Source organism: Raphanus sativus, chromosome 1, assembly GCF_000801105.2.
Source record: "Raphanus sativus cultivar WK10039 chromosome 1, ASM80110v3, whole genome shotgun sequence".
Classification (NCBI taxonomy): Eukaryota; Viridiplantae; Streptophyta; class Magnoliopsida; order Brassicales; family Brassicaceae; genus Raphanus; species Raphanus sativus.
Window position 1 is genome coordinate 24,083,697 of NC_079511.1, and position 105,755 is coordinate 24,189,451.

The following is a 105,755-nucleotide window of genomic DNA, read 5'->3' on the forward strand; positions in this document are numbered from 1 at the left end:
CCTTCATCTTCCCTTGGGGAGAAGCAACGGTAATATTAGAGGATGTCATGGTTCTTCTAGGCTTCTCTGTTTTGGGTTCCCCTGTTTTTGCTCCTCTGGATGGCTCAGGAGAGAAGGTCCTATCAAAAACAATTGGCACCACAACAAGACAGATGTCCAGTCTTTGGATCAGTTTTTATCTTCTTGTTGACATGAGATACCCATCAAACCATAATTCAGATTTTGTCTTCTCAGCTTCAGATACATTAACAAAAATCTGCACCTTGAGTCTGAGAACAACAACCCTTTCATGCAAAACCTGCAATCATCCTCTGTTTTAAGAGTTCTATCATACTCTAGCATAGATTCTGTCAGAATTTTGAGATATTTCTCGTCCATTAATAACCGCAAGCTCAAGAGACTTCATTGCAAAAGAATCTCCAGAAACAACCTGAGATCACCAAAACCTCGCTGGCTCTTAACCAAGAACAGTAAGGACACTGTGAAGAGCCTCAGAAGCAATTATCTTATCATCAGAAAGGTACAGCCAATAGGACACACGTTTTGACTTGACACATGTTCTCATTTTGCTTTTTTTGTTTTTTTTTTTTCAAAGAACCTTCAAAGACTTATCATTTTATTTTATCAACTGCATCTGGACTTCCACGCCTTCGTGTTTGAAGACTATCATTTAAGAATTATAAGAAGCCAAGTTCTGCAAACTCTGGAATCTCTGCGAGCAACCTGCTCTCCAAAGACAATCTCTGTAAGATCTGTAATTAACTTCTGTTCAAAGAGCTGATGTATCCTCGTACTTAACAATGAAATGACGTTTTTTAACTTAACGACTCCATAATGTTCTTGCAACCAGAAACCCTTTCAAGTACATGTTGAGTTGGTTTCTATCATTAAGACTGAAACCTCCGCTAGATTTTCTATCATCCACAAATGCATCAGACCCTTTTAGTCAGATATAATCCTTCAGACTTGCTGCAGCAATAACCCATCGACTTACCAGGATGTCTAAGTTTAACCTTTCCAAGCATCTTAGCTTCTCTGTTGAAGCTTTTGTCCAATATGAGATCATCTTTCCAGAAAATCTTCTTCTTGACAGCAACGTCTCTTGCCGTTCTCAAGCTCCACCTTGTAAATCTTCTCAACACTCCTCCCCGTTATAGTCGGTTGGTTGCTTCTGTTCATCTCCAAACCATCTAATGTCCAGTCTCCTGGAGCAGGTTTGGTAGATATTGCTCCAACGCAATCTAATTAGTAATGGCGCACTTCCAGATGGCTTAACGAAGCCACCTTTGTCTCCCTCCATTTCAGGTAAGACGTTATCTATTCTCATTTTGATTTGTCATTAGACTAGCAAAATAGCAATAACAGGTGAGTATTGTTGCAAACCAGATATGGTGCTGAAACGAGGAAGTATTGGCTGCCACTGCGTGTATCCCTATAAAGCTGGACATCCTTCTCTTGAATGTTTCAGATACTCCCAGCTGGAACATGTTCCTGATCGAATTTGCTTCCCAGCTTGGTCTCCTACCTCACCAAATTGAGCTGATCAACTTCTATATGCTAAGCTTATCAAGGATGAACATTTCCATGGATATCACGCCTCATTCTGGTATTAGTTTCTCAGCGAGTCAAACTTTACTTGGTTTGAGGCCCCTGCACCTTCTCAAAGTAAAATGCTTTTCTGAGAGTATATCAACATCATGATTCTTTACATTTGTATTAAGAAACGTTCTTATTCTTATCTTTGCTGTAGCCGCTGGTGTGCTCATCACTGCTATAATCTCTGTGCTTATCATTTTCTCTCGTGCAATTAACTTTGTTGTTCTTTTGCTTGATCACATCTTCCTTCCTTTCAGTAAAACCAAGGATCCTGGAAGCAGCTTCATCAGGGGGATCACTTCCCCACCCAGCAAAAGTACACGGTTTCTGTCATATGAAGAACTCAAGGAGGCGACAAGCAACTTTGAAGCTGCCAGCATCTAGTCTTGACAACTTAACATAGACCTTTCCATATAAGCGAAAAAGGACACCAAGTTTTGCAGTATGAATTCAACAAAATTGATGTAGATGGAACTTTTATATGGATCTAACGGAAGTCATTATTATGCACATACCTCAACAAAAAAAAAAGATTATATCTTTGCAATCTCCTCAGACCTCCTAAAGCACAAACCTGGAAAAAAAAATCAAATTAATTAGTCTTGACTTACATGACTGGATGGTTCTCGGTTCACATTTTCTTTATCTAATCCGCATTCTAAAATCAAACCCATGGGTAGGTTTTTTTTCCCTTCTACAAGTCTTTGAAACCCATGTGTTACTCTTTTGACTTATGACTTTCTCTAAACCGTTGGTGTTTTTTCTTTTCACCTAACGAGTCTTTTTAAAACTGTTGTCAAAGACTTCTCTAAGCTGTTGGTTCATTATATTCATCCAACAGAATGAAAATCAACCCATAGTTTTCACTTTAAAGCCCTTGTGGAGAGGTAAGCGAACAGAAATAAATCTTGCTTAGTAGTATTCGCTGGTCGTTTTATTCCATCCAGCAAATCTATAACCGACAGTTTTCAAGACTCTCGTAAGCTGTGGTTGGTTTTTACCATCCCCACCAAGACTTTTGACCCCTCTTTTGTCTAAAAGACTAACCGTGTGTAGCAAAGTAAGAGGTCTGCTTTCAATTTGTAGCTTTCTGTCTTAAAGACTTTTGTAAACTGTGTGTAGCAAAGCAAGAGGTCTAAGTACACTTTCCATCGCCTGACTTGTCATAAAAGTCACAAAGACTTTTTGTCAGCCGTGTGGGTAAGTAAAGTTTTTTCCCAGTCAAATGGTTTTTCGGTTCCCATTCGTAGTCTATCTCCTCTAAGGACATATTTCATCTATATATGTCTTTTGGCCGACATGTCTTATTCTTATATGTCATTAAGTTTTTGTAAGCTGTGTGTCTTTGAATCTTATGTCTTTGTCCAAATACTTTTTTTGTAAGCCGTGGGTAAATTAAGGACTTTGTCTGAGACAAAACTTTGGTAAGCCTTTGTAAAGCCGTGGGTAGTGTGACTAGTGAATTATATGTCATCTATGTCTTTGTCCAAAGACTTTTGTAAGTCTTTGCCTTGAGACTTTAGTAAATACTTTTGTAAGTCTTTGTCTAAGACTTTAGTAAGCCGTGGGTAGTGAACTAGTGAATCTGTTTTGCAAGTCTTTGTCTTGAGACTTTAGTAACTACTTTTGTAAGTCTTTGTCTGAGACTTTAGTAAGCCTTGTGAACTAGTGAATCTGTTTTTAATTTGTAGTCTTTTTGACCTGACCCTTGATCGTTTAACCCCAGTTTATCCAACTAATCAAAAACAGGATTTCTTAAGCCGTGGGTAGTAAAGACTATTAAGCCATGGGACTTTTAACTTGACATGTCTTATGTCTTGTGTCTTTGTCTTAATACTTTTACTTTTGCAAGTCTGTCTTAACACTTGCAAGCCGTGGGTAATAAATAAATAAAAGATCTGTTTTTAACTTATAGTCTTTGTAAGACTTGTAAGTGTTGGTCGTTATACACCATTCCATCCAAATAATCAAATCATGTTTTCTTAAGCCGTGGGTTGTAAAGACTTTTAGACTGGTTCTAACATGTCTTATATGTCTTTTGTCTAAACTCTAAAAGACTTTGTAAGCCGTGGGTCTTTTAACTAACATGCCTTAGATGTCTTTGTCTAAAGAGTTGTATGTAAGCCGTGGGTCTTTTTAACTGACATATCTTATACATCTTTGTCTAAGACTTGTAAGCCGTGGGTCTATTATCTGACATGCCTTGTACGTCTTTGTCTAAAGACTTGTGTAAGGCGAGGACAGTGAGATAAGGAACTGTTTTTGATATGCAGTCTTTGTCTAGAGACTTCTAAGCCGTGGGTGGTAGTAAAGACTTTTAAGCCGTGTGTATATTAACTTGACATGTCTTATATGTCTTTGTCTAAAGACTTGTAAGTTGTGGGTTTTTTAACTGACATGTCTTGTCAATGTAAGCTGTGGGTAGTAGTAAAATAAGGATCTGTTTTTGATTTCTCAAGTCTTTTTTCTTAAAGACTGTCTTAAACTCTTGATCCCTATACTCCCATTTCATCCAAATAAATTTTCTGTAAGCCGTGTGTAAGTTAAAATATAAAGATCTGTTTTTGATTTTAGTCTTTTGTCTTAAAGACCATTGGTCGTTTATTCCATCCAAATAATCAAAAACAGATGTTTCTTAAGCCATGGATAAGTGAAAGTCTCTCCTTGTCTTAAAAGACTTTTTTTAAGCCGAGGGTAATAAGTTTCCTTTTGGGACAGCAAAGGGACAATCAAGCCGTGGATGTAAGTAAACTAAAGATCTGTTTTTTGATTTCTCAAGTCTTTTGTCTTAAAACTTTCTTAACCATTGGTCGTTATAATCCGTCCCAAAAATCAAAAACAGATCTTTTTTCAAGCCGTGGGTTAGTAAAGGCATCTTCTTGTCTTAAAAGACATCTTTAAACCGTGGGTATTAAGTTTCCTTTAGGGGCAGCAAAGGGACAATCAAACCGTGGGTGTAAGTCAAATAAAGATCTGTTTTTGATTTCTCAAGTCTCTTGTCTTAAAGACCTTTTTAACCATTGGTCTTTATAATAATCAAAAACAGATCTTTTTAAGCCGTGGGTAAATTAAAAATAAGGATCTGTTTTTGATTTCTAAAGTCTTTTGTCTTAAAGACTTTCTTAACCATTGCTTTTATGTTATAAATCCATCCAAATAATCAAAAATATATCCTTTTCAAGCCGGGGGTTAGTAATTCTTGTCTTAAAAGACCTTTTTTTAAAGCCGTCGGTAATATGTTTCCTATAGAGGCAGCGAAGGGACAATGTTCTTCCCAAAATAAGAATCTGACATAAACACTACTCCCTCTGTTTTTTAAAGATAGATGTTTTAGAAAAATAAATTGTTTCACAAAGATGTATTTTTTATGTTTACTATACAAAAATTGCAAATTTCAATAAAATTGATTGAATTTATTGAAAGACTATTGGTTAAAATGCATTGGAATTTGATAATTTCTAAAAATGATGTATAGTTAATGTGTTTTCTTAATATGTGTGAAAACACCAAAACATACATCTTTAAAAAACAGAGGGAGTATTAGATTAGTGTCTGTCTAAGTTCTTTTGGGTGGGGGGGGGGGGGTTGAAGTGGAAAACCAAAACATAAAAACAAAACAAACCAAAAACAATCGATCTTAGGTTTTCGAAAGAGTTATTTACCTTAATGAGGACAGGTTTCACACGTGGAGGAGTCACTGCAAGAACATTCTGCTGCTATACAACCCATGTATGCTGTTGTTTTGCCTTTACGTCTTCCATCTCTCTCGATCACCCTGTTTTCTTCTCGTTGTGAAGCTAACTGAAACAGTAGTAAGATACAGCATAACCACAGATTAAGAACCCTCAAAATAAAACTACAAAAAGAATAAAGACGCAAGCTTAGAAACTATAGCATAAACTCTTTACCATTGGTCTAACTAACGACAGGGCTTGTGAGACATAATAATACAAGAATAAGAATTGAACAAACACAAGACTCGTACATTGAGTAGAAAACAGAAAGCTAATGAAAAGAGTAAAACAGAGCTTTTCTATCAATTCTTCACAGAGTTTAGTACCAAAAACCAAACAAATCAGGATCCAATCTGTATAAAAAGAAGACAATCAATCGAACAAAAAAGATTCAAACGAAACCCAAACATTAGAGCGAGAAACCCCAAACCAATCGGGATCGGAATCTGAAAAGATTGAAACCCTAAAAACAAAAATTGAGATCGAAAATCTTCAAATAAATTTACAATTTGCAGAGAGAGGGAGAGATCGAAACACTTACAATGTTAAATGAATTGGGATCCGTTTCTGCAAAGTTTGGAAGAGATCGAAACACTTTTACGAATGTTGAGAGTTCTTCAGAGTTTTTTTTCTTTTTTTTTACGATTTGGAAGAGATAGAAAAATATTCTCCCCTTTTTTTTTTTTGCCATCTATTGATTTATTACAAGTCATGGCCCAAAACTAGACCAAGCCCGGGAAATATTACAAAAGGCTTATACAAGACCCGACTACACTTAAAACAAAAGATCAAAGCCCATTTGATTACAAACTAGACTATAACGGTCCATCGACCCAAGATCAACACAACAGTGATTCGTGCTCAAACCTCAACAGCGAGGTAAACACGTGTCGTCAAGTTCTTTCTCCTTCTCCACCGCCGAGAACAATCAATCGGCGTTCCCCGGACACCACATCGGAATCCTCACAACCACCATCCCCGGCTGAGCTTCTTCCTATGAGGAGCATCCATCGAACCTACTTCTGGATCTCATCAAGAAGCTTCAAGCCACCAAATACGGGATTAAACCAGAGCCACCGTCGTCTCACCGTCGCTTCTTTGTCGGAGAAAAAAAACACTCGATCTATACGAGGTCTCTCCCAACGAAATCAAACCGACCGCTCAAGACACGGATTAGATACCACACCCTACAAAGCCGGCGACGTGAGGCTAAACAAACCTCCACCCCCCAGAATCAAAGCCGGTAACGGCGGAACAAACAGAAATTCCCCGTTCCAGAGTCAGATAATCAAAGGAAGAGACACATCGATCTCGATCCTTCATAACCAAACATACACGACAAAAGCAGAAAAAAAAAAGAAAAACAACAGAAAACAACAAGAAAAACAACAATCCGGCCGACGGTGGCTGTGGGAGCCCACTCCGTCGGTCGGAAAATACTATTCCCAGCGAAACTTTCTAGAGAGAAGGTAGAGTAAGAGGCAATCGTTTAAATCGACAAGACTCTCGTTCTCCCCTTTATTTCATGTATTATTATTAATAAATAGTATTAGTTGACAAAAAAATAATAATAATAAATAGTATTATTGTTACGCGTGATGTCACGCGTGTTTTCGTAACGGTCATATTCTAATTTTCAGTTATATTTGAAAATTTGAGTCGGTTTATCCTCAAATCAAACCGGTCCTTCATTCACCACTTAACTCGGACCGGTGCTTTTTCCACTATGTCTAACTATTACGCCATCGTTACATGTCTCTGTAATTTGTTTGGCAAATTCCAATATTTCTTTTATTTTTTGTAATTAAAAATGGAGGTAAAAATGGAGGTAAGAACCATGTTTTGCCAAAAAAACAAAGGAAATGAACTAAAACAAAGGAAATGAACTAAATCTGCATCCAGGGCCGTCTCAAACTTTTCACAGACCCTGTTCAAAAAAGAAAATAAGACCTCTTTTAATAATCTGAAATAATTTTGTTTTTTTTTACAAAATACCATTATAATATACAATAAATACATTAATTTAATTATTTTTAATCTAAATAACACTAATTAATTTAATTATTTATAATCTAAATAACACTAATTTTTTTGTTATTAATGCAAAATCATTGATGAAATCACTAAATTTGATTATTTAGCATTTTTAATGCAAAATCATCGATCAAATCATCAAATTTGATCATTTTCTAACTTTTTCAGTTTTTACGTTTATTATATTCATGATCAGAAATCATAATCTATAAATATAATAAAAAAAATCGGAATAGTAAGCTATATACTCTTGATTGAACAAGTTACTCTTTTTTCTTGTCAAGCTAGCTTTATTTTCTTCGTGTTTGCTATTTTTAATTAAAAATGATGAAGAAAATATATTTTGTTCTCCGTATTTATAGTCACTAATTGATAATTGTTTCCTAAACATAATCAATTAGAATATTGACTTTTAATACTACCACTGAATATTTTAACACACACCAACTATTTATTACTTTCCATAATATATAATTGATATAAATAATAATTACTTCCTAATTTATTGCATTTTTAGTTGGTTATATAAAAAAAAGATTGTAGTTTATATTTATTGGTTATAAATACGAAAACTAAATTAAAATAGTCATTCTGATTTTATAAAAATATGATTTTAAATTTATAACTATTAGTAAAAAAAATAAAAAAAATTATGGACCCTCTAAAATTTTGGACCCTGTTCGACCGCTCCACTTGCACGTGCTAAAAGACGGCCCTGTCTGCATCCACTATCAAAATCATTAAGGACTCAAAACTAGTCGTGGGTGTTGCTGAGAGATGGTCTCCTGAAACCAAAACCTTCCTCTTCCCTTGGAGTGAAGCAACGGTAACATTAGAGGATGTCATGGTTCTTCTAGGCTTCTCTGTTTTGGGTTCCCCTGTTTTTGCTCCTCTGGATGGCTCAGGAGAGGAGATAAAGGCCAAGCTGGAGCAGGAATGGCTCATGCTTAAGACAGAAAAAGTCAGTTCTAGGGTAACTCAAGCATCTTGGATGAGGAGGTTCAGGGACAGTGGTGATGAGCTTGAGCATGTGGCTTTCCTTGTTTTGTGGCTAAGCTACTTTGTGTTTCCATCACGGTACTATCATATGGATGCATGATGCTGTTTTCTCAGTTGCTATTCTTCTTTCAAGTATCCTATTTTCATAAACTTTATAATTATAGTATATATATTATACAAAAATAAAATTACTATATGAATTAAATATTCAAATTTATATGAAATGAATAAATTAACTTATTTTATTTAAAAATATATTTCATTATAAATATGATACACCATTAAAAGAGATTTAAGGTAAACCATGTATAAAATTTATTAAAATTATAGATGCTAAATTATATTTTAAACACACAAGAAAATATAAATGATCCTAAGAAATTATATATTCTATTGTATAACTAAAAAAATGTTAAAAATATCTAAAAATATATTTTAAAAAGTTTATGCTGATGGAAAAAAATATTTTGTATGCAACAGTAGAAATTAAAAAATAAATATATATTTTGAAGGGTGTTATCTATTTGATTATTTCAAATAACGAATTTATTTACCAAATTTGAAATTGTATTATTATGTGATAACAATTTATAACAAATTAAACTGTATAAAAATCTTAATATATTAATAACTTCAAATAAAAATTTTAAAAATTAATCTATATAATTATATTATCTATCTATTCTATTAAAATAGAAGTCACAACTTCTTATTCATGTGTAATTTTTTTAAAAAAATTGACCATTCTTAGAAAATCATATTTTATTTATTTATAGTTAACGTGTTGGCATTATTACGTTATCACATTTTATATAATCAACACACATAACAACTTCACCTATAAAACTATTTTAATTTTATTTTTATTATAAAATTTCTGCTGAAAAAAATTCTAACAAAATCTTACAATAACATTTAAATATTTTTAATAGTAATGTTTTAATTTATTTTGAATTAGTATTATTCAAATCAATGTAAACTAAAAATTTATTATAAAAAATTAAAATAAGAAAACTGTATAAAAATCTTTATATATTAATAATGTCAAATAAAATTTTAAACAATTAAATTATATAATTATATTATCTATCTATTCTATTAAAATAGAAGTCACAACTTCCTATTCATGTGTGATTTTTTTAAAAAAAAATTGACCATTCTTAGAAAATCATATTTATTTACTTATACTTAACGTTTTGGTATTATTAAGTTATCATATTTTATATAATCATTACATATAACGAATTCACCTATAAAACTATTTTAATTTTATTTTTTATTATAAAAATTCTAAAAAAATCTTACAATAACATTTAAATATTTTTAATAATAATGCTTTGATTAATTTCGAATTAATAGTATTCAAATCAATGTAAATTAAAAATTTTATATAAAAAATTAAAATAAAACTTTTGTGCTATTTTCATATACTTTATAATCATAGAATATATTATACAATAATAAAAGTATTACATGAATTAAATATTAAAAATTATATTAAACTAATAAATTAACTTATTTTATTTTTGAAAAAATCTTTCATTAAAATTATGATATACCATTAAAAGAGTTTAACCTAAACCATGTATAAATATACTAAAATAATAAATCTAATTTAATAAAATTATAGATGCTAAATTATATTTTAATTACAACAAGGAAATATAAATGATCCTAAGAAAATACCTATTCTGTTGTATAACTAAATAAATGTTAAAAATATCTAAAAATATATTTAAAATGTTTTATGATGATGAAAAATATTTTGTATGACAAATGTAGAAATTAAAATATATATTTTGAAGTGTGTTATCTATTTGATTATTTCAAATTATGAATTTATTATACCAAATTTAAAATTATATTATTATGTAATAACAATTTATAACAAATTAAACTGTATTAAAAATGATTTATTGATAATGTGAAATAAAATTTTAAACAATTAAATTATAGAATTATATTATATATAGCATTAAAATAAAAATTATATATTTAAAATATTTACGAATATATCAAAGTTATACATTTATAACATATGCATAAAAAATAATCGAGGATAAAAAAGGTTAAAGTTTTTGTTGGATTTAGAAGCGTACATATGTTTTTCTCCCAAAAAATCAGTTCCTATACTTTTGACTTTTGAAAAGAAGATAATTGAATTACTAATTAGTAATGAATCATTTGATATTGACATAGTATATTTACCCATTAATAAGATGTATATTGTTTTAATAGATAAGAAGATATATATACACTACAAAAAAAGAGTTGTCTAGCATCATTTATTTTTTATTTTTGCATTAGTTATAAATGATGTAAAAAGATTTTGCATCATTTAAATAAATGACTCTGAAAGTGGTGATGCAAATAATTTACATCAATTTATTAATAAATGATGTAAAAATACTAAATATTTACATCAGTTGTGATAAATGATATCATTATGCATCAATTGCAAAAAATGATTTTAACTACTACATCAGTTTTTATAAATGATGTTAGTATTGATATCAATTAAAATAACTGATTGGAATAACTTATATCATTTAAAAATAATTGAAGTAAATTAATATCAAAATTTAAATAATTTCGTAATTATATAATTGACAATTATTAATTTAGAATATTATTATCATTTGCACATAAATAAATTTTGCAATATATAAATTGAAGAAAATATTTTTTCATTAACGTTTTTCATTTTTCTAGTGAAAAATAACTAACAAGAATAAATTACATGCTAAAAGATGAATTTAAAAGAGAAAAAAGTTGTAATGGTTAAACAAAATTTGCTATGGAAGTTATAATATTGAGATCCTTCAGTTCTTCTTTATTTCTTCTTGTTCATTGTAGAATTCTTCACGGATTGATATTCCTTGAGACTTCTATGCTTCTTTCATTTTTGAATCAACGTGATCTTCGTCTATATTTCTAGATGCTCTTGACCCTAGCAGCAAAGAATACTTATACCATAATCAAATATTTTTTTAAAAAAAATTAGATCCTTTAAAAGAACGAGAACCAAGAGAAAAAAGAAAAGAAGAATACCTTTGAAAAAGTTCAATCAGATTCGACTGAGTAGTAAAATCCAGTTTCCTTTGAAGTTCTTCATAAAGAAAGTTATAGAAACTGAAAGAAAATATGAAAATGAATATTTTGAGAGAAGAGAGTTGTGTTAGTTGAGGTTAAAGCCACAAAAGTATTATACTACTTCTTGATCGTAGTCTGTAACCCTTTATTTGGGGTTGTAGTAGTGGTTTCCCTTTTGTTGGGATTGTAACTGATCACTGAAAGAATTTTACAATATATTAACAACTTGCTAAACTATTTTACCGGTGTAAATTAATTTCAATATATCAGATATTTTAATTGATGTAAATTAATAAGAATAACATCACATCTGTTAAAGCGATGTTAAAGAGATATATATTTATATAATTTTTTGTTAGCACCAATTTTTTTAGTGATATAAATTATATGTCATTTTAATAAGTGATGTTAACAAAAAAAAAAACAAATGTAGCACTTGTTGAATTGATATAAATGTAGGTAACAAAATCAGTTGTGTTCAAATGATGCAAATTCATATAAATTGTATCATTTTATTGAAATTGATGTTAATTTAAGCAACAAAGGCATCAATTGTTCTTAACTGATTTTAAAAATATATATATTTGTATCATTTCAAAATAAGTAATTCAAAATCATATCATTTATTTTTGTGATGCAAATTAAGTGATACAATTCAATGATTTTTTTGAATTACTTTAAAGGCATCAATTGTGAATTACCTTTAAAAAATACTTAAATAAAATGATATACCTTCTAGAAAAATTACCTTAAAAAATTAGGTTTAAATTCAAATATGTATACCAATATTTTTTTTTTTGAATGAATGTTAAATTTTATTCAAAATTACTTTTAACAGTATATTTTTATTCAAAATGAATGTTAAATATGTATACCAATATTACTTTAACTATTCTAGAAAAATCAAATAGATATTCCTATATTTTTTCTTAATTACATCTGAATAAAATCTTTTCATATCTTTCTTTTAACAGTACAAATATATATATATATATATTTCATTTTTTTATTAAATCGGACGTTTTAAAATATTTAGTTACTTTCATATTTGTTTAAAATATTAATGTATATTTCTTTTCACTTAAACAAACCTTTTCAATATTTAATTAATTTAGTAATTATTTAAAATATAACTTTATATTTCATTTTTAATAAATTAAACCTTTTAAGTATCTAATTATTTTTTTAATTATATTAAACTCATCTACAATATGTATTAATTTAACATAATATTTCAATTAAATCTCTCATCTCTAACATTTAATATTTGTTTATTTAGAATCTTATACCTTGAAAATATACTATAAATATGAGTGATCAGTCTACAAATGCTATTTTCAAAGTGGATTTAGTTTCTGTTATGAAATATAGTGACCGGTTTAGTTTTATTTTTCAATAATATAAGTATACAGTTGCTTTGTTTACAAAAAAAAAAAAAATCTAACCAAGCTTATTTTTATATATACCATATTCATATATTATTTATTAATGTAATTGTTTTTGTTTATTTTATATTGTGCAATTTTAAAAGTACAATAGGTATTGTACCAGTTTATGTCATTCACATAAATGACAGTCAAATGATTGAAAAATATATTTCATGTGAATATTTTTATCTTCAGTGTGTATATTTATCAAATTTAGTTATAAGTTTAAGTGTTAATTTTATATATCATGATGTATGATAGATGAAGAATTGTAAATAAAAGTTACATTGAAAATTTCATTCTAAATAATCCAAGAGTTTTGGGGTATAAAAATTTAAATCACCCGTAGACAAACATAAGTTTTACTTAATATAGATTATTTAGTCAAAGATTATATTCATAGAAATAACTCGATCATATATATATATATATATATATATATAATCATAACGAAATTAATATTTAGATTAATATTAAATTGAATAGAATTTATCGTAAATATCATATAATATAAGAATTTAGTTAGTGCTCATATTTTAATAATAGAGATATCACTAATAATTTTAAAAAAAATTAAAATAATGTATGCAAATTATAAAAATTGTTGGTTTTAAAAATATTAAATTAACAATTAGTAATATGGTAAATGTTAAAATTATACTTCATCCGTTTCATATTACTTGTCGTTTTAGACTTTGACACACAAATTAATAAAACATTTAAGTTTGTATATTTAGTAGATATACATCATTACCAATACATCTAACCAGATTTCAACCAATAGAAAAATAATTTAGAATAAAAATTCCATAAATTTCGCGCTGAAATCATAAAACGACACTTATTTTGAAACAAAAATTTTGCTCTAAAACGACATCCAATTTGAATACGGAGAGAGTATACCATTAGTTATGTAAATCAAATATTTATATGTATAAAATGAAAAATAATCATACACAAAGTTGTGCGGATCAAGTTTATTTTATATATGCAGACTTATCAGAATTCAGACGCAAAAGCTTTATTGTGAGATGAGATAACAAGAAACTTTTGCTCACCTTCTTCTCTAGGTTTGGTTTTGATTTCCTTGAAGCAGTTTCTTCGGTCAGTAAAATCAATATATCTTTGACTTGGTACTATCACAAATCAAATTCTCAACTGTAAAATGTGTCAATATTATAAAATGAAAATCACTCTCTTTTTTTTGTCTTATACTCTTTGCAAGCTCAGAAGAGACAACACAATTTTTTAAAAAATGTTTTTTTTCCAAAAGATATAATTTATTGATGAGACCTTTAATTAATGAGAAATTTGGATGTGTACCAAAGACATCTTCGGTATTTAGCGCAAGACCAAAAGCCACCTTTTTTATTACTGTTTATAATATCTTTGGACTCTGCTGCCCCTACGTTGCTAATTCGGGTTGCGTATAGAAAATCGAGAAAAAAAATATGAAATACTGAATTAAGGATTTTGTCAGAAAGAAAATTTAAAGATATAATAATAGATTTACCAAATCCTCATCGTTAAAGCAAAAGTGACTTCTACATAAAATCAGTTTTCTTCTCTCCATCGACTCACTCTCTGTTCTCATTATCCCCAAATTCATCTCAGAAATCCTTTTCCACTGAAACCTCACACAAAATGAAAACTGACGATCAATCAGCACACCTCTTCGCATTCCAAATCGGATTTTTTCTTTGGGGCATGAACCTGTCGGAGTTAGGGGTCACGCCATACCACAAACCAAACACAATCAAGGAAATAAACAGACAGCTGAAACCCAGATGATAATAAAAATAATGATATTTTTTTCACTTACACAGATTATAAATGGCAAAACTGTAATGTAATTATGTTACACGGCTACAATAATATTTTTGAAGAATTAGATGTACCCCAATATAGGGTCAAACCAATTGCCCGGTTAATATTTACAGTGACAGCCAATGCGAAAATTATCCGGCTAAAACATACATAATAACTTTACCACTAAGTGAAAAAGGCGAGGTTAGCCGGTTATGAAAATACCTGACTATTTAATAAATAAATTTTATGTATAACTTATTTACACTGACGTTCAGCTGTTAGGGTACGGTTGTGAATAATAGTATATGGTTTAGAGTATAATAATTTATATTTTAAATCAAGTAATTTTTTTACGGGGGTAAGGGTTAATATTTTAGTGTTTACTCTTTAACCTTTGGGTTCCGGAGTCTCTATTGGGTTTAGGGTTTAGCATTTTGTGTTTAGGGGTTACGTTTAGGGTTTAGGGTTTAGATGTGTCCACTCTTTCTACTTGAAATTGTTGAAGCGTTAGACGTACACGCAATATAGGATCAAACTAATTGTCTGGTTAATATTTACAGGTGACAGCCAATGCGAAAATTGTCCGGCTAAAGTATACATAATAACTTTACCGCTAAGTGAAAAATGCGAGGTTAGCCGGTTATGAAAATACATGACTGTTTAATAAATAAATTTTATGTATAACTTGTTTACACTGACGTTCAGCTGTTCTAGTACGTTTGTTAATAAGAATATATGGTTTAGGGCATAATAATTTATATTTTTAATCAAGTAATATGTTTACGGGGTAAGAGTTAAGATTTTAGTGTTTACTCTTTATTCTTTGGGTTCCCAGGTTTCTATTGGGTTTAGGGTTTAACATTTTGTGTTTAGGGTTTAGATTTAGGGTTTAGGGTTTAGATGTGTCTACTCTTTCTGCAGATGTACCCGCAATATAAAGTCAAACCAATTGTCCGGTTAATATTTACATATGATAGCTAATGCGAAAACTATCCGGCTAAAGCCTACGTAATAACTTTGGTACATCGTAACAAACCAAAAGTAATAGACGGTTTCATAATTTATTAGATGGGATAATTGACATTGTTAGCCGGCTAACAAAATATAAGAACATATTACAAACTAAATTGTTAGTAAATATGTAATTTTTTTCCAATTCATAGAAATCTCATTGTGTACTATGGTAAGAATGAATCTATAATTATTGGTTACTTAAATAATAGACGGTAACATAATTTATTAGATGGTTATATAATTTAGCATAACAATAGGTACTTAATCGGCCATGATATTAGTTAGCTGTTACAATTATTATTAACATATCTTATATTCATATTAACCGGCTAAAGATTATGCGTATATATAATCATATTTTCTCATATTAACTTGAATTATGCAACACAAAGATGTTTTTCTTTGTGATGAACAACAGCACAAGATCTTTGCTCTATTAGGATGAAAACTCGTTCTGAGGTATGTAGTGTGGTCTTGATCGTCTAAGGTATGAACGTAGGAATCTTTAACGAAAGAGGAACGAACTCCGCAAGAGGGCATGGTCTTGTTTGAGTCTGTGTTGATGAATGATTGATTGTAATCAGCTGATTATGTAGATTATTATGATGGAACATATATTTCGATTTTGTTTGGATTCGTTAGGAAATTAAAAAAAAACAGAAGAAGAAGATAGAGAAAGAAGACGATGACAGGAAAAAGTAGTATTTTATTTTTTTAAATTCAAAACATATCTTAACCAAAATCTTCATAATATTTTTGAAATCTTTTTAAGATTCTCTGTCAGATACTAGTAATCGAAGTTCAACGGATAAGTAGATGTTTCTTCCATATCGAGGGGCACCATCGTCATTCTGACAATTGACAAAATTGTACTGTTATTGATATTTAGTTAATATCACTGTCTTTCATGGTTTTCCAACAAATTACCCCTTAATTAATTTCCTTTTCACGTTACCTTAAAAAGAACACTGTTGCATCCCAGCTCCATCACCTCTGCAACTCTGCAACAGCAGTTCTAACTTTCTTCACACTTTAAATCATAAAAAAAGAGAGAGAAGAGGAAAAAGAACAAAAATTTCTCTCCTTATCTTCATCTTTTCTAGAGAGAGAAAAAAGAACAAAACTTTCTCTCCTTATCTTCATTTTCGTTCGTGACAAAAAAAAATCTTCATTTTCGTTTCCCTGAGAAAACCCTGTTTCTAAAAACACTCTGTTTCTAAAAAAAAACTCTGTTTCACCATCTTCATGGAAGGATCTGAAGCTGATAAGCTTCCTCGTCAAGGCCTAAAGGCTCTGTCTTTGAGCGTTTCCTTCAATGGGTGGAGAAAGGCGAACTCAGCCTACAAGTCTTGGGCTATAAAAATGTCTCTTTTGCACAAACCCACATGGCAAAAAGCTGGAATCTTCGAAGCAGTCATGGCATCTACTATAGGATTCAACCAGAACACAGATCTCCTTCTGGGTATTGCTGAGAGATGGTGTCCTGAAACGAACTCCTTTGTGTTTCCTTGGGGAGAAACAACGGTAACGTTAGAGGATGTCATGGTTCTTCTAGGGCTCTCTGTTTTGGGTTCCCCTGTTTTTGCTCCTCTGGATGGCTCAGGAGAGGAGATAAAGGCCAAGCTGGAGCAGGAATCGCTCATGCTTAAGACAGAAAAAGTCAGTTCTAGGGTAACTCAAGCATCTTGGATGAGGAGGTTCAGGGACAGTGGTGATGAGCTTGAGCATGTGGCTTTCCTTGTTTTGTGGCTAAGCTACTTTGTGTTACCATCACGGTACTATCATATGGATGATGCTGTTTTCTCAGTTGCTATTCTTCTTTCAAGTGGTGTTAGGATTGCTCTTGCTCCAGCTGTACTTGCACACTTGTATGCTGATCTAAGTCTCTTGAAAAACCACACTAGTGCTTTCACTAGATCTAAGTATGTCAACAAGATTGAGCTGAATGCTTTGTTTAAGTTGGTCCAAGCTTGGACATACGAGAGATTCAAGGAACTACGACCGCCCAAACACACTACGCCGTTGCTGAAAGGTGAGCCAAGGTTGGCTCTTTGGAGTGACTCTAAACGGAAGCAGAGAGAAAAGAGCATTCAGAGAAAGATACTTGCAAACTCGGATATGGACAGCTTTGAGTGGCGTCCTTACACCAAACCTGTGGGAAACTGGAAGTTTCCTCAGTTTTACCCTGAGAAAGCGATGCGGGTTCAGGTTGATCAGAATCTTGATGAGGAACTCATCTCCTTTGCTAGATGTATCAAGGCGTCTGAGCTTGTTGGAATGGATAGTGTGGAACATTACTTCCCCAACCGAGTGGCTTCACAGTTTGGGTTGCTTCAGGATGTTCCTTGTCGTCCTGTTAACAGGAACAACCTCTCCAAAGAGGCAGCTTGGAAGGAGTACAACAAGCCTATTGATGGATTGACATTGTACATCCCTTCTCGTTCTTCCGTATCTTGTTTCACTTCAATGTTCTGGGAGTGGTGGAGGAAGGATCATCGAGCTGCTGAATCATTGACATCAAGAAACATCATAGGTGATGGTGATGATGGTACATCTGACCCTGTTCCTTCTAGCTCTAAGAAACGGAAGTCAATGAAGAGAGTTTGCAAGGACGAGGAGACTCATATGGTTCCATCAGAGACGGATGAGGAAGATGATAGCTTAACCATTGCTCAAGTAATGAGTTTGAGAAAGAAAAATAAAGCTATGTGCTGCTCATCTGATGAAAACCACTCCTTAGATCCTCCTCCTAAGGTACTGCCATTAAGAGAAGTGCTTCAAAAGCTGGGAAAAGAGTTTCCTGAAAAACTCAAAAGGTCTAGATATCTTAGAACAGCGACAAATGTGAGATCAGGGATAGCAGGTTCTGGTGGATCAGCTTCAAGAGAAGTGCCACTCAATGAGTTGTTTCAGAAGGAGGAAATAGTACTGAAGAGGAAGAGTGAGCATTTGGGAGACAAGCGAGCCCGTGAGGATGATGGTGAGAGTTGTAAGGATTGTTATGATAAAATTACCACAACTGAGATGGTCATAGACAGAGAGAAAGGTGTAAGAGATGATTCTGAATCACTTGGAAAAAGAAACAATAAACTTGAGGCAGATAACAATGATGCATTGATCCGTCAAAAGGTTGCTTATGAGGATGAAACTGTAGCACAGCGAGAAGAAACGGGAAACAAAGCAGGTAAGAATATGGTTCTGAGCTCAGCTAACTGTAACAACTCTTCAGATCTTCCTCTTGGTGCCAATGGAGGAGGAGGAGTTGACATTGTTGTGTTACGAGTCTTACGACCAGAGACAAGACAAAAGTGCAATGCTGAGATAGGTGTAAATGGAAGCAACACTGAGAAAAAGAAGACTATAGTCGCTGGTGGAACCAAGGAAGCAAAGTGTGTTATCCACAAAGATGGAGAGAACCAGAGATCCAATGAGAAGGAAAATGTTGATGAAAGTTCGAAGGAGAAAAATCTTGCAATAAATGAGCTAACATTAAGCCTAGAGGCACGTATGATGAAGGTGGAGAAGACTTTGGCAAAGATCAGAGAATGGAAAACCATAGAAAGAAACCAGGATAAAAATGGAATTACCGCTTAGGATCTGATGAAAATAAAGCCAACAGTTTCACACTTCTCAACTTTTAGGTGTGATTTCTTTTGGTGTTTTGCATAATGTTTAGAACTTTCTTATTTAGAGACAATGAAGTTTGGTCTGTTTTGATTTAGTATGTACCTGAAAGATATCTCAGTTTGGAGGAGTCATTACTTCCGGTTTTGTTCCATCAAACTATCTCAGCTACTGATTTCCATATGATGCAGAGAGGCATTGTCATGTTCATGGTTGCGGTGCAAATTGTTATCAGTGGTCATCCTGGTGGTATGTTAGCTTTGAGAAATTAACCTATTGGCAGCGAGAATCTGGCAATGACAAGCGCAAATGTGGAGATTGTGGTTCCTCAAACATACTTAGGCAATGTCTATGCAGTAACCTGAACTATATATTTTGCAGGTATCTTGTAACTCATCTAGTAACCTGAATCACATTATCAAAGACGATTTGAAAGGCTCCCTCTGAATGTAGTTTGTAAACCTAAGCACAAAGGTATCAGGTGCAAATGTGGTTGTGATTTGTGAATAAATCAATGATGGTAACAAGGCATCAGACTGTTTGCTCCATGAAGCAGTTTTTTAAAGTGTTTGTATCTGCTTCTTTTCTAGGTCTGGTTTTCATGCTTAGTAACTATCTTTTGCAAACTGTTTCATTTGTATCTTTTGAACATAGCAATGAACTAAGAACAAAGAGATAGCTAATATCTCCTTAAATAGACCTAACATTGTACAAAAAATCAAATCGAAACAAACCTCAAAACTAGTCGTTCCTATCTCCTAGTCTTATCATATGGGAGAAGATGGCAGTTTCAGCGGTTCAGTTTGGTCCCTAATGGAGACTTGAGAGGTCCCACAGCCAAAATATTGAGCTTCATGCCAATACAAACACATGGATTATATTACTTGTTCTCCAAGATATTTATATTCTTACAAGTCAGTTATATAGATACTCTTATACAATCACGAATGAATATTATCTATCTAGTTCCATAATCTTATACTATGATATAAGAGTGACAATCTCAAAGCTACTAGCTAGTTTGTGTCTCTTACCATTTGATCTAAAAGTTTTTTTAAAAAGAGGATTCAAGTAAATAAAATAACAGTGGCTCATATTAGCATATTTAGTGCAATAGCTATTATATTAAAACAGAAGTCTTCATGTGTGATGGATATTTTTTAGAAAATTATATTTTATTTATTTCTACTAACATACTAGATGGTTACTGTGCTTCTGAGGACATAATAATTTTATAGATATTTATTAATACATATATTATTATTTTAATAATTAGCATGATAAGTTATGTTTATATTCTTAAATTTTTAAATTGGCGATATATGTATCTATAATGAAGTTTCTCATTACAATATATATATATATATATAACTATTATTGAATTTAATTTTTTAATCTTTATGATTAAAAATATTATTTTCAGATAACAACATAACATATATTAGAATTGTTTTATTTGTTTTTGGTCAAAAGTTGTATTATATTAATTTACGTTCAATTATCTAATTTAATAGATAAACATAAAATTATTAAAATAAATTATTAATTATAGTACATATTATATATAACTATTTATTATATACATGATCATATTATCTCTATTCATGTTAATTAATACATAGCATTTGTCACTAAAATTAACTTTTTTATAAAACCAAACATATAAATAAGGTTAGACCATTATCTGATGTATGCTCTTAATTGCTCTATCTGATAGGTTTCTAGGTGTTTCGGATGTCCATGCGGGCAAAAGTATTTTATAATTATTTATTAATATATGCATTACTAATGAAAATATTATAGTTATAAATCATAACTTTTTTTTCATTTGAAAATTCTTATGTATTATAATTTTAAAAAAATTCATTCATTACATATATTATTAATAAATAAATATTAAAAATCACTTTTATCGATTAATATGTTTTTTTAATTTTAAATTTTTATTAAAAGTTTTTCGGATTACAACACAATATATGTACAAATTATTTAAAATTATGAACTTATTTTACCAAATTTAAAATTATATTATTATGTAATAATAATTTATAACAAATTAAAATATATAAAAATCATTATTTATTGATAATATCAAATAAAATTTTAAACAATTAAATTATAGAATTATATTATATATAGCATTAAAATAAAAATCATATATTTAAAATGTTTACGATTATATCAAAGTTCTATATTAATAATATATGCATAAAAAATAATCGAGAATAAAAAAAAGGTAAAGTTTTTGTTAGATTTAGAAACGTACATATGTTTTTCTTCAAAAAAAAACAGTTCCTATACTTTAGACTTTTTAGAACAAGATAATTGAATTAGTAATGAATCATTTGATATTGATATAGTATATTGACACATTAATAAGATGTATATTGTTTTAATAGATAAGAAGATTTATATATCATGAAAATCCTAATTTAAATTTATATATGTTTGAATTACATTACCTAAAAACTAATGTTCTAATAATATACCTTCAAATCTACATATCAGAACAGGAGTAAAATTGAGCTGGTGCGACAGAAGAGAGAGAAGAGAGAGGAGAGAGAAAGTAGATCGGTCGATCTGACCGACGGCAGTGGGCTCTTTCAGACACGCCGTTGGTCGGGTATTGTTTTCGGTGGTAATTTTGTTAGTCAATCCGTTCCGTTCCTCTTTTGTCTCCGGCGGCGCACTATCTCTTCGGTGGCCAGTCGGCTCTTGTCCCCGTCGCGGCTCCTGTTTAGATAAAGGAGAGCGGTCGGCTTAAATATCCGCGTTGCTATATCCTTCGGTCGTCGGCGGTTTTGGTTTCTACTTTTCTTTCCTTTTTGTTTTTTCTTCTCGATCTGCTGTAAAATTTGTTTGAGTCGGATGAGATTTCGACTCTTGTCGATTGTTGCTCTCCGAAAGTTTTAGAAGAGCAGAGGAAGAGTTCTATGGTGGGTGTGATGGATGTGGAGTCGGAGGAGCAGTGAAGCTCCCCGACGGTTTATGGTGTTATCTTCACGCGTGCGTTCCTCTAGGTGAATGTGATGAAAAGAGGTGGAGGAGATCTCGCGTCGGCGATTGCATCTCTCCTTTAAAGCTAGGATCTGAGTTGAGGTTATGGCGGTGAAGAAGATAGGGAGCGGTGGGGCTCCGGGATGGTTAGAGACTCGGAGCAGTGGTGCATGCGGCGGTGCCGCCTCAGCTGCTAGGGTTTTTTTCTTTTGGGCTTTCGGGCCTTCGGGCTTTGGAATTTCGGACTTGTCTTTTGGTTGTCTGGGATGAGCTGTAGTGTATGGGCTTTGCCCCTTTTGTATTTCATTGGGCTCGGCCCTTTTGATTTTAATAATAATATTCGTCGGAAAAAAAAATCTACATATCAGAATTCAGACGCAAAAACTTTTGGTCACCATCTTCTAGGTTTGGTTTTGATTTTCTTGAATCAGTTTCTTCAGTCAGTAAAATTAATATATCCTTTTTAGCAAAAAAAAAAATTAATATATCTTTGACTTGGTACTATCACAATTCAAATTCTCAACTGTAAAATGTGTCAACTGTTGTAAATCTTTTAGGTGAGTAATATATAACTAGAGCTTTATTTATAATTATTATATAAATTATATATTTTGTGTTTGGGAACAAAACGAGAGAGAGAGGAAAATAAAGACTCTTGATTATTATCACATATGTTACAAGTGAGGGTGATGGTCTATTTATAGGAACAAGAAGTCGGTAAAAGAGGTGGCAATAAGCCACGTAATTGTCTTGGTAACAAGACACGTGATGGAGTGGGCAACAAGTTATTTCCTTGATTATCAATAGATAATCACTAATGAGATAATCCTTATCTTTAACACTCCCCCTTGATTATCTATCTTGTATTACATAGTGCCTCGTTAAAAACCTAATCATGGAAACCCAATGGGATAAAAACCATGACAAGGGAAAAAGAGTACACTGACGTAATCTCTCCCTGAAAGTAATGGACATAGCTTTTTCTTCATAAGTCACGCAAACGCCGCATCCCGATACCGTCGACGTGTTTCCGGAATGTTGTAGTCGGAAGAGACTTGGTGAACAAGTCAGCCGGATTGTCGCATGACCGTACATATTCGATGTCCACTTCTTTATTTTTCTCGAGCTCCCGAATGTACGAGAAAAATCTTGGAGGGATGTGCTTCGTTCTGTCGCTCTTAATATAGCCTTCTTTGAGTTGAGCGACGCAAGCTGAGTTGTCTTCAAAAACTTTCGTCGGCTCTTTCTTGTTAATTATTCCGCTTGAATCTTGTATGTGGTGACTCATTGATCTCAGCCACACACATTCTCGACATGCTTCGTGAAGCGCAATAGTCTCTGCATGATTCGAAGATGTTGCAACCAGAGTTTGTTTTTGGGACCGCCAAGAGATCGCGGTTCCACCAATTGTGAAAACATAACCGGTTTGCGATCGAGCCTTATGAGGATCTGATAAATATCCTGCATCTGCAAAACCAACCATACCAAACTCGGGTTTTCTAATATACATTAACCCTAAATCAACTGTACCTTGTAAATAACGGAATAAATGTTTTATTCCGTTCCAATGCCTGTGAGTAGGAGCAGAGCTATATCTTGCTAAGAGATTAGTTGCAAAAGCAATATCAGGCCTGGTACAGTTTGCCAGGTATAATAGCCCACCGATAGCACTCATATAAGGTACTTCAGGACCTAATATCTTCTCGCTATCTTCGCAGGGTCTAAAAAGATCACTCTCAACATTGAGAGATCTACCAACCATTGGAGTACTCAAAGGAGTCGCTTGATCCATACGAAAGCGTTTCAATAACCTTTTCGTATAGTTTGATTGATGCACAAATATTCCTTCTCGGAGGTGCTCTATCTGGAGCCCAAGACAAAACTTTGTCTTGCCGAGATCTTTCATTTCGAACTCCTCTTTCATATGAGTTCGAGCATCATCAACCTCCTTTTGAGTTCCAATCATGTTCAGGTCATCTACATATACAGCGATGATCACAAAGCCAGATGACGATTTTTTAACAAAAACACATGGACATATCGCATTGTTCACATATCCTTTACTCAAGAGATAGTCACTTAAGCGATTGTACCACATGCGTCCGGATTGCTTTAATCCGTATAGTGATCGCTGTAATTTGACCGAACATACCCCCCTGGATTTCTCTTTCAATGCCCCTGGCATTTTCAATCCTTCAGGGAGTCTCATATATATATCATTATCCAACGATCCATACAAATAAGCTGTCACAACGTCCATGAGATGCATTTCAAGATTTTTTGACGCCGTAAGGCCCATCAAAAATCTAAACGTAATTGCATCCATTACCGGGGAATACGTTTCCTCAAAATCAACTCCCGGTCTCTGAGAAAAACCTTGGACTACTAATCGGGCTTTATATCGTGTTACTTCATTCTTTTCATTTCTTTTTCTCACGAATACCCACTTATACCCAACAGGACTTATATTCTCAGGCGTTGTGACGATAGGTCCAAAGACATTCCTTTTATTCAGGGAGAGTAATTCAATTTGAATGGCCTTCTTCCACTCCTCCCAATCATGTCTTTTCTGACATTCTAAAATGGACCTTGGATCGGGGTCATCACTTTCGTGATCTATTTCTTTGGACACAGAAAAGGAGAACATTCCATCAACATCTTTTATTTTATTTCTGATCAATAACTTTTGATCAAGGGCGTAGTTGATGGAAATCTCATACTTTTCTGTTCTCTCCTCGTCATCTGGATCCTTATCTTTATTTGGTTCTTCTTGAACCTTTTCATCTATGCCTTCTTTCAGACATTTTTCAATATCAGGTTCTTCTGGAACCTTTTCACTTTGTTCAACCAATTTCTTTTTCTTTCGGGGATTTTTATCTTTTGAACCCGCTGGTCTCCCCCTCTTTAACTGAACCCCAGGTTCACTTATTTTGTTTCCATCAGTTTGTTCCCCAGAAACAACAACTCTTGATGGAACATTTTCAGCGGGTATATATGATTTCGTCACCCTTCTCGTATCTGTGAACGCATCTGGTAACTGGTTTGCCAATTTATGCAAATGCACAATTTTCTGAACTTCCAGCTCTCTTTGATTCGTAGGGGGATCAAGGTGTAACAACGACTGTGTACACCAAGTAATCTCTTTAGGAATTTCTCTAATTCCTCCCCCTAATGCTGGAAATTCATCCTCATTAAAATGGCAATCGGCGAATCTTGCCGTAAACATATCACCAGTTACTGGTTCCAGATATCTTATTATACTTGGTGACGTATAACCCACATATATTCCCAATCTCCTTTGTGGGCCCATTTTTGTTCTTTGTGGCGGAGCTATCGGAACATAGACCGCACACCCAAAAACACGGAGATGGGATACATCTGGCTCTTGCCCAGATGCCAATTGTGATGGGGAGTACTTATGATATGCACTCGGTCTCAACCGAATTAGTGCAGCTGCATGCAAAATAGCATGACCCCATATAGAAATTGGGAGCTTTGTTCTCAAGACTAACGGTCTTGCAATCAACTGCAACCGTTTTATCAACGACTCAGCCATGCCATTTTGTGTATGCACATGGGGAACTGGATGCTCTACATCAATCCCCATTGACATACAATAATCATCAAAGGCTTGCGATGTAAACTCACCAGCATTATCAAGCCTTACTTTCTTAATGGCATACTCTGAGAACTGCGTTCTCAGCTTTATTATTTGGGCAATGAACTTTGCGAAAGCCGTATTTCGTGTTGTCAAAAGACACACACTTGACCATCTAGTAGATGCGTCAATCAATACCATGAAATACTTAAATGGTCCGCAAGGTGGGTGAATCGGCCCACATATATCACCATGTATTCTTTCTAAAAACATTGGTGATTCATTGCCTACTTTTGCTGGTGATGGCCGAGTTATAAACTTTCCTTGAGAACATGCTTTACATGTAAACTCGCCCGTTTGCAAAACTTTTCCGTGTTTCAACGGATGGCCATTCGAGTTTTGCACTATCTTTCTCATCATGACTGAACCAGGATGTCCTAGCCTCTCATGCCAGATTTTAAATGTATCAGTAAACTTCATGTTTACCACGGCATAGGACTCAGTCATGTTTATTTTTGTACAATATAGTCCAGAGGATAACATTCTTAACTCTTCCAATATATGTTTCCTCTCGGACTTAATGCAAAGAAACTCAATGCCATCTTTTCTCATAGTCTCAATATGATATCCATTCTTTCGGATATCCTTAAAACTTAATAAGTTTCTATGAGACTCGGGGGAATACAATGCATCACTTATCTCAAATATTGTTCCCCCTGGCATTGAAAATTTCGCTCTACCAGAGCCCATAATAATCTTTGCATTACCAGATATTGTACTTACGCTTCCAGCGTAATCTTTCATTTTGAGACTGGAGAAATATTTTCTATCTTTAATTATTGTGTGCGTTGACGCACTATCCGCCAAGCACATATCTCCATCCAAAGTCTCAAAGTCTGGCATTCTTTCTGAATTTAAAATATTTATAAAACATATATTATTAAACATAAAATATGAAACATGAAACATGAAACATAACATCTATTTTACAAACAAAGATAACGATACTATAATACAGTAGACTTATATCACATCGATCTTATATCACACATCGATATTTTCTGGCTCAACCAGAAAATCTGATACGTCGAGATGAGTATCATCATGAAAGGATGGTCCGGGTTCATCAGAGATGAAATTCGTTTCACCCCCACTCTTCTCTTTTCCCTTTTGGGATTCTCTATACAGATCGGCTAAGTGTCTTGGCGTACGACAAGTACGTACCCAATGACCTTTCATGCCACATCTATAGCAAACCTTTTCTGTTTGCCTTTTATCATCCCGGCCCCTTTCATTCTCTTGGGAGTCCTTTTTAGTTCTTTCATCATACGGACGGAATCTTCTTCCTCGTCCTCTCCCACGACCATGATTTCGACCTCGACCACGTCCACGTCCTCGTCCTCTCCAATTATCATAACTGGATGATGCAACATTCACTTCGGGGAATGGAGCAGATCCAGTGGGACGAGCTTGATGGTTTAACAACACAAGTTGATTATTTTGCTCCGCTACAAGGAGGATTTGCATCAACTCCGAATAACGCTTAAATCCATTCACCCGGTACTGTTGCTGCAGGACTACATTTTCAGGATGGAACGTGGAGAGAGTTTTCTCGATCATATCATAATCGCTTATTTTCTCTCCACATAACATCATCCTTGAAGTAATTCCGAACATAGCGGAATTAAACTCACTTACACTTTTGTAGTCCTGGAACCGGAGATGGATCCACTCGTGTTTGGCTTTTGGTAAGATCACATACTTCTGGTGATCAAACCTCTCTTTAAGAGATTGCCAGAGGTCCCCAGGATCCTCTTTCGTAATATATTCATCTTTTAAACCATCATGTATGTGGTGTCGTAAAAATATCATGGCTTTAGCCTTTTTCTCATCCGACACCGTTTTAGTATTATCGATGGTTTCCAAAAGCCCGCTACCTCTTAGGTGCATTCTTGCACCTACTGCCCATGTCATATAGTTATTTCCCGTAATATCCAGGGCATTAATTTCGAGCTTTGTCAAATTCGACATGATTACTGTATTCATAAAATAATATAAATATAGACGAGAATAAATGCATAATTTAAATGCAGAAATTAAAAGCATAAAATAAATGCAAAAATTAAATTGCGTAAAATTAAATTGCAGAAATTTAAATAACATAAACAAAATTGGGGGTCTAGCCCACCATATGATCCAGGAGTCTTAGACTTCCATATTTGATCATTTTCAAAGGTTTGAGGCGACATAGTCGACCATATTAACCTTTTCTTTTAATCAAGGTTCGAGGAGGCTTAGCCTTCCATTTTTAACCTTTTATTCACGGAGGTAAAACTTACCACGTGTTTCTCTGATCGTGAAGGCTTAGCCTATCTTAACGATCAGCCGGAAAAGGCAACGCCTATCATCCCGGAAAATAAACGGAGAAGGCCTAGCCTCTTACTCCGGAATAATAAATAAAATTTAAATAAATTAAATATATTTAAGACATAAATTTAAACATCACCTCGCTTGCTTGGTCTAAGAACGGTCGGTATAAGAGAGCTCGTCGTGCTGATAACGTGTTGTAAATCTTTTAGGTGAGTAATATATAACTAGAGCTTTATTTATAATTATTATATAAATTATATATTTTGTGTTTGGGAACAAAACGAGAGAGAGGAAAATAAAGACTCTTGATTATTATCACATATGTTACAAGTGAGGGTGATGGTCTATTTATAGGAACAAGAAGTCGGTAAAAGAGGTGGCAATAAGCCACGTAATTGTCTTGGTAACAAGACACGTGATGGAGTGGGCAACAAGTTATTTCCTTGATTATCAATAGATAATCACTAATGAGATAATCCTTATCTTTAACATCAACATTATAAAATGAAAATCACTCTTTTTTTTGTATACTCTTTGCAGGCTCAGAAGAGACACACAATTTTTTTTTAAATGTTTTTTTTTCCAAAAGATATAATTTATTGATGAGACCTTTTATTAATTGCTCTCCTCTGTTGCATCCCAGCTCCATCACCTCTGCAACTCTGCAACAGCAGTTCTTACTTTCTTCACATTTTAAATCATAAAAAAAAAAGAGAGAGAAGAGAAAAAAGAACAAAACTTTCTCTCCTTATCTTCATTTTCGTTTCCCTGAGAAAACCCTGTTTCTAAAAACACTGTTTTTAAAAAAAACTCTGTTTCACCATCTTCATGGAAGGATCTGAAGCTGATAAGCTTCCTCGTCAAGGCCGAAAGGCTCTGTCTTTGAGCGTTTCCTTCAATGGGTGGAGAAAGGCGAACTCAGCCTACAAGTCTTGGGCTATAAAAATGTCTCTTTTGCACAAACCCACATGGCAAAAAGCTGGAATCTTGGAAGCAGTCATGGCATCTACTATAGGATTCAACCAGAACACAGATCTCCTTCTGGGTATTGCTGGGAGATGGTGTCCTGAAACGAACTCCTTTGTGTTTCCTTGGGGTGAAGCAACAGTAACATTAGAGGATGTCATGATTCTTCTAGGGCTCTCTGTTTTGGGTTCCCCTGTTTTTGCTCCTCTGGATGGCTCAGGGGAGAAGATAAAGGCCAAGCTGGAGCAGGAATGGCTCATGCTTAAGACAGAAAAAGTCAGTTCTAGGGTAACTCAAGCCACATGGATGAGGAGGTTCAGGGACAGTGGTGATGAGCTTGAGCATGTGGCTTTCCTTGTGTTGTGGCTTAGCTACTTTGTGTTTCCATCACGGTACTATCATATGGATGATGCTGTTTTCTCAGTTGCTATTCTTCTTTCAAGTGGTGTTAGGATTGCTTTGGCTCCAGCTGTCATTGCACACTTGTATGCTGATCTAAGTCTCTTGAAAAACCACACTTGTGCTTTCACTAGATCTAAGTATATCAACAAGATTGAGCTGAATGCTTTGTTTAAGTTGGTCCAAGCTTGGACATATGAGAGATTCAAGGAACTACGACCGCCCAAACACACTAAGCCGTTGCTAAATGGTGAGCCAAGGTTTGCTCTTTGGGATGACTCGGAACAAAAGATAACAAAGAGCAGTGTGAGGAAGATACTTGCAGACTCGAAAATGGACAGCTTTGAGTGGCGTCCCTAAACAAAATCTTTGGAGAACTGGAAGTTTCCTCGGTTTTACCCTGAGAAACCGATGAGGGTTCAGGTTGATGAGAATCTTGATGATGAACTTATCTCCTTTGCTAGATGCGTCAAGGTGTCTGACCTTGTTGGAATCCACAGTGTGGAACACTACTTTCCCAACCGAGTGGCTTCACAGTTTGGAATGATTCAGGATGTTCCTTGTCGTCCTGTTAACAGGAGTAACCTCTCCAAAGAGGCAGCTTGGGAGGAGTACAACAAGCTTATTGATAGATTGACATTGTACATCCCTTCTCGTTCTTCAGTATCTTGTTTTACTTCAATTTTCTGCGAGTGGCGGAGGAAGAATCATCGAGCTGCTGAATCATTGACACCAAGAAACAACATAGGTGATGGTGATGATGGTACATCTGACCATGTTCCTTCTAGTTCTAAGAAACGGAAGTCAATGAAGCGAGTTTGTAAGGACAGTGAGACTCATATAGTTCCATCAGAGAAGGATGAGGAAGATGATAGCTTGACCATTGGTCAAGCAATGAGATCGAGAAAGAAGAATAAAGCTATGTGCTGCTCATCTGATGAAAACCACTCGTTAGATCCTCCTCCTAAGGTGTTGCCGTTAAGAGAAGCGGTTCAAAAGCTGGGAAAAGAGTTTCCTGCAGAACTCAAAAGGTCTAGATATCTTAGAACACCTACAAATGTGAGACCCGAGATAGCAGATTCTGGTGGATCAGCTTCAAGAGAAGTTCCACTTAATGAGTTGTGCCAGAAGGAAGTAGTGCTGAAGAGGAAGAGTGAGTATTTGGGAGACAATCAAGCTAGTGAGGATGATGAAGATGAGAGTTGTAAGGATTGTTAGGATAACATTACCACGGCTGAGATGGTCATAGACAGAGAGAAAGGTGTAAAAGATGCTTTTGAATCACTTGGAAAAAGAAACAATAGACTTGAGGCAGATAAAAATGATGCATTGATCCGTCAAAAGGTTGCTTATGAGGATGAAACTGTAGCACAACGAGAAGAAACGGGAAACAAAGCAGGGAAGAAGATAGTTCTGAGCTCAGCTAATTGTAAGAACTCTTCAGATCCTCCTCTTGGTGCCAATGGAGGAGGAGTAGTTGACATTGTTGTGTCACTACCAGATACAAGACAAAAGTGTAATGCTGAGATTGGTGTAAATGGAAGCAACACTGAGAAAAAGAAGATTATAGTCGCTGGTGGAACCAAGGAAGCAAAGTGTTTGCTTCATAAAGATGGAGAAAGTCAGAGATCCAATGAGAAGGAAAATGTTGATGGAGGTTTGAAGCAGAAAAATCTTGCAATAGATGAGATACCATTGAACCTAGAGACACGTATGATGAAGGTGGAGAAGACTTTGGCAAAGATCAGAGAATGGAAAACCATAGCAAGAAACCAGGCCAAAAATGGAATTACTGCTTAGGAATGTCACATGTTCTCAACTTTTGGTGTTTTGCACAATGTTTAGGGACTTTCTTATTAGAGACAATTCTGTGAGGTTTTGGTCTGTTTTTGAAAGATCTCTTAATTTGGAGGAGAACCATTACTTACTCTTCTGTTCCATTAAACTATCTCAGCTTCAGATAATATGTCTACTTTTCCACAAAATCTTAGAAAACAGTAAAGTTACTTCTACTAATTGCTGTGGCAAAAAAAGCTGTCCATCTGTTCTTTATCTGTTATCCAAACTAATACAACAATGTGCCTCGAACTTTGTTGTTATTATATAATATCAAATTCCATTTGAGCAGTAAACTGTCTACTAACCCTTAATAATCCCACCAAACTTCCTCTGGCGTAATGTGATAGTTGGCTTGCTCTGATCATTATTCCGTGCCACGATCTTAAGTGGATGAGCTTCTGTGTTGAAAACCCATTCGTCTAATGAAATAACCGATGAAGGCGAAAAGAGAAGGTATAGATACTTGAGAGTCTCAGCTAAGAAGAAGCTTTGCATCTTGTTGTCTTTAGCACCTGTATTGACCTGAAATGAAGAAAGGGACGTTTCATACTGCAAGGTTTTTTGAAAGATGGAAATGGTGTTTTGAGAATGAGAAACTTACATCCTTCAAGCCAACGTATCCAGATTCTATACGAGAGTTCTTCTCAAATGCTTGAAATATATTCCATCCCCACTCTTGATATGTCTTGTTGCCAGTTAACCGCCAGAGGTAAAACAGAGATTCAACAGTTTCTGGTCTTAGGATGTTCCAGGATGTTCCAACACTCATGTCCTGTAACAATCATGTGTTTGTAGGTATGACCAAACCAGACCAACTAACTTACAAGCAGATGCGTAAATAAACTCGTTATACACCAACCTGTCCTGCACTGAAGTAATAATTCTCTCCGGCGAGTTTAGTTGGTGTCGATTGGTAAAAGTTATAACAAGTCCAGGCAAGCTGCAGTGAAGTAGAGAAGAATGATAATAATAAGCAGAGAGCAAAAACTTCAGTGAAAGGTCTAAATACATTTTTGAGATTCTAAATCTATTGTACCTCTTCAGCGAGTGTAAGAAACTTTTTTTCTTCTTCAGGACCATAACCTGATGCTCCTAAAGCTATCATACCAGGAGCAAAGCATGCCAATTCATCCATCTGAACATAACAAGAAAGAAACAATGTCAAAACCAGCAAAACTCTTGTCGTAGAAAGTTTGGATTATATTAGATTTTTTACCTTGTCATTATAACTATTTCCATTCTTCTCTTGTATATATGTAAATGATGAAGGTGTTGATTTCTTGATCAAGCTTAATAAACCTTTCATTGATTTCTCCCACATTTCTCTGATTCATTTGCCAAAGAAAGACTTAGTCTTTATCATTTTTTTGCCAACATAGAAATATTTATTTATATTACAGCATCGAGCTTTACTTACCTATAGAGTTTCACTTCTGACGTTTTGTTCCCTTGCACCCAAACTTTGAGCAAATACTCGTAAAAGCTACAAAAACCAGAACTTTAGTAACCGTTGTATAGCAAAGTCACGTTCAGAAGATCCAACCAACACAAAAAAAGGATGTCTGGTTTGAGAAAATTACCTGTCTCCCATGGCACCAAATGTTGTGGTGGAGTAGGATGGATTACCATTATCCGGATTTATATAGATGGGAAGTAAACCATCCGCGGGGAAGTTCTTATTAAGTTCCGTAATAACTTTCTCTACCTGAGAGACACAAGTAAACAAACTAATCAAATCTTTAGCACCAAATAATTTCTTCAGAATTAAAGACAGTACTAATGGAGATATGTTTCCCCTTTTACACCTACTTATGATACAACAAGTGTTGGACAAAGTCAAAATATTCTCCCATTAGCTGATCTTTAAACCAGACATGAAAGTAACAGAGATATGTACCTTCTGCTGATATTTTGGATCACCTGTCCTCTGGGAAAGGGCGATAAATTCAAGCTGCTCAGTGCCAGAATCTGCAAGAATACTGTCTCCCTAGTACATCAAAAAATGATGCAACAATTAGCTACAACTTACAAAACCAAATGTACTCAATCAAATATATCTAAATCCAAACACATACACAGAATAAAACTGTCAGTGAAGCAAATATAGTTGGTTAATAAACTATAGTTACGATCAACTCTAAAACCATCACTTGTTTCCAGTCTAGGCCTATAAAAAGAATGTTAACTTTTGCATTAAGGGAAACCAAGACACCGTGTTTCTGGCGAGTCTAGACCTAAGTTTTTATACGTGACACTGAAGCATCTAAGAAAGTGGTTAGAACTTGATTTTAAGCTAATAGCCTCTAAGGAGTCTTTTGGGAACATAATCAGGAATGTCAATTAGAGAACAAGACCACCCAGTTTCTGGAGCGAGTTACCATTATCTCTATAAACAAATCAAGTATTAACGGCTTTGAAAGGATCTAGATGAAAAAGACTGAGTAATCTAGGACTCACCCCTGCTGCCCAAGAAGGGTTGTGAGCACTTCCACTTCTCAAGTTGATAATATTGTAAGGTATACCCGTTGGAGTGTTCCATGCAGGTAATAATCTGTCTGCTATATCCTTAGCCTTTTCGAGGAATATTTTGTCACCAGAAAGATCATAAGTACTAAGAAGTCCGCCCACAACTCTGAAAAATAAATAAAGAGAAAGAGCAAATGCAATGCAATAAAATCCTCTCCACATCTTATGTTAATCAAGACACAACTAATAATCCCAAATGATATAACTCTTCCTATGACTGATACAACGAAACAACCAAAGTAAACCTGTTAAAGCAACCTTATGGTTGTTTCAAACATACTGGCGTCATAATCCTTGTCGAAATCCAATGAGGTAGCAACCCACCTGCAAATAAAATACAACAAGCAAAAGAATGTTGGCAGACACTTCAAAAAGCTGGAAGTTAATAATAAAGAAACAAACTTCTCATGAAGAGCCTCCGGTTAGTCACTCACTCTCTGGCTTTCTGAAACTGCTCATCTAGACCCATTATATAGAGCGTATCTAAAGAATCTATCATAGTTGCTCCGAGGCCACCAAAGCTATCAGTGCCATCTTTTGTCCGAGGCTGACAATAAAGAATGAAAGAACAAGAATAACTTCAGACCACAAGCTTTTTTTTCCGAGAAAACGATCTCAACAACAGTACTTGCAGAAGTGCAGTCATATGGAAACTGCTGTAACTTGAGATAACCTCATAGCAAAATGCACCAAATGTCATGAATAATATTGATTTGTATAATCCGGAATCTTCGCTAGATTATATGTAGGCAAGGGTGAAAATTCATTTGGAAAATAATCGGTGTACCTGAAGCTCATCTTTACCCCATGCATACTTCTCATATGAGCTCCAAGCATGGATCATTGCCTCTTTTACTTTCTGCCTTCGCTCCATATCAACTGGATCTTCTGGAACATCCTTCTGAGTCATCAAGTTTTTACCATCGCCAACACCTCTAAGCTCTTCTAACTACCAGAAAATATAGTTAGTTAGCTAAACATTTGAAAAAAGCATTAGAAACCTTATATAGTCCTGAAGATTTAGTAGGTCTTAAGCTACTCAAAGTCCATCTAACACAATGTATTTCCAGAAACGAATGACCACACAGTGCAACATGAAAAACGGAAACAGGGCTCTAAGTTGACTAACAAAATCACTGAAGGCTATAGAGTACGAGAAGAAAATAACATATCTTACCATCTGTTCCAGCCTTAAAACCTCTTCAGTTAACTTAATAACTTCAACCTGAAAGACAAAAGACTTGTTACACATCAGCAGTACAACGGTCACAAAAGAATCATCCACTTCCTTGAAACAAAAGTATCATCACTTCTGTTCTGTCTAAGTCAAGCAAATCAACAAACGCACATAATAGTTTCTTTAATGAATTGAGCCATCAATCACAGTTCTTTTCTAGCAAGGCACCATCTTCCTTGTGAAGTGACTCCTATAAAGATGTCACCTTTCTAACTTCTAGACCTAAGCTAAAAAGGTAACAAACCATACAAGTCCTAAAACACAAGCTATAGAATTAGATTATGCTTACCACCAACCTATGATACTGGAATTGTCTCTTAGACAGAGAGAGAGATTCAGAGTTCTATCTAGATTCCATAAAGAGACAAAACATAAGCTACTTCAGAAGATTCGGTCAATCCTAGAACAGCCTCTTAGACACAGAGAGATTCAGAGTTCTGTCTAGATTCCATGAAGAGACCAAAACATAAGCTACTTTATAAGATTCGGTTATGACACTAGAACTGTCTCTTTAGACACGGAGAGATTCAGACAAAAGCATACCTCATGTTCTCTGGCAAGATTGATACGATCCCAAACCACCATGGAAACAGAGACGAAGACAATGAAAAGCAAAGCCAAACGTCTCGGCCTTCTAAGGTAATACGCTGGATTCAGATATTTGCATACCCCAGAGCCACTAATCGATCTACTTCTCGCCATCTCTCTCTCTCACTCACTCAGCAGCAAAAACAGAGTCGAATTGGGAAGTCAGATTCCATGAAACAGAGGAAGAAGAAATCGAAAAAAGGATTCAACTTTGCGAATCCTCTCAATGAGATGGAAGAAGAGACGAAAGCTTTATTAAATGAATCGAAGTTACAGATCCGATTTAAGATTTAGCAGGTCGGGTTGACGAAGAAGAATAAATGTAGAACGAAACAACAAACAGTACATGAAACACCAAAACAATCATATATTTACTTATATGGTCCTTTATTTTATTTTTTTTAATTAGTCAATAAATAAAGATAAACTTTATTAACAGCATTTTTACAAAAATTGTCAAATAATTAGCACAAAATATATAAAATGATATTCATTAAGAAAAAATAATTTTCTCGACTTATATTTTGTTGAACAAAAAGAAACTAAATGATAAACTTTAAAAAATAAACTCTAAATTTTTAAAATTAAATTCTTGATATACTATCTTTTTACATTTTGTTATTTTGAGATATTTTATAAAATAATATATTTATTTAAAGTTAAATGATAAAATGATAAAGGTCAGTTCACATCTGTCAAGTCAAACAGTGATGAAGTTGCGTCTGCTGGTTCTAGCCGGAGTTCGAATCAAACATGGGCTATAGAAAGTACCGAGGCTCATAATCGAAAAATCTCGTGAGTTGCTAAATGTTTTGAGTTTAACCTAAGGTAGAGATCATGTGTTTGCTAAGCATCTTAAGAAGTTGTTCTTGCATTCCAAAAACATTATAGAGATATCAGAACTCTGAAAAGTTATCAATTGATTCAATGTCAAGACATATACATTACATTAGCACAGCCATACTGTAATTGTGAACACTTCTTCCTTCGAATTTCTCTGGAGCCTGTAAGATGCCGGCACTGTAGAATCGAGGAGAAGTCAACTCCAATGATGCGTTGTGGACCTAAAGGGCCAAGAACACTTTGCAATGCATGTGGATTTATGTGGGCGAACAAGGTAAGCCAGTACTTACCTATATATTTTGCTCGTTTTGTAGTAAAATGGATTCATCGATTTGTCTGTCTAAGTGACTACACATAATCATAGATGCTTTTAGAGACTTATCCAAAGGCGCTCCTCAAACAGACAAAGATCTTAGGTTAAATAAGAGTAAAGTAAGTAAGTCACACCATCATGTTTTGAACAAATAGTTTGTTGTGCTAAAACGAATTCATCCTTCTTCATATGTACTCAAAGTTCATTATAATAAGCAACATCCTGATATATCTTGTTGCAGGATGCAAATCTTGAGGCTGATCAAATGATGATGACAGTTGCTAATGACATAAGCACCTCACAGTCACAGTGTTGGCTCTTATTACAAGCAAGAGAATCTGAAACAGAGTTTGATCATCTCAGGTGATAAACTGAGTCTGTCACGATATAATCTTGGTGATAATGCTCTATTATGTATAGTCTGTCATGATTCAAAATGCTTCATAAACTGTTGTTGCATTGGTCCACCAGACTTCTGATCCAATGTTGCAGTCTCGGTTGTATGCAATTAACTTTTATTTAAGATCTTAGCAAAAGAGTGTGCTCCTTATATCCAGGGTTTCGGGACTTAGAGCATTTCCAATATAAAATTCTAATTTTTCCTCTAAAATATAGTAAAAATGAATATGGAATAAAAGTGCTCCAAGTCTTCAATCCCACTCTATTGTTCACTCCATAATGGAGTCCTGAACAAAAAAAAACAGAACTCTATTTATAGAGTAAACTTCAAAATAGAGTGATATATGAAGTTGAGTTGGATCATTTGTTACTCCATATTCACTTTATTCCATTTTGAAGTAAAAAATGGAGTTGAATTGGAAATGCCTTTAGCTCCATGTAAAGAAAATCATGGTTTTACATCTTAAATGCCTCAAGTCAAACTTATAATCAACAGAACGAAAATAAAAGAAAAATTGCTTGTGATTTTTCTTTGTTGTCAACAAGACTTGTGATAAAAAGATTTTTTTGACTTCGTGATAATATTAGCCTATAGAAAATTGCTGAAAAGTATTTGATTAAAAAAAATTGCTGAAAAGATATTTAATTGCGACTGTGACTGCTTTCTTTGTTTTCAAGGGCATACAAGATTTTCTTTATAATATCACAATTGTTCAGAGATATTTTTGATTCCATGCTTGTTTTCATATGAAGGAAATATGCTCTTGAAATTTCAGGAATTATCTTATCTTGTCAAGAAAATCTGATATCATGTTTTAACCTTTAAAAATAAGATATTTGGCTTATTCAAATTTGAAACACCAATTACATTTCTTAGATATTGTATATATAACACTTCAATGTTTTAAGAACATTCACATTGATAACTTTAATCAAAAATTCTATAAAATTATATTAAATTAAAATTTTTAAATATAAATACATGTTAACATTATTATTTTATTAAAACAGCTATCAAGAAAATATTTATAGAATTTATATTTAAATAGAAAAGATATTAATATAATCAATACTATTAAAATAGGAACATAACTTATTGATATAGGTGTGGTCCAACTATTTTAATATAATTATTAAAGCCTCTTATTAATCGTTTAAAAATATATTATACAAATAAAAACACAAATATAATTTAAAACATAAATATAATTTAAAACATAAATATAAAAATTAAAATTTTTAAAAAATGCAAAACAAAAAAATGTATCCGCACTTTTAAAAGCGGATCATAATCTAGTTTTATATTAAAACTCAGAACTAATACAAAATGATCATTCACTTTTATTTGTTCATTTGTGAGCTAATCTTTTAAATAGGTTAAAAAGCAGGATATTCTTATATATATATATATATATATATATCTTTGTGGAGAATTTTTTTTATGAGGAATATAAATGATTTTAGTATCCTTATTTTATTTACTTCGTTCAAATATCTATCTGAATTTTCTTTCTATACAAATACCTTTTTTTTTTGAACACTTCTATACAAATACCCTAAATACAATATTCAATTTATGTTATTTTGGTCTAAAGATAAAATTTTTCCTCAGAACTAAAAAGAAAAAGAAAAAGAAAAAGAAAAAGAAAAGAGAAGAAAGATATTTTTTTGCTCGTCTTCTTAACTTGATGGGCAACACGCAGAGAGCATCGTAGACTTACTTCCGCCGAGCGAGCCCTATCACACCACAAACTCAAAATCAACTTCCTCCTTTCACAACCCTTAAACCTTTTTCTTCACAGCTCTGTTTCCTGTAAACTGATTATCGAATCCCCTCTTCTCCGGGAACAAAAAGCAAAGCTTTCTCCTTTCTTCCCGGAAAATATAAAAAAAACCCAAACTTTGCATGCTCACAGGACTCTGAAATGCAATCACCGCATCGCATATTCTCTCGGCTTCTTCTGCGTTCTCCATTGAAGAAGGGTTACAGCAGGGGAACAAGTGTCGGCGGCGGCGGCGGCTGCTCACTTCACTTGTTGCTGCAACTCGACGAGAGAAACGACGGAGCTGCTGTAGATTCGTCTCACCGGAGTTTCAGCTCTCTAATCCGTTCCAGTCCGCAGCTAAGAGGGTTTCTTTTATCAAGTCGAGGTCTTGGCGTGAGATGTTCTGTTTCGCTCGATAGAGATACTACTACTACCCTTACTGATTCCTTCTCTTCTCACCGGAGTATGTTGTCTCCTTTTGACCTTAAAGTTTTCATTTTTATTAATTAATTAATTGTTAGTGTGCTCTACTGAGTGGTACTTGGTGTTGGGTATAAAACAGATTTCTTCACTCGGGCTAAACAAGTGAAGAGGATTGAGATCAATGATCAACATAGGTAATGCCTTGTTTCTGTTTTCTTGTAATGTGACTAGCTGTACTGGTCTTGTTTAAGTAATCTTGTTTGGTTTTCAATTGGGGCTGTGCTATTAATGGTTGTTTTCAAAAAAGTGCAAAACTTTTATCTCTTGTTGTGTCCTCATGAAAAAAAATCAGTTTTTTTCTTTTTTGGGTAGAATACGATGTTAACTAGCTTCTTTTTGGGTTTAGTTTCATAGCTTTTGTTGTTAAGTGACATATCATGAGAAGATGAATCCTTACATTTACCTTTTTAGCTAACTTCTCTGCTGGTGAAGCTCTCTAGTTTTATCTTTAGTTGGTTCTAATTTTTGAACATCTTGCAGTCAGAGAGCTGTCACTACTGCGCTATGGTGCAATTTCCTTGTGTTCTCGCTCAAGTTTGGGGTTTGGTGGACGAGCTCTAGCCATGTCATTATGGCTGAAGTTGTTCACTCTGTCGCTGATTTCGCTAACCAGGTTTGTTGCTGTTTTATGTCTTTTTTAGCTTTCTTTTTTGTGTCCAGTTTAGTGTATTAACTATTGGGTGCAGAAGAGGAACTGATACATTTTGATGTTATAGGCACTTCTTGCTTATGGGCTCAGTAGCTCAAGGCGTGCACCAGATGCACTTCATCCGTGAGTCTCTATTAATCTTTATATAACACTATTCGGTAGTGGACACAGAACAGCTTTCTATTGTTTGAAAATTTGTTAAACCAAGTTTGTTTCCTTGCTCAGATATGGCTACTCAAAGGAAAGATTTGTATGGTCTTTGATATCTGCTGTTGGTATCTTTTGCCTTGGGTCTGGTGCTACCATTGTTAATGGAGTACAGAACTTGTGGACTTCTCAGGTAATTGGCTCGGAACATTATCTGCTATTTGATCTTTGGGTTGTTAGATAGTTTTGTACATTTTCTCTATGCTGTTTTTTCATCAATTTTTTTTTATAATGTTGCTCAGCCACCTCCAAATATGGAATATGCTGCTTTGGTAATTGGTGGCTCTTTTCTGATTGAAGGTAACAAGTTTTTTTTCTTACGTCACCGTCAAGCCTACACACTCAATGCTGTTTGTTAATAATCTTGTATGTATTAAAGGTGCTTCGCTTCTCGTTGCAATTCAATCTGTCAAAAAAGGGGCTGCACAAGAAGGCATGACCATTAGAGATTATATATGGCGTGGTCATGATCCTACTTCTGTTGCTGTTATGACAGAGGTATTACTTTTGTATCAGTTTTTCTGAATATATTCAAAAACAGAGCAATATAATGTTGCTAGAGTAAACCATTGAAAGTCAATGCTAAATAATATCATGTATTTGATTATCTGTTGGTCAATACTCAATACTGTATACACGCAGGACGGCGCTGCAGTGACAGGTTTGGCAATTGCTGCGGCATCTCTTGTTGCTGTCAAAATGACAGGAAATCCTATTTATGATCCTATAGGATCTATTGTTGTCGGAAATTTACTTGGAATGGTACGTTCTCTACTTAATTTCTAATATTGTTTATACATATATATATATACACATACATATGCTACGACCAAAGAGCATGGACTTTTACTAGGTGGCTATATTTCTCATTCAACGGAACCGACATGCCTTGATTGGAAGAGCAATGGATGATCAAGATATGCGTAAAGTTCTTCATTTTTTAAAGAACGACTCGGTACATATTTCTGCTTCTTGTAACTCAGAAATCTTTTACATATAATAGCTGCTAGGGTGAAGTCAATGATGGAATTTTTGGTGTGTAGGCTGTAGATGCTTTATACGATTGCAAAAGTGAAGTGATTGGCCCTGGATCCTTCAGATTCAAGGCTGAAATAGGTGAGTTTCTTCAACTGTTGAAAGGTTTCCTTGGCTTAGCAAGAAGAAGATAAAAAGGCAAAACCTTAAAAGATTGAAGTATTAACTGATATATGCAAAACAGATTTCAACGGGCAGGTTGTTGTCCAAAACTATCTGAAGAGAACTGGGCGTGAAGAGTGGGCGAAGCAGGTAACTAAAGTTGCAGCCTTTATCTCACAGTTGTCTCTTTTTAGCTGATGAGCTTATGTATGGTTACTTACTTCAAAATTTCTGATTATTGATGGTGTATTTGCTCAGTTTCGCGAGGCTGCAAAGAGGGGAGACGATTCTGCAATGCTCAATGTTATGTCAAACTACGGTATCCGCCAAGTTCTTTTACTTGTGGATTTGTCATAGTTTTATGTCCCAAGTTTGAAACAAAACCTGAGTAATATCATTGTTGCAGGTGAGGAGGTTGTAACGGCTTTAGGAAGCGAAGTAGACCGGTTAGAGAAAGAGATCCAAGAGCTTGTCCCTGGAATCCAGCACGTTGACATCGAAGCACACAATCCTATAGACCAATCTCTACTATGATCTGAAACTTTCTTCCAAAGGGTCTGAGTTAATCGATACATTCCTCTTGGCCTCGAAAAATGGAAGCCACGAGTCTGACACTCTTGGAGAAATAGTTAAGAGTGTTGTGTCAGGTTTCTGATTTGGAAATATGTGCTGATGAATTCTTCTCTGTCGCGTTTTTTGATGTTAAAAACTCTCATAAGTGTAACTTTTAAAATTCTATGCACAACAAAAAGCTTGTTGTAGTGACGCTGAGTTGTAGTTCAGATCTTCATTGTATTTTTAGAATTTGAATTTGAAGTATGCTCTGAGTTAAAACGGCGTGTTTAGTAAGGAGAAAAGTTGTGTTAATAATTGAGCTTTTCCCTAGTCAAATCAAACGAAAGTGTCTGATCTTTGTCTGCTTAACAACCGCGTTTACCTGTTCATTTAAACAGATACAAGTTGTTTAAAGAAAATCGACTAAAAACACCACAAGAGGAAGTTGCCATTTTAAAAGAAAATATACAGAGCTGTTATAGTGATTTACACGATCTTATAGATAAATATTATAGTTTCTTCAAGTGTCATATGCAACGTGGGAACCCCTAAAGCTGGTATTCACTAGAGAAGATGACTTTTCTTCGAAGCTGTCGTGGAAAAGTTCCTCTGCTCTTTTGTATTAAATGGCCATTTGTGTTTCTAAGAAACAGACAAACCAGTTTGCAGTGTTAGGCAATGACAGGCCTGAGGCGTCCCGTTTCTAAGTTCATTTGCTGTGTGTTAAATGCAAAACATCTAAAACCTTTTAGGAACTTTTGATTATATCTATTTTCTAACTATTTCTTTACCAAACGTTTCTATGCAGGTTCGGCTCCTTCCTTGGCAGAGAATCAATACAGCTATTCTCAGGTTAAGAAAATTACCAACAACTTCAATAGAATTCATGGAAAAGGACGATTTGGTGTGGTTTATCGAGAACCATATCTCCAGAGAGAATCATGGAGTTCTTAGTAGAAAAAAAGTAGCAGTAAAGATGCTAAACCGAGCATCAGTCTATGACATTCAACAGTTTACCAAAGAGGTAATTATAGTTTCCCTGAAAACAAATTAGGTATTTATTTATCACCAGCTGAATGTTTTGTTGGTCCATCAGGTTCATGACTTTGTTAAAGTTCGTCACAAAAACTTGGTGAGACTCATTGGGTATTGCGATGAAGGTGAGCACTTGGCCCTAATCTACGAATTCGTGGGCAATGGAAACTTGCAGGATCATCTATCTGGTATATAACCACATTCCAATTTTTAGTTTGCTCTTCAAACTACAAAATGCCACAAGAAAGATAACCTCTGCGTTGATGTAACAGGCATGTTCGGTACTGTCCTTAGCTGGGAAAGCAGGTTAAAAATCATCATCGGAGTAGCTAAGGGTAACTTTAAGCTCAAGTTATTAAAAACAGAGTTTCTCTCAGTCATGGCCAAACACTGATGTTTGTAAAGTGCATTTATAGGTCTTAAGTATTTGCATAGAAAGTTGCAGGTCCTTCACAGATACATTAAGCCGACAAACATTCTACTCGACGGAAACTTTGAAGCGAAACTGGCTGATTTTGGGATGTCTAGATCCTTTCCAACTGACCCTAACACACAGGCGTCAAATAAGATTTATGTAATGATACCTAGAAGAGAACCTTACGTGCATAGCGAGTAAGTTTTCCTCATAAAAATTTAATGGACAATGAAGATGTTACTCTCCGAGTCACTGCTTTTGTTGTGATAATGCAGGTACTTCACTTCAAACAGGTTAACACAAACGAGCGACAATTATGCCTTTGGCATTGTTCTGTTGGAAATGATAACCAATCAGCCTGTGGTTGACGTCAAACGTGAAAGTCCTCACATTGCCACGTGGTTCGATCTAGAGCTCGCGAAAGGCGATGCTCTAAGGCTTGTTGATCCCAGGCTTAACGGTGACTTTGAGCCTAACTCGGTCAGGAAAGCTATGGAGATAGCACGCGGTTGTGCAGCTGGAATTGAAACAAACATGAGCCAGGTTGTCAAGGAGCTGAAAGAGTGTCTGGCCTTAGAGAAGGCTCGGACTCGTTGAAGAACTGCCGAGACAACACAAGAGATTCAATGGTCGACACTATGATTCAAAAAGCCTTTACGTGGTTCTCTTGGTTCGTCTTAATATTATGTTCTTGTATCATCATATTGTGTTTCTCTTCTGCCTCTCATCTTTGCTGCTTTGATCTCTTTTATATCTAAATGAGTAATAAACAGATCATACACTGAATTATTCTCGCACAGTTGCTGCTTTTTTCCATTTCGCAGTTCAGCAATATTTGACGACAAAGAAAGAACAATGTCTATCCCTCTCCTCTCTGTTCCTCCTCATACTTAAGTACTCAAACCACCGTTACCAAATGACTAGGAAGAAAAAACTATGAGCCAATAGATTCAATTCAAACTGTAAATTACGAAAGTTACCTTTCCTAAACAAGACAAGCCCAATGAGAGAATATACTTGACTAAAAAATCGAATTTGTACCGAACTAAACTTATCAATAAACAACCGGAACCCCTCTGGTAACTAGATGGCTTTTCACTTGGTGAGAAGACCCTTTCATGGTTTTTCTTGGCAAAAGCACTTCCCCTCGTAAATGAGACCAGAGAAGTTCAGCAGAAGCATGAATACGCCAAGTGATTCTTCTTTGAGATGTAGGGAGAGATGTAATCAGTAGAAAGACCAGACGTTCCTGAGATCTCTGCTGGAACCAACACTTGAGGCTTGCCTAAAGCTATCCTTTTACCAACTGTATTAGCGTAAAACAGACCGGGAATGGCCGGCACAAATACATCACTCCTTGAACTTATGTAGAAGTCAATAACATTTTCATACTCTGAATTTTCCAACTCAAGATACTTCGACTTCTTGTCTTCCGGTACTATAGCCTCCTACAATTTCCAGAAACCATCAAAGAACCAGCAAAAGGATGAGAACTCTTCAGAGACTGAACAAAAATGATTAAAGATTCTACACAACACACCTTAGTAAACGTTTTAGGGAAAATGTCCTTAAGAATGTTGAGGCTGCTCTCCCATCTTGGCTGAGTCAGGTATATAGTTGTATCACCGCCAAACCCAAGCTTCCTCAAGAACAATGCGATCTCTTGTGCGTTGTAACAGGTTTTGGATCCAGCTGCACCTGTTTCACGGCAGTTTTTCTTCTCAAGTATCTCAACCCTCAAGTCTATGGCTATGAAACGGCCATCAGAGTTCTTGCTGTGTGTCTTAAGCCGCTGAATCATCGACTCCACCAGATCATTCACTCCTGGTTGCAGCTCCAAGGAACCAAACATTGCCAAACAAGAAACCGGGTCGGTCTCACCGTCCAGAGATGATTTCCTCAGATTCACGGAAGGGAAATAGGTTGTGACTCTGATGTTCCCTTTTGATTTGAAGATGGGATCGATATGCTCCTTGATGTAGTCTTCTGCAACTCTTGTAGGAACCTTAACAATGGCGATGTCTCTTAAAGAAACGTGGCTTGGGAGTTTCTTCACAACTTTGACAACGCTTTCTAAGCTTTTAACGAGTTTGTCCACATCATAGATGTCTTCAAAGTTCCTGGTCAAGCAAATAAAAACTTGTTCATAAGCAAACAACATGGCGAAACCAAAACAACGTTTATGAGAATACATAGAACACTAACATTTCATCACCAGGTTTGCTTCCTCTTATATCAGGGAGCACAAGCGTTGCTCCAAGATGCTTCGCCACCATCACAGCATCAGTAATCTAAACAAGATGATAAAGTTATACATAAGAGAACATATCTAAAGGAGAACACTTTAGCATCAATATGAAGAAATACCTGAGAGATATGGTACTCAGGACCATTGGTTAAGGAGAATGTAACATAACCCTTTGACGATACCTCTTCATCTAAAAACATTGAAGCAAACCAATTCAAAAAACGGCAGAGGCTATTTGAAAGCAGAGCCGATCAGAGAGGCATATATATATATACCAGGTTGAGATATTGACCAACAGGGTTTAAGTTGATGGCTATTCTCCATCCAAGGCCCTTCACTTGATCTAACAAGTCCATCTTCTTTAAGAGCTACTTTTGATCCATGGAATACAATATCATGTGCATCTCCTTGAACCTGCAAAAAGCATTTGGAGTTTTAGCTACCAATAAGAAAAAAGCTTGAAGCTTTCATAATCATTCTCTATAAAGTCTGAGTCTTTTAACATCAATGCAACATCCATAACCGACCCATAATGAATAAAACCCATAAGACTCTGTAAACACTATAGATCTACGATCCACAAATTACAGAACACACCCACTTTGAATTAAGCTCAGACACTACTAACAGAGACAGTGTTGGGTTAGTGTGATACCTGAACAGCATCAAAGTAGTCTCTATGAAGCATTTGTCCGAGCATTACAAACATGGTAATGGTGAGGATTCCAGCCACCACTTGTCTCAAATCCACACCCATTCTTCTATTCTTCTTCTTATTACACTCTCCTCCTCAGACAGACTCCAAAATGTGTTTGGTTAGAAAATAACCAAAGAAGAAAGAAAGAGAGAGAAGAGACAAAGATTTCACAAATCTGTACATTTTGTCAAAAAGATAACTTTCCTTTTTATGTAAATTTAGGACTTTATTCTGATTCGCCCTACTAACTTCATCATTTATTCTAATTTGCCCCACTTACTAAATAATTTAATTTTCTTTTTTCTTTAATTACAGAAACGTGAGTAAATACTAAAGTATCCTTAATGAATCTACAGAATTACAACCAAACCTAACCTAAACCCTCTAACCTAGCCCAAGTGTTTCCTTCTTTCCTCTTATACTCCTAAAATAATTTTTGCCGACCCCACTATTTCTTTATTGAGTTTTTTGTTGAAATAATAATATATAGAATAAAGATATAATTTAATAATATATATATGTGTGTCTCGTGAGTGAGGGAGAGAGTGTTAATATAATTTGAAAAGAGAGATGATGGAATAACGAGAGAGAAAGATTGACTTTTTCTATTTCTCATATGTCTTAAATGTAAAGTAACATGAACCTCTTTATATAGAGGAGAAAGGTCGGTTAAACACACAAGAATACAAAACTATTTGACTGACACGTGCAGTGGTGATTGTACAAAACAGATGATGGTGAGAAGGACAAGTGTTGATGACGGTGACAGATTGTTTATGGGCATCTGTTCTCTTCACATGAATCATCACTTATAAAATAATGAGAGTCGGTAGAAGTAAGTCGGCTAAGTAATGGATAATCATTATCCTCTTCTGATATTATCTAACACTCCCCCTTGATTATCCATTTTGTATTACGTAGTGCCTCGTTAAAAACTTAGTCATGGAAAAACCCAATGGGATAAAAACCATGATAAGGGAAAAAGAGTACACTGACGTAATTTCCCCCTGAGAATAATGGACATAGCTTTTTCTTCATAAGTCACGCAAACGCCGCATCCCGATACCGTCGACGTGTTTCCGGAATGTTGTAGTCGGAAGAGACTTGGTGAACAAGTCAGCCGGATTGTCGCATGACCGTACATATTCAATGTCCACTTCTTTATTTTTCTCGAGCTCCCGAATGTACGAGAAAAATCTCGGAGGGATGTGCTTCGTTCTGTCGCTCTTAATATAGCCTTCTTTGAGTTGAGCGACGCAAGCCGAGTTGTCTTCAAAAACTTTCGTCGGCTCTTTCTTGTTAACTATTCCGCTTGAATCTTGTATGTGGTGACTCATTGATCTCAGCCACACACATTCTCGACATGCTTCGTGAAGCGCAATAGTCTCTTGTAAATAACGGAATAAATGCTTTATTCCGTTCCAATGCCTGTGAGTAGGAGCAGAGCTATATCTTGCTAAGAGATTAGTTGCAAAAGCAATATCAGGCCTGGTACAGTTTGCAAGGTATAATAGCCCACCGATAGCACTCATATAAGGTACTTCAGGACCTAATATCTTCTCGCTATCTTCGCAGGGTCTAAAATGATCACTCTCAACATTGAGAGATCTACCAACCATTGGAGTACTCAAAGAAGTCGCTTGATCCATACGAAAGCGTTTCAATAACCTTTTCGTATAGTTTGATTGATGCACAAATATTCCTTCTCGGAGGTGCTCTATCTGGAGCCCAAGACAAAACTTTGTCTTGCCGAGATCTTTCATTTCGAACTCCTCTTTCATATGAGTTCGAGCATCATCAACTTCCTTTTGAGTTCCAATCATGTTCAGGTCATCTACATATACAGCGATGATCACAAAGCCAGATGACGATTTCTTAACAAAAACGCAGGGACATATCGCATTGTTCACATATCCTTTACTCAAGAGATAGTCACTTAAGCGATTGTACCACATGCGTCCGGATTGCTTTAATCCGTATAGTGATCGCTGTAACTTAACTCGAACTAATCCATTGACACAAATCGTTCTCCCTGGATTTTTCTTTCAATGCCCCTGGCATTTTCAATCCTTCAGGGAGTCTCATATATATATCATTATCCAATGATCCATACAAATAAGCTGTCACAACGTCCATGAGATGCATTTCAAGATTTTTTGACGCCGTAAGGCTCATCAAAAATCTAAACGTAATTGCATCCATTACCGGGGAATACGTTTCCTCAAAATCAACTCCCGGTCTCTGAGAAAAACCTTGGGCTACTAATCGGACTTTATATCGTGTTACTTCATTCTTTTCATTTCTTTTTCTCACGAATACCCACTTATACCCAACAGGATTTATATTCTCAGGCGTTGTGACGATAGGTCCAAAGACATTCCTTTTATTCAGGGAGAGTAATTCAATTTGAATGGCCTTCTTCCACTCCTCCCAATCATGTCTTTTCTGACATTCTAAAATGGACCTTGGATCGGGGTCATCACTTTCGTGATCTATTTCTTTGGACACAGAAAATGAGAACATTCCATCAACATCTTTTATTTTATTTCTGATCAATAACTTTTGATCATGGGCGTAGTTGATGGAAATCTCATACTTTTCTGTTCCCTCCTCGTCATCTGGATCCTTATCTTTATTTGGTTCTTCTTGAACCTTTTCATCTATGCCTTCTTTCAGACATTTTTTAATATCAGGTTCTTCCGGAACCTTTTCACTTTGTTCAACCAATTTCTTTTTCTTTCGGGGATTTTTATCTTTAGAACCCGCTGGTCTCCCCCTCTTTAACTGAACCCCAGGTTCATTTATTTTGTTTCCATCAGTTTGTTCCCCAGAAACAACAACTCTTGATGGAACATTTTCAGCGGGTATATATGATTTCGTCACCCTTCTCGTATCTGTGAACGCATCTGGTAACTGGTTTGCCAATTTATGCAAATGCACAATTTTCTGAACTTCCAGCTCTCTTTGATTCGTAGGGGGATCAAGGTGTAACAACGACTGTGTACACCATGTAATCTCTTTAGGAATTTCTCTAATTCCTCCCCCTAACCCTGGAAATTCATCCTCATTAAAATGGCAATCGGCGAATCTTGCCGTAAACATATCACCAGTTACTGGTTCCAGATATCTTATTATACTTGGTGACGTATAACCCACATATATTCTCAATCTCCTTTGTGGGCCCATTTTTGTTCTTTGTGGCGGAGCTATCGGAACATAGACCGCACACCCAAAAACACGGAGATGGGATACATCTGGCTCTAGCCCAGATGCCAATTGTGATGGGGAGTACTTATGATATGCACTCGGTCTCAACCGAATTAGTGCAGCTGCATGCAAAATAGCATGACCCCATATAGAAATTGGGAGCTTTGTTCTCAAGACTAACGGTCTTGCAATCAACTGCAACCGTTTTATCAACGACTCAGCCATGCCATTTTGTGTATGCACATGGGGAACTGGATGCTCTACATCAATCCCCATTGACATACAATAATCATCAAAGGCTTGCGATGTAAACTCACCAGCATTATCAAGCCTTACTTTCTTAATGGCATACTCTGAGAACTGCGTTCTCAGCTTTATTATTTGGGCAATGAACTTTGCGAAAGCCGTATTTCGTGTTGTCAAAAGACACACACTTGACCATCTAGTAGATGCGTCAATCAATACCATGAAATACTTAAATGGCCCGCAAGGTGGGTGAATCGGTCCACATATATCACCATGTATTCTTTCTAAAAACATTGGTGATTCATTGCCTACTTTTGCTGGTGATGGCCGAGTTATAAACTTTCCTTGAGAACATGCATTACATGTAAACTCGCCCGTTTGCAAAACTTTTCCGTGTTTCAACGGATGGCCATTCGAGTTTTGCACTATCTTTCTCATCATGACTGAACCAGGATGTCCTAGCCTCTCATGCCAGATTTTAAATGTATCAGTAAACTTTATGTTTACCACGGCATAGGACTCAGTCATGTTTATTTTTGTACAATATAGTCCAGAGGATAACATTCTTAACTCTTCCAATATATGTTTCCTCTCGGACTTAATGCAAAGAAACTCAATGCCATCTTTACTCATAGTCTCAATATGATATCCATTCTTTCGGATATCCTTAAAACTTAATAAGTTTCTATGAGACTCGGGGGAATACAATGCATCACCTATCTCAAATATTGTTCCCCCTGGCATTGAAAATTTCGCTCTACCAGAGCCCATAATAATCTTTGCATTACCTGATATTGTACTTACGCTTCCAGCGTAATCTTTCATTTTGAGACTGGAGAAATATTTTCTATCTTTAATTATTGTGTGCGTTGACGCACTATCCGCCAAGCACATATCTCCATCCAAAGTCTCAAAGTCTGGCATTCTTTCTGAATTTAAAATATTTATAAAACATATATTATTGAACATAAAATATGAAACATGAAACATGAAATATAACATCTATTTTACAAACAAAAGATAACGATACTATAATACAGTAGACTTATATCACATCGATCTTATATCACACATCGATGTTTTCTGGCTCAACCAGAAAATCTGATACGTCGAGATGAGTATCATCATTTAAATCATGAAAGGATGGCCCGGGTTCATCCGAGATGAAATTCGTTTCACCTCCACTTTTCTCTTTTCCCTTTTGGGATTCTCTATACAGATCGGCTAAGTGTCTTGGCGTCTGACAAGTACGTACCCAATGACCTTTCATGCCACATCTGTAGCAAACCTTTTCTGTTTGCCTTTTATCATCCCGGCCCCTCTCATTCTCTTGGGAGTCTTTTTTAGTTCTTTCATCATACGGACGGAATCTTCTTCCTCGTCCTCTCCCACGACCATGATTTCGACCTCGACCACGTCCACGTCCTCGTCCTCTCCAATTATCATAACTGGATGATGCAACATTCACTTCGGGGAATGGAGCAGATCCAGTGGGACGAGCCTGATGGTTTAACAACACGAGTTGATTATTTTGTTCCGCTACAAGGAGGATTTGCATCAACTCCGAATAACGCTTAAATCCATTCACCCGGTACTGTTGCTGCAGGACTACATTTTCAGGATGGAACGTGGAGAGAGTTTTCTCGATCATATCATAATCGCTTATTTTCTCTCCACATAACATCATCTTTGAAGTAATTCCGAACATAGCGGAATTAAACTCACTTACACTTTTATAGTCCTGGAACCGGAGATGGATCCACTCGTGTTTGGCTTTTGGTAAGATCACATACTTCTGGTGATCAAACCTCTCTTTAAGAGATTGCCAGAGGTCCCCAGGATCCTCTTTCGTAATATATTCATCTTTTAAACCATCATGTATGTGGTGTCGTAAAAATATCATGGCTTTAGCCTTTTTCTCATCCGACACCGTTTTAGTATTATCGATGGTTTCCAAAAGCCCGCTACCTCTTAGGTGCATTCTTGCACCTACTGCCCAGGTCATATAGTTATTTCCCGTAATATCCAGGGCATTAATTTCGAGCTTTGTCAAATTCGACATGATTACTGTATTCATAAAATAATATAAATATAGACGAGAATAAATGCATAATTTAAATGCAGAAATTAAAAGCATAAAATAAATGCAAAAATTAAATTGCGTAAACTTAAATTGCAAAAATTTAAATAACATAAATAAAATTGGGGGTCCAGCCCACCATATGATCCAGGAGTCTTAGACTTCCATATTTGATCATTTTCAAAGGTTCGAGGCGACATAGTCGGCCATATTAACCTTTTCTTTTAATCAAGGTCCGAGGAGGCTTAGCCTTCCATTTTTGACCTTTTATTCACGGAGGTAAAACCTACCACGTGTTTCTCTGATCGTGAAGGCCTAGCCTATCTTAACGATCAGCCGGGGAAGGCAACGCCTATCATCCCGGAAAATAAATGGAGAAGGCCTAGCCTCTCACTCCGGAATAATAAATAAAAATTTAAATAAATTAAATATATTTAAGACATAAATTTAAACATCACCTTGCTTGCTTGGTCTAAGAACGGTCGGTATAAGAAAGCTCGTCGTGCTGATAACGTGTTGAAATAATAATATATAGAATAAAGATATAATTTAATAATATATATATGTGTGTCTCGTGAGTGAGGGAGAGAGTGTTAATATAATTTGAAAAGAGAGATGATGGAATAACGAGAGAGAGAGATTGACTTTTTCTATTTCTCATATGTCTTAAATGTAAAGTAACATGAACCTCTTTATATAGAGGAGAAAGGTCGGTTAAACACACAAGAATACAAAACTATTTGACTGACACGTGCAGTGGTGATTGTACAAAACAGATGATGGTGAGAAGGACAAGTGTTGATGACGGTGACAGATTGTTTATGGGCATCTGTTCTCTTCACATGAATCATCACTTATAAAATAATGAGAGTCGGTAGAAGTAAGTCGGCTAAGTAATGGATAATCATTATCCTCTTCTGATATTATCTAACATTTTTAACATTGCAGGTCACTTTCTAACATTTTATTACACCTTGAGTCACTTTAAGCTACTAGGATAGTTTATGTGTGGTTGTTTACCTTGCTACCCCCAATTTACCTCTTTCCTTCCCATTAATAATTAACTAAATAATTATCATTTCCAAAAATATGATTTGACATATATTTATCAAATTTTCTCAGCCATAAGATTTTTAGATCTATATAAAAATGGATGGATGAGATTACATATGTTTTAAAGTAATTATTCACCTCACTCTCTCTGCAACCTCCTTATTTTTTTCATTTTGACAACAATAATTAACAATATAAACTTCAGTATTTGTAATCTCTGTTTCTACTCCTTTTCTTTCTCTATCAACAATAATATATATCTGTCATTGTTATCGTCTTATTTATTTTTGCTCGATTTATCTCCATATCTTCTCCACTTTTTCTTTTGTTGCCAGCAATTCTCGTTTGTAGCGCCTCACTCGTCGCTGCTCTTTGGTGGTCTAAATCTAACTCCACTTCAAATTATATTAAACCTATGCGTCAATGACTCTTATTCCTTTGTCGCCATAAAATTCATATCACCATTGTTTATGCATCACTCGTCTTTGCTTAGCCACCGGTCTAAGTCTAACTATCAATTTGCAATATACTGCACCATCGGTCAAAGTGTCGCTCTTTTTAAGGTCATATGGTTTAAGATTAGTATTAATACAAATATGTTGAAGTCTATATGAAACGAAAAGAAAAAGAAAGTTTGAAAATAGATGTGAAATGGGTGTACACGAACATATATGTACATGTGGATAATGAAAAAAATGTACATTTGAAAAGAAATGTTATCGTACATATGAAATTTGTTAATGAATTGAAAATGTGATTCCTTTTAATTTACTAGTTGTATGTGATTATTATTTACAAAAGAAAATCTAAAACACATTCGTTGATAATTTCAAACAGATCTACCTGTACATGGCCCATGTTATCCACATGTACAATCCAAAATAGTCCATGTTTATATGACAATTGACAAATACATAACACATGCACTCTTTTGCGTAATTTAGAAAATAGATGGTAAAGTGGTGTGCAAGTTTTATCATTTACAAAGCAAAACACGAAATATCAAAATATTCAAAACATAACACACTATATATCTTTATATATTGTCCATGATCTTTTTATTGTCCATGTGGATATATAATTTGACTTGTACACACGGATACCAATAGAGTACATAGGGAAATATAGTTTGGTCTTAACCATCATTATACTAGTTACTACTAAAAAGTTAAGAAATGTTTTCTATATGAGTAAGGCCACTCTTGTTAAGTTTTAAAACATGTCAACCTTAGGTGATGTTCATGTGTACACCAGCCTCATTGTGTACAAGTACATGATCCTGTATGTCATGAAACATGTGTACATCTTGTTAACTAACCCAAGTTTCTTACATAAACTAAAAGCTCTATCTCCTTTCTTTGATGGCCTGTCATGAAACATGTGTACATCTTGTTAACTTACAGGTCTTGTAAAGTATGAGGAAAAGATTATTGTGCATCATCTCTATCTCCTTTCTTGGATGGCCTGTGAGAATTTTGCAGAAAAAATTATAAAAAATGTCTTTATCTAAACCAAAGTTATAAACTTTAGAAATCTAACCATTTCTTCATTGTGACGGGTACGGTTTGAATTCCGACTCTGGACAAACCAAAGGATGTAAACTAGAATTGTGGCAGAGATGCTGGAGAATGTTGGTAGAGACGGCGGAGCGGTGACTGAGATGGTGGAGAATTGACATATACGGCGAAGAAAGGTTATGGAGAAGATTGGAAACATAGGAGGAAACGCCATAGAAGAAAGCACATGTCTTTTTGTCTAATGATACAAAATCTGACACCCATAATACACACACAGAGGCTAAGGTGCCTGAACAGCTGAAAAACTTTAGAGAGAAAGAATCAAAATCACAGTCTCCGGCTACAGAGCAACCGCCAACATTATTGGAGCCATCGTCACGTAACACCTCTACATCGACAATATCATTTGTTCTGCTGTCAACGATCGATGAATCAATGCTCAATTTCTTCTCCGTCGTCTTCTATAAAAAGTCTGCAACTATAACAAAGGGAAAAAATAAATTAAGAAAGAGATAGAGAAAGAAAATAATTTGTTCAAAAGTTAAAATATTTAAAGTAAAGAAAAATATTGTTTCAATTTAATATGTTGGATTTTCATTAGAAAAAGGACAACATGGGGTTTTCATGGATTGGGAAAAGAGAAAAGCGTGTTGGAAGAAGAGAAAAGTGTCTGAGGAGTTATAAGTGACTTATGGTGTAATTAAAATGTATAAAAGTGACCTGCAATGTAATTGTTTCTTTCTTTATCCTCTCTTTTTTTTTCCTTTCTCTTTGTATGAACCTTGTTTTGTCACTTTTCTTTGTATGAACCCTAATCGACAAAAACTTTGGGATTTTTTTTAAAACGTTGGGATTAGCCCTCGTGTGAACAATTTTATCAAAGCTTCTTATAAAACCTAGCCGGCTTTTCAATACTATAAACAAAATCCGTTGAGAGAGATGTCGTGTACGCGTAGCTGCGGCCGGGAAGGGAGCTTGTTGAGAAGAAGTACGTTTCTGTTGCAGCTGTTTGAAGTGTGTTTTTGATCTTTGATCACACGGATGGACCAAGGAGTTTGGCTACTAGAATGGTTGTTGCGGGAGAGTGGTTAGCTCTGGTGCCTGTGCCGGCTTCTTTTTTAGCTTTAGCTGCTTATAGACTCCCTGAAAAACGTAAAGGTTCGTGGAGGAGGCTTAGACGCACTATATCTTGTGGTTTTGCGTTTTCTAAGTCCAAAAGATCAGGAGATGAAGCTGCTTCTAGGTTGCTGAGATTCAACACCGCTAGAACCAGCAGCGTCAAGCTAGGGTTTATACAGAAACAATACGAGCTTGTGAAATCCAGAACAGATTTGGCGGGGTTTGCTTCTTTCTGTTCGGTTTCGGCAACGAAGCTCCGACCATTCAGCTGAAGATAACGGCGCTGCTGTTTTTTGTGAAGCAAGTAATCTTGTCTTAGCTATTAGAACTTACATAAATACGAGTTTATAACCACAAAGCAGGAGCTAGCACTGCATGTTCATATATGTCTTGTCACTGTCAGTGCTGATTAATGGAGGAGATGAGAGAGAGAAAGAAGTCTTCATCACAAGGAATGGTTAGGCCATTGTCTTGGTAGAACCGAAACTCTTCCTCGGATTGTCGCAGCAACATCTGATGCACCAGTAATGTCACATGCAATGACAGCTTCCATTAGGAGATTCTTAATTATATATGTGTGTATGTATAAATAAAAACTAGAAAGTGTATCTGAAAGATGGGTTGCGTGAGGAATGTTGAATATAATTGAGTTCCAAATTTCATAAGTATTTGTATAGTTAGTAAGATTAGTAATGTCACATTCATATAAGTTAGTTATTTAGTTTATAAGTCAAGAGTTGTGTCTCTTCTATGCACTCTTTCATCATGTATAAATATAGGATCAAATCTGTCTCATAACACATCATCATTCAGTGCAATACAATTAAGTGAAATAAAATTAGTTTTACGTTACTCTGTTTTCTTTGCCAAAGAACAGAGCATTCAGTTTTATTCTTTTTTGTTTCTTTTTTTTATAAATCGTAAACACATATACAAAATAATCAACAAGGAAGGAGATAGGAATAACGTGTCGGGATCTGGAGAGACCAACGTAAACAACGAAGTGACCTTTGGAGACGCCCTTAGAGTTGACGTGGACGTTGTTCTTCTTTCCCAAACTCGAACATCTCTTTAGCATCTTCTTCAGGCCCTTACCACTTCCCCTTTCTACTCCCATATCCTTTTTCTATTTTTTCTTCTTTTCTTATGGATAAAGAGATGGCTGGTGACTCATATTTATATGCAGAGACACCATGTGTTAATATATACACGACACACATATACATAGAGAATCAACAAGATGTTCAACGTTATAGGACTCACCATGTGCTTGAACTTTTTCTATTAGAACCTGAATAAATAGTATTAAAATATTATATAACCAAATGCAAGTTATACACTCTCTTGGCAGCTTCACCTATTCAAGTGAGTTCTCCATGTTTTCTTTTTCTTATATATCTTTTGTCTGACGTGAATAATCCAAATTTTGGTAACTGAGAAACCACATTTAAATGTAGTAGCTTTGCACTAACAATTAAAGAAAAAGCTAGCCATGAGATTAAAAAACAATACAATTGTATCTAACTTGCATATCAAAAGTGTAAGCCACGGAAAGACATGATAAACAAAAACTTTTCATTTTCAGCAATTTAAGTCTAAAACATGATTAAAAAGTTCAACAAAAAAATTGTTTAAAATGTTTTAAATATTCAACAAAAAAACTTGTCTAAACTTGTTAAAATTTCAAAAAAAAAACATGTCTAAAAAGTGTTAAAAGGAAAAAAACATGTTTGAACATTTACACTTAGTAATACTCAAGTCACTAGTAATATTTCTTTCTTCATAGTAATACTTTTGCACATTACAACAATTTTTAGTAATACCAAATCAAAAAATCAAATTTATTAGTAATACAAATCAATTTAGACAGTTTTATATTGTATATAACATATTGGCAGATTTTCTTTTTAAAAAGATGTATTTTTTTGATATTCATCTTATTATGGTCTTCCTATCAAGACATTAATATGGATGCATAAGGATGTTTTCTATGGAAATAAGAAGTTTTCTATCAACTTGAGAAATTAAAAATATTTTATGTCCAATTTGACAAATAAACACATATAAGAGCATATAATCACGTAATATATGAGATACATCTTCTAAAAATAAATAATAAGACGAAAATTAAGTCTTTTAAAAACATGCTTAATACATAGTAATTCAAAGTATTTTAAGGTAATTCAATGTAGTTCACAGTAGTACCTAGTAGTTCATATTACACATAGTAGTACAAAGTAGTTCCTAGTAGTTAGTAGGATAAGTTAGTGTTGATGGCCACAATCTGTATCATCTATGTCACTGTTTATCTCCACATGTAGAACACTTTTACATTTCTTATTATTCACTTGCATTAGATAACCCAAAACGTCTTCATCACACCAAATAGACTTGATGTAATTTCTAACCTTCCAAAGATCTGAATTCTTAAGCTTTGCTCCCGAGATCTACTTTATCTCAGCCCCATCCTTGATGTAACTTCCTCCATTGTCAAAACATATGATTGTAATAGGAGAAGCCATAGAATTCCCTGAAAAAAATAAAAATATAATTAGTTAACCATTTAAAGGATCTAAGTTGTCCAAGATCTTTGGTACATAGTCGATCTAGTAATACAAGTAATACAAGCATCACTTTAGTAATACTAGTAGTTCCGGTAGTTCTTATAAATTTTTGCTTTTGTCGATTTAACATTTTTAATTGACCAAGAGGGTATTATACAACCCACAATATTGTCTACCACTATTGTAATGCATTATTATGGTTTAAAAGAGTGCAAAATAAGAAGAAATATACAAAATCGCCCCATTTGTTCAAAAAAAAAATGTACAAAATCGCCCTTAAACATCTCTTTCATAACAATATACCTAAAACTTTAGTTTTCACCTGTTTAAGTCTTTTTAATCAACTAATAACATGTTACACAACCCAGATTATCGTTTAACACAATTTTCATGTTTTTTTCCTTTGAAAACCGTGTTAAAAATAGATAAAATTCAGAATCTTTTTCAAACATTATTTTCATTTTTCTTTGAAAACTCTCACGCATTTTACAGCAATACATTCATATTTTCGTACACATAATACATAGAACATAAGTAGTATATTATTATGAAAATTTCGTGAAAAAAATACCAATTTCCCTCAAAAAAATCTTCAAAATCATCAATGAATGAGAATAGTTTCGAATGTGGTTAGAAAAAAGGGAATAAAATGGGAAAAAGGGATAAGAAGGACACTTGTTAGAAGGAGAGAGGTAGACTGGATGTGGGGTCCAATGTTAGGTATGTGGGAGAGAGGGGTCCGCGAGTTAAATTAAAAAAATAGAGATATGGAAACGTGGGGACCACAATAAATAAGATAATAATATAATAGTTAAAGGTAATAAAGAGAAGAGAAATATGAAAAAAAAAAGTGGGGTAGTTAGAATTTTGGTAGGGTAATGAGAATAGTTTTTTTTTCAATTGGGTCAAAACAGAATACTTTCCGTAAATTTATGGGTTTGTGATTTGATCAGTGTTCAATCAAAGCCTTTGCCTTTTACGCGGACTTTATTCTCCATTGCCCCACTTAATCCCTCGTTCATTCTATATTATCCCATCATAATACTTAACTAGATTTTGACCCGCACTTAAAAAGGGCGGGTATATTTTTTGTTGGAAAAATTATTTATGTAATAAAAACTATGATTTTTGATAAATTATATATTTTAAAATTTTATGACTTATTTTTGTTATTTTAAATATGACTAAATATTTGAAGACTCTAGATAATTCTAATCCGTAATATGATTTTATTTATTAAACCCGAAGTTCAACTTATTTTACACTGATTTTTTTTAATTTAAATAAAATATTTTATATCTTCCACCCTCTCTGTATTGAAAAATTTATTTGTGCATTTAAAAATATTTTCTTTAATTTTATTAAATTTAGTTTATGTGATTTAGTTTTTATTTTCAATGAAACTATTTTTTAAAAAGTTGAGATAATTTAGACCCGTATTATGATTTTGTTGATTTAATCATCTGTTATTTCAACTTGATTTTATTTTGAGGTTACATTTATTAAATGCTTTCAAATAATTAATAACGTGAAAGATTTTTTAGAAAAATATGGCGTAAATATTTAAGAATTTTTTTTTTAAAATGGTAAGAAATGAAATATTAAATACTATTTAATATAATTGCAAAATAATGACTCTTTATTGGTTGCAAATACTGACGGCAAAAAAGTACATACAATATTTGTAATTAATTGGAAAAGTTAGGACCATATTCATAAGAAGTATTTTGCTTTAATAGTATAGATGCTCATTCCTAACTGATTTTATAAATTGATAAAAAGATTGTTTATTTTGTAAAATAATTATATTAAATGAAAAATTAAGTGACAATAAATGTAACACATTTCTATTTTATTTAAGTTATTATTTTATTCATAAAAACATGGCTTTGAATAATTTTTTTGATTACGTTATTTTCCACCGGTTGAAACTAAAATAATTTTATTTATTGAACCCGAAGTTAAACTTATTTTACACTGATTTTTTTTAATTTAAATAAAATATTTTATATCTTCAACACTCTCTCTTTTGAAAAAATTATTTGTGCGTTTTAAAACATTTTCTATAATTTTATTAAATTTAGTTTATGTGTTTTAGTTATTATTACAAATTTAACTATTTTTTAAGAAGTTGAGATAATCTAGACCCGTATTATGATTTTGTTGATTTGATCATTTGTTATTTCAACTTGATTTTATTTTAAAGTTTCATTTAATAAATGCTTTCCAATAATTAATAACGTGAAAGATTTTTGGAAAGCTATGGCGTAAATATTTAAGAAACATTTTTTTTAAAAAAATGGTAAGAACTGAATTATTAGATACTATTTAATGTAATTGCAAAATAATGACTTTTTATTGGTTGCAAATACTGCAGGCGAAAAGGTACATACAATATTGGTAATTAATTGGAAAAGTCAAAACCATATTCATAAGAAGTATTATGCTTTAATAGTATAGATGTTCATGCCTAACTGATTTTATAAACTGATAAAAGACTGTTTATTTAGTAAAATAATTATATTAAATGAAAAATTAAGTGACAATAAATGTAACATAGTTTTATTTTTTTATTTAAGTTATTATTTTATTCATAAAACATGGCTTTGAATAATGTTTTTGATTACGTTATTTTCCACCGTTGAAACTAAATTTTTGTTTTACTAAATTGAACATTTAACCATATATAAAACTTAGTTATTTACATTTTTGATTTTATAATTGGCACAAAATCTATACTGATTAACTAATAAATAAAAATCTGCACTATTATTATTATGGTAATATAATTAATGATGTGTATTAACGTTAAGGTAATATAATTAATAAAATTATTAAGCTAATGAAATATGGAAATACAATTAATGTAATACTACTATTCATGTTTCCAAACAACTTTCATTTAGAATACTATACTTGTTTCCAAACATCTCCAAAATGTACTTCAACTTTAATAATATAGATTTATTTTTCATTTTCTTTTAAATCAAAAACGTGGCTAAAGACTTAGAAATCCTTACTGATTTATCCTAATTACAGATCCGACCTAATTTAGTCCACCCACCCAAACACAACCGGATCTAAACCCATCAATCTAACCTAACTCACGGTTTCTCTCTCTCTTTTCTCTCTTTTCTTTGACTTCTTCTTCTCTGTGTTTGGAACTATTTTTCTTCTCTTTCTTTTTATAAACTCTTTTTCTTTTCTTCTTTTAATCCTTTTACCTCTGTTTAAGTCTCTCTCTCTCTAATCAGGATCCTTTGTTTTTTTTTCTGCCTGAGAAAATAGATGTTAAAGTTGTAAATTTAGGTGGATTTGAGGTCTCTCTAATCAGGATCCATTCAGGAAATCCGAAAATACGGGATGATGAACCAAGCCGAGATTATGTGTTGGCAGCGGATTCGGTGTCCATTATTGGCTAGCTACTGATTTCAGTGAACCCACAAATCAAAGTAGAAGCTTTTATGGCTTTAACACTCTGTTCCATGTTTCAATTGGAGAAATTCAAGAATCAAACATTAGAATGATAATTCTGTCATGTGGCAATTTTGTTTGACTGAGAGAGAAAAAATCATCAGAAAAACAAGAGAGATTATGGATAAAAACAGTTGTTTGAGGCGGAAAAGAGATAAAATCAATTCCAGACATGAAGATTGTTGCCTAAAATCTGGGTTTTCATAGAGGAGAAGAAGAAGAAAGTAGAGAGAACAAATCTTGCTACTAACACATGATCAGTTGGGTGAGAAGGTGGAAGCAACCAAAGATGGGATGAAGGTCATGGAGCACTCTGTTTTTGCATCGTGCCATGAATTTATATTTGTATATTATTGGTTATTTTATTTTGTTTCACATTTGTATTTGTATATTATTGGTTATTTTGTATTTAAAATATATAATTTTTATTTGACCAAAAAAAAATATGTAATTTTTATATTATATAGCTAGCTTTTATAAAAATCTGTTAAATTTGGGCAATTAAATTAATAGATATTGTTTACAAAAAAATTATTAGGTATTTGCTTGGGGAAAAAATTGTACTACTCACCTCTAAGCGACAAGGCAAACATTTTCAAGAGAAAGTAAAAACTATTGAAACATGTCTAATACAAATAATAATAAAAACTATTGAACAATTTTTTTGTCGGTTTTGAAAAATTTGGTTTACTAGGTATTCAACAGAATAGATAAAAATTCTAACAGCATGTCTAAAATTTGTAAATATATATTCAATGATTATTTTTAAAAATTATCAAAAATCTTTTTGAATAAAACTAGGTACTACTAACAAAAAATAATTTATTAAACATATTTGAGTAAATAGACAACTATATTTCAAAAAAAATAGACAACTATATTAAATAACAGTCTTTGTATTTATGTTTGAAATTTGAATGTTTTGATTTTGTCTAATATGACACTTAAAACTTGGAGGATTGTTGTTTGTTCTTTTATATTTGTGTATGAATCTTATTGCTTTTAAAAAATTTGTATAGATTAGGAATCTCTTTCTTCAAAAAATTGTATTTAACATATATTTACAAAATTCTTTACAAATTATTAAATCATGCATTTAAAAAATGCATATCATCAAATAATATTATATTTACAACTTAGTGAAGTAAAAATAAAAATAAAACACTAAGTGTAAGAAATTTTATAAACTACTAGTTTTATTAGGTATTACTAAGCTAAATAAAAAAAATTCAAACATGTCTAAAACGTGAATAGCATATTTAACACATGTTGTTGAAATATAACTACAAACATACTCTTTTAAAATTTCTACATGCCATATATTCAAAAACACTGTTATTATATTTACACTTAGTAGTACTCAAGATAGTAGTAATACTATCTTGTTCATAGTAATACTTTTGTCAATTTTAACATTTATTAGTAATACCACATGAAAAATAAAATATTTCTAGTAGAACCAATGCATTTAGATAGTTTTAGATGGTATATAACACTTTTGTAGAAATAAAATTCTGAAAATATGTAATTTGTGTGATTTACCTTATTATGACATCACCATCAAAACATTAGATATGAAAGTATAAGGAAGCTTTTGTGGAAGTGATAATTTTTCTAACAACTAAAGAAATATTAAAGATTTCATGACTAATTTGATATTTAAACACATATGTGGACATATAATTCAAAATACAAAAATTTATATCTGCTGAAAATATATAATAAGCCAAAAATAAAGTTCTTAGAGATTATGTATAATACATAGTAGTCCAAGGTAATACAAGGTAGTACATAGTAATTCTAGTAGTGCTAGTAGTCCATGTACACATCTATACAACTAAAAATATAATATCAAATCTTCAAATTTATATAAAAATATGTTTTATTAAATTTATAGTTTTGAAATATTTTTATGTAAACCAAATTTATTTAATTTTTTATTAAATTTAATTTTTGATTAGAATATTATTTAAATACATATTTTATTAAATATTGTATTTTTGGAATATTACGAAATATTTTATGTATATTATTATGAAATTAATTGTTGATTTAAATATGGAATCTCTTATTTTAAATTTTATTTTTTATATAAAATAAAAAAATTAGTTAAATAAAATTATTTTATATAAATATTTAATTAAATTAATTTTAAAATTAATTGTTGATTAAATATTATGTTAATAATTTCTTTTGTTATTTTAATGTTCTTGAAAATATTATTTCAAGATAAACAGATTTTTTTATTTTTCCATACATTTTTAGCTATATTAATAATTTAACATTTTTTTAGAAAGGAAAAAAAATTAGAAAAAATATCTGGGACCCACCCGAAAAAAACTGAAAAAAAAATAAAAAAATATGGTCGGTAAACATAAAAAATAAAAGAAAGAAAAAAAATTGTGGGTCCCGCGATAATTTTTGAAAATAAAAAAGAAAATAATAAAGAAAGAAAGGGTAAGAGGGGAAAGGGAAAATGATGAAAAAGGTGGGGTAGTTAGAAAAATGGTAGGGTAATTAGAATAGTTTTTTTTCAATTGGGTTAAATTAGAATACTTTCCCTTTTACGCTCTATCTCTATCTCTATCTCTATCTCTACGAACCGAACCCATCATAGCCACCGACACCTCTCTCGCCGTGAATTCTGTTTTTTTCTTTTTGATTAAACCGGATGCGTACCGACTTTGATTTTGATTTTGATTTTGATTTTGATTAAACCGGGTTTTTACAAACCAAATCTGTAAAGGAATAACTCATCTGTTGTTGATGTGTAGCTGTTACTCCCCGTTGGTTTTACCGATACGAAAAAAAGGAAACAAAAAAATCTATAGAAAATTAGAAATCCATTTTTAATATTTTCCTTAATTGTCATCTTAATTAACCAATTTTCACTTCAGTTTAAACTATAATCTCCTATATATTAATCGAGAATCATTTAAAAAGTTGTAACATATATTTCGTACTAATTAAAAAGACAATAATGTATTAATTAATTAAGATGTCAATTTCACTTACGCGGCATTATAAGAATCAGTTGAATAATTTATAGGTTCAAAATTCAATTGTTAGAAAATATTATATTAATCAAAATATAAAAAACGTGTATTCTTTCCTTAAATAAAAGCTACATTATTATCTAATATGATTAACATATAAATATGAAAATTAATGATTATGAATAATAAAAATTTGATAATAATTTTTGCACCCTTCCTCATTTTTGTTTAATTTTATATTATTAAAAGAAATTAAACAATTACATTAACTATATAATAAAAAAATAGATTTTTTATATGTTATATTTTAATTTTTTTTAACAACTACAAATGACAAAATGTTAAAAATCCCACTTTATGTTAAGTTTACGTATTTTGGCATACATTATTCAAATTTATATGTTATATATATATTTGAAAAATTTAAAGTTTATATGAACTTTAATTTTTGAAAGAAAAACTAAATAGGTTATCCAAACCAAACCCGAACCAGATCCGTAAATATCTGAATTGAATCAAACCCACAAGGATCCGAACCGATCTTAACCAAATGATATTTGAATACTCACCTCTTATAAAATGTAAAAAAGATTACTGATAACAAAATATATATTGTTCATAATATTTAAATATAATATATTTTTTAAAAAAATTACTATGCGCAGGACACGAGTTATCATCTAGTGAATCACTAGATGGTAGTATATATATATATATATATATATATATATATATATATATATATATATATCAATTATTAATACTCTTAAATTTGATTAGATTGTATGCATAATTACTTAGTTTTGACTTCTTTTTAAATACAACTAATTCTTTATCCACGTCTGTCCGCCTAGATATTGGTTTTATATTTTTACATTAATATTTATTTTTCATAATTAGTGTTGTACATTTTATATGTATCGTCATATAACTAATCATATTCAAAAAATCTAAACTGAACCGAATAATATGGTTATTTAGTACAAATATCCACACTATTTCATATACATTTGTTATTTAGATATTTTTATATTCTTATACATCAGAACCAAAGTCATCCAGATTCGAGAGGACCTGAATGAAAACTCCTACCTGAATGCATACCTGAATGTACATGCTTATTGATTACGTAAATAAATTAAATTATTTTTTGTTAAATATTTTAAATTTTTGTCACGAACTAATTCATTTAAAGTTGTGGAATTATTATGGTTAATATGTAAAATAAATAATGTCAAGTTATTATATTATATTTAATTAATGCAATAGGTAGGAATAATGAAAAAAAAAAGAAATGTAAAAATATATAATAAAACCCTAAGTATGTAATTTATGTTTTTAATTTTGTAATAAATGATGTCAAATTATTTGAAAAAAAATAATAAATAAAGTGGTTATAATGTGTTAAAAAAGAAAAATGAAAGTTGTACGAAAACATTTAAATTTAAGAAAATATTATTTAATACTTTTGTTTTAATAGAATAGATGAATCACTAAGATCATCTCCAAAAAGACACTTTATTATGAAATTTCTACAATTCTATATTTGAATTTTAAAAGTGTTTTTTCCAAAATCAAAACTTTAAACTTAACTTCAAAACTATTTTTATTTTATACTTTGATCCTTATATTTTTCATAACTAACTCATAAAACTTTTGTAAATAACTACCACATACATAAACATACTACAACAATATTAATTAATAAAATGTTTTATTAAAATATAAATTTTCAACAGAAATAACATAATTAATATTAATAAATATAAATTTATCTATAATATTTAGAAATAAAAATATTATATATTAAATATTAATTTTATATGATAATTTATATAAAAATTATTAATATATAAATTAATAAGACCATATAACTTATGCAGTATACTATTAACATGAGTTGAAATTGATATATTAATTTATATAAAACATGTGAAATATCATTATATATAAAATTATTTAAAAAATAAAGTTTGGACTTTATAAAATGTTTGGACATACTATTAAGAGAAAGGAGAGAGATGACTTTATAAAATGTTTGAACATACTACTAATATAAATTTTCAACAGAAATAACATAATTAATATTAATAAATATAAATTTATCTATAATATTTAGAAATAAAAATATTATATATTATATATTAATTTTATATGATAATTTATATAAAAATTATTAATATATAAATTAATAAGACCATATAAATTATTGTTTAGGGTTTAGTATTAAAGGATTGAAATTGAGTTTATAAATATTCTATAAACATTTTAAAAATTAGATAGTGTTATTTTAACAAATATTTAAGGTATTTGTGAAAATAGTCATTCATGATAAATTTGAAAAGTGGTATCAAACTTGTGGTAGAATGAAAATTTCCCCTGATAGATTAGACTATGACTATAAAAAAAAGTTAGTTGTAAACGTTTATTGTATTTGAGTTCTGTAGATGTAAATTGATTTCTGTAAAAGTTTTTTTTTTTGCTGAGAATTTTGTTGTTAGCTTTAGCTGTAATTTTTTGACTATAAATGTTTTAAAATAAAACATGTGAAATATCATTATATATAAAATAATTTAAATGAATAACAAAATATAAATTGTCAAAGTTTACTATTATTTAATGTGATGTGTAAATAAAATTTATGTTATTTAAAAACCAATAGTTTTGTCAAATTACTCAAAATTAAATAAAAGTTATCTAAAAACTCAAATTATAATAAAATTTAATATATTTTTTTGTCAGCAATAAAATGAAATATCTAACTGCAATAAATTTCACCAACAATTCTCTAATTTATTTGATGTTAATGATTATTTTTCTATTTTAAAGATTTTACATGTAAATAATAAGATGTCTGATTTTGCATAATATATTTAAGAAAAAAATCTTCTTCTTTTTTGATACATTTTTAAAAATAAAGTTAAATCATGATTGATATAAATTAGTAAAAATTGATGTATGCTTTAACGTTTATAAATAAATTTACATCATGTTGTCCAAAAAAAAAATTTACATCATGACATATCCTAAAGTTTAATGATTTATAACTAAATGAAACTCAAGAAGAGAGATATATCTCAACCAACCACCCACATTAATATTGTCATTTTATGATATAACTAGATTCTGACATATCCTTAAAAGAGTGGGTATATTTTTTGTTTTACATATTTTTAGAAAATTAATTTTTATATTTGTGCTGTTTAGTTAAATTTATGTTTTTATTTGTATAATATTTTTCTTAAATGATTAATAAGAGGTTTTAATAATTGTATTAAAATAGTTAGACTACACATGTATCAATATGTTATGTTGTTGTTTCAATAGAATAGAGAAACAATAGTACTGTATATATAGTTGATGTGTAGATATACAAACAAGTGTACACCTTTTGTATGGCACTACATGCTTCTTGAAGTAAGGGTAAAGCTAACCTGTTTTCATTTGCATCATCTCCAAAGTACAAACAAGTGTACACCTTTTGTATCTCACTGCATGCTTCTTGAAGTAAGGCTAAAGCTAATCTGTTTTCACCATGAATAAGTGTAGTTTCTGTGTCTAAATATCATATGGCTAATAGCTACTTCTTATGTCAAGTGAGATTCTGACTAATCCCTATATCCATCAAAGTCGGAATACTTGTATATCTTCTCTCTTTCTTCTTTGCTTTTAAACATTGTCTTTAGCTTCATCTCTAAACCCTTTGGAGTATAGTTCAAGTCCTTACCAGGACTTTTATGATAATCATCTTCCACAAGAAGCATTATATAACTTTGTAGGTAACTCTTGTATCTCGGCACAACCGTTCTTATCATGGCTTCACGTATCTTCCATCTCAGCTTTTCATCCTCCACAACCCAGTTTGATTGCTTTCTGTACATCTCATCAAACCCTTTAGCAAAGGCTTGTAATGTTCTCTTCATGGTTTGAGCTTTGTTGTTGAGTAGAGACAAGAGCTTCCCCCAACTTTCTTTAACATACAATGCTGCGTAGTAGTCTCTGTACTGCTCGTGTGCGTTTAACCAAGACTCTCCCATCATTAGCCCGAGATGAGTCTCTCTCAGACCACAGAAGTGGTTATGATTGTTCATCATAAAGATGTAAGAAATAGCTGTTTCATTGTTGGAACTAGACCATGCATCCAAGTTCAAGGCAATCTCTCTCAGTATGTTGTACATGTGACCTATGAGTATCTCTTCTTGATACTTTTCATTCTTCCATCCCAAATCAATCTCAAGAATCTTGGACAAGACAGGCTTGTTCTTGTCTCCAAGTAGCTTGTTGCAGTACTCAGTCACAACATTCACAAGCTTAGGGACACCACCATCAAGAAGAGGACAGTTTGGTCTCTGAAGCTCCACCTGACAAGGTAACTCCCAAAAGATCTCGCAGACACCTTTAACTAGATTGCTGATTAGCTCCCTTGTTTCTCTACGTATCTCTGAACACTCATCTCCTCTAAACAACCGGTTAAACTCGTTTCTAACACTGTCCATTGTAGAGAAACATTCCAAGAGTTTAAGCAGTTTTGGTGGACCTTTCTTGCATTTGCTGATTCTTGATCCAAATCTCAGAAGCTGAAGCATCCGGGAGTCTGAAGCTATTGATCCAAAGCAATGCAATGGAACATCATCTTCTTCTCCCACATCTTCGAACACTTCATAACAGAGGTTATTCTCAAACTCGTAGATCTCTTTCACAGCTATCTCCATATCCACTCTCCATTGATCTATATGACCTTCAATGTCATGCACATTATCAGCTTCTGGGATTGTTCTCTGGTAATAATCATTCTCAAATTGTTTCTGCATGACCCTTGTGCGGTTCTTGATGTAAACATGCACACCGTTTGTTAACCGCGTGTGAGCATCTAATCTCTTGATGATTGCCTGCAAGTCTCTCAAGTTGGATTCAGACAAAACCTCATTCTCATGGAGAATCAGCTCTAGTTCTGTTTCAAGATTCTCCAACGCTGTGTGAAGACTCCCTCCTCTTAGATAAGCACGAGCCTCCGTCATTTGCAGTTCCCGCAGAAGCTCTGTCGAAGTCTTCAACCGTAAACCGAAAGGATGATCTTCAGGCATTCCATTTTCGGACAGGCACTTGATTGACTCTTCAAGCCAGTTAAGAGCAAGAACACAGCTGCTTGAAAGAAGCTTCAACGCTTCTCCAAGACGTTTAACATCAGAAACATAACCAAGAACATCATTACAGGACACGAGAGATCTCTCGAGTTCTTGAACAGAAGCATAGACTCTCAGAGCAGCGGATATAGGAACAAGGGTGTAACGGATATGATCAGAGAAAGGAGAAGATCTCCATTTGTCTACCTTAACATCGGCTTCTAAAGACAAAAGCTTGGTGTTGATCTCTTCAAGCTTAGATCCTGTCTTTTCTAAAACCAATGTAACGGTTTTTGATTTCTGCATCTCACTCTTTAATAAACTTCTCATTGTTTTAAGTCTATCTAGGCTCTTTGTTTCAGCCATTGTCTGTTACTTACTAAATGCTTCAACAACTCTTTTATTATGGGATTTATAACAATCCTCTGGTAGATAAACAAAATGTCTTACCAAACCCACCAGATCAAGTGTTCTTTAGATAAACCATAGCATCAAGATTTGGTTTTAAAAAGTACAAGAAGTGTTAACATTTAATCACTAACTTAAAGCAAAATCTATGTCTTGTTTTATTTGTTATAGTCAGCTCAACCATCTTTATCTTATGCTAAAGACAGTTTCTTCCTGTTTTCTGGAGTTTGATCATCTGTAACTTTCTCTTAAAGTCGAATGAATTTGTTTTTTCTTTGTTGCATTTATGTATTTAAAGTAAAAAAATATAAACTTTTAATTATGAAAACTACAAAACGAGAATGCTATAAAAGAATACTTATACCCGAAATGCCTTTTTCTGGAAATGAATAAATTTCGTGGAAACATAGGGATCAGTCGTTTCTTTTGTGGGTTTAGCTCAGTCTTCGCGTAGACTCCAAGAAACAATGATAAGAGAGAGACGCACAAAATGAGAGGCTTCGCTGGATTTGGGGTAGGCTAATTTGGGGTAGATGAAAGTTGGATAGAAAGATTGACATGTTACGGGCCTTAGATAGAAATATTGACATTTTACGGGCCTGTCCCATCACCGAATTAGGCCTAATAGGCTTACTATTAGTTAGGCCTGGGCATTTACCTCGAAGCCGTATTCGAACCCGATCTCGAAAACTCGAACCAAAATTTGAACCAAAGTAACAAAATATTCGAATGGGTATTGAATTAGAAAATAATGAATATCTAAACCCAAATGGAAAATATCCAAACCTGAATAGATATTTGAAGATAACTGAACACATGTATACTTACCTTGTATTTCTAGTTTACATCTTTCATTTTATTTAAAATATCTATAAATGGATGTTACACACTTTAAATTCATGTAATATACATATAATTATGCATAAAATAATTTGATATTCACTTCAAATATATGCCAAACTTTTTGTTTCATGCGTTAACAAAAATTACATCTAAATTTTAAAAACAAAAACCAGATCAGTGTCTTCTTACTTTTGAAATGTTATTTCAAAATCAGTTAATCATTTAATCTATTAAAAATAAAAATCAGTTAAGTGAAAATTATATTTTTAAATACAAGAAATTTAAGAAATGAATTTTTTTTTTCCTTTTAAAATTTAAATATCCGAAAATCCGATCCAAATTAGCTGAAACCAAATTAGAAATACCCGAACTCGATCCGAAATACATAAATACTCGAATGGGTTCTATACATGTATACCGTAATACCCGAAAATCTAAACCCCTTCTGACAATAACGTAAATGCAATGTAATGACATCAAACTAGATCGTTTGGTCTATCTTATACCATGAGATGTCTCCACTTATTCAAAGCCAATTAGGTTTGCTAAATAAATACTGGAGATACCATTCATTGATGGCGACAAAAGATAAAATGTCACTGAGAGATATCAAGAGGAGCAATAATTGAATTGAGTGGAGTAGAAAAATCACTTTTTTATATCTTTTTCTCTAGTTTGATAGTACTAGGGATATAGTTCCGCGCAAGTGTGGGGTCGTGAATGTCTAAAAGAATTTTCGATTTGTGTTCATGAATTCGACATTTAGCAACATCTTCTTCAAGAATATGTCAGATATAGACCATATATCCACTCAAATTCAACATCTGATACGCTGACTAATTGACATCTTCATTAGCTATCCAGTAAATCCACAACCTGTGTAAATATAAGAAAATAATAATCTATCTCAATTTAGAAACCCCACACAATAGTAAAACTCTTTATTAAGCATAGCGCAATAATATATACATACCCAGAAAAATAGTCAAGGCGAGATTTTTTAACAGAAATAAAAAATAAATCTCCATGAGCTCCTCTCAGATATATGCGAACTCTCTCGGTCCGTCCAAAAAGTTGTGTTTCTTTTTCATTGGTTTTTCCTGTAGTTATCAGCTGTATAAACAATTTTGTTCGCCTCCTCTTTGAAACTACCAATGTGTTTTAATTCAAATTTGAAGTATGAGAAATTAGTAAATCCCTCCATGGCGTACAGGTCTCAGCGGACAACTTCAGAAAGTAGAACAAAGAACATAGAAAAGTTATACTAATCAAGTTTTCAGTAGAACTATGAAATTATATCAATTTAAGGAATTTCAATGATATGTGACACTGAATAGAGCAATTTAGAGTGTAATGGTTTATCATTGGATGTGAGAATTAAGCGACAAAGTGGGAGAATCCTATGCCATATTCAGAGACAGTGCAAAAGAATAGACAATTAGGAAGCTTTTTGGGTATGTCTGACGCATCAGCCTCACGTTTTAAAGGTTATATAGAAACTGAGTGTCATAGGCCGCAAGTTAATTTAAAATGACCCAACAATCATTAATTCATTACATAATCACGTTCGAAAACTCACTGTCGAGGGCCGTAAAATCACCGGAAAAATGTAATTCGGACACCAACGATGACGATTTAAACTGACTCAGTCTAAAAACTGAAATTCTTAAAAACTTAATTTTTCATTCATTTCATCCTATAATCGAATAGTATATTTAAAAATTCATGAAGTTTTCATGAAAATGACAAAAACGAAGAAAGATGTATAACTCTTGAAAAATCATGAGATGTTGGAGTCAATATTGTAGAAAGTCTAAAAGTCTAAAGAAGAAGACGACTTGTAAAAATCATAATTGCCTTTCATTAAATTTAATCATAAAAAATACAAAACACACATGTTCTCTATTCGAACCCGGGTTGTGAGATTCTTTAATGATACATAACACTGCACTAAGTGATATTTAGTGATACTAGGTGTTTTCCTGCACCATGTGCAGCAAACAATTTTAAATTTAAATTATTTTTTAATAAATAAATTTAAATTGTATTTAAAAATTAAATTACTTGTTTATTGATAAAATTATATTTTTTATCATTAAAAGCATAATATTGATAATACTCTTCTGTTTCCAATTTTTTTTTTTTTTTGGTTTCCATGCTTTTTCTGTCGGATCCCAACAAATATTTTTTTGGCCCAGCACTCTGAAGACTTGAGAGATTTACACGGATATAATATAACTTGTTAGTCTCTATCCAGCAAATAAACTTAGAACTAAGTTGCTGATCAAAAAATTTGACCGGTGGTTTTTCTCTTTCTGTAAATGTTATCAGTGTTAAAATCATCAATTTTGTTGGAATCTTGAAATATATTTTATCAAATAGGTTAGATTTTTTAGGTACAGAAAAAAGCAAAGTAAATGAAAAAATTAACACATAAAAAATCACTTACACCAACATACAAAAACGTGACAGTCTTTTGTTTTGATGATGATTCATGCTCCCATGTGTACAAATCCTTCAGAGAAAACAAAATATAGTAAAACTTAAAAAGCTAAAGCAAAAATGGATCACGAGTTCTCAATACAAAAAAATATGCAAATGAAATATTCTTTTTGAATCGACCATACATATTTGGACGGTTGCAGTTGCTATCCTTTTTTGAATTAGCGATGAAAATTTTTCTTTATGCAAGACACATATATATCCCGTAGAAATCCGGTAGAAACAATTTTAGGGGATACGATAATTTTAGAGTTTTAAGTTTTTAATCGGCCATGTCATCTTATTGACAAGCCATGTCATCTATTAAGTGTGCCATGTCATATTTTTTTGTGAAAGTCTTTGTAGAAATAACATTTAAGCAAAATTTAAAAAATCACTTCTCAAATATAGTCTAGGGGATTCATATGAATACATATTATTTAAAACAAAAATATAAAAATAAATCTCACAAACATTTATTAAAATCTGACGTGGACACCTTAAGAACAGAAAAAAATGTCTCATTATATATATGATTTCTTATACTTTTCATCTCTCCGATCCATCGTTATATATAAAGACTTTTATTGGTGAAGGAAGAGACAAAAAGAGAGAGAAAAAAAAAGAGATGAGAGATGAGTTCTTCACAGGCACAGCTAAGTCAAGCTTTCATTGTGCTTCTGCTTCTTTGCGTCATATTTTGCTTTGCCGAATCTGCTATACCTTCTCATCAACAACCACTTTCAGTCATCGGTAAGTGTTTCAATACAAATAAATAACATTGATAAACTATAACACATACTAATTTAGTCAAAAAAAAAAACTATAACACATATAAGTTGCGTACCTGCCATTTCAGTTCATGAATTTTGTCTATGGATGAGATGTTGAATAGGTCTCAAAACGTTAAGTGGGGTGGATCGAAATGGTAGTTTAGCTGAAATAAGAAAGAATAAAACTTCTTTTTTGTATTATGTGTATAAATAAAGTACTGTGGCCGTCTACCTAGGCCACTAGAAGTACCACCACCACCACCGCAACATAAGTACAAAGTGGTGGTGATAAGATAATGTGGCACAAATCTATAATATAATATATATCTTCTTATATTTTCTCCCTCGGATTTTTTTTTTCAATTTTTTTTTATAAAAATCCGGTTCGTTAACATAGTTCGTCTATAGTAATTTATTGCCTTTTATCGTTAACATAGTTCGTCTATAGTAATTTACTGCCTTTTATCGTCGTTTAAAACTGAATTATTCACAAACCTTTCATTTTTTTTGTCAGCTCACATACCTTTCATTTATATAGTTAAATATATATGAATTGTAGGGAGAAGGTTGATGGATAGAGGGATATTTACAGGACCATCAAGAAGTGGACCTGGCGGTGGTGGTAGCACTCCAGCCCCTTAGCTCTACATCTAAACCCGTGGACATCTAGTGGTGTACATTGTTTATATATTTATGGCCTGGGTCCCTTATATATTAATGTAATGTGTAGCTCTGAGCTCAGAAGTCAAGCTTTTAATTTCTTTCGATATTATGTATATGATCAGTATATGGTATGTGTTGGTATATTATGCATGTGAATGTGTGTGTGTTCTTAAATTTCTGTTCTCCAAAGTCAACTTTTTAATTTCTCCATTTTGTATAAACTAAAATGGATATTATAAAAGTGTTGGTTTACCTCAAGTACTTGACTTGGAGACTTGTTAACTGTTATAAGAAATCAAATTTGCATCTCTTGACCATATGTTTGATCTCGAATCCTACTACCATTTCTAGGTGTGTTTTCTTTTCGTTGGGTTTATCACACCATGAGATGTCTCTACTTGTCTTAATAATTCAAACCCAATTTGGCTGGCTTCGAGAACAAATAATTAAATAAATAAGAAATGTCATAGATGGCGACAAAAAAGGATCGCTGGGATAACAAGAGGGGCAATAATTAAATTGAGTGGAGAAGAAGAATGATACTTATTCATTTTGGATATCTCTATCTCTAGTTTTAGTCGTCTTTGTTAGATCCATCGCTATATAAAGACTTCTATCGGTGAAGGAAGAGATAAAGATATAGAGAGAATAGAGACATGGGTTCTTCACAGTTAAGTCAAGTACTCATTGTGCTTCTGTTTCTTTGCGTCCTTCCTTGCCTTATCGAATCTGCTATACCTTCTCACCAGCAACCACTTCCAGTCACCGGTTAGTTTTTCAACACAAACAAATAACATTTTTTTGTCAAGAAAAAAAACAATTAACATTTTTTAAAACAAACAAATAACATGAATATGCCATAACACGTATAAGTTGCGTAACTAGCATTTGACATGACGTGAATAGTCTAAACTGATGAAAGAGTTCATGAAATTTGTCAATGGATAAGATATTGAATATGTCTCGAACCGTCAAGTAGGATGGATCGAAACCGGAGTCTAGCTAAAATCAGAAAGCATAAATATGTTGTTTGTATAGTGTGAACGTAAAAACTATAACGAATAATTTGAAGGGATGAGAATGCAAGGTTACTTTGGCCACGAGATGCACAACCACCACAATACAAGTACAAAGTGGTGGTCATAAGGATTCAAATCTATGATACAATCTATCTCTTCTTATATTTTTATTTTACCTCAATTTTTTTTTCAATTTTTCTGATCTGGTTTCATTAACATAGTTTGTCTATAATTTTTGCTGCCTTTTATCGTCATTTGAAGCTGAATTATTTATACAATTAATATATATGAATTGTAGGGAGAAGGTTGATGAGTATTTATAGGCCAAATGGAGAAATATTTACAGGACCATCAGGCAGTGGACATGGTGGTGGTCGCACTCCAGCCCCCTAGTCCTACGGCTAAAGCCGTGGACATTGTATGTGTTGGTTTATTAATGTAATTTGCAGTCTCTAAGCTCACAACTCAAGCTTTTAATTTCTTTCGATTTTATGTATATTGTATGTGTTGGTGTATTATGTATAATGTATGTGTTCTTAAGTTTATGTTCTCAAAGTCATGCTTTAACTTTTCATTGTGTATAAACTTAATGAATATTAAAAAAAAGTGTTGGGTTACTTTCAATACTTCAGTAGGAGAATTATTAACTGTTATAAGAAATTAAATTCGCATCTATTGACCATATGTATGTCTGTTTTTGTAGTCCTCTATCTACACTGTCCAACCTGAACTAGAGTAATATTCTTTTTTCTTGCAAAGGACTATGAGAATAATGATAACAGGACATTGAGTGAAGTCCTGGTTTCTAATTTTGTTAGTGTGGCTCAGTCTCTTAGAAGACAAACTTGTGAGAGTCTGTACTTGATACCAAATAACAATTTAATAGACTTTTAAGTTATTGCATAATCCAAGTGTTTTATTTTATGGAAAATGTCTACTGTTTTCACCAGCACAAGTTACACGAAACCCAAAAAACAAACCACCTTATTACAAAGGCTCATTACATGAATCAAGATGACAACAACAAACAAACAGAACAATGCTTGATTCGTATGAATTCTTGGTTGGAGTCAAAACAGTTGTATGTTATACACATTAGTATCATCTTTTGCCTTTCTTTCTTTAGTTCACTCACCCATTTGCTAGTTTTGCCCTCAGATATTTCCTCAATATCTTACCTGATGGAGCTTTAGGAATAGAATCAACCAAGAAAACTTTGTTGATTTTCTTGTGTGATTCAAATAGGTATAAAAAAAATATTGCATTAACCAAATGATTATATGTATGCAATAATCAAAGCAAAAGTTATGCAAAAAAAAATAATCAAAGCAAAAACTCATTTTTACCTGTTTAGACACGAATTGTTTCACTTCATCTTCTGATAACTCTGAATCCTTGGTATTTCACAACAAATGTAACGGGAACTTCACCAGCAGCTACTTCTTTCATTCTGTTCAGCCACAAAGAACAAACACAAGTGTAAGCAAGAGTAAACAGAATTTTACAGAGTAGTTATATTAATTTGCGTAAGTATTCCTTTTTAGATTTTTTTGAATTTTAAATATATATTTTTGTAAAACAAAATAGTTAAATTTATTATATATCTACTAATCAAATTTTATAAATTTAAAATTCATTTTAATTTATTATATTGTTTAGTGTATATAAAATATGTTTCATATAATTTAAATATGGTATTGGGTATAATTTTATCAAATAATATCAAAATATATTGAAGTAATAAATTAAATATTTTAACCAAAAAAAATTGAAGTAACAAATATATGTAATTAATCTCAAAAACAAACATTGTAATATTTTGTGTATTTATATAATCTGTATGTGTATAAATTATTACTTTATGATATCAATGGGATCATATATTTATATTCGATTTTTTTTAAAAACTATTATCAGTTTTGTATTGTATTTTGAACCTAACTAATTCAGAACTAGATATTTTATTAATTTAATATTTGTCTTTATTAATTTATAGAGTTTTTATTGTAGTTTAATACTCCCTCCGTTTCAATATAGTTGATGTTTTAGAAGGATAATTTCGTTTTAAATTAGATGAAGTTTTGAGATTTTAAGATTAACTTTAAGTTTATTGGAAAATGTTCAACCAATTAGATTTCACTGTCTTTTTATTATTGGTTAATTGATTTTAAAATAATTTTTTAAAAATAACTTTTTTAGAAAAATCTAGTTTTCTTAATCTGAAAAAAATTAATGTTGTCAACAAAATACTAAACCCTAAACTCTAATACTAAACCCTAAACTCTAATCTTAAACCCTAAACCCTTGGGTAAACCCTAAACCCTTGGAAAAACACTAAACATGTTGTCAACAAAACACTAAACCCTAAACTCTAATCCTAAACCCTAAACTCTTAGGTAAACCCTAAACCCTTGGGTAAACCCTAACCTTTGGAAAAACACTAAACATTTAGATAAATTCTAAACTATAAATCTTAAACACTAAATTCTAAATGTTATAAATAAATAATTTTTTAAATAATCTTTTTTTTGAGAACTATTGTTATTTTTATTTATTTAATCTTTTTATTTATTTAAAAGCATAATATAATTTGCCAAGTTATTTTGTTTTCTTAATTAAAAGATACTAGATTTAAAATGACAATTTTCTATTGGTTGGTGAACCTTTAGGTTCACTATAGGGAGTGAACCCAAGAAAAAGTCATCTTTGTGCACTAAGGCAAAACATCAAGTATTATGAAACAGATGGAGTAATTTATAGAGTTATAGGCAAATGTTTCATTTCGTTATTGCTTAGTACGCTATAACAATAGGCAACATGGTCATTTCTTGATTTCTTTTTTTTTTCCTTTGCATCAAACGTTCATTTTATCAATCTAACAATAAGTGGTCTAAAAAATATATTGAAGTAAGAAAATTAACATAAAAAATATCTCTACAAAAAATATTGCAATTCTACCTAAAAACTCATAGATTCATTGTGACCTAGAAGAATGCTTGTTTCTTAATAATGAGATCTAAAATTATATTGGATATAAACTGAAATCGAATCGGAATCAAATAGGAAAAAAAATAGGATTCAAAATTACTTTAGATATAAGTCGATTCCCAACTTTGTTATCTAAACCGAACCAAAAATTGAAAGAACTTAACCGAAATAGAACCAAAATTTCTAAATATCTAAACGAATCATAAAATCGAACCGAATGCCTAGTCTTATCTAATAAACTATCCATAACTCCCTGAGGATAATCATGTAATCTCTACGCCACCTTTTTTGACTATTTCTCCTTAACAAATTTTTACTAGGTACCTCCTGCTGAGCTAAAACACTTTAAAAGAAATAACTCCAAAATAGAAGAATGGGCTTTCAATCAAAAGCCCAACACTCCAACAGTGTTGGGCTTCTTGCAAGTGCTAGAGAAAGTTCTGGAAACACCACCGGAGATTAATCATATCTCTAATTCTCACCGTCTTCCCCAAACCTCGTTAACTCTCAGAACTCTAGGGTTTACTTTGATTTCACGACGAAACAAACTCAATTATGGATCAATCAACTGCTGCTCCAAAGTCGCATTGTCTCCCGAACACAATCGAAAGCTCCAGAGATTTGCAATGCGTCGGAACTATGGAGATCGCCGCCTCGAAACCGATCGGTTTCCTCTGTGGCTCCCTTCCCGTTCTCCCCGATAACTCCTTCCCAACTTTCACTTCCGCTCTCTTACCTTCCCTCGAAACGTACCGTTTTGCATCTTTTCTAAGCTTTTTTTTTGTTTTTTTTTTTAATTTAAAAAAAAAACTGTTTGTTTGGTGTTGCAGAGTTAGTGCTCCAAGGTACCAGAAGATTCCGCTCAAGACAGATCTCAATCGACCTCCTCTCCTAACTGATTTTCCCGAGCAAGTATTACCCCTCGCCGTTGTCAAGTCTAGAATCACCGGAGGTACCTTTTTTATTTTTTTTATGTCTAAGGCTTCTATTAATAGTATATATTTTTTGTTACGACTATGTTGCTAGGTAATGTTATTTTGTGTACTAGCTCTACTTGTGAAGTCCATGTAACGTGGTATGTTTTTTTTTTGGTTATGACAGATATATCTAAAGAGGGTAATGTTATAAACAAGAAATGTGAAGCACTTGCTGTATCGGGTTTAGCCGAATATGGAGATGAGATAGACGTCATTGCCCCGGTTGACATTCTTAAGCAGATTTTTAAGATACCTTACTCCAAGGCTCGAGTCTCCATTGCTGTTCAACGTGTTGGACAGACTCTCGTTTTGAACCCTGGACCTGATGTTGAAGAAGGAGATAAACTGATTAGGAGGCACAAGAATCAACCCCAATGTACAAAAAACGTGGATGAGTCTTTGTTTCTCAACTTTGCTATGCATTCTGTGAGGATGGAGGCCTGTGATTGCCCTCCAACACATCCCGTACATGCAGAGGGACAGTCAAGTTCTTCTTCTTCTGCTCTCCCCGCGGAAGAGACTGCTCCTGACGACAGACTTGACAACGCCGGAAGTAGTAAACAACTGGAGCATGATGGTCTTATTTGTGAAAATGACAAGAGGAAAAAGAAGAACAAAGAACGTGAGCCGATTAGGAAAAATACTCTAGTCAGTGACAAGAATCGGAAGATCAAGCCGTCAGGAGACTCTGAGAAACACAGAAGATGTGGGAGAAATGAGTTCTTGAGAGTTCTGTTTTGGCAATTCCACAACTTCCGCATGCTTTTGGGAAGTGATCTGCTTCTCTTCAGCAACGACAAGTATTTGTCTGTTAGCTTGCATTTGTGGGACCTTAGCGAAAAGGTTAGTGCTCTGGACTCGTTTTGATTTTTAGTAGATCTATGTTAACTGTTCACTTCTAATTTTTCTCACAGGTTACACCTTTAACTTGGCTTGAAGCTTGGCTTGATAATGTAATGGCAAGTGTGCCCGAGCTAGCAATTTGCTACCATGAGAAAGGTGTTGTCCAAGGGTATGAACTCTTAAAAACAGATGACATCTTTCTACTAAAAGGAATCGCTGAGGATGGTACACCTGCCTTTCATCCTCATTTTGTTCAGAAGAATGGCCATGCTGTTCTAAGGTTTCTTCAGTCAAATTGCAAAGATGATCCTGGAGTTTATTGGGTAACATTATAATTTTATTATATCTTCAGTTCGAACTATTACTTGTTGATGTCATTACTTACAATTGATTTGGCTTTGTCGTTTTTCTTTTAGCTTTACAAAAGTGCGGGTGAAGATGTGATTCAGCTCTTTGATCTCTCTATTATTTCAAACAGCCAATCTCCAGGAGATGAAAACGACAGTGCAAGCACATTGCCGTCTATGATTCACAGTGGGAGAAGTGACTCGTTGTTTTCCTTAGGAAATCTACTCTATCGTGTTGGTCATAGACTTTCTTTGTCTGTGGTAAGGAGACAGTGTACTAATATGCGTGAAAGATAATAACAATGCTTTTCTAACACTTTGCATCTTGTCCAGGTGCCAAATGATCGGACCAAGTGTGCGAGGTTCCTTAGAAAATGTCTGAATTTCTTAGACGAGCCTGATCATATGGTATATGTTTCTTAAGACGATCTTTTAAGTAGCTTTGAGCCTTTTTTTTCTGCTAAATCTTTGATGGGAACTCATTAGTGATACCATTCTTGATAGGTTGTTCGAGCATATGCACATGAGCAGTTTGCAAGGCTCATTCTGAATAATGACGAGGAAGTTGATTTGACTTTCGAGTCTAATAATGTGCAACGTGAAGTCGAAATTACAGATCTAGAAGAGGAATCACTTGATCCTGTTACTGTTGTCAGTGAAAGTGAGGAGGTGATTTTCTCGGAGGACAAGTTCACTGAAGAGTTTGAGAAAGATGTGCCACCCTGCAAGAAACTATTAAGTTCAGACAGTCCAGATTCACATGATGCCGAAACCTCTGCTAATTCAGATGCCAATCTCGTTCTTGGTCATGTGAGCCAAGCTCCTGCACCTCTGATTGAGACTACAACGTATCTGATTTCATCGAAGCTAGCAGCAGTTCACCACGTTTCTCAAGCTATAAAGTCTCTCAGGTGGACACGACAACTACAGTCTTCAGAACAGGCTGAACAGGACGGTCCATTTAATGAGGCATTACCTCCTGTTGATTTTTCCAAATGCTCATGTGGTGATCCTGATTGTATTGAAGTCTGTGATATCCGTAAGTGGCTTCCAACATCTAAACTAGATAGGAAACTGTGGAACCTTGTTCTACTACTTGGTGAATCATACCTTTCTCTAGGGGAGGCTTACAAAGAGGACGGACAGTTGCACCAGTCTTTGAATACTGTGGAATTAGCCTGTTCTGTTTATGGATCAATGCCGCATAAGTTTGAAGAGACACTGTTTGTTTCCTCAATGAACAAGTCTGTTTCACTGCAGTCGAAGTCCCAAGAGGCAACAGATTTTGAAGCGGAACTTTCATCAGCAGGACTCTTTTGGGCTAAAGTGTGGATGCTGGTCGGTGATATATATGTTCAGTTCCACATTGTTAAAGGCCAAGAGCTGGCAAAAAGACCAAAAGTGACATCTAACAGTCAGTTAAGAATGCCGTCAGAAATAGTAAAAGAAGTAGAGAGGCTTAAGAAGAAGTTATCTGAGTACAGTCAAAATTGCTCCACGTGCTCATTAGTAAACTGCAGTTGTAAGGGTGACAGAGCAAGCAGTGGAAGAAGCGCAAGTAGCAGCAGCAGTGGAAGCAGTGTCCGTACTGTGTCTCATAACAGAAAGCACAATAGGAAACTCAAGTCCAAGAATGTCACTAGCAGGCTCTCACGAAATGTTGAAGATGAACATGTTAATGTCACTTTGGATCAGAATGAATCCAGCTCTTCTAAAGAAATAGAGACGTCAGCAGGAACAAAAGAAGCTGTCTTTCTGGATCAGCAGAATGAATCCAGCTCTAAGGGAGTGAAAAAGGGAGGAATATTCAAGTATCTCAAGGGTTCGAAGTCTGATGATGATGCAGAGAGCAATCTCTTGGCTGCGTTGAACTGTTATGAGGAAACTAGAAAAGCTTTACAGGAGCTTCCAAGTGGCTGTAACGAGTTTCAGTCTCTCAACAGAAAGAAAGGTTGGGTCTGTAATGAACTTGGTCGGAACCGTCTCGAGAGCAAAGCGCTCAACAAAGCTGAAGACGCTTTTGCTGATGCTATCGTGGCGTTCAAGGAAGTTCACGACCACACGAATGTTATACTTATCAACTGCAACCTGGGTCATGGGCGACGAGCACTAGCTGAAGAAATAGTCTCAAAGATGGAAGCTCTTAAACTGCATCCTGCTTTCAAAAATGCTTACGAGCAAGCTTTGGAGAGTGCAAAAATAGAATACAGCAAGTCACTCGGTTATTACATGGCAGCAAAGACAGAACACAGCGTCGCCGCTGATTCGGTTCCAGAGAATCTGAAAGTTGAGGTCTACACGCAGCTTGCTCATACACATCTAAGATTTGGAATGATTTTAGCAAAAGAAGACACAACCGTTCTAAAACATGAAGTATCAGCCAGTGATGCTATAAGAGAGGCATTGGCTTTATACGAATCTCTTGGGGAAATACGCAGACAGGAAGCTGCTTACGCTTACCTTCAGTTAGCGAGGTATCACAAAGATCGTTGCTTAAGGATCTTGGAAACTGAGCAGCGCGCCACTAATGTCATCCAGAGAGCCAAGCAGTATGCGTTGTTGGCAGATAGAAACTGGCAGAGATCAATGGACTTTTATGGCCCTGAGAATCATCCCTCAATGTTCTTGACGATTCTGATAGAGAGGTCGGCTCTTTCCTTTAGCCTTTCAAACTTCTGGCAATCAAACACTGTAAGTGCTCTATTATTACCTATTTACTTTGTATGAAGAATGACTTGTTTTATATCTTATAATTATGCAACTTCTTTTTGTTATTGATTCAGATGCTTGAGACGGCTTTCTCTTGCCTGCTTGAGGGCCGCCACGTTTCTGAAACTCATGCGGAATCATTAAGAACCGAGGACCCGGAGCTTTACTTCAAATTCTGGGCCCAATCGCAGATGGTTCTCAAGAGAATGCTGACCTTATCCATACCTGCGGAAGGAGCAAACAAGTCTCAGACCTCTGGGAAACTAAGAGAGCTGTATAAAACGTCACTCAAGTCGAAAAGTCTGAGCGACTTGAATGCAATGCATGCCTTGTGGACTACAAGGGTAAACTAGGTGCGGTTGATAATGATGTTGGACTACCTTGTGGGTTTTAGTGGAACGTAAATGGTCAAAAGCATGTATATGAAGAGTTGAAAAGTTCCAGGATTTGAGTGCTTTAAATGGGATCTGTTATACACGTTTCGAAACTATGTAGAGCATGATCTCTCTTTCTCTCTCACTGTTTATTGCGTTTAAGAGTTTTATTTACTTGATTAGTAAAAGTGACAAAATTAGTGAATGGCTATGAGAGCTGCATTTCGAGCTTGTTGAAGTAATTGTTTCATCTATTATATTAAAAGAAAAATTATGACTATTATATTAAAAAAAAAACTATGACTATTTTGATGTATGATATTTTAAAATGGACTATCTATTAAAATTGATTACATTAAATTATTCAATCATTAATATTTTGGGAAAATCGCATAAAAAATGCTCAAAGTGTTACTTACTAGCACTTTAAACTTTGAAGTTTTTTCACTAACACTTTTAACATTCAAAGTGACATTTGTATCATAAAAAACCTCCAAATCAAAAAATTGACCGGTTCAGCAAGTAATTTTTCAAAAATAATTATTTCATTAATAAAATAAATAAATAAAAATCCAAAAAATAAATAAAAATCGAAAATTTTAATAAAATTTACAAAAATCAAAAAATAAATCAAAAAAATAAATTAAAATTTTAGAAAATTAAATAAATATAAGATTAAATTATTTTCTAAAATATTAATAAAAATAACTAAAAAATTAATAATAAATAAGATTAAATTTAAATAGAGAAGAACTAAATAAAAAGTTCATAATTTTTTTTAAAAATGGAAAATATAAATTCAAAATTCAAAATTCACAAGTGACGATGATGGTTTCTCACATAATCATTAACAATGACGATAATTGCCATATCTCCAATGATAGTTTCTAACATCATCTTAAAAATGACAAAAAAAAATCTTTTTCAAACTTTTGAATTTTCATTTTTTGAAATATATGAATTTTTTATTTTCTGTTTTTTAATTTGATCTTTATTTTTGAATTTTAATTTTCTAAATAATAATTAATTTCGGATTTTTTTCTAACTTTTTGATTCTTATGTAATTATATATTAATTAATAAAAATCCGAAAATTAGAAAAAATCAGAAAATTAATTAAAATTTAGAAAATTAAAATTCAAAACTAAATGAAATCAAATTAAAAAAACAGAAAAATAAAAAATTCATATATTTCAAAAAATGAAAACTCAAAAGTTTGAAAAAGATTTTTTTTTTGTCATTTTCAAGATGATGTTTGAAACTATCGTTGGAGATATGGCAATTATCGTCATTATTACTGGTTATGTGAGAAACCATCATCGTCACTAGTGAATTTTGAATTTTATATTTTCCATTTTTTTTTAAAAAATGTGAACTTTTTATTTAGTTCTTCTCTATTTAAATTTAATCTTATTTATTATTAATTTTTTAGTTATTTTTATTAATATTTTAGAAAATAATTTAATTTTTAATATATTTATTTAATTTTCTAAAATTTAATTTATTTTTTTGATTTTTTTGTTTTCATCTTTGTAAATTTTATTAGAATTTTCGATTTTTATTTATTTTTTGATTTTTATTTAGTTATTTTGTTTATTTTATTAATTAAATAATTATTTTTGAAAAATTACCTGCTGAACCGGTCAATTTTTTGATTTGGAGGTTTTTTATGATACAAATGTCACTTTGAAGGTTAAAAGTGTTAGTGAAAAATTTTCAAGGTTTAAAGTGCTAGTAAGTGACACTTTGAGAGTTTTTTATGCGATTTTCCCTTAATATTTTTATTGGACTTACAATAATTAAATTAAACAACAGATGATCATTTGGATTTATAGATAGTATAATAAGATACATGTTTAAATTAAATAAATATCGTATAATAATGTTATAATAGTATACTTTCATAAGTTAATTATTTATATATTTGTTGAAGCTTACTTTTAAAATTATATAGTTTATTTAAAAATAACAAAATCATCATTTTCTAACAATGATTAATTTATAATACCATAAACAAATGAAAAATATTTTTAGATTATTTAATCCATAATATGAAGCTAAAAGTTTAATTTTTTGTTAAATTATCTAAATTTGAAAAATATTACAATATCTTTAGAAATGACGATAAAATAACATTTTTATCAATCTTTACATATATTTACGAGTTTATTATAATGTAAATTTTTTAAAAATGGAACATTGTACTAATATGAGACTAGAGTTAATACTCTATTAATATAATTCATATAGCTTTTTGGTATAAATTCATATAGCTTTGATTATAATAAAATTATATGGTAAGTGGTTTGAAAATAATATTAATCAATAAAAAGGTTAATTATAATGTACAATTAAAAATCCTCCTATGTATTAGTTGAGAAGTCATTTAAGTGGATTTTGCTTATATGTTATTCATATGTGAAGTTTAGAATTAATTCTCTTAGTTTGTTTGGTTGTTGGTATTTGAATTTTCATTTATTTAATTAAATTTTCTTAAAACAAACTAATCTAATCTATATTACCAAACAACAATTTCAAATTATTTATATTGTATTTAAAATACAGTGTGTATAGATGCCAAAAAAAAAAATACAGTGTGTATATGTCCAATGAGTCCAACAAATATTTTGTCCAATTTCAAAAAGAAAATACAATTGTATTTATAACAATTATTAATCTTTTACAATGTTCTTATATGTTTTATAAATAATTAGGCTTTAAAGATTGAACGAACTATATTAATGGAATATGTGAGAATTTTGATTTAAAAAGTTTTGCATTTAAATCAAACTAGATTTTGACCCGCACGTCTGTGCGGGTATATATTTTTATAAAATATGTTGTTTTTCATGTTAATCTTAGAGTTGGGCAAAATCAGAATCTTAAAAATCGAAACGTGCCCGATCCAAAAAGAAGTATCAAACCCGAACCAAAATTGATTAAGTTTTAAAATTTTGGTATTTAGAAAACTGAAACCAAATCCATCGAACCAAAGTATTTCCGATATCCAAATGTATTCGAAATAAATTTATATACTTATATATATTATTTTTTGTAGATTTAATGTATATAAAAACATTCTGAATATATAAGGTACTTTTAAGTTGGTTTAAATAATTGAAAGTTATATAAATAGTCAAATGTAAATATCTAAAATAGTCAAAGTATATTTAAAATACCAAAATAATTAAAATAATTATTGATTCTCTATCCATATATTTAAATCAAACCAATTTATATGTTAACTTCAGGTATTTTGATATATGTTATTCTAAATTGATATGTAATATATATATATATTTTTGAGAAATCTAGAGTATATAATGAATTTTAAAAATAATTTAAATGGATTTTCCATACCCGAACAAACCCGAAAATATCTAAATCGAATCCAAACAAAAATTTAAAAATATTGGAATGTGACTGAATTCTTTGACTCCAGAAATCCGAAATCGAAATAGACCCAAACCGAACCAAAATGGGTACCTGAACACTCACCCCTAATTCACAATCTATTTTTTTCTTTAAAACACAACAAACATATAATTAATAGTATTTTACTATCATATAAGCAATTACATATATTATATTTTTAAAATTCAATGTGAAATATAAAAGTTATAATTTAAGTTGGTATATGAAATTTGAATTTGTATTGTATTTTTCTTATATATGTTGAAAACATTTTTGTTATGAATTCTATGTTCAAAATTATATTAGGCGTAATGCGAGCGGCTAATCTGAAATATTTTTTACAGTTTTTATTTAATATACAAAATATATTCATTTGTTTAAGTTATTTTCTTATTCTCAGTACATATAATTATATAGTATTTTTTAAGTGAGTGGCATTTCTGTAATTTCTTTCATCTTCTCCAAGGGTTTTCTGTACATCGAGTGGCCACCAGACTTATACAGTTCATCGATTTTTTTCTCATTTTTCTTGTTTATTTTTGTCTTAATCTTGTAGATTCACAATAAAACATCTGATTTAAACCATTTTAAACTCAAATTTTGAATTATTCTGAATTTCTGTAACAGAATAATATTAACTCAAAGTCTCAAACTGATAATTTATGCATTTTACCAGTGTTAATAAACTAAAATTTCAGATTTTTTAGTATAAGCTACATGTAAAAAAAAATTCACAGAAATTCATATGGGTCAAATGACCCACACGCTACAATGCTGGCTAAAATTTTGATTGGTGCCATATTGTTCTGCGTGTTTTATATGTGAAGGATGTGAGTGGAAAAGGTATATATATAGGGTATTGACTCGTACGTATCAATATAGAATATTATGATTTATGTGCTTAATAGTTAGATTTTGTGGAGTCAATCACGCAAAAAATCTAGATTGTAGGAATATAGCTGAGAATATTTTTTTTTGTTTGTTAATAACTGAAAAATATGGAAATATAAGTTAGATATGGAAGTATTCCGCAACTGGTTTGTTAAGTAGATTTCGTTAACTATTTTACGTATATATCTAGATTTATTGTTTCAAACTCAAGTACATATTAAAATGGTGGTATAATGAAACCGGTTTAATAATCATACAGAGTAGAAGAAAAAAAAACCAAAATTATTTTCTCGTAATTCTGGTTTAAGAAACCATACACTGTCTGCTAATTCTTGAAATATTCTGAAAATAAAGGCAATTAAACTGTGTATTAAACAGAGTTATCTGTTGAACTTTGGAGAGATCTGGAAGTGTGAGAGGATGTATGTCGGTGATCTTTTTGACTGCGCCTTTAACGGCCTCTGTCCGAGGCTCCAATCTAGGTAAAGTTTCAAGCTTTGGTGGCTCTCATGTTTTTCAGTGGTTGTGTATTCAGCCTGTTCCGAGTGGGTTTGTGACAGCTTGGTAAGATTGAATCCGGTTCTTGTCTCTGAGTTTTGAGAGTGTGGCTTAGTTGGTCTTTGATTTAGCATCGGTGTAGCAGTGACGTGGAGATGTGTGTTGAGCTGGTTAAGAGTCTGGTCTCTGTGATGAAGAAGGTTCAAGGTTACCTTCTCATCTCCCAGCTTCGAATTGGTCTTCTTCTCCCTTTAATAAGTGATATTCCTGGTCTGTTTTTGCTCTCTGTTTGCCCTCGGTGGCTTCCTTTGTGAAGCAATAGAATGAGGCTGAGGTGCAAAGGCTTCCAGATGAAGGTGCAGATGAGTTGGAGACTATTTCAGTTGCTGGTTTTCCTGGTTTCTGCCTTGGTATAGGCGTAGTGTTTGGATGGTTGTCATCGTGAACTTGTTGTAACTTGTGGTTCAGATGAGATCGTTGTGGTTCTGGTGTTGTCATCGTGAGCATGTGGCTCAGATGAGGTCTCTGCTCTTCACAAAGAAGTACTCTACGTTGCGTGCTCTTGTGCTTAGTTCATTGCATGATCTCCGGCTAGTCATAGTCTTTTCTAAGTCTTCTCTTGTTTCTTTTGAGTGTTTGGCTATGGATTCTTTGAAGGAGTATTAGGATTTGTTTTATATTTCAATGTTGGTTTGTTGCCCGTGTGTTTGGGCTCTAGCTCCCCTTGTTCCTGTTGGGGTTAAGTTTCTGAGGATGGTTTTATGTTCAGTCTGCTGTAGTGTTCCTATCTTGTATCTTTGGTTATCAATGAAAATGAAAGTCAGACGGGAAAAAAAAAAAAAAACTGTGTATTAAACAGAAGCAATTAAACTGTGTATAAACATCTTTTGAACTCTGAAAACTGTATTCAAAACAGGATTAATAATCAGTATTCAATGTGTTAAATCTTGAATTTAGGGGATTTTGTTATGGAGTTTTTGATCAAGCAATGTTTTTGTTGCTGTACTTTGATGGTCATTGAGCTCTCTCTGTTACATCGTACATATTGTTTTCTTCTCTTCCACTGGGGTGTTATTAAATGGATTGTTTTATATAAAACTTGGGGTTGCAGAGCCAGAGCTTAATGGCTGAGAAGGTTAATAAGAATATTTTGTTCTTTAATTTATAATCTAGAAAGGAGTAAATAAACCTTTTGTCCTTCAAAGATAAAGCACTTATGTTCTTTGGGTAAAGGTAGAGAAGAAATTAAAAAAAAAAAAGCGTTGGAAGATGCCATTATATTTTGTGGTTTGTTTCCAAATATATAAAAGCGTTAGAATTGGTTAAGGGAAGAGATGAAAAGTGGTTAATAGCTTAAATGAATTCGGTTTTGGTAATGATATTAATAACGGCTTATTCCAGTGGCATTTTTTTGTAATTATTGAAGAAAACTTAGGATGAAGATTTATATGTACTTCAGTTTTAATAGTTTAGATAATAAAGTGAATAAGGTAATGCTATGATTGGAAACAATTATAGGATTGATTTTTGGTTCATTTATTACTATTTAGAGAGAGAAATAATTATTTAGCAAAAAATATAAAAAATTAGGAAATCATTAGCAAAAATTTAAAAAAGCTAATAACTCATGCCCTGGTTCTTTCTCACAGCAACTGAAGTGAACACCCAAAGCATGCATGCTCACGTCGGTCGGATTTGACCACGTTTCATGTTGATATACTCTTTTCTGTCGACGTTCTGGATCAGATAGCGAGTGCACAAAGCTCTGAATTCTTCATCTAAACCGTGTAGTAACTTAGTTCCAGCTACCAAATCAGCGTCTGCGTAAGACCAGCATGCATCGTGTTGTTCTTGGTTTCTGATCCTCCCTATAAAAGCTGTGATCCTGTTCGGGGTTCCTTCCACTCTCTCCACAAGATAATCACACCATTCAGTCTCTCTCTCACCCAAAACATCACAAGGAAATTATTCATGTTGCTTAGTTTCAAATCCACTGTATTATCTACATAATCTTCTCGTCCTCCATCCAAACACCTTTTTGCAATTTGACTGGAAACGTCAACTGAATACTCATATATTAGCAACAGATCTAACTCACACCCAAAAAACTAACTTCATGAGTGGAGGATTGCCACACACGAATATATTAGTAACAATCCAATCAATTTTTGATATGAGATATTTGACATCCTCTTTCACACTTAAGATTAGACATCTGAAGCGTGGAGTTGAGAGTATTTTTGTGGGACTAGACAATCCACGGATGAGCCATAATCTGAGAAGTTGAAATCTGGCTCTAATACTATATTAATAATGGGCTCCTTATGAGTAGATGATTGCCACACACTTATATATTAGTCAACGATCCAATCAACTTTGATATATTAGTCCACGATCCAATTAACTTTCGATGTGAGATAATTTTACAGATATATAGTAGTATCACTACTACAAATTAATTATGAATGAAAGCAAAACTCTCGAAGCGTGTATATTAATCTTACCAAATGAAACCGCTTTGTATCTTTGAAAGGATTCTCCATTGGCCACTGAGAAAACCAGTCCATATCTCTGATCAAGATTATATTCTTTGGTTCTCTATTGGGTTCCCCTATATACAAGATTAAGATTGAATCAGTAAAAGGGTGAGATGATTTAGTATACCAGAGAAGAATTAATGAACCACAAGTAACCTTTGTTACCTCGAAATACAACAACGGTGCACGTCGCAAGTAATCTGTTAAGAATTTGTTGATTAATTCTAATATGAAAATGCTTAAGCAAATCGTCAGTTGGATCCTTTGCAACCGAAGTTATGTAGTAGGTGGTAGCACTACCAAAATTTAGTGAGTGAGTGTATCTCTCTACGTGACTGAACTGATAGTTTGTCCCCTACAGTGACGTACACGTAATGAAAGCAATTGAAATGTAATGTGGGGGTATAATTATAATAGCAGAATGCATGCATGTTGATAAAGAAACCACCAACAAGAGGATTTAGACTAGTTTATAATTTATCTTACCTGGAGGAAATTGTAACGATGAATGCTCATCCAACCGTAAAGAGTGACTAATGTACTACAAGGATACTTATCATTATAGATCACTCCCTTCACTCCACTATTTAACGGTGATGGTTGTACGAAACCCTGGACATAGAATGGCTAGAACACCCATTACAACATATTTAAAAGAAAAAGTATTAGTCCAGAAAGATATTTATCAAGTTCGCGATTTCAGGTTTAGGGTTGTTAAGGTTCGACCTAAAAGAAAACAAACTCTAGCACTATGACCAACAACAAATCCACCCGATAAATACATGCAACAACTCGGAGATATGAATCCAACAATCTCCCTTCAAAATAACAAGAAGGGAAGAAAGAATTATATCATATTTAACAGTATCTCTCAACCTCCAATACATATACTCCTTCGTCGAGAACAACTTCTCTCTGCCTCGGAATTTCGGTGGTAAGCGGACGGCTGGTGTTTTTGGTCTGATTAGGTTTCTCCAAACGATTAATAGCTAGAATCGAAGGAAAAAATGAATGAGAAAGTTATACAATCAATCCAAAACAAACCAAGCCAAAAGTATAAATTCTCAGACAAAATCAAAAACATTTTGAGCACACTGATTAAGATAAGCAACGAAAGAAAACTGAGAGAGAATTACTCAGATCCCCTTTCTACCGGTAGGGGTGTCAAAATGAGTTACAACTCATGAGTTAGCTCAGTTCAGCTCATTTTTTCATGAGTATGATCACTATATTTTAGGCTCATTTAATAAATGAGTTTAATGATCGAGCTTAAAAAAGATCACGAGTTATATGAACGATCGTTAATGAACATGAGCTGACTCATGAGCTCGTTCATTTCTTATGGAAAAAGATAATTTTTATATTTATCATATTTATCTTTAAAACTAAAATGTAAAATATACATAAGTAATATAGGAGTAAAACTTTTAAAAGTTATCTATACTTTTTCCGAAGAAAGAAAAAAGAGACTATCCTGTTTAGAAATTATCAAAATCTTTTATATAAACCCACGTTAACCATATCATCTCTCTCACAAATTTCATTGATCTCAAATTTGACATACGTCTCCTCTCACTTTGCTTATCGTAACTCAGAACTCACGGTAAGTTATTTATGATTAATAGTTTTATTAAATTTTGAATAATACTATAGAAGTAATTTTATCGATGTTTAATTTAATATAGTTATAATTATTTTGTGTTAGATCACGAGTTAGCTCATTTAACTCATGATCTAGATGATCCGAATACGAGTTTACATATTGAAGCTCATATAATAAATGAGCTGATCTGAACTAACTCATGAAAGAGCCGAGCTTACTATGAGCTGAGCTGAGCTGAGCGAGCTAGCTCATTTTGACATCCCTATCTACCGGCAATGTCTCCCACGCTTCGCAGGGTTCTTCTGACGTCCCTGATCTTCTTCAAAGCTGGGACCAATCTGCCAATCATACTCGCTAATGATTGAGTGCGTGGAGAATCAAACACAAAAAGAGTGAGTGTTTTATTGCCTAATCTGTTTGCTAAGTGTTTTTCAGGTTATGATGTTTGGTCTTCAAAGGAAAAGTAGCAAGGAAAAATTCCAGAAACAATTCGTTTATAAATCTTCTTCTAAAAACTTGTTGAATATTTTTGATGAGTTTGCTACTTTGCAGGAAAGGCCTTGCTTAAACAGGTCACTTGATAAGCCTAACTGGAGAGGCAGAGATTTTGTTCTTCTTTAAATACTCTAAAACGAGTTTATTTTCCTGTTCATTGTCTTGAAGTTTTGAACTAGCTGTTGATCTGGTGGTTAGCCATTTCAGCAAACCATTACTAGGTTAAGGGTTACTTCTGTGCAACACCCTCTTGAGTCAAGGGTTACTTGTCAAGAGTAAGGGTATATCAAGAGTCTTCGAAAGCTTCTGACGCTCCCATCAATCCATCTCCAGTTCTAAGTGTGCTTTTGCATCCTCAGTCCATATCCAACATCCGACCAAAGTGCAACCCGTGGGAAGAATCCTATCAGTATCCAGCAAACGTTGTCCACAACTCCTACTTGAGTTTGGTCACAAACTGCCGTGTTAGCAGTCCATGGATGAGTTTACAGGATACTGGACATAATCCGACAGGCAAATCATACAGCCGGCCAAAAACCGAACTCCTAATTGACTCAAATGCCTCTGTATCTTTTAGCTTATTGTGGAGAAACATAAGCGTGTCCAGTGTATAGTTGATGCTGAGTCGGTGGATTGGATAGCGGTATGTTAAATTACTTAAACCGAACATTTTAGTTAGTTATAAAATCCGGCAATATATACTGAAATTATAGATGATACAATATCTATATTATTAAAATAGAAGTATAAAATAGAAACACCCCTTAGTTTTAAAATTTATTTACATTAGAACGCCACTGAATTATTTACTGAAGCTATATATAAAGTATACATGCGTTTTTACTAATTTAATAATAGATTTAAGCATTTAATATATTTTTCTAATTTAAATAATAGATTTCCTTAATAAAATTTTAACCAAAATATATTTTCTAATAGATTTTCTAATAGGTTTTGTATTAACATATTAATATTTTTAATATTTATTAATAATAAATAATAAAAAAAAATCACACATCATAATCAATTTATATAACTTAAAATAAAATATAAAATAATATATTCATAAATTATTAGTATAATTCTTTCATAATATAAGTGCAATTAGTTATAAATATTATATTTGTTTACATGATAAACTAGGATATATAGACACTTAAAATAACAAAATATAATTATTCAAAGTAATAAATAAAATTGTTACGTTTTAGAATGTTATATCAACAGAAATATGTAATACATTTCAATTTACATATATATATATATATATATATATATATATTTATATAAAGTACTGTTTCCTCCCTCCTGGGCGCGCCACGTCAGCCGCCACGTCAAAAACTCGCACTCTGTAAAGCCAACACGCGTATATATATTATACCATTAGTACAAACAAAATTTAAAGTGAAAATAAATATTTATACGGAAAAAAATATTTTTAAAGTCATAGGTCAAGCTATAGAAATAAAAAACAACAGCGCAAGATTTTCTTTTTAACAAATTTATATTAATAGAAATTATACTTCCAAATATGTTTATCTATTTTATGAATTTATAAATTTATTTTATTTATTTTAAGGAATGCTAAGATTTTGGAATTAGAAAAGTTATGACATACCCCTATATTATTTTAGTTAGGAAATTTATATCAGAATATTTTATTACTTTTCGTTTTTATTATAACTGTAAAGATTAATTTTCAATCTAAATTTATGTTTAAATATTAAAATACATAATTTAATATAAACAAAAAGCTAAAAACATAAAATAAATATCCGCCCGACTAGCCTAGTTATTTTTAAAATTATTAACTAGCATATATATATATATATATATATATTAATCATATTAGGTAATCTCATAGATTTATTTAAGAAAAAATATTTATTATACATTATTAATTAATTTTATGATTAGTTCAATAATAACTATAACATATATTTAATGGACCAATATGTTTCTATAGGGATTCTGAAAATCATTTTTGTGATGACACATGTCATAACTAAAATATATTAGTGATTCTTTTTAATATATAAAAGATATATAATTGAATTTTCATCAAAACTAAGATTCTGTTTCAAATGATAAAGCAGAGAGAAATCAGATAACTATATGCGTATATCTGCATAACGATAACTAACCAGTGTTTCAAAAAAGAAAAAAACAAATCAACCAAAAGCAACGCAAATGAAACTCCCCAATTTTAGCCGATGATTACTAGTTAGTTACGAGAATCAAGTTCTTGTTTTTAAAAACAAATTTATTCTAACAGTTCATTGCTAACATACTAACTCTATATAAGCAGATACATTAGATCAACACTTCTCATTGTGTCTTAAACACATTTATTAATTAAACAAAAAGCTATATATACTTATACCCTGACAAAGTAAGAAGATGGCTTGCCTTGCTTCTGCGTTTAAGGCTTTGTGTTTGTCTCTCTTGTTCATAGCTGCCGTTGCAAGTCGTCCGACCAACAGGCCAAAGGTTTTTAACGTTCGACGCTATGGTGCCAAAGCTGACGGAAAAACTGATAACGCCAAGGTATGTGTACATAGCCAATAGCCCAATATAGAACACACAAAAACAACCATCTTATCGATTTTTTTCGTTTAACTTATCCAAAATTAGGCGTTCACAAACATATGGAAAAGCGCATGCACAAGGAAAGGTGGTGATAGTAAAATCTACGTACCGAAAGGAACATTTCATCTCGGTGGTGTAGAGTTTGTAGGGCCATGCGCAAATCAGATTGAATTTGTTATCGATGGAACTTTATTGGCTCCTGCAAACCCTAGGAACATTAAGAATGACACATGGATCAACTTCAGGTACATTAACAATCTTATTATCTCCGGTGCCGGTACACTCGACGGCCAAGGGAAAGAGTCTTGGCCACTAAATGACTGCCACAAAAACCCCAATTGTCCTAAGCTAGCTATGGTACCACTTCTTAATCCTTTTATATATTGCTTTATTAAATGATTTTACTATGAAAATTATGTAATTCAGTTATTTTCTGTTACACTGAGAATTTGTAGATTTAATTATTTAGATACAAAACGTTATGAAAACGAATGCAATTTTGAAAATGGTAATATCCACATAACTACATTTTAGAGCAATGAGCATGCCCGTTGGTAAAGTATTTCAACATGGGGTCTCCACTAAAAATTATATTTTAAGTTATTGATTATGTTACAATATTTTTAAAGAGTCGCAGTGCCAAAACCCAGTAGAATATCTACTAAAATATATCAGAAATTCTTATTTGAAAAACTATTGTTTCATTTTCTATTTTTATTTCTTTTATTTTAAATCTTTAGATACCCAAAGAGCGCTTTTTACTCAAGTCACCGAATGTCTTGCTAAACTTTATAATTCCAACAGACCATGGGATTTGCATTCGTGAACAACTCAAGAATCAATGGGATAACATCACTCAACAGCAAAATGGGACACTTCAACTTCTTCTCCGTCCATCACTTCAACATCACTGACGTCACTATAACAGCTCCCGGCGATAGCCCCAACACCGACGGGTTAAAGTTCGGGTTCTGTAGCAACATTAACATCTCCAACACACACATTGGTACCGGAGACGACTGTATCGCCATCCTTTCCGGAACCACCAACATGGATATCTCTAATGTCAACTGTGGTCCCGGACATGGGATCAGTGTCGGAAGCTTAGGGAAAAACAAAGAAGAGAAGGACGTTAATGGCTTAACCGTAAGAGACATAGTATTTAACGGCACAAGCGATGGTATTCGAATCAAGACTTGGGAATCTTCAGCTTCGAAGATCTTGGTTTCTAACTTTGTGTACGAGAATATTCAAATGATTAACGTTGGAAACCCTATCATTATCGACCAGAAGTATTGTCCTCACCCACCCTGTGAAAAGAAGGTGAACTCTCTAGTCTCTACGCAAGATACAGACTTAAATGATTCCTTTCTCTTAAAAGTTATATAATTCTTTTCTCTTACTACAACAAAGGAAAAACTAAAAGTTGTGTTTCATTATTTTTTCAGGGAGAGTCACACGTTCAAATCCAGGACCTTAAGTTAAAGAACATATATGGAACATCGACAAACAAATTGGCTGTAAATCTTAAATGTAGCAAGAGCTTTCCATGCAAGAATGTTGAGCTAAGTGACATTAACATAGAGCATAAGGGAGTCAAGGGTGGTCCTTCCACTGCCGTATGTGAGAATATTGACGGTTCCGCACGCGGAAAGATGGTTCCTCAGCAATGTCTGAACTGAATCAACGACCCATGGGAACAGTGACCGTGTGTAGTAACTAGTAAGTACTATTTTATATTTTCTGATGTTTTTGTATAATTTCCTAAATGCTGTGTATTTGCTTCTCCATCTTTCTTCTTTCTGCTAGTTTATGAAAGTTTTTGATTGATGAAATAAAGAAGTGAATACACTTTTGTTTTTTTCGTCTGCATGTGGTCTATTTTTTTTGTTTCATAATACAAAAAAAATACAATCTTTTGTAATAATTTACTTATTAGGTATAGACATGCGCCTTGCGCTTTGAAAATTTTATAATATATATATTTTGTTGAATATAATAAAATCAAGCAGAAAATTTGTTGTTAGATTATAAAATTGAGCTATCAATTGCTGTAGATAATTATTCTAACAAACAGAATGCATTGAGCTAATGGACCATAGTTACACATTTGTAATTAACGGAAAAAGTCTTGTGCAAAAACGTTGGGTTTAGAACTAAAGATATGACTGGTGACCAATGAATGAAGAGGAATAATGTATTCTTTAATGTTTTTAAATATTTACCAATTATATGATATAAATTTTCTTTATCATTCTTTCTCATTTCTTTTTTTGTAGAGGAATATAAACAATATTGTTCCTTACTAAATATGACAAGAAATAACCATTCCTCGTCATTTTTAAAAGTTTATTCCTATAATTATTTTCCTATTTTTGTTCTTCATGTTCCTGATATGGTTACAGTTAGACCCTAAGTGTTTGTAACTAAATAGTTTTAAGTTTTTCTAATATAAAAACTTTGAACATATTGCTAAAAATAAACTAGCAACAACATATTTGTTCTATAATTTTAATATCACAATCTAGGTTGGACAGAAGCTACATCGGACGTTTGTTTCCCGTTTCAGAATCAAAATTGGGATCATAACCTTGTGAAAGCTTACACAATCGTGCTTCCGAAAATAGCCTTGTGAAAGCTTACACAATCGTGCTTCCCAACGCTTCTAAAATATCTTATTAAAAAATAGGTTGGAAACTTACAATTCCGTTTTAGAATCAATCTTCCGTATGAAAAAAACATAATGTCATAAATAAATAAAAAAAGAAAAATATGTTTTCTAAATCTAAAATTTAATAGTAACGATACAGAGAGAATACAAATATATAATAATATTTTTGAAAATTTTATTAAATAACTTATACTTTTTAATATTGTAAAATTGAAAAAACTTTTAGACTTTATTGAAATTTTTATTATATTATTTGAAGAAAATTGTAAAAAGAAAAAAAAATATTGATATGAAAATATCATTTTGTTTTTTAGTTACAAATAAACTGTGATAAGTTTGTATTTTTATTTATATTAGATTTAAAATGTAATTTTAAGATAAGTTTTGAATTTTTTTTGAACGCATAAAATTGATATTCAAATTAAATGAACTTTAAATAATATTATAGATGAAAAATTGATATTCATATATGACCTTTAAATAATATTATAGATGAAAAATTGATATTCAAATTAAATGGAAAGTATAATCTGCATAAAAATTAAAATTATTATCATTCACAAAATGTGGAAAGTATTAATTACCATAGTTACAAAGAATATTCTATTTTAGTTTAAATTAAATGACAATGAAAAAACTTGTAAATATATTGAAATGGAGGGACATAATCCTAAATTTTTAAAATAGGATCATATTTTAATAGTATATACTAGATTTTGATCCGCGCTTTAAAAGCGCCGTTATATTTTTGTTTGATAAAATTTAAATGAATTTGTAATTTTTTATTAGAGAATAAATAATTTTAAATTTTTCTATTTGTGTTTCAAAAAAGATGTTCTATTATAATAACTTATTTTCAAGCGATGTTTTTATATCTAATCCAGACCTATGATTGAACCGATAAATCTATTGATATGTCTATAATTCAGTTCAATTTAATGAAAAGAATTGTCTTTATAATCTTACAAAACCTGGTAAAAATCTAAAAATCCGCTATTAACCTAAGATCGATATGAGATGACCCGCTGAAAAAAAAAATATTTTTGAAATGTTTATTAAATAATTCATACTTTTTAATATTATATAAAATTGAAAAAGTAACTATTTAGACTTTAATGAGATTTGTATTATGTCATTTGAAGAAAATGAAACAATGGTAATATGAAACTTTATTATTGATATGAAAATATTTTTTTTTGGTTACTATGATAAGTTTGTATATTTATTTATGTTAAAATCTAAAACTTAATTTTAAGATAAGTTTATAAAAAACTTAAACTCTAAATTGGCATATCATTATTATGTAAAAAATGGCATAATAATATTTTTTTAATTTGCATGTATATATTCATATCCGATCTTTAAATAATATTATAGATGAAAAAATGATAATCAAATGAAATGAAATGTATATACTGCATAAAAGTTAAAATTATTATCATTCAAAAAAATATGGAAAGTATTAACTACTATAGTTATAGAGAATATTCTATTTTTAATTTAAATTAAATGTTTTTTTTTGCTAAAAGTTTAAATTAAATGTTAATAGGAAAACTTGTAAATATATTGAAATGCAGGGACAAAATCTTAAATTTTTTAAATAGGATCCTACTTTAATAGTATAGATATCCAAATAAATACATAAACTAAATCATTAAGTAAAAATTATAGGATTGTTGTTGGTGACTACTGCTATCAATTAGGTTGCAACACACAATAAGGTTTCGCCAAAATTGTATCAGAGCACGTCGACGCAATACTAGGCCTTATTTTTTTTTTTGTAACTGATTACTAGGCCTTATTTAACCAGTATAATAATGCTTTCGAGAATGGTCATTTAGTCAGTTCTTAAATTTTTGACACTAAATACATCCCAACGTGAAAATGGTTGTTTAACGTACAGGCAGAACAACGTGAAAATGGTTGTTAAATCAGAGATCGGACGGGCTTATACCAAACTAATATATCTGACCACCTTACGATTGACGAAAAAAAAATGCAATTGTTGGTTTCTAACTTATATGACTAGATTGACCCGACCGTGAACATGAACATATGGTCTCCAACACATGAGCTATGTAACTACATTATTATCTTTGTTATTACTATATAGTATATACTCACTCACTGTTCCACATGGTGTATAAAGTTATAGGTTTTTTTGGTCTAATCTTTTTTCTAATCAAATAATAGTTTTGACATGAGAAAACAATACCGCATACCAAAAAAAAAATCGCTTACCACAAAAACCAATTAGTACAGAAAAAACAAATGTAGGAATGATTTACATGGTAAAACTATGGGAAAATGTCTATTTCAGCTTAAAATTTAAACTTTACGTGTCGTGTATTTTCTTTCTCAAATTTTATAATATTACATATTTCATATTGAATTAATTATTTTTTTAAATACTCCATGAACTTACATGTCGTGTCTTTTTATTTCATATGAACTAAGAAAAATAAAAATATTATATGAACTCTCAAAACTGTATTTTATATATTAACCGTCGAAGGTGTTAGTCATCCGTTAATTTATCAAAACTACATCATTTTGGATCAATTCTGTAAAACTAAAATTTAAAACACTATATAAATTATCAAAATCTTGCTTATATATATTGACCGTCAAAAGTGTTAGTCATATGTTAATTTATAAAAACGAATTCATTTTGGATAAATTCCATAAAACTAAGATCTATATTTTTGTGAGGTTTGAAGTCTCACATTAAAGGAAAAACAAGAACATATTAACTGATATACCAGAGTAACTTTCTTGTATAAATTGTCAAACATAACTTATATATAAGTTTCAGTTTAATAAGATAAATGTTATCGAGTTTTATTTTTTTAGTTTTATCAAATAAATCTATAATTATTTATGTTTTTAAATTTAATTTTAAAAATAATTATTTTATAAATTTTAAATTAATTAATTATTAATTTAAATATTTAATTTATATCTATTAATGTGTGTGAGAGTTCGAACCTCTCAAAAAGTTAATTTTTAATTTTCAAAAAATTATCTAAAATGACGTTATTTTGATAAATTAACAGAGGATAAACACGTTTGAAACTCAATATTATATAAGTCCAATTTTGAGATTTCATGTAATATTTTTTATTTAGTTCAGTATAGAATATACACTGTTATAAAGTTTGGGAATGAAAAAAATAAGACACATAATATTCATTTAATTTTTTTCCAATTTTTATTTAGTTTAATATAAAATACGCAATACTATAAAAATCAGGAGAGAAAATACATGGTATGTAAAGTTCACAATGATGTTGACAATTTTAAATAATCAGGAAAAGAGGAGAAACTATCATCCTTTTATCATATTTGTTTAGTTTATACGATAGTTCTCTCTATCTGTGTCTCTTAAGCCTAACCTATTTACCAGAAAGACTCGAAAATTCTGTATTCAATTCATAGAATCAGATAATGTTGGCAATGGGTCACACCAAACAAAAAGTTGAAGGAATGAACAAAGTCCAAACAATGCATGTGGTTTGCCCAAGTCACATCTTTAAGATAATGGTTTGCAAAAAGTTTTACTTTTCATCATATTACGTACGAAGTCCTCTCTCATAATCAAATCTCATATGTTAGTATTCTTTATTGTTTTTCATAACCGTGAGTCCGTGAGAATTCCAAAAAAATTATATGTCCAAAAACTAAATTAATTCATCAATGACCAAGGTAAATCAAACCCAAAGACGGAAGTTCCAGTTAGAACTCTTTTACCACTAAGACCAAATGGACTTAATTTGTATTCTTCAATCTTTAGTGTGATGAGTCTTATGACCTGTAAAAACCTGAGTTATTTATTGTTCTAACAAGAAAGTTGCACCGAAGCAGAGAAACACGAAGATTCTTCAGATGCAACACTTCTCAAAGAATCTGCATAAGAATGGTTCATTAGATGCATATCATTTTTTTTGTAACTTAAATGCATATCATTTTTATTTTCAGAAAATTGAAACTCACCGAGAAAACATTGTTTCGCCTATTATACTTTCATTAAGGAATGATGCTGAAGTCTCATCCTCATGTCCGGTGTCCGAAAAATATTTTCCTTTCGTTAAACAACCAAAGTTGAGTACATTCATGTTGTGTTAGTTAAAAATAAAATACTAGATAATGACCCTTTTTATCAAACAAAATAATGACCTTCTTTTCAGTTTATTATCTCTTTCACATATTCTTACAACATGTTATGTTACAGTTTATGAGTCACTGTACTTTAAAATCTTACCTTAAAGTCTATAACTAGTTATTGTTTGTTTGTCCATTAATTATTTCTATTTAGATGATTCCTCCGAATTATATATTTAGCTAGATATTTTTCGGGATTGTTCATTTATCTATCCATATAGCTCATCTAGGAATTAAGATCACTTAAATAAACTTGAGTTTATTTGTTCATCTCTATTTATGTATATGTCTAGATGAGTTTAGTAGACAAATGATTTATATTATTTTCTTAGAAATTGCATATTTTAATCTTATTTTTAATTATATTAGTTTTGTTATGTATCTAAAACATAGTTGTAACTATATTTCAATTATTTATTGATTTTGTGTTTTGACGGGCAATAAAATTTTTAAAATATGATTTTTTGCAGCTTTACAACGAAAACGTGATTTTATTGCTTTAGCGTAAAATATATATATTTTTTGGTTTTGACGAAAAATGTGATTATATATTTTTGGTTAAAGTGAGATTTTTGCTTGAAAATGTATATTTGGGGTTTTTGTGGTTTTGACCAGAATATGTCATTTTACAGTTTGACCGAAAAATAAAATTTTGGTGAGAAAATGTAGTTTTACGTTTTTGACGGAAAAATATAATTTACGGTTTTGACAGAAAATATAATTTACGGTTCTGGCAAGAAAATAGGATTTTTTTTTTATTTTGGCGGGAAATATAATATTTGGTTATAGTGGAAAATGCATTTTTACAGTTTTGTTAGGAAAATCTAACTTTACAGTTTTTACGGAAAAGCATGGTTTTGCAGTTTTTGAAAACATATAATTTTATAGTTTTAGTGGAAAAAATGATTTTACGTGAAAATAAATTTTTGGCGGAAAAATATAGTTTTATAATGGTTTTGGTGGGAAATTAACTTATATTAATGATTATTTGTTTAACTAAAATTTTCATCTAAAAATTTTATTTGGATAAAAATAAATTTTTTGTTTTTTTATCGGACAGGTCTATCTCAATCAAAATATGAAAATTAAATTCATCCGGTTGAATATCATTTTAAGTAATTTTAAAAACTCATTTGGATGGATTATTTAAATTCATCAATTTGATTATACTGTTTTAAAATTAAAACAAACATTAAATTTTATCTCCATCTAAATCATTCGTCAGAATATATGAACCAAAATGCCCTAATTGTTTATCAGTGAATGGACACGACGAGTGCACTCAGTTTCTATGTTAATGCGTAAGAGAGACAAGTACTGAGTATAAAAGTTACGAGATTTTTATGAAATTCTTTTATTTGCTGCGGAACTTTGCATCTGACATTTGTTGTGGCTTTTCTCTTCGAGAGTCTTTGCATCTAAGAGATGCAAAGACCGTGTTTCCTTAATACAAAGTCAACAAGTATAAATAGAGTCGTTTCAACATTAACAGCTACCCTAAGCGAAAAAACCAAAAAATCATAACAAAATTTATTTTACAATAGTAAAAGCTGTTGTAGTTTTGTTTGCACAAAAATTTCTTTATTTTCATACACATTTTTAGTAATTAACAATGTTTTCATATTTTTTTAGTTTCATTTAAAAATCTATTTTCATACACATTTTTAGTAATTAACAAGTTTTTCATATTTTGTTTAGTTTCATTTAAAAATCTATGTTTTTGCTGTAGTCTCATCTGTTATTTAATTCGTAAAACTATTAACAAGGCTACATTTCAAAGTTATTTTATATAGAATCTCATTATATGAAACAAATTATAAGAGATTCCTATAAAGTTTTCTATTAAAAAATAATCTCAAGCACTGAGTATGAATGCATGATGAATGTAACATGATATAAATCCACAAGCTACAAAACAGTTTTCATTATATAACTTTATTAACAAATACTATGACAAGTTTCCTTTCGCAGATTTTCCAATGGGTATGTTAGATTAACATTAGATATAAGCGAATAGATAAAAGATTTCAGAATTGCAGAATCATTACTATCATGAGAACTGTGCACTTGTTATCTTCAAAATGGTTCTTAGAAGAATCTTTCTTTACGAATCCCAGTTGTCAAATTTGTAAACTAATCTTTAGTGAAAGTATTATTCTTTCTTCACACAACCTTTCATTTTTGTCAGATGGTCCTAATTAGCTGACCCAAACATAGTGCTAGAAAGTGGGTTAGACCCGCTCCGATTGATCCATCCTACGACGAATTGGCGGTTTATTTTAAAAAGTATTTGACCTGCATAATCTGCATATAAATTTTTGTAAATCTGTAACTGTTTACTTAGGTTTGCGGATTATCCATGGGTTATCTAAGAATAATTATAAATAAAAGAAAATATAAATTTTATATCTTTTAGTTAAATTTTCCTTTAATAATATAAATTATGGATTAATAAATTGATTTTTTTAAATGTTAATATGTTTATATATTATAATA

At 32.4% G+C, this 105,755-nt stretch overlaps 13 protein-coding genes and 3 long non-coding RNA genes across 17 annotated transcripts in view; 9 read left to right on the forward strand and 7 right to left on the reverse strand.

Annotated features, from left to right (window-relative positions):
- LOC108859743 (uncharacterized) overlaps positions 1 to 6,007 on the reverse strand; it is a 6,135-nt gene extending 128 nt beyond the window's left edge. The window contains exons 1-3 of the long non-coding RNA XR_001950522.2: positions 5,872 to 6,007; positions 5,259 to 5,397; positions 1 to 2,170 (exon numbers count right to left, since the gene is read on the reverse strand). The exon at positions 1 to 2,170 is cut by the window's left edge and continues 128 nt beyond it. This is a non-coding gene — a long non-coding RNA (uncharacterized LOC108859743). The remainder of the gene's footprint in view (positions 2,171 to 5,258; positions 5,398 to 5,871) is intronic.
- A 10,712-nt stretch (positions 6,008 to 16,719) lies between these two features.
- Positions 16,720 to 19,300, forward strand: LOC130497740 (uncharacterized). Its single transcript, XM_056990828.1, has one exon. It carries the CDS (start codon positions 16,952 to 16,954, stop codon positions 19,298 to 19,300), a length of 2,349 nt encoding a protein of 782 aa, XP_056846808.1. The 5' UTR covers positions 16,720 to 16,951.
- Positions 19,301 to 26,969: 7,669 nt separating this feature from the next.
- On the reverse strand, positions 26,970 to 28,570 carry LOC130497744 (uncharacterized). The gene is made up of 2 exons (XM_056990833.1): positions 28,432 to 28,570; positions 26,970 to 27,961 (listed from the first exon to the last, which is right to left on the reverse strand). The coding sequence occupies exon 2, from the start codon at positions 27,954 to 27,956 to the stop codon at positions 26,970 to 26,972; it is 987 nt and encodes a 328-aa protein (XP_056846813.1). The 5' UTR covers positions 27,957 to 27,961; positions 28,432 to 28,570.
- A 309-nt stretch (positions 28,571 to 28,879) lies between these two features.
- Positions 28,880 to 30,032, forward strand: LOC108813495 (protein MAINTENANCE OF MERISTEMS-like). Its single transcript, XM_056988477.1, has one exon. The coding sequence runs from the start codon at positions 29,124 to 29,126 to the stop codon at positions 30,018 to 30,020; it is 897 nt and encodes a 298-aa protein (XP_056844457.1). The 5' UTR covers positions 28,880 to 29,123; the 3' UTR covers positions 30,021 to 30,032.
- An 867-nt stretch (positions 30,033 to 30,899) lies between these two features.
- Positions 30,900 to 31,460, forward strand: LOC130496424 (uncharacterized). Its single transcript, XM_056988485.1, has one exon. The coding sequence runs from the start codon at positions 30,900 to 30,902 to the stop codon at positions 31,458 to 31,460; it is 561 nt and encodes a 186-aa protein (XP_056844465.1).
- Positions 31,461 to 31,667: 207 nt separating this feature from the next.
- Positions 31,668 to 36,181, reverse strand: LOC108813503 (mannosyl-oligosaccharide 1,2-alpha-mannosidase MNS1). Its single transcript, XM_018586080.2, has 14 exons — positions 35,806 to 36,181; positions 35,203 to 35,250; positions 34,813 to 34,974; positions 34,460 to 34,572; positions 34,284 to 34,349; positions 33,957 to 34,131; positions 33,397 to 33,486; positions 33,080 to 33,204; positions 32,917 to 32,982; positions 32,716 to 32,824; positions 32,536 to 32,634; positions 32,359 to 32,439; positions 32,101 to 32,271; positions 31,668 to 32,021 (listed from the first exon to the last, which is right to left on the reverse strand). Exons 1-14 carry the CDS (start codon positions 35,962 to 35,964, stop codon positions 31,800 to 31,802), a joined length of 1,686 nt encoding a protein of 561 aa, XP_018441582.2. The 5' UTR covers positions 35,965 to 36,181; the 3' UTR covers positions 31,668 to 31,799.
- On the forward strand, positions 36,110 to 37,373 carry LOC130497745 (GATA transcription factor 28-like). Its single transcript, XM_056990836.1, has 5 exons — positions 36,110 to 36,119; positions 36,531 to 36,645; positions 36,862 to 36,971; positions 37,058 to 37,125; positions 37,248 to 37,373. Exons 1-5 carry the CDS (start codon positions 36,110 to 36,112, stop codon positions 37,371 to 37,373), a joined length of 429 nt encoding a protein of 142 aa, XP_056846816.1.
- Positions 37,374 to 39,048: 1,675 nt separating this feature from the next.
- On the forward strand, positions 39,049 to 42,466 carry LOC108814794 (metal tolerance protein C4). The gene is made up of 13 exons (XM_056988487.1): positions 39,049 to 39,634; positions 39,734 to 39,788; positions 40,135 to 40,267; positions 40,371 to 40,426; positions 40,529 to 40,643; positions 40,753 to 40,810; positions 40,890 to 41,008; positions 41,153 to 41,272; positions 41,364 to 41,465; positions 41,554 to 41,626; positions 41,730 to 41,797; positions 41,906 to 41,966; positions 42,054 to 42,466. The coding sequence occupies exons 1-13, from the start codon at positions 39,331 to 39,333 to the stop codon at positions 42,179 to 42,181; spliced, it is 1,392 nt and encodes a 463-aa protein (XP_056844467.1). The 5' UTR covers positions 39,049 to 39,330; the 3' UTR covers positions 42,182 to 42,466.
- Positions 42,467 to 43,146: 680 nt separating this feature from the next.
- On the forward strand, positions 43,147 to 44,249 carry LOC130497790 (LRR receptor-like serine/threonine-protein kinase IOS1). Its single transcript, XM_056990983.1, has 5 exons — positions 43,147 to 43,226; positions 43,299 to 43,425; positions 43,510 to 43,572; positions 43,654 to 43,849; positions 43,928 to 44,249. Exons 1-5 carry the CDS (start codon positions 43,179 to 43,181, stop codon positions 44,247 to 44,249), a joined length of 756 nt encoding a protein of 251 aa, XP_056846963.1. The 5' UTR covers positions 43,147 to 43,178.
- Positions 44,250 to 44,570: 321 nt separating this feature from the next.
- LOC108816032 (protein MANNAN SYNTHESIS-RELATED 2) lies at positions 44,571 to 46,809 on the reverse strand. The gene is made up of 6 exons (XM_018588631.2): positions 46,556 to 46,809; positions 46,176 to 46,314; positions 46,020 to 46,090; positions 45,858 to 45,943; positions 45,193 to 45,772; positions 44,571 to 45,100 (listed from the first exon to the last, which is right to left on the reverse strand). The coding sequence occupies exons 1-6, from the start codon at positions 46,655 to 46,657 to the stop codon at positions 44,822 to 44,824; spliced, it is 1,257 nt and encodes a 418-aa protein (XP_018444133.2). The 5' UTR covers positions 46,658 to 46,809; the 3' UTR covers positions 44,571 to 44,821.
- Positions 46,810 to 51,116: 4,307 nt separating this feature from the next.
- LOC108837429 (uncharacterized) lies at positions 51,117 to 52,112 on the reverse strand. Its single transcript, XM_018610474.2, has one exon. The coding sequence runs from the start codon at positions 52,110 to 52,112 to the stop codon at positions 51,117 to 51,119; it is 996 nt and encodes a 331-aa protein (XP_018465976.2).
- Positions 52,113 to 54,359: 2,247 nt separating this feature from the next.
- Positions 54,360 to 55,224, reverse strand: LOC130496429 (uncharacterized). The gene is made up of 2 exons (XR_008935569.1): positions 54,723 to 55,224; positions 54,360 to 54,647 (listed from the first exon to the last, which is right to left on the reverse strand). It is a non-coding gene; the product is annotated as an uncharacterized LOC130496429 (long non-coding RNA).
- A 13,047-nt stretch (positions 55,225 to 68,271) lies between these two features.
- Positions 68,272 to 70,342, reverse strand: LOC108854335 (exocyst complex component EXO70B1-like). The gene has a single exon (XM_018627869.2). It carries the CDS (start codon positions 70,340 to 70,342, stop codon positions 68,462 to 68,464), a length of 1,881 nt encoding a protein of 626 aa, XP_018483371.2. The 3' UTR covers positions 68,272 to 68,461.
- Positions 70,343 to 74,037: 3,695 nt separating this feature from the next.
- On the forward strand, positions 74,038 to 75,402 carry LOC108831899 (uncharacterized). Its single transcript, XR_001946437.2, has 2 exons — positions 74,038 to 74,461; positions 75,041 to 75,402. It is a non-coding gene; the product is annotated as an uncharacterized LOC108831899 (long non-coding RNA).
- A 4,204-nt stretch (positions 75,403 to 79,606) lies between these two features.
- On the forward strand, positions 79,607 to 84,546 carry LOC108806611 (uncharacterized). 2 transcript variants are annotated; one of them, XM_018578771.2, is made up of 8 exons: positions 79,607 to 79,900; positions 79,982 to 80,103; positions 80,253 to 80,971; positions 81,043 to 81,294; positions 81,388 to 81,579; positions 81,652 to 81,726; positions 81,823 to 84,009; positions 84,102 to 84,546. In XM_018578771.2, exons 1-8 carry the CDS (start codon positions 79,707 to 79,709, stop codon positions 84,378 to 84,380), a joined length of 4,020 nt encoding a protein of 1,339 aa, XP_018434273.2. In that variant the 5' UTR covers positions 79,607 to 79,706; the 3' UTR covers positions 84,381 to 84,546. The 2 variants fall into 2 exon arrangements, with proteins under 2 accessions (XP_018434273.2, XP_056844484.1); XM_056988504.1 differs by having other exon boundaries at positions 79,607 to 80,103.
- An 11,645-nt stretch (positions 84,547 to 96,191) lies between these two features.
- Positions 96,192 to 98,266, forward strand: LOC108856287 (exopolygalacturonase-like). Its single transcript, XM_018630059.2, has 4 exons — positions 96,192 to 96,385; positions 96,473 to 96,784; positions 97,232 to 97,750; positions 97,876 to 98,266. The coding sequence occupies exons 1-4, from the start codon at positions 96,239 to 96,241 to the stop codon at positions 98,107 to 98,109; spliced, it is 1,212 nt and encodes a 403-aa protein (XP_018485561.2). The 5' UTR covers positions 96,192 to 96,238; the 3' UTR covers positions 98,110 to 98,266.
- Positions 98,267 to 105,755: the final 7,489 nt, after the last annotated feature.

Excerpts from the sequence above, each read along its gene's own strand:
- LOC108856287 (XM_018630059.2), top strand. The coding sequence starts at position 96,239 with ATGGCTTGCCTTGCTTCTGCGTTTAAGGCTTTGTGTTTGTCTCTCTTG. Across the intron at positions 96,386-96,472 it reads GAAAAACTGATAACGCCAAG|GCGTTCACAAACATATGGAA; the intron begins GTATGTGTACAT and ends ATCCAAAATTAG. Across the intron at positions 97,751-97,875 it reads ACCCACCCTGTGAAAAGAAG|GGAGAGTCACACGTTCAAAT; the intron begins GTGAACTCTCTA and ends TTATTTTTTCAG.
- LOC108814794 (XM_056988487.1), top strand. The coding sequence starts at position 39,331 with ATGCAATCACCGCATCGCATATTCTCTCGGCTTCTTCTGCGTTCTCCA. Across the intron at positions 39,789-40,134 it reads GAGATCAATGATCAACATAG|TCAGAGAGCTGTCACTACTG; the intron begins GTAATGCCTTGT and ends AACATCTTGCAG. Across the intron at positions 41,009-41,152 it reads CTGTTGCTGTTATGACAGAG|GACGGCGCTGCAGTGACAGG; the intron begins GTATTACTTTTG and ends GTATACACGCAG.
- LOC130497790 (XM_056990983.1), top strand. The coding sequence starts at position 43,179 with ATGCTAAACCGAGCATCAGTCTATGACATTCAACAGTTTACCAAAGAG. Across the intron at positions 43,227-43,298 it reads TTCAACAGTTTACCAAAGAG|GTTCATGACTTTGTTAAAGT; the intron begins GTAATTATAGTT and ends TTGGTCCATCAG. Across the intron at positions 43,426-43,509 it reads CTTGCAGGATCATCTATCTG|GCATGTTCGGTACTGTCCTT; the intron begins GTATATAACCAC and ends TTGATGTAACAG.
- LOC130497740 (XM_056990828.1), top strand. The coding sequence starts at position 16,952 with ATGGAAGGATCTGAAGCTGATAAGCTTCCTCGTCAAGGCCTAAAGGCT.
- LOC130496424 (XM_056988485.1), top strand. The coding sequence starts at position 30,900 with ATGGTCATAGACAGAGAGAAAGGTGTAAAAGATGCTTTTGAATCACTT.
- LOC108813495 (XM_056988477.1), top strand. The coding sequence starts at position 29,124 with ATGGAAGGATCTGAAGCTGATAAGCTTCCTCGTCAAGGCCGAAAGGCT.
- LOC108854335 (XM_018627869.2), bottom strand. The coding sequence starts at position 70,342 with ATGGCTGAAACAAAGAGCCTAGATAGACTTAAAACAATGAGAAGTTTA.
- LOC108816032 (XM_018588631.2), bottom strand. The coding sequence starts at position 46,657 with ATGGGTGTGGATTTGAGACAAGTGGTGGCTGGAATCCTCACCATTACC. Across the intron at positions 45,944-46,019 it reads CTGAGTACCATATCTCTCAG|ATTACTGATGCTGTGATGGT; the intron begins GTATTTCTTCAT and ends CATCTTGTTTAG. Across the intron at positions 45,773-45,857 it reads AGCAAACCTGGTGATGAAAT|GAACTTTGAAGACATCTATG; the intron begins GTTAGTGTTCTA and ends TTGCTTGACCAG.
- LOC130497745 (XM_056990836.1), top strand. Across the intron at positions 36,646-36,861 it reads GCTCATAATCGAAAAATCTC|ATGCCGGCACTGTAGAATCG; the intron begins GTGAGTTGCTAA and ends GGAGCCTGTAAG. Across the intron at positions 36,972-37,057 it reads TATGTGGGCGAACAAGGTAA|ATGCTTTTAGAGACTTATCC; the intron begins GCCAGTACTTAC and ends ACATAATCATAG.
- LOC108837429 (XM_018610474.2), bottom strand. The coding sequence starts at position 52,112 with ATGTCGAATTTGACAAAGCTCGAAATTAATGCCCTGGATATTACGGGA.
- LOC108813503 (XM_018586080.2), bottom strand. The coding sequence starts at position 35,964 with ATGGCGAGAAGTAGATCGATTAGTGGCTCTGGGGTATGCAAATATCTG. Across the intron at positions 32,983-33,079 it reads TTTGGTGCCATGGGAGACAG|CTTTTACGAGTATTTGCTCA; the intron begins GTAATTTTCTCA and ends TGGTTTTTGTAG. Across the intron at positions 32,635-32,715 it reads GAAATAGTTATAATGACAAG|ATGGATGAATTGGCATGCTT; the intron begins GTAAAAAATCTA and ends TGTTATGTTCAG.
- LOC130497744 (XM_056990833.1), bottom strand. The coding sequence starts at position 27,956 with ATGTCGAATTTGACAAAGCTCGAAATTAATGCCCTGGATATTACGGGA.
- LOC108806611 (XM_056988504.1), top strand. The coding sequence starts at position 79,707 with ATGGATCAATCAACTGCTGCTCCAAAGTCGCATTGTCTCCCGAACACA. Across the intron at positions 80,104-80,252 it reads CAAGTCTAGAATCACCGGAG|ATATATCTAAAGAGGGTAAT; the intron begins GTACCTTTTTTA and ends TGGTTATGACAG. Across the intron at positions 80,972-81,042 it reads TGTGGGACCTTAGCGAAAAG|GTTACACCTTTAACTTGGCT; the intron begins GTTAGTGCTCTG and ends TTTTTCTCACAG.